This window comes from Misgurnus anguillicaudatus, chromosome 22 (assembly GCF_027580225.2).
Source record: "Misgurnus anguillicaudatus chromosome 22, ASM2758022v2, whole genome shotgun sequence".
Taxonomy (NCBI): Eukaryota; Metazoa; Chordata; class Actinopteri; order Cypriniformes; family Cobitidae; genus Misgurnus; species Misgurnus anguillicaudatus.
This window is the reverse complement of record NC_073358.2, coordinates 28,915,836-29,037,731: the sequence shown is the minus strand read 5'-3', so window position 1 is coordinate 29,037,731 and position 121,896 is coordinate 28,915,836. Positions and strand designations below refer to the sequence as shown.

At 37.5% G+C, this 121,896-nt stretch overlaps 2 protein-coding genes and 1 long non-coding RNA gene across 5 annotated transcripts; 2 read left to right on the top strand and 1 right to left on the bottom strand.

Moving 5' to 3' along the window:
* Positions 1–2,192: 2,192 nt before the first annotated feature.
* Positions 2,193–57,782, bottom strand: rxfp2l (relaxin family peptide receptor 2, like). Of its 3 annotated transcripts, none has more exons than XM_055199677.2 (18): positions 56,759–56,868; positions 42,907–43,035; positions 41,326–41,397; positions 28,593–28,698; positions 28,435–28,506; positions 27,935–28,006; positions 26,248–26,319; positions 25,759–25,830; positions 25,544–25,618; positions 25,259–25,330; positions 24,086–24,157; positions 21,131–21,202; positions 20,830–20,901; positions 17,697–17,768; positions 11,154–11,383; positions 7,646–8,056; positions 5,326–5,538; positions 2,195–2,831 (listed from the first exon to the last, which is right to left on the bottom strand). In XM_055199677.2, the coding sequence occupies exons 1-18, from the start codon at positions 56,811–56,813 to the stop codon at positions 2,692–2,694; spliced, it is 2,079 nt and encodes a 692-aa protein (XP_055055652.2). In that variant the 5' UTR covers positions 56,814–56,868; the 3' UTR covers positions 2,195–2,691. The 3 variants fall into 3 exon arrangements, with proteins under 3 accessions (XP_055055654.2, XP_055055652.2, XP_055055653.2); XM_055199678.2 differs by lacking the exon at positions 56,759–56,868 and adding an exon at positions 57,482–57,782 and having other exon boundaries at positions 2,196–2,831; XM_055199679.2 differs by lacking the exon at positions 25,759–25,830 and having other exon boundaries at positions 2,193–2,831.
* Positions 57,783–57,892: 110 nt separating this feature from the next.
* On the top strand, positions 57,893–63,879 carry steep1 (STING1 ER exit protein 1). Its single transcript, XM_055199680.2, has 7 exons — positions 57,893–58,084; positions 61,916–62,033; positions 62,116–62,157; positions 62,525–62,669; positions 62,777–62,866; positions 62,945–63,037; positions 63,733–63,879. The coding sequence occupies exons 1-7, from the start codon at positions 57,961–57,963 to the stop codon at positions 63,793–63,795; spliced, it is 675 nt and encodes a 224-aa protein (XP_055055655.1). The 5' UTR covers positions 57,893–57,960; the 3' UTR covers positions 63,796–63,879.
* Positions 63,880–83,261: 19,382 nt separating this feature from the next.
* On the top strand, positions 83,262–91,741 carry LOC129440368 (uncharacterized). The gene is made up of 3 exons (XR_008643101.2): positions 83,262–83,387; positions 90,764–90,862; positions 90,928–91,741. It is a non-coding gene; the product is annotated as an uncharacterized lncRNA (long non-coding RNA).
* The last annotated feature ends 30,155 nt before the right edge of the window (positions 91,742–121,896 follow it).

The following is a 121,896-nucleotide window of genomic DNA, read 5'->3' as shown; positions in this document are numbered from 1 at the left end:
AAGTGCTGAAAATTTGGTTCCAATGTGATTAGCTGGCCTTAAATATGCAAATAAATAAGGTGCCCAAGTCCACCCATTAACAAAAGGGTGCTTGCAAGGTACTGGGTTGATGAAGAGGGACACGTTTTAGAGAACCAATCACTGGTTTTGCAAGGTAAGTTGTGTGAAATATTAGGAATGATATTTTAAAAAGTTTAGTTTCTGGCAAGCTAGATATCTCTGAGCATATTGCACTTTATTATTGAGTTGAGCATTTTGTGCAGAAAAATGTATTCTGTAATTGAGTGTCCATGAAGCAAAAATCAGGATCTAGTCACGTACTGTACTCCATGGCTTGGGTCCTTCCACCAAACTGCCATACAGATTCATGAAAATGCCATTTGTGAGCTCCATAACTTATAGAATATGTAGCATTATAAACAGCTACACAAAGCATAATGTAATTGAACTGAATTTTATTCTTATTTTTAAATGCATGAATTTTTTTAAAACATTAATGTAAACAGTAAAATGTTTTTGTGAGAGATGTGATCAATGAACTGCTTTATTCAGTTTTTATTATAAAGTCTGTTAGCTGCTTCTACAGTAAATACAATAATTCTATAGACGGTTTCATCGGACGCACGTGATACACGTCTGGATCCGAACTTTACTTGCGGTTTTGTTTATTTATGGTCTGACTAGTTGCTAAACTGATCTCTTGAACAAATGCCTTGTCGAAAATAACAAATGTTTTGGTTTCCTAATCTATGTGTTGTTTTTTTGCTTGTTATATAAATAAACTATGTTTTAAGTACTTTATTGTTATTTATTCTTAGCGGAGTTTACAGGAAGTTACGTGCGGACCGCGACAGCCGCTTGTTTATGTTGTTACTGCTGAAACCTATAGAGGTGTGCAGAGCAAAACAACTGCTGCATTGGTTAAACACATCAAACAACTACAGTGCAATATAATTAAATAATTATTTTATTTATTTACATTTTTAGATGTACATTTATTGTGAATATTGTAGACAGACGACAAATGAAACAGGGTGTCATAAATAATGAGCTGACACAATTCATGTCATGTCAGCTTATGAACTGCAATTTGTAACATTTTTTTATTGATGCGAATGTGAACATCATATAGTGATCTGTTTTCTTTGTATTTTTTCAGGGATGAATTATGCATACCAGCATTGTTTTAATATGATCTTAGAGAAGGACTTTGAAAGAGCACAAAATCATCTGCACTAAATATGTAAAAATATGTAAACATCCTTAAAACAAGTTCAATGTGCACAACTGTTTATAATAGAATATGTTTTTTTCATGTACATCACTAATGTTGTTGAATGTTTATACTTGTAAAAAGAAAACTTGTAAACTTGCCAATTGAATAAAAATGAAGAGTTTAGATGCAAGTGCATCTGACATGATTTTTTTTAAATAAGCATTTTTTTATCAAGCTCTTATGTTTAGTTTCAGTAATTTCACTTTGATGTCAATGAAAAAGTTACTAGTGAGTAATTGAAATGCCTTATTTTCACAAATAGCAATTTAGTCGTTTGATTGTTGTTTAACAAAAAATTTTTTATGGTATTGGAAAAAAATGGTATAGAAAAACTTCTTTGGACATGACATATAACAGTTGCTAAAGATGCAACTAGAAACAGAAGGTGGTGTTTAGCAGCTTTTGCATCTGAGCTCTTCAAATGTAATTCTTCTAAAATGATCTTGTTTCGGATGCTTATATATTTGTACTCAAAACAAGACATCAATCTCTCCTGTACCCACTGTCACCCTCATACAGTTTAAAATTTTTTCATTTTAATTAGTACTGGGCAAAGATTAATCTAGATTAATCGCATACAAAATAAAAGTGATTTTTTTGCATAATATACAAGTGTGTGTTAAGCATAATTATTATGTATAAATACACACACATGCATGTATTTATTTAAGAAACATTTACATGTGTATATACATATATATAAATAAATAAATAAATATATATATATATATATATATATATATAAATTAATAAAAAAATTATATATATATATATATATATATATATATATATATATATATATATATATATATATATATATATATATATATATATATATATATATATATATATATATATATATATATAAATACAAATATATATATATATATATATATAATGAAATGTTTATATGTATGATTGTGTTTTTAAATATACATAATAACACACAACACACACATATATTACGCAAAAAATAACTTTTATTTTGTATGCGATTAATTTAGATTAATCTTTGTCCATCTCTAATTTCAATCCTTATACATCAGGTCCACCTCTATTGTACATGTCCTCATAATCAAACAAATCACAATTAAATAAGTAGAAAGGGCTCCAATCCTTTATCCACTGTGTCCATCCCAAACAGCCGCAGAGCTTTACCATCACACAGACACAGGTTTTGGTAGTTTCTGTTTTCATATCAGGCTTGCTGTGCAATTTGATTGCTTAAATGCATACTACTGGTCTGCTGGTTAACATAACCATGCATGTATCTAAAATACACTCATTTCACCCTGATTTGTGCTTTGGATGAGAGAATCTTATGCATGTGTGGTCATCTATTGACTTTATTCCGCATAGAAGACTCTCATGTGCATGTCTTGTCCATATGCATAGTGTATGCGTGATAGTCTGTGTCAGTTAGTCTGTTGGCAACGGTATTTCAGACACTGCTTGAGTCTTTGCTGAAATGCGCTGGTTGTGATAGTGTACAGGATGGGGTTGAGGGCACTGTTTATAGGTAGGATAAAAATCACCACCCACAGGATGATGGTACCTGGAGAGAGAGAGAGAGAGACAGAGAGAGAGAGAAAAAAGTGCAGATTAAACCACATTTTTGTACGAGAAGAATTGGAAGCACGTATCTGTCTGATAAATGTGCTTCTGCGCTTGCGGCGATTGAATGTCTAATCCTCCCTATGGTCTGAACTTCAGCTTCTTGGTCTTCCAATCAAAATGTGCCTTCAGACTCGGTTGTCAACAATTTTTGACAAGACGTAATTATATCTGGATTCAGATTCAAAATGGATTCATTTGAACCAAACCAATACATTATGGCGCACAGGATTCCATTAAAGGTAAAGAAAAAAGGCTGTCAAAGTCCAATTATTGACCAGACAAAAAATATGTCATTTGCTGTTGAGCCCCATTTGAGTAAAGTCTCTTTACTTAGTGGCCATATTTATAAACACCTCCAGTTAGATATTTTAGTGATACAATTTTAATTAATACCTACATGAATGGGGAAATGCCGACACCTTTAAGATCACCATAAAACAACATATGTGACCCTGTCTGTGAAATCCATGTTCCTGTAGCTCTGTGGTGCGGCACTGCTTTAGCATGGCAAAAGGTTGTAGGTTTGATCCCAAGAAAGACATGAAATGATGTATGCTTTGTAATGCACTGTAAGTCGCATTAGATAAAAGCGTCTGCCAAATGCATAAATGTAAACTCTCAATCTAATTATGAGATTAGGAGCATCAAAGTTTGATTTCAGTCACTGATTTCGGTTTTTGGCGTGGCCTTACATGGCCGTCAAAGTTATATTTTCACATAATGTTGGGACAATTTTATCTGGGACGATTTTAGAAAATAGTAAATCACAAAAAAATGACTTTAGCTGGGTTTTCACTGGGTTTTGGTAGTTAGTTACAAATTACGTCCATCAAGATAATCAGCGCTGATCTCAGCTTTTATGGACTTTGAAGCCTAAACATGATAACTAGAAATAAAAATGTAACCTTAGGCTATACACTCACCTAAAGGATTATTAGGAACACCTGTTCAATTTCTCATTAATGCAATTATCTAATCAACCAATCACATGGCAGTTGCTTCAATGCATTTAGGGGTGTGGTCCTGGTCAAGACAATCTCCTGAACTCCAAACTGAATGTCAGAATGGTAAAGAAAGATGATTTAAGCAATTTTGAGCGTGGCATGGTTGTTGGTGCCAGACGGGCCGGTCTGAGTATTTCACAAAGTTACTGGGATTTTCACGCACAACCATTTCTGTGTGCGAAAATGCCTTGTTGATGCTAGAGGTCAGATGAAAATGGGCCGACTGATTCAAGTTGATAGAAGAGCAACTTTGACAAATAACCACTCGTAACAACCGAGGTATGCAACAAAGCATTTGTGAAGCCACAACACACACAACCTTGAGGCGGATGGGCTACAACAGCAGAAGACCCCACCGGGTACCACTCATCTCCACTACAAATAGGAAAAAAAGGCTACAATTTGCACAAGCTCAACAAAATTGGACATTTGAAGACTGGAAAAATCTTGCCTGGTCTGATGAGTCTCAATTTCTGTTGAAACATTCAGATGGTAGAGTCAGAATTTGGCGTAAACAGAATGAGAACATGGATCCATCATGCCTTGTTACCACTGTGGTGTAATGGTGTGGGGGATGTTTTCTTATCACAGTTTAGGCCCCTTAGTGCCAATTGAGCATCATTTAAATGCCACAGCCTACCTGAGCATTGTTTCTGACCATGTCCATCCCTTTATGACCACCATGTACTCATCCTCTGATGGCTACTTCCAGCACGATAATGCACCATGTCACAAAGCTTGAATCATTTCAAATTGGTTTCTTGAACATGACAATGAGTTCACTGTACTAAAATGGCCCCCACAGTCACCAGCTCTCAACCCAATAGAGCATCTTTGGGATGTGGTGGAACGGGAGCTTCGTGCCCTGGATGTGCATCCCACAAATCTCCATCAACTGCAAGATGCTATCCTATCAATATGGGCCAACATTTCTAAAGAATGCTTTCAGCACCTTGTTGAATCAATGCCACATAGAATTAAGGCAGTTCTGAAGGCAAAAGGGTACAGTACCAGTATGGTGTTCCTAATAATCCTTTAGGTGAGTGTAAGTGAATTACACCACCATCAGTCAACCTCAATGTCACTCACTACCACCAAGCTTTCTATGTTTTGTGATAAGTAACTACTTGGTAAAATGTGTGTTTGTAATATTGAAGGTCCTGCTTTACTCAATGAACACAGATACTTGGGTTGATATCTGAATGGATATTAGAGCTCTACAACAGCACATTTTTCTTTGAGAATTTTGAGGCTTCATTGACTGTAATGCAAGCCTAGATAAATCATCTTTGGTGATTTATAATGAATGGGTCTTATTTTACATCTGAATTATATCAATGAACTCTTTAACTAATGTTCAAAGCCATAGAAAGTTCAAGCACATGCTGATAATAACACACTACTGTAGGTTGTAATACGCAATCATACCTGCGATCTGTACTCTCAACAGTGAGAGAATCTTTAAGAGGAAGATCGGGATCCAGCACATAGCATCGGTGAAGACAATGAAGAAAAATCTTTTTGCGATGGAGACTTCACGATCATATACTGTTTGACGGGCTGTCTTTGCAGTCTTCTGCACTGAATAAAACATGCTGGAGTAGGAGAATACAATCACCACGAAAGCCAGCAGATTCAGACCTGACAAACAAACAGAAAATAACATAAGATTATGGTCATGTTTGCTATTAAAGGGACACTCCACTTTTCTTGAAAATATGCTCATTTTCCAGCTCCCGTAGAGTTAAACATTTGATTTTTACCGTTTTGGAATCCATTCAGCCGATCTCCGGGTCTGGCAGTAACACTTTTTAGCATAGCTTAGCATAATCCATTGAATCTGATTAGACCATTAGCATTGCGCTAAAAAAATAACCAAAGAGTTTGGATATTTTTATCCTATTTACAACTTGACTCTTCTGTAGTTACATCGTGTACTAAGACCGACGAAAAATTAAAAGTTGTGATTTTCTAGGCAGATATGGTTAGGAACTATACTCTCATTCTGGCGTAATAATCAAGGACTTTGCCACCGTAACATGGCTGCAGCAGGCGTAGTGATATTACGCAGCATCTGAAAATAGTCCCCTTGGTAACTTTTAATAGCAGAGGACTATTTTTGGGCAGTGCATAATATCATTGCATGTAATTCTTAGTACACGATGTACAGTAACTACAGAAGAGTCAAGTTTTAAATAGAAAAAATATCAATCTCTTTGGTTTTTTTTAGCACGATGCTAATGGTCTAATCAGGTTCAATGGATTGTGCTAAGCTATGCTAAAACTGGTACCACCAGACCCGGAGATCAGCTGAATAAATTCTAAAACGGTAAAAATCAAATGTTTAACTCTATGGGATCTGGATAATGAGCATATTTTCAAAAAAAGTGGAGTGTCCCTTTAATTTACTCCCCATAAAGCTATGTTTATACTCGCTGCGTCTTCACTGGTGCGCGCGGCAAAAATGACGTCAACGCAGAGTAGGCGATCGTGCGCATTGGGTGCGCGAGACCCCATTTTGCGTGGAGGTGTGCACGGCATTTTTTGTAACTGTGCGTGCGGCTCCGCATCCGAAAATGAACGAATGAACCACTGGACGAGGAATAAAATACAAACCTTAAGATGTCTGTACTGTTTGTTTAGTAAAAACGTTAATGAAATGATAATGTTTAATAAAGACATATTTAAAAGATTGTTGTTTTATTCATGTTCTCATATTTATATATCAAGCTCTGATGTTACAAGAACCAGAGTTGTTCCAGCGGCTGACATCTTCTATTCTCTTCTTTGTGTTTGTTTTTTAATTTGATTGCTCGCGTCGCCCCCTGGCGGTTAAAAAAATTGTTTAACAGCGAGTGTGTCAACTATAAATGCCTCGTCTGTTTGGTGAGATGCCACGCGATGTGTCGCGGACAAAAAGCGCAAGTATAAACAAAGCTTAAAGCAACACTTAAGAACTCTGGCTCTTTGCTCCCCCTACAGGTTAGAAGCGTAATTGTTCATTACCACTGTCGTAAATACTGCACCATAGCTGGCTCTGATTGGATTGTAGGTCTGCCGTAAAGCAAGTTTTTGTAGTTTTCACTCGAACTACAGGACCGCTACCCGACGGTTGGAAACTTTTTTAGTGCGGTTTTGGCCAATAGAGGGCTGCAAAGCGAATGTGAAAGTGCCATTCACCCTGTTTTTTGTGGATGAACCACTGAAACTTTTTTGGAAACGTTATTTTAAGGTAAAAAAACTCTTTGGTGTTGCTTTAAGGATGAACCAAACAAATAAGCTGATTTAATCTCAATAAGTAATACATTTTCTTGTTGTATTGAACTGGTTCGGTGGCACAGACAGGCGTTTACCCAGAATTTATTTTTGGTAAAATACACTAATGATCAAAAATCTGAACACGCTGGAGATTTAATCCTACAATCCTTTAAAACAATGATGTTTTTGTATTGGAGAACATATTTGTATATTTCTATACATATTTGTATATCTGTATATTATTCCTGTTTGTGACAGTTTTGTTATCAGTAATAACTTTAGTAAGTGTGCAGCAGCAGAGACTGACTGGTTGACGCAACCCTGGCAACATATTTCTTGAGTTTACATTCTTAAAAAAGCCTTTTGTTAGACTGTAACACTGTCAAATCTCTGGGGAAATTCAGGAAAACTGTTCAATCCTCCAGAGACTGGCACAGATAAACCACACACGCACACCTACTGCAAAATTTACACACTTCAGTGCCCTCACCGAGAAATATGGCTGTTGAGTAGCATCTGGCACCAGGTTTCTCTGTCTGGTCGGAGTGAAGAGGGAAACAAACTCCATTTCGGCCATAAAAATTCCCAAACGTCTGTTTATCCCAGAAGGGAATAACAGCAATGATGAATCCCAGCAGCCAGATGAAGATCAGGGAGCAAAGAGTCTGTTTTCGTCCGGCGCGGTAATGTTGGAATGGGAAGACGATGCACAGGTACTTCTCTAAAGTCATGTAAGTCAGCATCATGACAGACACCTCCGTGGACAGCATGGCAAGAGAGCCAATCAGCTGGCAGGACAGACTTTCCATCCATATCTGAGCATGACGGTTGTACTCGCCGCAGTACTTGATGTCAAAGGCACCGATGAAAAGAAGGTACACGCCCATTAGACAGTCTGCACCTGTCCGAGATCAACAATCAGAGGTTAACACATCATCCATCCATCCCAAGTATGAGGATTCATCTATAATCCATCAACATGTCATGTTTTATTTTTTGTGTACTATATTTATCTTTGGTGATGTGTCTTTTTCTCTGTTTATGAGGTGTCTCTCTGTGCCCTAGAAACCTGGTGGGCAGTTGGTTCGGTTAATTATTAACAACCACCAAATCAAGGTTTTCTACAGAAGTCTCTCTGTAGTCATCCACATAAACAAAACTCCATCTCTGCCCCTGCTGAAAAAGATTGGGTAATAAAGAAACACCTTTCCATCTCTCTTCTGAGCGGGTGGTACATTTTGATAATTTAAGGGAGCAAAGTGTCCTTTTAACTTTATGTAGCACGTATCCAGCATCTGCTTATCCGTCAGTCTTTTTTCTGCTATCTGTCTCGGTGTCTGAGACACAGATTAGCCTTTACATTCTGATCCCCAGCTGAATAGCTCTAGATATAATTCTGTGATTTGGCCATTCTGTAAAAAATTATCTGTTGCACGATGACAACATGTGCCCGGGAATATGTGTTGTGTTGCTGCCGTTTGCGTCATGTGTCAGAGAGGTCGCATAAAAGTAAGGCAGCTCTCTTTGTGTGTGTGTGTGTATATAAAGATGCTGTTTGTTGTAATTATTTATCTCCCCAGCAGGTTGGAAAGTGTGTGTGTTTTGATGTTTATTAAAAGCTTGTGATACCCCATAGATGTATAATTTATTGAGTTTCAGGGCTGTATGTTGATGTGTATAATTAGTCGCATAATGGCACGTATGTGTGTGTTTGTGTGCAATTAGAGGGAACTACGACCCTTTAATCCTGTTTGTCTGATGTCTCTAAACGTCAAAAAAGTAGCACTTTACTCACACTCCATTTAGAAAGCAAATAAATTATTCAGTTATTATTTATGAACATAGATTCACTTCAGTGGATAATTATATATTTGTCAATATAAAAACATTCTTGTAGTATTGAACTGTTATGAATGACTCATCGTTGAGAAATTTCTGTAACATTTTACAATGAGGTTGTATTTATTAAAGGAATAGTCTACTCATTTTCAACATCAAAATATGCCACTACCTCAACCAAGAACCGTCGATACATCCCTCCACCATCTGCGTGCGCGCACGCAAGCGCCGGAGCGCGCCGCGACGCCTCGACAGCACTTAGCCCAGCCCCATTCATTCAATGGTACCATCTAGAGACAAAGTTAGAAGTGACCAAACACATCAACGTTTTTCCTATTTAAGACAAGTAGTATACGAGCAAGTTTGGTGGTACAAAATAAAACGTAGCGCTTTTCTAAGCGGATTTAAAAGAGGAACTATATTTTATGGCGTAATAGCACTTTTGGGAGTACTTCGACTCGCCTGAAAAGTCCGCTCCCCTTCTCACTCTCAAAATGGGAGAGGGAGGGTGTTACTGCACCGAATCGAAGTTCTCCCAAAAGTGCTATTACGCCATAAAATGTAGCTCCTCTTTTAAATCCGCTTAGAAAAGCGTTACGTTTTATTTTGTACCACCAAACTTGCTCGTATAACTACTCGTCTTAAATAGGAAAAACGTTGATGTGTTTGGTCACTTCTAACTTTATCTCTGATTGGTACCATTGAATGAATGGGGCTAAGCTAAATGCTATCGAAGCGTCGCAGCGCGCTCCAGCGCTTATGTGCACGCACACAGATGATAGAGGGATGTATCAACAATTCTTAGTTAAGGTAATAACATATTTTATTATTGAAAATGAGTAGACTATTCCTTTAACATTAAGCCTTTTTCTCACAGACATTACGGAAAATACACGGAAATGCATCTGGGATTTGATTTTTGGTTCATTCACACTGCCAATGATCTTCCGGAATCTGTGCGTGCGTTTACACAGATGCTGTAAAGATCCCGTAAAGACACGTGAAGTGTCCTGCACTTGATAGTTTTTTTCTCTGCAGCATCTTAAGTTTGCTTATTATCCGTTATTTCTGTCTTCAGAAACCACTAACATGCGTTTTTGATTATGATAAGACTATAAAGGAGCATGTGTTTCGCCGTTCTAGTATGCTGGTGAATGATCTCAACTTCAGCATGGATAGTGACGAGCTGCCTATTCTCTGTTTCAGTCCAGTTTGCTAACATTGTGAATGTTAATCTGCATGTAAATCCCTGATTTTAACTCTTTCCCAGAAATTGAGAGTTATCTCGTCAATTAAGAGAAAACATTTGCATAAAATGCATGTTCCTGATTAATTTTTATGTTAATCTGCAGTACCAAGATTGTCCACTAGATGGTGCACCCAATTTATGAAAAAAACTGAAGCCAAAACTTTATTTACTAATTTTAAACCCTGTGTATGTTTTGATAATCGTTCTGAATCTGATCTCTAAAAAAACCTTCACAAAAATGCTATTATTTCAGCTTTTTGCTAAAAAAAATTTTTTTAAAGAAAAAAAGCCATATTTAAGAGTTTATAAGCAGAGAAAAAAATATAGATAGGATATAAAAAAATTCCCCGATTTGTTAGTTTGTTTGTTCATTGTTTGTTTGAAAGCAGAGGGTCTGTTCTTTCATTTGATATATTTGTATGTTTGAAAATTTTCCTGGAAGGCATTTTGTGAAACTTAATGAATACCACAAAAAATGCTGGGGGGCAACTTTTCAAAAAGTGGCTGGCGGGGAATGAGTTAAAAAGCTGAACCATAACTTCATTGTTGCAATGACACACGCGTCCTCAATACGGCACACCCCTTACGACATTTTTTTGAGTCTCATTCACACAGAGGGCTTTCCGGGTATGTTATGGGAATGTTACTAGTTCTTTCCAGGAGTGTTTGAATGAGGTTTTAGTTAGTGCATTAGCATAAAATAACATAAACTAACAATAAACAATACTTCTAAAGCATTTATTCATCTTAGTTCAGGTTAATTTCAGCATTTACTAATACATGTCACATTATGGAAATGACTTGGTTGTGAATGCACTGTATTGTGGATGCATAGTATTGTCGCTTCAGTTTTCTGATGTAGTCCTATACACTTTTGGAATGAATAATGTTTGATGGGTAACAGACTTACAGCAAAGAGATTTGATGGCCATTGTGTGATGCTGATTCTCTGAGGCGATACAGGACCGCAGACAGATGACGAAGATGTTCCCGAAACAAATGATGAAAGCAACGACCCAGACGAAGACGCGCAGAATGATGTTCGCCAGCAGATTCTCAAAGGAGGAGATCCCGTCTGTGTTTGGTTTGCAGCTTCTCACGTTGGGAGAATATCCACAGAATTCAAAGCGCTTAAAATAACTGAAATCATCCCACACATAAATAACAGAGAACAGAAGAGCAAAGTTATTTTGACATTTACATTCAAACAGGCATGATTTGGATAAGTGTTTTAAATGTTAACTGGGCATTCAGAAGATATTAGTTGAATTGGCACAGTGGCAAAAAAGCAACACCATGTCTTTTTAAAAAGCCTCAACAACAAGACTATCTTTGTCAGCTACATCAGAAAGATCATGCTGGTTGACCAGCTAAGTTTTGGGGAGGAGCATGGTGGTCCACCAGATTCAGAACAAAACCTGAGTTAACCAGCATGAACCCACCTGACAAATTATTTTGTACAATAAATACCTTAAAAGTGTAGTGTTTGTCCAACTTTATGCCATACACCTCATATTTTGATGGTTTCAATTAATCTCAATGAGCATTAACAGCAAATTTGTTAAATATTGCACCATTGACCAGGTTTTAGTTGTTTAATGGCACAATCGTAATACAAAATAGCAATGCACCAACAATGCACATGAACACATCGGTTTTCAGACCAGCACGCCCATGGGCAAACAGATGGGCGTAAGTGGATTTGTTATTGAAACAACACAGTAATTGAAACTAGCGCCACATTGTGACGGGTGTATAGGGCCCTAAGTGATGACTTTTTAAAGGTGCCATAGAAATGTTAAACTGTAATTATCCTGGCATAGATGAATAAAAAGAGCTTTGTATAGACCTTTTGCGAGTCGACGGCACAGTTACGTCACGCGCGTAATGTGGTGGCAGAAAAACAGTGGAAATGAATGGGACACGAGTGAAACGAACCATATAACTCACTAGAAAATGTCTTGTTGTGCTGTTGAGTGTCAGAATAGGAATGCCAAAATAGATGACCTTCATTTTTATAGTATACCATCGTCGAAGATAAACGTAGGTGTTTATGGTTGCAATAAGCCCTCAACCGGACAGACTGGAGTGATGAAATCATCTGTAAATCTTTTAATAACTTGAATAGAAAATAATTTGAGAAGATATCCGGTGTTCTGTCGAAGTCTGATCCCTCTATGTGTTTCATAGCGTTTTTATCACATTACGTTTATAATTTATTTAAAAAGATTAAAGATTTGAATGAGTTCATAATATCAATAATATTACCATTTATTAAAGTTTTCATATTTTTCTTTGTTTTCTATTACTTCTTTTTACCTTCTATCTTAGCCTATGTCTTCTTTTAAAGAAGTTTGTTCTAAATAATGATGTTTACTAATAAATATATAAACATAGCACAAAACGATGTAAAGTGTTAATTATATATAAACAGGCCTATACAAATTTATTTGTATGTAAACATAATAGTTTTAGAACAAACGCATAGACTAAAAATATAAGGAAGAAATTGAAAACAGGAAAATTATGAAATATTTAATAAATGATATTATACAGAATACATGATAGTATTGCTCTTATAAGTACTTCAGCGATTCATACTGTAAAAATAATTGATTTACCAATAAAGAACAATACATATACATTACATACATGCACACATATCAGGAGCCAAGATATTTAAACTTTTAATTTATTTAAAAAATAAACATAACTTGGTGAAAACGTTATAAACATTACACTTAAGAGAAATATAGGGGAAACAGACTTCTACAGAACACCGGATCCTTTAAAATCACAGTTTAACGCTAAAACACTTCACATCCCTATTGCGGAGTTGTCACTTTCTGCCACCAGTTGGGCTCCGCCCACAAAAAACATCATCTCTGTTTGCAAACACGTAAAAAGGTCGATATGGTAATGACATATCGTGAGCCTCAAACTCGTTTGTTTCCTCATTTTTATGTAAACCTCATGCACGCAAAAGACTGATGGAAAACAGGCCAATCTCAACATAACCCCGACTGTGACGTCACAGTACGCCCGCAACATTAAATTACACATTAAATTAATTACTTAAATAAATCATTTAAAGCTGTTAAAATGCTAAAAACAAAGTTGTGACTGCCGAGTTAGCGCTACATGCTAATTAATTAATGCTAGTTGCTAGTGTTTAGGCCAGGGGTGGGCAATTCTGGTCCTGAAGGGCCACAGTCCTGCAGAGTTTAGCTCCAATCCTAATCAAGCAAACCTGAAAAATCTAATCAAAGTTTTCAATATCACGTGCAAATGAATTAATGTGTGCTTGGTTAAGGGTGGAGCTAAACTCTGCAGGACTGTGGCCCTCCAGGACCAGAATTGCCCACCCCTGGTTTAGGCTAAAGTTGTACTATTGACTTTACAGTTACGTTTTGAAGGTCCATACTGAAAAACGTTTCGTCTGATACAGGCTCAAACATATACAGGTGTAAGGTCTGTTTACTGATGTGAGTTGCATGAGCCTCAGAGAAATCAGAGCAGAGCTCAATATTATTATTCATGACCCTTCCACATAGAGCAAAAATAGACTATTTCATTCAAAAGGACAAATCCTAGGGTTGTAAATGGAAATGTGAAAATGTTTCTGGATAATTGTTGCACTTAAAGGTCCCGTTCTTCCTGTGTTTTTGAAGCACTGATTGTGTTTACAGTGCACAATATAACATGTGTTCAAGTTTTGTGTGTAAAAAAACACACAATTTATTTATCTGTATAGCGCTGTTTTCAATGTCCTAAAAACATAATGATGTCTACCTTGTTCTATGAAGTCCCTTCTTCAGAAATACGTAACGAGTTCTGATTGTGTAGTTTGTTTAGTGTGTTGTATGTATTCCTGTTGGCGGAGTTTTGTCAAAAACTTATATTGAGGTCATTCAACGGGAAGTAGAGGACTGTGGTTCAAACCGGCCGTTCGCTGTAGGCTTTGAAAGGCAAATTTTATTAAAGAAAAAATAGCTTGGCATTGAAATTTGAGCTTTATCATTTTGCAGGTATTATGCTCTAACAGCAACATTACACACAGTGCTTAATTTTTTACGTATTACAGACACAATCTACTAGAGCAGACTGTCGCAAATCGAAAAAGTTTCTTGAACACAACTGATATCTGTAAAGTAACAATCACGGTAAATTCATCTCCACATCAAAGCGCACAAGGGTTCAGTGTGAGGCTGGACTTTTTGAAGACTTTAGTACAGCTTCGCTCTTCTTCTTTTTTGTTAGATTGTGTTTGGAGAGATTTTCATTCTCCAAAAATGGAATTCCATTTAAACTGTCTCTGAAGGCCTTAACTTTACTGCCTTTTTATGTCAATTTCATTTCTCCATCAGGGAACACATCTTTTCTGAGAAATATTAAATATGATTGGTGTACAGATCAAATTATTCAAGAGCAGAGAAAGGGACACCTTATAATCTAGCTGCCAGTGGAAAAGCTAAAAAAGCAGTGTCATATTTACTTGCAGATGTGACTTCTCCAAGTCATCATTCACCCTCGACTGGCACAATAATGACCATTCAATTTTCTTTCTGTATTGGAGGGCATCATGCTGTCTGACTTACTGACTTAATAAAGGTTGTTGTTTTGTTTGTTTGTGACTCATGACTCGCTTCGGTACGTTAAGAATTTAAAAGCAACTCTGAATGTGAGACAAATACAGATCACATAATCAAAAGTATGATTGGGGTGGGTCTATCAAAAGAAGGTCCAGATTCTATTGGGGTAGGGTCGTGTTTGTTTAGGTGATTTCAAATATCAACATTGGCTTTCAGATATCATGCACAATGCCATTAAAGGTGCAGTGTGTAAATTTTAGCGGCATCCAGTGGTGAGGTTGCGACTTGCATCCAACGACTCAGTCCACTGCTCACCCCTCGCTTTTGAAATGCATAGAGAAGCTATGGTACCCGCCACTGGAAAAAGATGGAATAGATGGAGACAACTTAAGGGCTTCTGTAGAAACATGGCGGCACAAAATGGCGACTTACACATAAGGGGACCCTCTGTGTATCTAGATAAAAACATCTCATTCTAAGGTAATAAAAACATAACAGTTCATTATAAAAAGGTCTTTATACACCCCTGATAATATAGTTTTGTATATTATTTTGCATTTCTGTCAAGAGATTCTTCTAAAAATGACACACTCAACGAGACATGAGTTTTACTAACAGTTCTATCTGACATCTTTTAGTTTTTTAAATATTCTTATTCTGTGTGTTACATGTTATGTAAAAACGTAAGTTTGGAGACAAGGCATGCGCAGAAGGAATCATCCGTGGAGCCAGAGGCGGAGCCGCGGAATCAAACTTCTGCCCAAACGCTCGAGCGACCAATTCAACCACACCAATCATAACGACACGCCCAGTTTCTATAGCATCAAATAACTAGCTAAAATGAAACTTATCACAAAAATGAACACTTGAACATATATCAGCGTGATAACAACTACTTGAATGAAGACTTGTTTATGACTTGTACTGAAGCCAGTCACCAGGGGGCGATCAAAGAGCCAGCAGCTTCACTTTTCAAGACTTATGAGGCACACCCGGCATATACAACACATATCTATCGCGGACAATTACATCATCATGCCAAAAGTGTATTATTTGTATGCGTTTTAAAGTTTTGACCATTTAAATTTTTTTATTCTCCTCACAGCTGCTCAAATTTGCGTACACTCGCAGAGCACACACACAGCAGCCTGTCATCGGTGCACGTGAACAGAGCGATCTCTCTCACGTCTTAAAGCTGCAGTAACCTCATTCATCTCTCAATAAAATCACAAAATTTTACATGAATGCATGTACATTTATTTTATACTGTAATGATTGTGAAGTGTTTTATTTTTATTACTTTTAAGAGATATAAACCTGTTTAAAGAGATATTAAATATCTCTTTGCAGAAGAAATATTTGTTGTGCTTATTTATTTGATTCTCTATTAAAACAATAATATATGTAATATAACAAAGGCAACATCTGTGGTATTACTTTATCTAGAAAACAGTTACAGTCTTCAAAGAGCTTGCATATGAGCTTAAAAAAAAAACGGAATCACGAAGATAACAAATCGGGAATCGGTATCGCCTGCAATAATCCTGATCGGAGCATCCCTAGAAAACATAAAAGTTATCTCTGCAAAGTGGACTCTAACATGGGTTTCTATAAGTTTCTTTTTGTGAGCTATTCAGCACTTCCAATGCACAAGAGGACTGCATTGATATTACGCACTGCCCGAAAATAGTCCCCTTGGTTACTTTCAATGACAGGGAACTATTTTTGGGCAGTGCAGAATAAAAATAAAAGTCCTTGATTATTACACCACAATAAGAGTATAGTTCCTAGCCAAATCTGCCTAGAAAATCACAACTTTTAATTTTCTGTCAGTCTTAGTACACAATGTAACTACAGAAGAGTCAAGTTTTAAATGGGAAAAATATTAAAACTCTTTGGTTATATTTTTGCGGGATGCTAATGATCAGATTCAATGGATTGTGCTAAGCTATGCTAAAAGTGCTAGCGCTATACCCAGAGATCGGCTGAATGGATTCCAAAACGGTAAAAATCAAACGTTTAACTCTAGAGGAGCTGGAAAATGAAAATATTTTCAAAAAAAGTGAAGTGTCCCTTTAAGTCTTAATTTCACAGCTATGTTTAGGCAACCGGCCACAAGATAAGCTTTCTTTGTCATGCTGCCGGACTACTAAGTGAGTATGGAAAGCAGGGCAGAAAACACAAAATAAGAAGACAAAACCATGCTACAGAACACAATTTTATAAGAAACCTCATAATTGACTGTTTTATTAATTTATTTGATCAAACACTTTTCAGTGTTCATTAAACTTTTTGAAACAACTTTGCTGACCTTGCATGTCTGTTCTCTTGCGGTTTTAAAAGTCTAAAAGGCCTTCATTGGGGTTTCATAGACAGGGCTTAGCTAAAGCCAGGACTAGACCTTAGTTAAATTGAGATGTTTAAGCATCTTTATAAACATGCCTTAGAAAAAGACGTCACTGCTGTGTTTCTGAGACAAATCAATGCCACTTGGATATTTTAAGATCTGTCAGTGCAAGTTATTTTTAGTTGAGACACCTCAAACATGTGTTTTAGTAGCCTTATCTGTGAAACCGGGGTCAAATATGTCTGTTTAACCTAAATCATCTTTTACAATACAGCTATCAAACTCTTTATTTTTAAGCCCATCTTCAGTCAGCTGTGAAAAATGTCATTAAAACTGGTACCAGTTGACCTTTGAATTATTAATTATGAAATGCACTATATAAATAAACTACCCTTGCTTGTTTTTAAGCAGTACAAACAATCAATCAAACTACATTTCAGGTCAAAACCGTAATACGCTGTATTATGATATGGGATTAGCTGTATTGAGATCAAAGGAAATGTATTTTGCTTACATGTGGGTGAGGTTATTTAGGGGCCGAAACATCCTGATGCTGATGTTGGGAATCTCCACTTCTTCCATACTCCTGCACACAAAACAGATAAATGGAGATCATTTGCCAGCTAGATTTTTTCTTTAACTTTTTATCCAGAAAACTACAACATTTTAAAAGCCAAAAAATTTAGACGTATAAAGCCAGATAAATTATTACAAATTATTCTAATAAAATGTCAATGTAACACAGACCTGTGTATAGAGACAAATACTGTATACTATACTGAACTATTTTTATTACAAAGAATTTCTGTAATTTATTGTGCCCGTTATTTTATGGTATTTTTATGCCACCCCAGCTGCCGGAATTTTACTGTTTTTTTACAGAATTTTTAACAGAATACAGAAAGATTAATGTATCCTGCAATTATCTGCTGACTATAATGTTTACTCCGACTGGGTCAATAAAGTGATGACTTGACCTCTGCCCAGTTCTCGATCTCTTCGCGAATATAATGGTTAGGTACACAGATAAGCATGTTTGGGCAGTATTTACTGGGAATTAAATTACTGATTGGCCTTACATGAACAAACTGTCAAATTAAAGGAAGATTTCCAAAGCTATTTTCAGATTTGCCAAAACAGCCAAATTTGGAATATTTTTCATTTTACCATGAACCCTAACATATTCTATCCACATGAATTTAATTTGAAAATATAATTATATTTATTAGCTCTATACTCAATGTCAACAATTGTTTCATGTTATTCAATTTCTTTTTCTCTAAAGAAACTGAAGAGACAAATTTGACAGCTCCGTGCAACCTCCATGCAATAAAAGTGTCATCTGAATGATTGGTTAATAGGAATCCATTTTCGGAAACAATATAGGATGTCGGTCCAGGTGTGTCTCACTTGTGTAAATTATTCTGTGGAGGTCTTCAAAGCTCAAGCCATTGCGAATGTGTAATGCTGTGGTCGAATCACTGTTATCAATTTCAAAATATTTGGCTTTGTGCTGGCTAGCCTCGTTCACTCAAAAATTATATGAAGTTCGAATTCAAGTATGACTAGGCTTGGCACAACTCGCTTTTTATTTTCCACTGCAGTTAAGTATCACTTTAAAGTGTCTGGGATTAAAGACTTACCATTATAAACTCACCTAAAGTATTATTGGGAACACCTGTTAAATTTCTCTTAATGCAATTATCTAATCAACCAATCACATGACAGTTGCTTCAATGCATTTAGGGGTGTGGTCCTGGTCAAGACAATCTCCTGAACTCCAAACTGAATGTCAGAATGGGAAAGAAAGGTGATTTAAGCAATTTTGAGCAGGGCGTGCTTGTTGGCGCCAGACGGGCCAGTCTGAGTATTTCACAATCTGCTCAGTTACTGGGATTTTCATGCACAACCATTTCTAGGGTTTACAAAGAATGGTGTGAAAAGGGAAAAACATCCAGTATGCGGCAGACCTGTGGGTGAAAATGCCTTGTTGATGCTAGAGGTCAGAGGAGAATCTGCTGACTGATTCAAGCTGATAGAAGAGCAACTTTGATTGAAATAACCACTTGTTAAAACCGAGGTATGCAGCAAAGCATTTGTGAAGCCACAACACACACAACCTTGAGGCGGATGGGCTACAACAGCAGAAGACCCCACCGGGTACCACTCATCTCCACTACAAAAAGGAAAAAGAGGCTACAATTTGCACAAGCTCACCAAAGTTGGACAGAGATGAAGACTGGAAAAATGTTGCCTGGTCTGATGAGTCTCGATGTATGTTGAGACATTCAGATGGTAGAGTCAGAATTTGGTGTAAACAGAATGAGAACATGGATCCATCATGCCATGTTACCACTGCGCAGGCTGCTGGTGGTGGTGTAATGGTGTGGGGGATGTTTTCTTGGCATACTTTAGGCCCCTTAGTGCCAATTGGGCATCGTTTACATGCCACATCCTACCTAAGCATTGTTTCCATCCCTTTATGACCACCATGTACCCATCCTCTGATGGCTAATTCAAGCAGGGTAATGCACAAAGTGTCACAAAGCTTGAATCATTTCAAATTGGTTTCTTGAACATGACAATGAGTTCACTGTACTAAAATGGCCCCCACAGTCACCAGATCTCAACCCAATATAGCATCTTTGGGATGTGGTGGAACGGGAGTTTTGTTCCCTGGATGTGCATCCCACAAATCTCCATCAACTGCAAGATGCTTTCCTATCAATATGGGCCAACATTTCTAAAGAATGCTTTCAGTACCTTGTTGAATCAATGCCACGTAGAATTAAGGCAGTCCTGAAGGTGAAAGGGGGTCAAACACAGTATTATGGTGTTCCTAATAATCCTTCAGGTGAGTGTATATTTGCGCCGCCTCTACTGTCGTGACATAATCATAAACGCAACACAAACAAATGTACAAAACTGAAGCAACAGAGCATATCAATTTAATCTTAAATTTTTTTGATTCTCAGCATGTGGATAATTTTCACTGTCATTAGGGAGTTTGGGAACTTGTACAACAAACAGCAATAGACAATACCACTTTGTTTGCTCAATGGCGGACAAGGGTAAGCTAATCTTGCATATAGCAGTGATCTGCAGTGTTTACCTGTCACATTTTAAGTGTTTAAGTGCTTAACTGTCAACCTATTCCAGCCAATCAACACACTTGCATTTGTATTATTTTAATAACAGGTCAAAATATGTACCCCAGCTGTCTCAGAGGCAGTACCATTTAAAAAGGTCTTAATGTACCATTAGGTACAGATAATATGTATACAGTTCGTACAAATACGTACCTTTAAGATACTAATATTTATCTTTGGGGTACTAATAAGGTCTCCTTGGTACCAGTATGTACCTCTGAGGTACTAATATAATGTGCAAAGCTGTATTTTTAAAAGGGTACCGCCCCAGTGACAGCTGGGGTACATATTTAACAATTTTTTCTGACAGAAAGATCCTATTCAAACTGACTTTACAATAACTTTGTGAATAACAGACTGAGATGGATCATAGCTGACGAGTGGATTCTTGCTTACTGCATTCATTCATCGCTTTATGATTAAATACAAGTGCTCATCTGAGATATGTAATTTATCTTTTGTGCAAATAAAAAAAAAATGTGACACCTGTTTACTCACAGAGACTGTAAATTCACCAAACTGTCAAACTGATCGCTGTATATGTGCGCCAGAGGATTGTTGGAGATATTTCTGAAAAATAAACAAACACACCATAAAATGGCTATTAGTTAAGAATGTGCCTCTGTGATTCATAAGGCCTGTCAATGTATCTGAAGACGCTATTAACTAATCTATAAATCATCTGCACAAAGGTAAGAGAATAATACTGACAGACTATTAGAAAAATGGTGTCAGACTATGAGCCTTAAACAAAAACTGAAGTTGAAAAAAATAATATGGCGAAGAATATCAGTCTCACAGCTGTTTAAGGTTCTGGAGGTTCTGGAACAGAGATGGAGGTAGATCTGTAATCTGGTTCACAGACACATCTCTGTAAAAGAAATCACATCAAATTCAGCAGCTTATTTATTACATTAATCATAAAATAAACATTTAATAGATTTTTGCTTATTATGCTGAGAATATTTACTTAGCAGGTGACTCTCTTTGCTTTTTTCTTTTTACTTTCAAGGTGTCAATCTGCAGTTGACATTTGTTTAAAATGCCTTAACTGTCGTCCGTCCCGTATATGGGACACCGTATGAAGTTTACTTCAATATTTTTTATTGAAAAAAAAATACATGTCCATATGGTAAGAGGTTTCCAATAAATCATTGCGAAGCAGACAGTTGTCTCTTTGTTTCTGCAGTTAAAAAAAGAAAAAGTTGGCAATTCTGGTCTAGACTTTCGTTATTTTAATAATTTCTTTATTTTTATTTTATTTATTGATTACTCAGGGCTATCTGATTTAACTATTTTGTGGCTTGTGTTTTGTCTCCCTGCACTTCATACATTGTGCACACATTTGTTCTGCATCTTGTTACTTCTGACCTTATTTTACTTTTTTATTTGTTATAAAGGTAAATTTTGATCTAGTTTAAGTCTGTAAATTTTGATCTAGTTTAAGTCTGTACATTTTTGGATTGCTTTTTTGGATGTTGCGTTGTTGCGTGCTGGCCATGTTGCTGGTGCATGCAATTTAGCCGACTGTGCTATTTGCTCTGCGTGTTATATTTAAGATTGATTATACAGTATTTAGAGTTCATCAAACTAAACATCAAAAAAATGATTTTTTCAACAGGTATACATTTTGAAATATATTTGAAACAGGGTGGTTACTTGTCAAAAGTTGAGCTACAAAACAGGTAAGCCGTTTCTTTAAATTTCGGCGATGACACGAAAAATATCTGCACCGAAACTACAGTATTTGACACGATTTTCTCTTATTTAATATTATGGTCGGAGTTCCCTTTCAAATAATAGAAAAGAGATTCCTGATACAAATGATATAGGAATCATCAGGTGTGTGAATAAAGATGATCAAAGTCAAAGTAAGCAAGCAAGTATTTCTCTGCAAAATATTTTTCTTGTTAAAAATGAACGTTGAAGGGATTGTACATAAAGATTAGTTTGTATAATTTACAGTAACAAATCACAAATTATGTAATTTGTCATTTTTTATCATAAATAGGCTACTTTGACGCACTAAATCTCAAAATTAAATAAGATCGCTGAACTTAGCTGGGACTTCCCAGGCAGGATCACATTTGTTATTTTCAGTGCTGGGGAAAGTTAAAAGTAATGCATTACAATATTAAGTTACTCCCCAAAAAAATAACTATAAAATAATCATTAAAATAATCATGTTTTTTATGATCGCAAAAATGTCAAGCTCTGTTCCTGCTCAGGCGCACAGAGTGTGTAATTGTACATTGATATGTTCAGTTTAATTCAGTATATTATTTAAATTTTTTATTTGATTTAATTAAACTGAAAAGTAACTTGCATTACTTTTTAAAAAAAGTAACTTAAATATTAATGTGTACATTTATAAATGAATGCGTTACTTTACTCGTTACTTTATAAAAGTAATATTATTATGTAATGCACATTACTTGTAATGCGTTACCTCCAACACTGGTTATTTTTTAGGTTTAGTTATCAAAAATGCTTTTTGTAAATTCTTTGTGTTATGTTCTGAACATCGTGGCTTTAATATGTTATGATGAATCATTTAACGGATATTTATCCTGCCTTTCATTTTAAAAACTTAACTTAAAAAAAGATAAAAATGCCTCGTCTGCTTCTGCATCTGTTCTAGTGAAGCTAAATAAGAAAAAATACTGGCTTTCTTTAACTTTAAAAATGGAGAATAATAATTTTTGCGCTCAGCGTGGATAAGAGAATGCTTCTTAATTATATTTCTAAGGGGCAATATTCTTATATTATATTATATATTCCTATGTCATTGTAGCCTATTTATCAGCTTAATGTCTGGGCTTTGGCATTCCTTACCAACATAAATTGGACGCATTTACTGTAGGTTACTTTTTCTTTAATCATTTCATAATTATTGTCAGTGGCATCACTAGGTCCTTTTTAAATTTCTGCCCACATAAAAAAAATCAGATTTATTTCACAATTGGTACACAAATTCGTGGTCGCTTTTAAGTCCTATTTAAATCTCATATGAAAACGTCAGCGGTCTTCAGCTCCACTTCATTATTCAGCCAATTTTTCAAATCCTGCAGCCATGGATCAAAGTGAACATCAAAGTACAAGGTGTTTAGTGTACATTAACTGATGACATATGCATCTTCTTTAATAAAATAAAAACTGTTTACACAATGTGATGTCAGAGCATTATAGTAATCAAACTATTTTTTATATATATTTTTGGAGGCCAAACCACACTAATAGGCCAAACCTAGAATCGATCGGCGCCGACAGCCCTGTGGTTATTGCGCCAACATATAGTGCCAGTGCGCTCATGGCGACCCGAGTTCAATCTTCACCCAACACTTTCCTGTCAACTCTCCACGACAACACTATCCAAATAAAGGCATAAAAAGCCCTAAAAATATGTATAGAGAAAACAACTAGAATCGCCTCTAATTATTGCAAAGTTTTTTTGCAAGTCATGACAACAAAAGTAATTACATTGTTTTAACTTGTGAAAGAGTCAAAAAAAGTCTTACAGGTTTGTGATACAAAAGACATAATAGTCATTTTTAGGTGATTTCTTCCTTTAAAGCTCACAGCCAATTTTTTCCTCTGTTCTCATCTCTGCAATTCTCTATTCGTTCTGTCTCTTTCTCTTTCGTATGCACATATTTTATAAGCACCTACTGTAGCAGTCAATACAATGATGAAAAATGCAAGGCCTGAACTGTGTAAATGAACGCCTTGCCTATTTATTTGTGTGTATACTCACAAGTCTATCAGCATATGCATGTCTGCAAATGTTCCCTCCTCAATGGTACTAATGTAGTTCCTCCTCAGTGCCCTAAAAAAGAAGGCACACACACAATATCATCATCTCAAACATCTGACCCAAATCATCAAAGCCTTCATAGCCATAGAATAGTCATATACATCTATATGTAAATCAGCCACTCTCTCTCCGATTCTTGAAAGAGCCATTAGATTACACTGAATAACCATTCATCGGCTGCATGCTACAAGAAAACTACCTCAAACCCTTTCTATAATGCTTGAGTACAGAAAGATACGAGTTAAAAATAAGGCAAAAAATACAATATTTACATATAGGTCAAGAAATTTGGTTTACAACCATAAAAACAGGAATCGAAAGACCTTTTAAATCCACACAATATAGTTTGCAGAGGTGAGCAGTTGTATTTACATATTCATGTTCATGTTGTTTTAAACCGGTTTACTGACATAAAGTAAAAGCGACATCATTTTCTGCAGCACCACGAAAGTCAGTCATACTTTTATTTTTAAACAACATGATGAGATTAAAATGATTCAAGGTATACTGGCCTTTTAAGTAACCGTTCATTAAAATGTATATTCCATATCTGTGTAATTACGCAAGCATCTACATTTACAAGGACACAGACTTTAAACTGTATGCGTCGTGAGAGCAAGAGAGTGAGAGAGAAGTTGTCGACAGCATGTACTTCAAATGTCACTGCAGATCAAAGATCTTACATCACAGCAGCAGAAGATATCCATGATGCATATTAACATCTAATACATTATGTAATTATTTTAATTTATTCCTTCCCTTTTGCCCTTAATCTGCTTAGGTCCTAAATTATTCAGTTTAACCTAAGTCTGCATTTATTTAAGTGTTTCCAGCAGAGCCCAGAGACTGAGAAACTTTGCATGAGCCCCACCTCTCTCCTCTCCACACTTGACAGCAATAAAATCTATTTAACAATTTATTATATGAATATACTAGTCTGGACTATGAATATACTTAACACTCACGTAGTGTGTTGCAGAGTCAGTAAGTGTTTACCTCTGTGTGTGTGTGTGTGTGTGTGTGTGTGTGTGTGTGTGTGTGTGTGCATGCGTGTGTGTGTGTGTGTGTGTGTGTGTGTGTGTGCGTGTGTGTGTGTGTGTTTGTGATACTTACAAAACAGTAAGAGAAGAACAGTTTTTAAAACTTGAAGCCCATAGAGATGAAATTTTATTCCCCTCCATTTCCCTGCAAAAATATAATATTGAACAACATTTTTTTGTAAAATCTTTTAATTGAAAGTGCTATCTTTAAAATAAATTCCACTTAGTTTAATGTTTTGTCAACTAATGCAATGACATAAATATACTTAAGGTGTGGCTTAAAAGTAACTGTGGTTATCAGTCATTTGAAATTTGTACAGCATAGCAATGTACACTACAGTAATAGTTTAAAACTTACAGCCAGTTGAGGCGAGGCATCTCGGGACAGATAGAAGTTCTTGGAAACTGCTCAACAGAGTTATTCAATAAGGACCTACAAAACACATATACACACACAAATCATTGTGCGTATCATTAAGAAGACAATTTAAAAGCCAAACACTCTTTAATATCTAACTTTTACATAAGCCTATAGAGATTAATAGTCAAGGTGAAACAGAACTTTATTCTTACAGAAAAAATAAAGACTTCAGTCCTTCAAAAGACTTCTGTCGCAAAGACGATATCCTATTTTCATCCAAAATCCTACCCATGCACCAGGAGAGACAAACACACATCAAATAAAGAATTACAAATCCCTCCATATTCAAACGGTTGACCTTGAAAGCCATCTGAACATCATCTGAAATAACAGGAGCTCCAGGTCATTTCTGGTAATAAGAACAAGTCAGAGTCTTCTCAATCTGAGCACTTAAAGGCCCAGGTTTCATTTCAATTATTCTGTATTTCACTCATACAGAAAAAAAACACAGTCCATCAATTATGTCTGTTTGGAAAAAAAATAAAAAAATGCAAGTAAACAGCCAGACAAAGAGAAGAGCTAGATGAAAGAGTAAAGAATGAGACCAAGAGAGAGGGAGAGAAATTACTCATAATTAAACATTTGAATTACATCTAATATTCAATCTAGTGTGTAGATATGAAGTGTGATTTTCTACTTACAGCCACTCCAAACTGCCAAGGTCACTAAATATTCCTGCTTTCAGAGAAGCAATTCTATTCTGACTCAAAAAACTGCAAAATAACACACAGAGAGATACAACAAATACAGGGTCAGAGAACAAAAGAAGGCCACATGAATTATACTTTTATTTAAATAAGTTGTATGATTACACAGCCCATCTGCTCTGCCCATCAGCAACCATCTGACCAACACTGCTGTTCTTCTACCTAGTCAACCCCCATCTCTCAATATAATTTCAATTTAAGTGCTTTATTGTCATAACAAAAATTGTATTAACAAAGCATTTCAGCCGAGCTGCGTACGTGTAGTGCAAATAGTAAAAAGGTAAGATGTGCATTGTGTAAGTTCAATGTTTGAGGTCAACACTACACAATTTACAACAGGTTCCTGTATGCATACATGACAACAACATAAGGATGTACTACATTTTGTCAGAATCAACCAGCTATAGCCTATTGTTACATCCTATTTTCGCTTCATTCCGTGGATAAATGTGATGATGAAAGTATCAGACTGATGCTTGTTAAGAATCAGATGGAATGCTTTCGTTGGTCTAGAAACAAAATCTTGGTCTCTTTTTAAAGACGACACTTTATAATCTGGAGTTGTAAATATTAAATTACAGTTACAGCAAGTTTATAAAAAACAAATATATATCAAAATTATATATAGAAATTAAAATGTTTACTTCCAAAAATGCTACAGAAATAAAGCCACAAATCTGAACAAGTTCTGATCCAAATTTCAAGTTGAAATCACAAACAGTTGGTTTCTGTCACACTTTTGGTGGTTTTACCAACACAGGCCAATAGGTGTCAACGGTTTGCTGCATACTCGCAAATCACAAATGAATAAATTACTGTCACTGCATAATTATTAATAAAAAGGGTTTTGAAATATGAAAACTACATTCTTAAAGAAATTCAATGAATTTTTGGTTTGTCAAGACTTTTGAAGATTTATAACAGGATATTAGTGTTATTAATATATAATAATTCATATGTATCCCTATGGGGTGAGTGACATTTAACAAAATGACTGTTACTACTAAATTACTATCATCAAATGGCCTTGAAATATGACAACTAGATTCTTAGAGCTTTCCAATGATATATAGGTTGTCAAGATTTTTTAAGATTTATAAAAGGATATTACAATTATGAATATATAATAATTTCAGGGTTATGACATTTAACGAAATGACTGTCACTACTAAATTTCTATCATCAAATGGCCTTGAAATATGAAAACTACATTCTTAGACCTTTCTAAAAAATATATAGTTTGTTAAGATTATTTTAGGTTTATAGGATATCTAATATATGTAAAAACACCTTGGGCCCACCTTTTGGACAGTGACATTTTAAAAAATTACTCGTACTATATCCTTTTTTTTGCAAAATGGTGATGAAATATGAAAACCTTAATCTGGGAGCTTTCCATTAATATAGTTTGTCAAGATAAGTGCTGGTTAAGACTAAGAAATAATTTTTTTAAATATGTAATGGCAAACAGCCAACCTGTGGGACAGGGGCAGTTAAAAGTTAAAGCAGATCCCAGAAAAGGATTAATAGCTGGATTTCTGTATGTGATAAGTGATTGATATGAATGTTTACACACACACTGTTAATGAAACTTTAACTCATTCATTATAATTTTACTCACAGTTTACGCAAAGAGTAAAGTCCAGAAAATGCCCTCTTGGAGATAATTTCAATGCTGTTACTTTCTAAATGTCTGCAGATAGAAAGAGAACCGAAGTCAATGGTCACTATCTGCTGTGTGTTTACCATCATTTCTCAAAATATCTTCTTTTGTGTTCATCAGAAAAAATACATTTATACAGGTTTAGAACAACACAAGGATGAGTAAATAATGACAGAATTTTCATTTTAAAGTGAACTATCCCTTTAAGATCTTTAAGTCCAATGTCATTGTGATGTTTAGAGACACCAATGATGAACATCCACATGTACATATTAGTATTAAGTATCAGCACCAGTAATCAGTATACTACAGTTTACTACAGTTCAAGCTTTACTATTGAAGCACAGAAAACACGAATGCATGTCAAAAGAACGACATTTAACAGGCTTAAGAAAGATATGCAGGTGGGAGAGGTTTGGAAAGGACAAGGATAAATGACAGAATGAAGTGTTACTCACAGTCTTTCCAGGTGCCTGTAGCGGACAAACAGTTCACGAGAGAGCGATTTGATCCGGTTACTGTTCAGCTCTCTGAGAAAACGGCTGTTATTACCACTTGGAAAACAAATACAGTGATTAACAGCTTCTGATATGGTTTTTAATTGTTTTATACTTACAGTGCTGTAACATTAGAGGACACAGGAGGAACATGGAGAAGATTTCTGCCATTGCAGTTCACCTTCCGACCCTCGCAATGACACACGTCTGGATAGATATCTAACACTGAAATCATGCAAACAAACAGGTCATTTAAATTTATGCGCAAATTTTGTTTTTTATGCATGCACTATTTGCAAAGTATTTTTATGTATGTGCGCGTTTAGGCCATGGGTCTCCAACCGGGAGTCCGTGGCTGAACTGAGAGGATCTGGGATGTTTAATCACAAGAATTTTTTTTGTTAAAAATGTAAAACATTACAACCAATATTCCCTTAAAGTTGAGCATAGGCGTGGCCGCGTATGCTTATTAAAGGTCCCTTGTGCACTGCAAAAACTAAATATCTAAAGACAACTCAGGAAGCAGCAGTATAGGGACAGACAAAACTTTACTTCTGCATCAAGCCAGGTATTAGCATCACTAGACGCTTTTTAGGAGGGCTTCAGCCCCCAAAATGTCTGCCCAGCCCCCCTAAAAATTGTGATTTATTCCACAATCTGTTCACGAATTTGTGATCGTTTTAGTCCTCTTTAAATCTCGTATGAAAACGATGGAACTGTTGTTTTTTTAAAGTTAATTCAGATTTCATAGCCTGGCACGGAGCAGAGTGAATGGCAAAGGGGTGTACATAAACGGATAGATATGATCTGTATTTATGTAGTTCATTATTGTAGCAATACAAGACCCTTTCCTATCCACTGTAAAAAAATTCACCCCTTATCTCCAATCCTAACACCTATTGAAGTCATACCTATTGAATCATATCATGTTTGGTGATATTATGTTTATGAAAATAAAGTTTTTAATTGAAAACATATTGTGGATGTGACATTACATAAAAATGCAGTCATGGACAAGAATATATTAAAGGCAGTCAGTACACAAAAAAAATAAAATAAATGTACACAGATGTTAAAGGCCTACAAATCTTTTTAAAACCGTGAAAAACTGCAGCAAGATTAGTATAACGTCCTATCATATTCTTCTTGGAGAGAGAGAGAGAGAGAGAGAGAGAGAGAGAGAGAGAGAGAGAGAGAGAGAGAGATAGATAGAAGGGGACCCTGCATAAACTCTCGCCCCAGAGTCAGATAAAATGACGTTGTTTAACATGGCTCTGTTTGCCACGTTTATTTTTAACAGACACACAATGAGACAACTGTGTAGAAACTCCCTACACAGTTATCAACAGTTCTGATCTTGGAAAGGGAATAGAGCATAGGGATGATCACTTCTGATTGGAGTTTGCCCCATATTTGACCAGGAAAAATGAGTCAGAATACGTATGGGCTATTTATGACAGGCAAACAATTAAAGAAATGTCAGTGTTTACAAAACTAAGGTTATTAAGCTATCGTCTTTTAGTCCCAATGCTACAAAGAGCAATTAAACACCTAGAATTATTTAAACAATTTTACATCAATGTTATAAAATTAACATAATTAAAAGGCATATAATAAATTTTAATGCACTGTTTTATTGTAGACTAAATAAGGTACATATAAACACAAAAGTTGCATATTATGTCCATCTGAAGTAGAGCATGTCTAAGAACGTGCAAGAGAATAAAGTGGCGGTCTTTAATTTATTAATTTTAAGGTACCAGTGTGCCTGCTTAACGCCCACTGGCACTGCAACTGATTATCTTACTGTATGTCTTCTGTAATGCATACATTTCCTCCATTAAAGGGGACATTCCAGACTTTTTCCATGTTTAAGTGTGGGTGCTTCTACCAACCCAGAAAACATGAAAAATAGCAACCCTGTAACTTTGTTTTGTTAAGGCTCTCTCTGTAAATGTGAATATATAGGTCATTTGGATTTCGCTCCCCCCATGACGTAGTTAGGGGATCTTATTATAATGATATCGCCTTTTCATCTGCGCTATCCAACCATGAACGGCCTCACGAGTGCGATAGACAGAGAGAAAGAATGACTGACATCACGACGCGTTTGTATTCCCTCAAACACAAACAGTAGCCTACAATCTTATAACTTGTAGTTTTAATAATCTTTCTAAAGGTTGAATTAACATTCTAAAGGACTGAAATTACTTTAGTGCAAGAAAGAGAGAGAGAGAGAGAGAGAGAGAGAGAGAGAGAGAGAGAGAGAGAGAGTGTGAGTGAGTGAGAGAGAGCGAGTGAGCGAACAAATGAGAGAGAGCAACGCGACGGTTCGCATTCAAGTATGTTGTTTAATATGTTTCTCTGAAGTTTATATGAATGAACACGAGGATTAATGCACTGCACGAGACAGAGTGAGGGAACAACGCGTATTCACTATTATCCAACAGTTCTTTCTGGTTCTCGAATCTGATTGGCTAAGAGCTGCGATATTGTCCTGATAACGGCACTGTAACCGCTTCACCTTTCGTATCATTCCGCCACCTAGTGAATGGAGGTCCTAAACAGGCTCATCTCTGAATGGAAAAACACAGACGCGCTGTTTTTAAACACTCTCCGTGTGTCTTATTAGTTCACTAGCTCAGTGTTTCCCAACCCTGGTCCTCGGGCACCCCCTTCCAGAAAGTTTTAGATGTCTCCTTATTTAACACACCTGATTTAACTCATCAGCTTGTTAGGGACATATGTTTACCACTTTAGAAGGAGGCTGATGAGTCGAATCAGGTGTTTTAAATAAGGAGACATCTAAAACTTTCTGGGAGGGGGTGCCCGAGGACCAGGATTGGGAAACACTGCACTAGCTCATAAATCAGTCTGTGGATCCCCAATCGGAACTTAGTATTCCGTCAAAGATCAGCGCTCTTGGATGTTACGTTAAACTTAATGGGATTAATGTCTTGTCACATCGTGTGGACACTTGGAAAGAGGAATGTAAACACTCGGTTTTTCTTCTGGAGCTATATCTCTTATCAGAACGCAAAAAACACTGTGGAACTGCAGGTAAGCACCGCAGCTTTTAAATGTGGACATTGATCATTTATTTAATCGCGACGTGACTATTAAAACATGTTATGAGATATCGCCACTGGTATATTTATAAGCAGCATGCAAAAACATCTCTCTGACACTTATAAAAAACAGTTTTATATAGTACTGACAAGAACAAAGTTTAATAATAATCGAGTGCTCGTATCGCGTTAAGAGTAAATGGGAAACCAATAGTAACATTATATAAGTAAACTTTTAGCTCGCGCCAAAACAATAACAACACAAAAGACACTAAATATGAATAAGAAAACAAGTAATAGTTTTATCATGACACCAAATACTGCTAATTTGATCTCATTTTGACCATCAAAAACAAACAAGGCGAATATCAGAGCCAGGGAATCCCTGTCAGAGATGTAGCCCAGAGAGGGCGGTGGTCAGCGGGGCGAGTGAACACTGATGTCCGCTCATGCTTTGATTCTCATACGTACCAAATCTCACTAAGCAAACGTACAAACAGGCGCTATCTTTACTAATCGACTGTAGGTTTAAATATAATAAATATATATTCTTGACTGAACTAATCTTAAAACTACACTTTGTGACCAAGAAACGTTAATATAAAGAAACGCCTATCCGTCCATTGAGTTATTATGAGATTCAAAGCAGCCAAAAGTGTTACCTGTCATTCTGGCCGCCCTCAAATCCGTGGCGGAAGAAGTAGTACTCAAACAAAGAGGCTTTTAAAATAACTCTGTTGTTGTTTTCTAGTTTTCGTTTTTCAAACTGTTGTATAAAAGCAATATCGCTCTCGGAGTCATGTGATATAGGTCTATATCATCACGGCTGTTATTGCCTCCGGCACTCGGCCTACGGCCTCGTGCCTCTGGCCTAATCACAGCCGTGATGATATAGAGCTATATCACACTCCTACTCGAGCGATATTGCTTAATTATACACAATTTTACCATGCCACAATGAATTACCTATATGGTATTTTGAGCTAAAACTTCACATATGTACTCTGGGGACATCAAAGATTTCTTTAATATTTTAAAAACCTCTTGTGGAATGTCCCCTTTAACATCAAAACATGCTTTTGTAGCCAACACTTTTGTGTTTCCCAGTGGTGTATAAAATTTGTTCTCCAGTTCTATTCGTGCCCTGTTCAATCCAGTTTTAAAAAGCAACTATGACCATTTGAACATCTTTTGTTCGCTGGTTAAATGAATTCCCATTTTTACTTCAACAACTGATGTGTATTGATTTTAAGCTGGAGAAATTGACAAAAGACTGAAGAAATTCATAGAGAGATAATGAGACCACAACAAAGAAAGAGAAAGAGAGAGATTGACATAATATCTAACAGTAATGCCTTCCATTTTACGCATCGATTTACTCTGTCATTTCACACTTTCCATGAACGTGTAAACACTTAAGTTGCTCAATTTTCTCTACCTTATTGGTTGTTTTGAACACTGTTGCATGTGTTGTGTGTTACGTCAGCTGGTAGAGCAAAGAGACGTTAAGATGGCGCCAACACCCACTAATTATGAGGCCAAACGAAAAGGTAATTATTTAACATCTTGGAAGCAGACATTTACTGTGTACTTTTTCCTTTAGGGCTTGATGCAGACAGCATGTGCTTATGCGTAGATTCAGTGAGAAAATTTTTTACATTTAATAAACAAACTCTTCTGCGTCTGCTTTCTTATTTTATTAGTCATTAAAATGTAGAAGTTCCTCTGGAAAACCATTAGAATTACCAGGTATGACAATCAGCGTCTGCAATACTATATGTTGCTATAAAAAAGTTTTGGATCAAATCTAAGCAGGTTTTTTAGTTTTCTTCACTAGTTTTGTTAGTTCACTAACAATGGCTTGTTATTTCTTTTTAGTGTCAGGCGAAGCTCACTGGCAAAATGTCTGCCCCAATGACTGCCAGACATATTTTCATGCGAGATGTGGTCAGAACGTCAGCAGGGCCATTTACCTGACAGAGAGTTGAGTTTTGTGGGCTATTATCGCTTTCTAACCGAAAATGTAAATCAACTCTAAAAAGCTTGAACTCAAAAACCTCTGGATATTGGAAAGTGGGACTCTTGCATTAGAAAAGACCCTTGGTTATCAACCCCTAACCCGGCTAGGACTGAGGACCCGTGTGCATGGAAGCATTTTCCCCTGGCATGCAATGTATATATTATCCTTTTTTCCAATGAAAGTGTTGTGCTATAAAAGGGATAGTTTACCCAAAATGAAAATTCTGTCATCATTTACTCACCCTCATGGGGTTTGGACTTAATGGATTATAGGGCTCACTATCCTTTCAAATATCCTTTGTCCACACTCAGTGCTGGTGTTGAGCATTTTAATCCTTAAAGAGTAAAAAAAAATTCAACTTGGGAAAAAAATGCTCATCTTGTCAATTTTAACAAACAACAAACACATCCAGCGTGGAAAATAAGTATTTGACACATCAGCATTTTTATCAGTAAGGGGATTTCTAAGTGGGCTATTGACACAAAATTTCCACCAAATATAGCCATCAAGCCAAATATTGAATTAATTCAAAGAAATCAGAACATTTAAGTATACAAGTTGAGTCATAATAAATAAAGTGAAATGACAGAGGGAATAAGTATTGAACACACTTTATTTAATACTTTGTAGAAAAGCCTTTGCTGGTGATTACAGCTTCTAGACGCCTCTTGTACAGTATAGAGAGACCAGTCGTCTGCATTGCTCAGGAGTGATTCTGGCCCATTCTTTCACACAAATGGTCTTTAAATCTTGAAGGTTCCTTGTGCATATTTTATGAACTTTGATTTTTAGTTCTCTCCATAGATTTTCTATGGGATTTAGGTCAGGTAATTGACTGGACCATTCAAGCAACTTGATTTTCTTTCTTTGAAACCACTTCATTGTTTCCTTGGCCTTGTGCTTTCATTTTCAGCTTTCTGGTAGATGGCAGCAGATTTTTATCCAGACTGTCCCGGTACATTTCTCCATTCATCCTGCCTTCAATAATATGAAGTCTGCCAGTACCCCTTGCTGAAAAGCAGCCCCAAACCATGATGCTTCCATCCACAAACTTAACTGTTGGTATGGTGTTCTTGGGGTGGTGGGCAGTGGCATTTCTTCTCCAAACATGGTGTGTAGAATGACTGCCAAAAAGTTCAATTTTGCTTTCATCTGACCATACTATAGTCTCCCAATAATCCACAGGCTTCTTCAAATGCTTTTGCGAACTTTAACCAAGCCTCAACATCCTTTTTGTTCAGCAATGGAGTCTTGCGTGGTGAGCGTGCATGGATGCTTTGGTGGTTCATTGCATTGCTTATGGTTTTCTTTGAAACAACAGTACCTGCTGATTCAAGGCCTTCCTGAAGTTCTGCCCGAGTGTTTCTTGGCTCTTGAAGAATTCTCCTGATTATTTTTTGAACTCCTCGGACAGGGATCTTACATGGAGCACCTGGTCTTGGCCGGTTTAGGGTGAAGTGATGCTCTTTCCATTTCCGGATAATGGCCCCCACAGTGCTCACAGAAACATTCGGCATTGTGAAAATGCGCCTATAACCATTCCCATCAAAATGCTTTTCAATGATAAGATTATGAAGATCTTGAGAGAGTTCTTTGCTTTCAACCATCCTGAAGTCTTTCCTGTGTGCCTCCTGGGTAATGAGAAGCCTTTCTAGGCCATCAATTAGGACTAAAGCAGCTGATATCAATTAGTACTGATAGGGGGCAGGGTTTCTCTCTCAGATTTCAGGTGATCTCCTGGCTTTCTATGGCATTTTGCGCCTTGTTCTCTTCATGTGTTCAATACTTATTCCCTGTGTCATTTCACTTCATTTATTATGACTCAACTTGTATACTAAAATGTTCTGATTTCTTTGTAAGAATTCAATATTTGGCTTGATGGCTACATCTGGTGGAAATTTTGTGTCAATAGCCCACTTAGAAATCTCTTTACTGATAAAAATGCTAATGGTGTCAAATACTTATTTTCCACGCTGTATTTTGACATGACGAGCAACTCACATGACACTCCTAACACATATTTTGAATTCGCTCCACTCAGAAGAAAAGTCACCGGCCGCCACTGACAGCGACAGTCTCTGCTCACACTTTCACTGAGTTGTTAGCAATATCGCATCCCTGGGCACTCCCTATTGAACACACAGGACAACCCACCACAAAAAGAAGTAGAAGCCTATCACTTTCCATTAAGTCCTAAGCTCTGGGGAAATATGCTTAACAAGGAGGAAACCCTATTAAGTGCTGCAGTTAGAAAGACTCTGCTTCTGCCAGGTGGCTCAGTGATTATATAATCAATTGAAAACGTTTAGCATTCACACTAAATGAAAAAGTCGTGTTTCTCATCTTACTTCATTAAAAATAAAACATTTTGCACAGTTTACCCTAGTAGTAAATGAAATGAGTTGAATTTATTAAGATTCTCGCTTGTTTCTCCTGGGTGACTCCAAGGTGATGCTCGAGGACAGAAAACAAGCTTCTATAATAAGTGTACTTCCCCTTACCCCTCTTTGAGCTCTAAACAATCTCCTAGTTTTTCATGCTGAAAACAACCCATATATTAATCTAAGTACTCAACCCCATTTCTACCTTTCATTCACAGAGTTCTTTCTCTGAGGTCAGTCTATTAACATTGCAACAACCAGCAAAATGTAACTGGATGGTAGGCAAACTGAAAATGTTTCGCAACTTTATAATGGCAAACTAGGCCCAGATACAGTTCAGTGCATGCTTGCAAGCGTCGGTGACACCCCCTAAAGATGTAAGAACTCTTTCGTTAAATAGCTTTTCCAAACCAAATTGAAAATAAGATTGAGTTTTAAGAAGAAAAGTTGTGCTGCCATAAAACAGAATACTGCTGATACGAATACAAGGCCAAACACTGAATTTTTGGGATCATCAGATCAAACTGATTTGTTTTGCTCTGCTTGGTGTTTAAAGTAGATACAGTACAGCATGTATATTAACAAAGCAACTACTATTCAACACATTTTCTTATAATCTAAACTAGCCTTTGCTACATTTTAACCTCTGATAAGTATTGGGTATTACATTAAAATTAAGACAAACTGAATAATTCTACTTAGATTTGTTTGTAAAGTCGAATTTTCCCGCCATATTTTTTTTTTCAAAATGCATTACGAGAACTTGTTGCCCAAGATCATGTTATCACAAATGGAACTTGCTTCTTTGAAGTGACCATGGCGTGTACACTTCCCTTACGGACTAAATATGGAAACAAATTATTGATTTGATATATTTTATTAGCTAATTGTTAGAAATGCAAACCTTCTGTGAGGACAAAAGGTATTTTACCAGTTGTAAACCAAAGATGCACAGTTCAAACAAGACGGACATGCAATTGGTGGTTTAATCATTGGTGAATATAATCTTATTTGCATTATTAATTATGTATATTTAATTTATTTTTAAATATTAAAATGCATTGATGAAGATGACACACAGTACCAGTGTCGGGCAAGTCATAAGTTTGGGTTTGTTTTCCTTGTCGCTCCTGCTGGTAGAGAAGAAACCCAAAGGAGGATGCAAAAGAAAGACTTTTTTTTTTTGAAGTCGCTAAGAAGAGGAGAAAATTGTCAGAAGAACCAGAGTCGTTATTGGAGAAACATTTCAATGCTGGAGAGCAATGAAGGAACTGAGAGGTGTCAAGACAGATGCACAGTTCGCAAAAATTCTTCTCGACAGGTAACAGTGATTATTCTTTCTTTGTGGAATAATTATTGTTGTACTGTTATTCAGGTATATCGACGTTGTTCTTGTACTGTAGTTGTAAGGCAGTTACCAGTCTGCTACTTGTAGTTGAAATGGGAGTATCGTCGACTGATCTAACGTTACGTCTTATGTGTTTATTATCATATCATTTCACATAATGAATCCACTGACGCGACACAGCATATGCCGGTGGTAAACAAACACTCGTTCAAATACTCGTGCACGAGTTTTGGAAGGCGTTCCCTAGAAATGAACTGTGAGGGAGGGGGGCTGTGTCTACACATGCGCTCATTTCAAAAACTCAGTAACGGTCTTTGGATTCTCAGTCGGCGAAAACATTAAAATGATAGGCTGTAGGCCACAGTGGGCGTCACTCTTTTGTTAGTTTGGTTATGTACTGCATTATTTTAGTAAAGTTTCTTATATGGATTGCCTATTTTACACGTAATATCTAATATATCACATACTTTAGATTCAGCCTTTGAATATTTTTGTTAGAAATTATCTTAATATGTAAGCTTAGTTTATTTGTGTATATCATTTAGACCATTTAGACAAATATTTTGTATGTTTACATTGAAAATACAGTATATAATATGTTAAAATTGTGTACTGTCTCTTTAAGAATTTGGAGACTTGCGGCGGGTATTGCGCAGGACTACAGTTGAATACAGTGGAGTTGCACAGTTCTCTTTACCGCATCCGTGATATTTAAGATTTAAGATCATATATTGTTTGTATATTTTTTATGGTTGATTTAAATGATAAAGAAGATTAAAGGAAGATATTTAATCAGAAAACAGAGTATGTGGATTGTTTTGTCGGACGGACACAGAGAGAGTGGATTGTTTTGTCGGATACCGAGTGAATGGATTGTTTTGTCAGACATGGAGCGAGTGAAACCAAAACTGAAACTAAATGCGCACTCACACATACTATGGAGTTTTAACACGGGTGTACAGCACAGTGTGCATATTTACTGGAAACAACAATCGCCGATCGTTCTCTTCCATGAAGTCCGATGTAAACATCTAAAAATATATTAACATTTCTCAGATTTATTACTTTTGTGTACTACAAATGCAAGTTGATGTCATACTGGGATTGCTTGACAAACATGTTGTCCCGTTTAAATTCATGTTCATTCTATACACACTGTCGTCCATGATGAAGTTTAATGATTCATTGCGCCGCCCACCACGGTCCCGCGACGTTAGATCAGAAATGTCTTGTCTGCAAGTGTTATTTTTTTACAAAATAGAGTAACGTGCATAACAAACTCATTTAAATATCAGTAATTGTGTTACTTGATTTAAAAAAATACGTTGTTACATGCTCGTTACTGCTAAAAGTAGTGGAATTACAGAAACGCGTACATGAGCATAAAGTGCCGTGTATAATAAGTAAGGAAAAATTGGGCCATGAATTATAAGAAAATAATGCATTCAACTCGCGTCTGTGTTACTTCGCATCATGCCGCATTACCACCTTGAGCATTATTTTCAAATTATTTCACTTATACCTTACCACAAACATTGCTCTGGTGCCTATTTTGAAGACATTTAACAAGGTGTGCGTTTACTGAAAAATAATCAACACATGGAACATTTCTCAGCCAATCAGAATACAGTATTCAACAGACCCGTGGTATAAACTAGGTTAATACTCCTGCCTTTGGCCTAATTACAGCCATGATGATATAGAGCTAACTCCGAGAGCAATATTTATAGTATAATTTATACAACAGTTCGATGGCACAGGTTTTAAGAAAGAAAACTAGAAAACAATCTTTTTAAAAGCCTCTTTGTTGAGGAACTACTTTCTTCCGCCACGGATTTGAAGGCCGTTTGTTTTGAATGTCCTAACTCAATAACCATTTCTCAATATTACCGTTTCTTGGTCACAAAGTGTAGTTTTAAGATTAGTTCAGGTAAGAATATATACAGTATATGTATAATATTCAAGTCTGCAGTCGATTAGTAAAGATAGCGCCTATTTGAAGATTTGCTTAAAAAGATTCGAACGTGAGATCCAGACGCGCCAGCGGGTGTCAGTGTTCGCTTACCCCGCTGACCGCAGCCTGATCTCGGTCACTTATAGGTTTGATGGTCAAAAATTAGATTTTATTTGTTTTGGGTTGATCAAACAAGCAGTATTTGGTCTCATTAAGTGCACTAAGTATTTAATATCGTAACCAGTTTTTTTCAGAGAGATCTTTCTGCGTGCTGCTTATAAATATCACTGGTGATATCTTCCAACGTGTTTTAATAGTCACATCACCGAAAAATAAGTATTAAGTATGTACTCACTGTACATTGGGATACTTAATGACTTATTTTTCGCAAGAGTCCTTTACCTGCAGTTCCAAACTGCATTTTTGCATCCTTTTAAGAATACTTTGGGAAGAGTACGAGCATAAACAGATGTTCATTCATTGCTTTATTCGCCAAGTGTATTTTAATCGTCCACATGATGTTACATTATTGCGCTGCTCCCTCGAAAGTGTACATCCAGGACAGGAGCTCTGATCTTCGAAGGGATTAGGGCTATGGATAATCACTTCCGATTGGGATTCACAGACTGATTCACGAGCTAGGGAACTTATTAAGACACACAGAAAGTGTTTCAAAACAGCATTTGTGTCTGTTTGTGACCGTATGGCTGAAGAAAAAAGTCTCCTTCACTAACTCATACATTCATTCAGATGCAGCCAAGATCTCTGCAAAGACAGCATATGGGGATGCTTTTGCTATTTGTTTTTTTCCAGACCAAAGAAAAAATATGCTGATTCTTAAGACTGTGTTATACACCCTGATTGACATGTTGTCTTCTTTAAACCCCGTTGATTGAATCAGTAATGTCAACAAGTTTCAATTTATATGTAAAATAAGGTCTGGAAATAACATTTTTCAAAAGATTTTCCATTTTGTTTAACTTACTAAATTACACATTTGTTTAAGGTGAATTTTAAAAAATATTGTAAGTTGCTATCTATTTTATTCAGAAAATAATCAACTAATATTGTGTGGGATAAAAAAAAATAATTTCCTCCCACTTTTATATCCAGGCAAAGTTAACTTGTTTGGTGACTCTTTTTAATTCAGGGCAAATTGCTTATTTTTTTATCAATAAAGCAGTATACCATAACAGATTGATTCGTTGCAGAATTTTAAGTTGTTTGTTGTTTGCAGTTTTTGAAAACAAATTGATCTTCAGAAGTGAGACAATGAACCATGTCTAATACATTAACCAAACTAAACACGCTGCCCAACCGCATCCCTCTTTCTGGCACGCTAAGATGAAAGAGGGAAAGAAACAGTTTCTTCCAGTTTTTGAAGTTGCACTATAAGAAGGATCAAATCTATACATTATAACATATAAATCCATTACATCCATACTCACAACATCAATGGAATCAAAGAAATTTGGTAAAATCTTAGAAGCACACTGTCCATCATTTTAACATTCAATAACAACGCCTGCCGATAAAACTTGATGTATTGAGAGTTGGAACACATGATCAGACATGCAGGATGATGCTTATATGGGCAAATCAGATTTGACACCCAGGTGGTATGTGTGTTATTTACCAAAACATAGCTTTGGAAAACAAACAGTATAGCATCCATCCATCCCTCCATCCTCTAAACCCGCTTGTCCTCCGCAAGGTCACGGGGGGCCAAACAATAGCATAGCAAGTGAAAACACTTTTATTACCTGGGTTGGCTGCTTATCTTATTTCTGCGATGATAGCAGATAACAGTCAAACTGAGAGGGGACGGCAAAGTAAATCGCGAGAGGTTTGGAAAAAGTTACCCGCTATGTCGCAATTCATTGTCAATGAACGGTGCCGGTGGAATGGATAAGAGAATACAGTGAAGCCCAGATGAGCGAGAGGAGTTTATCTGGCGTCTGGGCAGCCCCAGAGACAGCTGCTGCCCTAGGCGACTGCTTAAATCACCTTGACAAGATTCACATCTGATAGAAACACAGACTCAAAGGAAAAGAAAGGATAAGATAAATGAGAAAACTTACTGCACTCTTTTGACTCCTGGACTCTTTTTTTCATGAAGGCATCGAACAGGTGTGGCCAACCACTGTTATCCACTGCAACACACAAGTTTTTTTTATTAGTTAAATGCATCTCAACGACATGTACCTGGCTAATATTTTTTGCCCTAACACTAAACATAACTAGGCTGATCATAAGCTAGAATTAACCATCTAAAATATTCAGATTATGCACTCACCTTTCACCTAAAGGATTATTAGGAACACCATAATAATAGTGTGTTTGACCCCCTTTCGCCTTCAGAACTGCCTTAATTCTACGTGGCATTGATTCAACATGGTACTAAATCATTCTTTAGAAAGGTTGGCCCCTATTGATAGGATAGCATCTTGCAGTTGATGGAGATTTGTGGGATGCTCATCCAGGGCACCAAGCTCCTGTTCCACCGCATCTCACATTTTAGTACAGTGAACTCATTTTCGTGTTCAAGAAACCAATTTAAAATGATTCCAGCTTTGTGATATGGTGCAATATCCTGCTGGAAGTAGCCATTAGAGGATGGGTACATGGTGGTCATAAAGGGATGGACATGGTCAGAAACAATGCTCAGGTAGGCCGTGGCATTTAAAAGATGCCCAATTGGCACTAAGGGGCGTAAAGTGTGCCAAGAAAACATCCCCCACACTATTACACCACCAGCCTGCACAGTGGTAACAAGGCATGATGGATCCATATTTTCTTATTCGGTTTACGCTAAATTCTGACTCTACCATCTGAATGTCTCAACAGAAATCCGGACTCATCAGACCAGGCAACATTTTTCCAGTCTTCAATTGTCTAATTTTGGTGAGCTCGTGCAAATTGTATCCTCTTTTTCCTATTTGTAGTGGAGATGAATGGTACCCATTGGGGTCTTCCGCTGTTGTAGCCCATCCGCCTCAAGGTTGTACATGTTGTGGCTTCACAAATGCTTTGCTGCATACCTCGGTTGTAACAAGTGGTTATTTCAGTCAAAGTTGCTCTTCTATCAGCTTGAATCAGTCGGTCCATTCTCCTCTGACCTCTAGCATCAACAAGGCATTTTTGCCCACAGGACTGCCACATACTGGATGTTTTTCCCTTTTCACACCATTCTTTGTAAACCCTAGAAATGGTCGTGCGTGAAAATCCCAGTAATTGAGCAGATTGTAAAATACTCAGACCGGCCCGTCTGGCACCAACAACCATGTCATGCTTAAAATTGCTTAAATCACCTTTCTTTCCCATTCTGACATTCAGTTTGGACTGGAGTTCAGGAGATTGTCTTGATCAGGACCACACCCCTAAATGCATTCAAGCAACTGTCATGTGATTGGTTGATTAGATAATTGCATTAATGAGAAATTGAACAGGTGTTCCTAATAATCCTTTAGGTGAAAGTATACTGTATACACTCTTTCTAAAAATGTAAAAATCTTTACCTGTAAACACTCACCGATACTAACTAAAAATGCTATATGTAAAATATGTATGAGTCTATGTGCACATGGGACATATACAGTAATGTGATTTTTATATTATAAATATGTGTTTGCTCATGTTTGTGTAGGTGCACAAGTTCTGACCACAGTTCTCTTCATCCGCTCCATTAGGACAGTCCTGCTGCCCGTTGCAGTGCTGTGGTTGTGGCAAACACACTGATAGATTCCCACATGGAAACTGACCCAATGGACACATATCAGAACCTGACGATTCTACATACGCACACAAACATGCACAGACATAAACAAAATGTGCTCAGACTTAATAATTGAGAAAAAACTGCATTCATATGCACAACAGCACAAATACAATCCTGAATACCTGATGAATATATGCAATTTTTTTAAGTTTTGATTCAACCACTTAATCAGCAAAACATCCATGCCACTTAATCATTCATCACATTTCATAGAGCATTAGGGATTTTGAATTTTTCTGGTGTACACAAATATGAACTTTGTTTCTATTTGTCCTCTTCTTTGCTGATGTTGTGGGTATGGGATGGAAATCACATAAATACAAAATACAATACAAATGTTTAAAGGGAAACAGATTTCAAAATTTGGATTAAAACACATAGATAACCAAAAATGTATTTTTGATAATATGGTGTATGTTTCCTCCTGCCAATACTAGAATCTGAGTTATATGCAAACTTTTGCACAGTCCTTGTTGTCCTTTCATTGTGATGGGTGAAATTTTGGGGTCAGTGTTCATGATGCTGGTAGGTCACGTGACTGATGGAAGACCTTGGTTAATTCATAGTAACCCTGCCACCACTCGCGTGACCTCCCAGCCTCCTGACATCATAGCGTTGTGTAATATCTCAAACAGATGACATCACATCTGCAATCAAGGCATGACATAACATCTTGGAACCGAAATGTTCTTAGTGTTAGACATCATAACCTTTCATGATATCAAATGATATTCAGCTTTTAAAATGTACACATCTTTATATTCACACTGCAGATGCCTTGCCAAAGGGCAGAAATTTACATTTACAAATTTTAGCAAACAATAAGGTGATTGGTCATACAAGAAATGCTTATACCAAGTTACTAGTTTTCACTATTCCGAAACTTAAAATGTTTTTTTTATTTTTAACATATATTTGTCATATATTCTTGGAAAATATGGGTTTTTAGTTGTTTTCTGAATGTTGCAAGAGACTTTGGAACTGATAACAAAAGTATCTATTAACACTATAGCACATCTACACTTTCAGAATTAAAGATACACAAGTTGTCACTGTGACAGTACCCTTTTAAAAAGATACACCAAAGACTGCATATTAGTACTTCAAGGTACATATTGTTTAGTTCAAAGATACATATCTGTACCTAAATGGTACATATTAGGACCTTTGTAAAGGGTACTGCCCCAGTGACAGCTTTGTACCCTTATTTCCGACAGTGTACCAGAAATAAACAAAGAGACACAGAGACACTAAATACGACTTAGACCAGACAAACACTGAAGAGAACAGGAGAGTATAAATGTGTTAGAGATAATAAGGATGATGGCTGTCAGGTGAGTATGATTGCAACATGAAACAGGCGAAGGAATGTGGAGGAGGATGATAGTAAAAGGAGTCCAGAGGGGGTCAAAGTTGAATACATGGAGAACAGAACAGAAAGACAAACAGGGAGCATGACAGTTCTATTGTTGTTTACAATAATAGGGGTTATATGACATTAAAACTTTTTAAGTAAACATTTGTGCTAAAATATTTTAATTATGTGGTAAACATGAAAGCAATAAGGAACTCGGATCTCAGCATTGCAAACTCAGGCCTAACAATGCCTGTCAGCCTTGATTAGGGGAGGGTGGGGTAAGTTCCCTACTGAAAAATCCAGCTAAGACCAGCATAAGCTGGTGAGCTGGTTTTAGCTGGTTTTAGCTGGTTTTGCTGGTGTAGGTAGCTGGTTTTGCTGGTGTAGCAAGCTGGTCTAGCTGTGTTTTGGTCACATTTTAAGCTGGTCTAGCTGGACATAGCTGGTCATGCTGGAATACCAGCTGGCCCACCAGCATGACCAGCTTTGTCAGGCTGGGAGGACCAGCGTAAACCACCTTAAACCTTATAAACAGTTTGACAACCCTACTGAAAAATCCAGCTAAAACCAGCATAACGTCGCTGCCCGATGAAACTCACGTATGTCCAAAACGATTATTTTTTAGGAAGTGAAAAAAACATTGTATTTCAAAAGCAGTTGAACGTAGCGTTGTCATACTTGGTACGGCATCTTTACATGTAACCATAATCTTGCCAGTGTAATGATATAATCCACATTTGACCAAAATTGAGTTTAAATGGACATACGTGCATATTTTACAGTAACGGTGGTCAATACGCGTTCTTCCGATCATTAATTAGAATGGCCAAGTCGCGTTTCATATTGACAGATCACTAGCTCAGTTTATTAAATAGCCTACCTCTTGGTTTATTTAATACGCTTAGTTTATTTAATATTAATTATAAATGTATTAACTGTATCTTGCAAACTATGAAGAGACAATGAATCAATACACTGACATGGTAATGCTAGACAGATACTTTGTTTGCACAGTCCTATCGTAATAATGTCACTCCTAGACGTATGTCTGGCGTCAGGGGGGAAACGTTTACCTCGATGAAGGAAAGTCAGTAGGTACATTTACATGCAACCAAATAATCCGTTTGTAATCATATTGATGGCTCGATTGTATTGAAAAGCCTTCATGTAAACACCTTAATCAATACGATTGAGGATGATCGGATGCAAATTTGGATCGTATTGAAGGGGGTGGTGTACTCCGATCTGTGATCCGATCTGCAGGGGAAAAGTACGCATGTAAATGCGTGAATCGTCTCACCAGGCTGTGTTTATTCAGCTATCCAGTCCTGAGCTTCGATGAAACTTCACGAGACCGGCGAAATGCTTCCACAGGGCGGGAGATACGCGGCGTGATTGACAGCTTTAACACCAAATGGATATATGTGAAAATCAGATGACATGATTTCACAACTTTTCATTGGCCATTTAGATATGTGAAGCATACTGTATACGGAAATGAACCTGGACATTCAATCCGTTGAAAAATCTCAAAATCGGCAAAATGGACATACGTGGATTTCATCGGACAGCGACGATAAGCTGGTTGCTGGTTTTAGCTGGATTTTTCAGTAGGGTTGTCAAACTGTTTATAACTCCAACATTAAGACTACGTTTACACGTGGGCAGCTATTTTCCTAAACTGACATATCAACCTATCCGGTTTCAAAAATAACTTCATGCATACACGTCAGTTTTCAAAAAAGTGCTGATTGACACGTACCCGTGTATATATGGTATAGCGAGAAGCACAAGCCCACGTAAGCCAATCAGAATCCTGAAAACAGCAACAAATCACTTCCTGTTCCTCTTTTGAACAGGGTTGCACTTTTGACGTGGGGTAAGCTCTGGCGCATACTGTGACGTTGGCTGCCCAAACATCCGTTTGTCTCAGTTTACATGCAACCCTGCAACCGAAGACTTTCAAAATCTCCACTCTGGCCGGAGTATTTAGAAAGAATTGGTTGCAGAGGCGAGTTCTCCGTTTGCGTGTAAATGTTGGAAGGGAAATGTCTCAGTTTTTCAAAATAACCATGTACGTATAAACAGGGCCTAAATGCTAAATCTCCTAAATCTCAGGGGTGGGCATTCCTGGTCCTGGAGGGCCACTGTCCTGCAAAGTTTAGCTCCAACCCTAATCAAACACACCTGAATGTCATTTCCAAATCACACTGAAGCCATTAATTGGGATTTTCGGGTGTGTTTGATTAGGGTTGGAGCAAAACTTTGCAGGATAGCAGCCCTCCAGGACCAGGAATGATGAATGCTCATCTTAAAAATCAAATAGCCACTTTGTGTGACGAATTCTTCTATAGTCAACTTCGTGTTCACATGTGGTCAAGATCTTTTTAATCTGAAGTATCTTATTTTTTTGGATAAAAAGGAAAAAATGCATTTTCAATTTTATGCAATTTTGTTCATTATGAATGTTAAAAATGATTATTTTGCACAAAATAGAGGAGACAATAATGTGTCTTTTGATACTTTAGCTGATGTGCTAAGTTGAGCTAACCTTGAGATTTAGCGAATATTAGCACACATGACAATTTGGGGCAAGTTTTCTCAATGATTTTGGGGCAAGTTGTCACATGTGGCAACTTGTCCCAGTACAAATAAACACATAGAACATGCTCAAAAAAATTGTGATATTGTAATTTGTTTGTTATTGCACTAAGGTTTTTGAAGAAAGTAAGGAATTAAAGGAAGGAAGGAAGATGGTTAGAAATGATCAACGAAAGACAGATCATGGAAGTACACCACCTGACATAATGTTAAAGGCATTTATTTTTGTTTTCCAAATTCCCTAGCATGAATGTTAATATTTCCAGTTCTGGTTTGAATTTTAAAATTAAAATCAATATGTAGTTGTATTCTTCTTTTTAGATAATCTAGTGTGACAACTTACCCATCAATGGGGCGTGAACATTCTCTATTCAATATCTCCATAATGATACACTGAAAAAATGATTAATTGAATTTAATCAATTTTTTTAAGGTAAGTGGTTGCAATCAATTTATTTAAGCTACATTTAAACAAAAAATATTAGTAAAGTAAAATATAATATAAAACTTTTGTTTAAATGTAGCTTAAATAAATTAATTGCAACCAATTACATTAAAAAAATTGATTAAATTCAATGAATCATTTTTTTCAGTGTATAAGATGAAAATGTAATGAATACAATATATGTGCCCACAACCTCTCATATACTTTATTGCTTAAATGTAATAGTGTATTGAGCTTATTTTTGCCAAAAAAGAACATCAATAGCATTTTCATTACAAGCACCTGACACCAGGAATTACAGTACGCACTGTGTGCTTGTTCACTTATTTATTCCTATGTTACTGTCATATTTTGTAACATCATGGATTATAAAAATGGCCTTTTCGATTTATTTTTTCCCTTATTCACAGAAGCTATTTGTCATTCTCAGCATTCCTCATTCTGCTTTTCATTTGCTTCATGATCAACAGTCTTTTTCACTCTTCTCACTGAATAAATTTAAACCAGACAGCAGGTTGGGCTACATGACACCCATGTGAGCCAGCATTACTACCACAGACACCTCCACATGCCCTTCATCAAACTGCCCTGTGTAGGTCAGCTGAAGTTCTTTGTCTCACTATCAATCTTTCTATTCACATACACCAGCACATGAAGGCTTGAATAGTCCTTGTGTATGTCTTCCTGATACACTTAAGAGTCAGAGAGGTCTGTCATCATTATCAGCAGGTAAGTCAGTCACGTATGTGGCAAGTCTGACTCCCCCGAACAGCACGCAACCCAATTACCTCACCTCTCCAAAAGCTCATCTCTGACACGGGGATGCTCAAGTATCCCTCTTCGAATCTCTCAGACACACACAAACACAGCCACATACGCACACGCTTCTGTTGACACATGAATGGATGATCTTTGTTATCATGGTCTTTATTGTCACTTTAAAGCTAAGTAAGACAGATAGATACATATAGAGCAACAGATGAAGATAAATACTTCTTGCTGAGTTGCTCTGAAACAGAAAGATGTTGCACTTATCACATAAGGTACACTGCCAACACTTACAGTAAGGGCGATCAATGTAGCAGTTAAACTGTTTAGTTATTAATGAGAGATTGTCTAAATGCTTTGTTTTGCACATGAACACATTCAAACTAAAACACACGCGCAGACACACAGTGCAGTTATAGTATACAGATATCTACAGATATAGATAATTGTATACAATAATGATTACACATAATTGTAAAGACTGCTCCACCTTAACACTAAATTGAAATGCATCACAACATTGCTTCACCTGGTTTTTGGCATTTATGAAAGAAAGCAGGTGCGCCTCCACACAGGTTTTACACGTATGAATCCTCATGAAAATAATGTATTATACTAGCATATAATTAAAACTTTACAATTAAAGAAGAGATAATATAGTAATATGTGCTCAGGAGATTGTGATTGACTGTTAATTGTGGAGTGCGGCGTGCTGGAGAGAGAGATTCATGTGCGTTAGTAAAATAAAGTGAGACATGTAAACCAAGTTGTCTAGTCTGTATCATGAAAAAATATTATATAATTTTATTAAAAATTATGAGACCTTTTTAGTTTTTGCAATTAAATAACAAATTATGCAGGATCACAAAATAAGGCAACATTTTGTTGATTTTGCGTTGTGTTCCGAGATCGCTTACAGTCACAGTGTGAGTTAGACTTGATGGAGTGGAGTAATAAAATAAAGCAACAGTGAAGAAAATGCAGTGCCCACGACTAGCGTGAAGGTCACAGGCATTGTTGTAATATTCTAATCTGTACTGTACTTCAATTAATCACTTGTTTTTTTTAAAGTATTTGTCATGTTCTGAATAAATGTTCTGCCTTTAAATTTGACAGGAATCAAGATGGGTAATTTGCCGTGATAATTATGGATAACGATTGATTGATACAGATTTTTTGGCCATATCGCCCAGCCCTTAGTCCTACACTTAGACATTTGTGTAATTTTCATGTGATATTCTTATGATCTCATTTAATGGAATAGCTCAACTCAATTTCACAACTTCAGATAGTCAGAGACTTGACAGATGATCTGTCGGAAGTTACATCAGATACTGACTATGTCACGATCCGTCTCTTTCTTTCTCATGAAGAGATCTCCTATAGGTGTGCACAGCTTTTGGGTTGGGTTACCTTGGATTTGTCATTGGTTACTGCCCTGCCTGTCTGACCACTTTAAGGAGGCTTTAACTGGCCCTTGCCCAGAATGTAGTCTAATGACATTAGGAATTAGGCAACATAAATATCAGCACTTGTTTTTGGGAATTCTATGGCTTATTTGCTGTTGGCACTTTATTAGACCATGTCATCAACAACACGGGATAATACTGCATCAGAACGGCTTGAGGCTTCTCTACAGGCTTCCGGATCAATAACTTTCTACAATGGGAAAGCTCTTGGGCTTATTACACAAGCTAGACGGCAGGTGCGTTCGGCTCAGTCCAGGCTCCCTGAGGTATGTCTTAACAACCTTTGGCAATTTCCATTAGTGCCTGGTCAAATCTTTGGCCCAGCTGCTCAGGAGGCCCTTGAGCGCAGGGTACCGGCAGCTGAATCTCATTCCCAGCATATTGGCTGTAGCGTGAGTTGCCCTTCACTGGCTGCAAAGAGGCTACCTGCTCTTCATACAACTTTGCAACAGTTTTACACCTGGATTCTGAACTTGGATTGTCTTCAAGAAAGAAGGTGACCTGTTCTGACAGTTTTTGGCCTCTCTGTTACATCATCAGAGAGGCATTACAGGCAACAAGTGGCTTCCCAATATTGTCGAAAAGGGATGATGTCTTCATTTCTGCCACAGCCCCCCGGTGAGTACCTAGGTTTGTTCGACAGTCCAGGATCTTCATAAGATCCTGACTCTTACAAAATAGATCCCAAACTTGCTGGGCAAGAGTGCAATAGAACCAATAGACCCCCATGTCCAACCCAGGAGATTTTAAGTTTTGAGGCACATCCTGGATCTCACCCACTTAAACAAGAGCTTCAAGCGTCTTCCTTTCTGGATGTTACAAATTGCAGATGTTCGGCATGCAATCAAAACTGGAATGTGGTTCACTTTGGTAGACCTGGAATGTGCATATTTTCATATCCCCATCACCCTGCATCACAGAAAGTTCCTTTGGTTGACTTTTCAAGGCAGAACTTATCAGTTAAGAGTTCTTCTATTTGGCCTGTCTATTTCTCCCCAGATATTCACACGTGTCATTCAGGTGGTGCTGGAGCCACTTAAATAAGAAGGCATGCTGATTCTTCCATTCCTGGAAGAATTTTTTTCCATTCATGATTTTTGTGCACCAGAACATCCCAGCAGGCTGTCGACATCACACAGTGTCTGTTGTTTCATGTAGTCACCTTGGTTCTGAAGATGACCTTTCAGAAAAACTGCCTAATCACAAGCCAATCAGTGTACTTTCTGGGAATGTAGTTGGATTCCAGGAGAATGAAAGCTACCCTCACGCAGAGCAGAAGGCAGGTATTACGGAAAGCCGTAGCAAAGTTCCAGGTTCATTACAACCTGCCCTTCATCAGCTTCCTACGACTGGCAGGCCCTCTTACAGCAGCATCATTAGTCATCCAACTTGGCCTTTTAAATCTTTGTCCGTTTCAACATTAGTTGATAGACAGTTTTCGCATCCATGCTGGTTTGAGTTGCAACCAGTTATGCTGCCTCCCTGAGAAATTTGAGAAAGGACAAGTTTCTTTAAAAATGAGTTCCAATTGGGCCACCGCCAGCACACAGGGAGGTAGTAACCATGGATGCCTCACTCGGCGGGTCGGGAGGACTGTGGCAACACTGTCTCTGGTTACTTAGATTAAGAATGACTAAGAAACTGACCAGGTTTTCCACTGTGTACAGTACATAGTAGCAGCAATTGCTCAGTGGTTAATGTAGGTTGTCTACAAACTGGAAGGTTAGTGGTTTAATCCCCGGCTCACCTGACCAAGTGTCGAGGTGTCCTTGAGCAAGACACCTAACCCCAGCTGGTCCCAATGGGTGAAATGAATGAGTGAGTGAATGGGTGAATGTGAGGCAACTTGTAAAGCGCTTTAGATGACCATGGCTATGCTGAAAGAGCTATATAAATAAAGTGGTGAATTGCATAGTACCCCATGGTTTAGTTTGGGTCGAGTCAGCTCACCTCACTTTGGCTTTTCGAGTTTAGTATCACTTCGCAGTGGAAGGGATTAAAGGCGTGTCATTATATTTGCACTGCCTACTGCTGTGACATCATAGGAGTGAGAGCATCGTTGTACATTCCCATACATTTATTTATTTCTCAGTCCGCCACAAAATTAAAGGAATGGTCTACTCATTTTCAATATTAAAATATGTTATTACCTTAACTAAGAATTGTTGATACATCCCTCTATCATCTGTGTGCGTGCACGCAAGCGCTGGAGCACGCTGCGACGCTTCGATAGCATTTAGCTTAGCCCCATTCATTCAGTGGTACCATTTAGAGATAAAGTTAGAGGTGACCGGACACATCAACGTTTTTCCTATTTGGGACGAGTGGTTGTGCGAGCGGGTTTGGTGGTACAAAATAAAACGTAGCGCATTTCTAAGCGGATTTAAAAGAGGAACTATATTTTATGGCGTAATAGCACTTTTGGGAGTACCTCGACTCTGCGCAGTAACACCCTCCCTCTCCCATTATGAGAGTGAGAAGGGGAGCGGACTTTTCAGGCGAGTCGAAGTACTCCCAAAAGTGCCACCACGCCACAAAATATAGTCCCTCCTCCAAATCCGCCCAGAAAAGCGCTACGCTCCACCTTGTACCACCAAACCTGCTCGCACAACCACTCGTCCCAAACAGGAAAAACGTTGATGTGTTTGGTCACTTCTAACTTTATCTCTAAATGGTACCATTGAATGAATGGGGCTAAGCTAAATGCTATCGAAGCGTCGCAGCGCGCTCCAGCGCTTACGTGCACGCACACAGATGATAGAGGGATGTATCAACAATTCTTAGTTAAGGTAATAACATATTTTAATATTGAAAATGAGTAGACTATTCCTTTAAAATTGGCCACCACAAATAGATGTTTGCACATCGCGTTTATCACTACCTCTGTCCAACCTGACAATTTCTGTTCAAACACATGTGGCGTCAGTCGACGGCGCTCCGCTGAGCCTCATTGAAGTTGCATTTAAGCATATATAATGTTGACGTGCTCGTTGCGAATGTTCCGCCACAAACTGCAAGTCTGGAAAAAACTGGTATGGTTTCCCTGATTCTCAACCTGTGGTTGTTTTTCATCACTAAAAGGGAGTTTGGGAACTTATAGCAGAGCACAGATGACAACCTGTTTGCTCGAGACAGCACAAGCTAGCACTAAGGTAAAGCTAATCTTTTACATTATATCGATGACGCTGGTAGTGACAATTCTCTCAGACCAATCAGTGATCTACAGTGTTTTTGCGTCACGTTTGGTATCAGCTCGGATCGCATGGAACCCCAACCGAGGTGATATGAAAAAAGTATCGGGTACTACGTACTGCACCCAATGGAAAAGCTCCCAAAAGTAAGCTGACCCGATCCAAACTAAACCAAACCATGGGGTACTATGCAATGGAAAAGCACCATTAGTACCACCTTGGTTAAAGGATAATTCCGGTATTTAACACTTTGAGTCTCATTTCTGGTTTGTTTTGGATGAACTACAGTGATGGACACTGAAATTTTGACAATGGGTCGTGTCTTGACTTTTTGACTCGTTTAGAAGCATCTCTTGACTGCTTCAGAATGGAAGTCAATGACCATGCACAAACATGTCATTAAAACAACACTTAACGTTCATTTTCAAAACTGTGCTACTCACCGAGTGGTTCGTGGTGTTCGTTGATTATTAAAAACAAGTTATGTAGCGAAATACAGTTTTTCCATATTTGATGGCTCAGTGACCAGCTTTGGGTTTGAAGTTGAGCTCGATTGTGACTGTCTATACGCTAGAACCCAAGCGTACTTGTATGGCAAAGTGGTTGTCGCCATCAAGTGGTCAGGAGTGTGCTAACGCTTCAGACTCAAATATAGAGCGGAAGTATATACGCAGTTGTGAGGTATCTGATAAAATAGTTCCACTATAGCAAATAACACGAATTGAAATCATACATTGCGCCAATATATTTGTTTTTAATCATCAACGAACACCACGAACCACTCGGTGAGTAGTACAGTTTTGAAAATGAACATTAAGTGTTGTTTTAATGACATGTTTGTGCATGGCCATTGACTTCCATTCTGAAGCAGTCAAGAGACGCTTCTAAACGAGTCAAAAAGTCAAGACACGACCCATTGTCAAAATTTCTGTGTCCATCACTGTAGTTCATCCAAAACAAACCAGAAATGAGACTCAAAGTGTTACATACCGGAATTATCCTTTAAGGTTCCAAGTAAGTCATACTGCTACTAAAACGTGGCATTTAACACTGCAGGTTATTGATTGGTCAGAAAGAAGATTAGCTTACCCCCTTCCACCATGTATTGATCATCTCTGGTATTTCTCCACCATTCATAAAACCACGGTTACACCAGTAACCAGCATTCAACTGTTAACCACATCTGGGTTAAAGCTACAGGTTTTCTCTGGACAATTACATACTTTATAACTTTTTCATATGTTTTATTTAATGACTTATTGTGAGATCATTTTCACACTGAATTACTTTCTGTTCTGTTTTAACTTATGGGCGATAAGCTTAAATCTCTTTTACTCCAATAAAGGAGACATTTATTAAGAATTCATCTTACCTTTAAGACTAATTAGTTCTGTTAAGAGGTCATTAGAGTCAGATGTTCCTATAAATAAAATAATGACCATGAGTTTAAAGATCATTCCTAATTAAACAAATTAGGTGCTCTTTAAGAGACAGGTTTATGAAAATTTGTTATGGCCAATTAAATCTTATCGTCTTTTAGGAAATGGGAATCCAGTATTGATTCACAACAGATCACAAAAACCCAAAGGAAATAGCCTAACTAAATATCTGCAGACATTTCAGTTTTAATGACCATCAGTGTACATTTGAACAGCCTCATTTCCATGTTAGCCTGGTTTTCATAGGCAGGGTCACAACTGACATTTGGCCAAATCATTATGTTTAGCACAATCAACTCACTCTCATGTTGTTACAAACATAAAGTTGTATAAATGTCTTTGTTCTGATGAGCACGAAGGAAGATATTTTGAGGAATGTTTGTAATCAAACAGTTGGTGAGCCCAATTTACTTCCATTTTTCCTACTATGGAAGTGAATGGGGCTCACAAACAGTTTGGTTCCAAGCATTCCTCAAAATATCTTCCTTCATGTTGATCAGAACAAAAAATGTATACAGGTTTGTAACAACATGAGAATAAATGATGACAGTATTTGAGTGCGTTTACATGCACAGTCTTACGCCGATTATGCTTAATAAGCTGATATCGTGTGGGGTCATGTAAATGCGTAAAACGGTTTTCTTTATTCGGGGAAAGCCCATAAACGGCGTAAGCAAAAAACGATCGGTAGTTTTTTGCTCATTACCCCGATTTTGCGTGGCATGGAAACACCTTAACCGGCTTTCTCACGGTTTTGTCCGTGTGCGCATGTCTCCGCGTGTGAAAGATTTAAGTTGGCTTTTGCGAAACTGCAAAAATAAAAACTGATGTTATATTTACAGGTTGTGGAGATACAAAAAGAGATAAAACAATATAGCTTAAGACAGATATGCCGTCGGCTTTTTGATTGACTATTGTGTAATATTGTGTATTGTATTGCGATGATGTCAGTACCTGCGAGAAACCTGACAAATCTCCAAGTCCCATGTAAATGCAGTTGTCTGCATAGCCGGTTTATTGATTTGCATGTAAACGCATGAAAACAGTTTTTTATAATAAGCAGATTTCTGATAGTTATCCGTTTATTCTGTGCATGTAAATGTACTCAGTATTTTCATTTTTGGGTTAACTATCCCTTTAACTATTTAATAGGTTGTATATTCTGCATTCATATTTGTCCATGAGCCAAACAATCATTGGTTACTGATGGTCCAGGTCACAACAACAATAAAAAAGTAGAAAGAAGAAACGAGACTAGAGAAAGATAGACTTGAGTCGTGTTTTAAATAATAGTTTAACACGACTATTTTGACCTTACCTGTCAAGTATACATTGAACAATTTGTCCTTTTCTCTTACATTATGCACTTTACATTTTGCATAGTTTTGCTTGCACTTACATTGTGTACCTTTGCTATTGTAATTAATGCATTGTTTTATTTGCAAGCAGCTGTCCTGTAAATGCATTGGCAATGCACAACTACAAGTGTTTGTCATGCTAATAAAACACCTTAAAAATCAATCAATGTTTGCTGTAAGTGTATCTCTGGAGAGGTGAACATGTTGCTTTTCAAAACCTTGGGGAATTTTGCACTGTGTGTGTGCGTCTGTGTCCATCAATCTTCTGACTTCTTAATAATTCAAAACACACAACCACTCTTCCCCTCACACAAACACGCATTTTGCACCAAGTCTCAGGGGATACTTTTAGATCGACCAACCAATGTAAAGGAGGTTTTGCATATTAAGCATCACAGGTATCAACTGCACTCTATGAGCCTTGCAGTTCTAAACCATAACCAATTACAGCAAGTTTATAAACTATGTAAAACCCATAAAGACAAACACAGCACATAAACACACCTTTATACTAACCTGAAACGGTGCAAGCAATTACTGCTTTCTCTAACGCAGCTCAAACTAAAGTGCCAGATGAACAGTTTTCAATCAACATTTCCCCTGCGTTCTCGCAAGATATCACCTCTATTACTGCAGCACAATGCAGACAAGCATTCATGCAAAATTATAGTTATTAAAGAGTGTGCAGATAAGCACATACAGCTGTACTAATCCCATTTACTCATTCACATTAAAGACATGATCCACCAAACCTGACTGATAAAGCTTTTGTCAAAAGTACATCTTTTAAAAACAGTAACTCCCATGTGCCTTTTGGCTAACAGAGTGCCTTAATACCATTCATTCTTCCATTTATCTGCGCAGGTATTCATTAAGACCTTAGTTAAGCTATCACGACACTCACACACACGCGCGCATCAAAGACAGAAAGACATAATGACTTAGCCAGCAAAGTAAAGGAATGCCTGATAGTGTGAAACAGCAAAAGAACAAGTATCTCCTGAGATCACAGACAGCCATGCGGTTACCTGTGTTAAGAACGAGAAAGCCAGGTGATATACAGTGCACAAAGTAAGAGATAAAGAGGAGGGGGTGAAAAGTGTCTTACCTGAAAGAAAAGCTATAAAGCAGAAGAGAGAAGAGAGAAGAAGAGGAGAAAGCATGATGCGTGGTGTTCTGAGGCAAGCAGGTATCTTTAAGTCTGTGAGTCCCTAATCTGAGCAATGGAGAGAGAGAGAGAGAGAGAGAGAGAGAGAGAGAGAGAGAGAGAGAGAGAGAGAGAGAGAGAGAGAGACTGTATCAATCATACAGATAATTTAGATATGACAGCATACTCACTGCTTAAACCAACACGGCAGGACTGCTAACACACATGTGCTTGCGTAAGGAAACCCATGTGCTCTGTCTATTATTTAAGGCATCCTGTTGCTATATTCAGTTGTAGCACTTTTCAGTCAGGGAGTCTTCTGATATTTCACACAATAGTGCGTGTTTGTGCATGCAAGTGTATTTAAGTATTTGTGTATGTATTTATATGTATTTAAGAAAGTCAAGAGACAATGTTTTTGTTGGATAACGTTATACCATATACCTTGGTAGATATCCATCCATGTTATACAATAATTTAAAAAATTGATGAAACATCATTATACATAAGAATACTTTGATCATATTGACTAGTAATTTAGTAGTTTCATGACGGAATGGGGAATAAAATGTTTAACTACAAGGCCATTTATGGATTGCAACTTGCAAGCAAATTTCCTGACAGAAAAATTATTGACAAGAATCGTTATCAGAAGATACACCAAATAAATCAGTACTTTCTCACCTTTTAATGAAAGGATTCGTGTCCCTCACTTTTCCTGGAAACGATGTTCTTTCAGTTCAAGTTCGTTTTAAAATCCATTCCACATCGCCATCTAGAGGTGATCAGACAAAACTTTTGTGAGATGCCCAAACTTCACGGTTCTGGCTAGAGTGGACATAGCTCCAACCAAATCTCGCGAGATGTTGAGTTTATGGTTAGATTTAGGTTATGATTAGCATGAAAAATTGTGGTTCTTGCTAAATAGGATACAAAATACGGCCTAAATCTTGGGAATGTTGGGTTTACAGTTAGGTTTGGGATAGGATTAGGATGATAACAGCGCTCATACGGCGAGACTTCAAGAGATTTTGGCCGTAGCTGTATCCCTTCTAGCCACAACCAACGTCACGCCGAATGATACGTCATCACCGGCCGACACCAGCACAGTAAACAAGCGTCAAACCAGGCATTTTTCAGTCTTTTAAAAACGGAGATCAAATATGCCCAAAGTGGTGTCTCGGAGCGTGGTGTGTTCGGACACTCGTGACAGAGAAGAGTATGATGACGGAGAGAAGCCACTGCACGTGTATTATTGTCTTTGCGGCCAGATGGTGCTGGTTTTAGGTAAGCATCTCCACCACACACTAACAGGCGTGATCCATCATCCGGGTCCAGAAACGTGTATGTTTCCGTTCTGTGTTTTAAGTGTATAGTCCAAACTACCAGTCTAAATTTTATAGTAACACATTATCGTGTTTCCAGACACTGGTCTCTCAATCTCTCCAACGACGCGACAAAGTGTAAGCATCACGTTGGGTTTATTAGAAGCGTTTGGGATAAATCGCTGTGTTGCGTTTGCTGGCTGTAAATTAAGTAGTTCAAAAATTGGTATGGTGACTTGTCCTCTAACCCATATGAAAATAAGACAATAGCACACCAAAGTTTTACTATAGTAAACTGTAGATACCTTACTATAGTAAATACTAAAGTGTACTACAGTACACTGTGGCATACTAATAAATATACTATACAATATTATAGATTTTTCACGTGGGAAGGTAACGTTAGTGTTTTGCAAACAGGGGGCCGGTGTAGCAGCCGATCCTGTTCCCCTCCAGTTAATAAAGCGTTTCTGCTGACAGCGCATGCGCAGGCATCGCAGATTAGCTAGCTGTTTTATGTTTATTTTCATTTTTAGTATGGTATAACATATGCACAGAGTTTGTACAAACTAATACAACTCACAACAATTAAAACAATAAAATAAATATTAAGAACAAACAGCTGGGTGTACAGAAAGCGAGAAAGGGAACAGACATTCTGAGGGGAACAGGATCAGCTGCTACGCCAGGACCCATTAGGGCCCTCTAAACAAGTTTTCAAAAAGGCCTCAAGATAGGCGAAATGTATTTTAAAATTAACATCATTTTGTAACAAAATAAATCTAGTTAGTTATGCCAAGTTCTAAAATATGTTACTGTGTATAAGTTGTAAGAGTAGGCCTTCAAATATTGTTGTGGACAAGGGGGGCATAAAAGGGTGGTTTAATGCTATTTCATGCATTCTGACTTATTAACACCGTTTAAGAGTTGTAACCCTAATGCTAAACATAGGCAAAGTGTCAAAAAAGCAGTTGAGCTTGTAACAGAGTATTTCTGAGCCAAACTTACACCTCCTTTTTTCTATAAGTTTCTGAAAGTTTTTTTTTTTTTTTTGAATGGGGGTATCCGTTACGACTGATTGACCCCATATTCCTTTTATGGGCCTTTACCCCCAGAAAAGCACGCCTGCCCTGCACGTCAAGTGAGAGCGAGAATAGCGCATTGGCATTGCTTCGTCGAGTAGAAGTCAGTCACCGATAGGCTAACACTGCACACAGCACGCGACAACTTTATTTTAGCAAGATAGTTTGACAAAAGAAGTTTGTTTTTGGATGTAAGGAGAAGAAACCTTATTTAGCTTTCCCTGTCTTAAGACAACAGTGGATGCAGTTCGTTTTTCCCGGACAGCAACGTAATTGCGATAGAGTTTGTTTGTTCCCTGGCTGTATTTCGGAGAGGACTGCTTTACAATCAAGGCTCAGTTTGACGCCGGATTTGCCACTTGTTTACAACTGATGGAGCGGACAGAGCTTTAAAAGACCACGTTTAGGAGTCACAACCACGGGCGTAAGTAAATCAAAATCTCACGTGTCTTGTTTGCAATTGCGCATACGTGCATGTAATGTAAACAACACAAACAACAGCAAACATTTTTAGGCATTTAAGACATTTACACCTTTTAAAATGGGCAAATGCAGTAAAAAAACACATCAAGAATTACTTTGCTTTTTTTATTAAAATAGCGGATAAACTACCAGATAGAGACTTCCTATTGTAATCGTTGTTCCTGTTCGTCCATTACTGACTCGGTATCCGATTCTGGATCATATGTATAATGTAAGGCTGGTTATTTATAATTATCTATGTCAGCTCTAAATCCAAAAGTAGTATCAATGCTGTGCACTCGTAACTCTTTAGCTCCGCCCACCCCACGCCTTCAATTGTTTGTCCTTTTCCGCCAAAAATTGGAAAGGCTATTTTTTCTTTTATAAATCTGACAAGACTCTTTGGACATATGAAGGATGAAATACTACTCTATAAGTAAGCAAGATTAACATTAGACTGGTAAAAACGTTGTGTGTTATGTCACCTTTAAAGTAAAAAAAAGATGCACTGCTCTAAGGTTTCACGTTGTTATCATCACACGTCTCTAAAACAAAGTGGCAGAGCGACACATCTAAATCAAACGTGTGAACAGAAAAACGATATTAGGAGCTGGAATGTTCTATCACACTAAAGGCCTCTGACCAGGTCAGCAGTGACCATTTAGGTAAAGGTGTCATTTTCGTAATCTGGTGCTTGAAAATGTTTTGTTCTTCAGTTGGTCGTGATATAGAATGACACATTGTTAGGTTAAAAATGCCACAGTGTCCTTCCACATATCAAACCTGATGTATGAAGCACATCCACAAATGTCTGTTCGTTTAACATAAGCAAAAAAAAGAGATTCAATGATTAAAGGTGCAGGATGTAAATTTTAGCAGCATCTAGTGGTGAGGTTGCGAATTGCAACCAACGGCTCACCCCTGGCTTTTGAAATTCATAGAGAAGCTACAGTAGCCGCCACAGAAAAAAAACATGTCATAGACGGAGACAACTTAGTAAAAAAAGTTTGTCCATTGAGGGCTTCTGTAGAAACATGGTGGCACAAAATGGCGACATCCATGTAAGGGGACCCTCGGTGTATGTAGATAAAAACCTCTTATTCTAAGGTAATAAAAACATAATGGTTAATTATAAAAAGGTCTTTATACACCCCTGATAATATAGTTTTGCATATTATTTTTCATTTTTGTCAAGAGAGCCTTTTAAAAATTACACACTGCACCTTTAACATTCAACTCCTGGTGTGGTGTAATGCTCAAAGTTTTGGATTGGAAACTAATATTATATTGCACCCCGAACAAGAGGTCCATCAGTACCATGCTTTTAATCGGGTGGTTGTCAGTTACTATATATGTGCACAAATGATATTTACTGATTTAGACCTTCAAAGCTTGCTGATTCTCATTTAGTATATACACAAAATGCACAATATTTAATCACGTGCTGCTGAATGCGAAATTCGATTTGTTCATTTAATAAACTCGTTGCATGATGTCCTGGGTGAAAGTCCCATTAAGATTAAATATGTTTTAGATTCACGTCATTAGTAAATGCCTTTGCTGCCATGATAGACCGTCTCCTTGCTTCAGCACAGTTGTTAAATTCTCACTTATTTATTCATCTCAGCAAGAGTGTGATTATGAAGAATAACACATTCACTTGCAATATAATCAGAACAGCGGTTGTCCTGCTTTTTATTCCCATGCCGTTATTCATGTGGTTTCCCTCGGTGGAATTTAAATGAGTGTGATTAGACTTGCTTTGTATGCTATTTCCGTTTCTCATAATTGCAAGTGTCAAATTGGTGAAGCTGAAAAAGAAGTTTAAATGAACATTTCACCAAAAATAAAAACAATATTTAAAAATAATTTCTGGCTTTTCTTGGCTTTGTTATGACATTGAATGGTCTTTAACTTGTTGAAGCTTAAGAAAGCACATTAAATATTATTTATATCAAATTAATATACACCTATATGAGTTTTTCACTTTGAGGTGAGCTATTCCTTTACATTTATGCTAAATGTACAGGCCAACTTATAAGACATGTGAACTACATAATATATTTACCTTAAGTAAAGCTACTTCATAAAGTGTTGTTTAAAGTTATTACAGATTAATAATGGAGACACCTGAATGCCTTGGCTGTATTTAACAGAAAGCACACTGAGATTAGAAATATAATTAGTTAGCATTCAAATGTCTGTATGCGTGAAAATCAGGGATCATTAAGCTCTGTGATTCCTTTTAGACTGTCAGGTGGAAAAATTACCCATGAGACCTCTGGATAAAGCAAGAGTGATTGATGCAGCAAAACACGCCCACAAGTTCTGCAAGGTGGATGAAGATGAGACGGTGTACTTGAAAAGGTGTGTGTCTAAAGATAGCTTTGATTTTTGCATTGCGGGATTGTTTTAAACTGTACTAACTTCTTTACGTGTCTGCGTGCAGGGCGGATGGCATCGAAAGGCAGTTTCGTAAAAAATGTGGAAAGTAAGTGAGCACACAATGAAAAATACAAACAGTATACCCAGCATATGAAACACAATGCCTATTTGACCTAATATCATGGATGAGCATGCACTTATGCACAATATAAGAAGAATAGCCAGTTCTTTATCCTGCAGGACTAGGCTTCCTCTGGTCGCCATGACGACCAGGCCATGCTGTGGCTCAGGAGGTTGACGTCAAAGCTTAGCATATTATTGCAATGGGGGGTGTTGTGCATGTAGAGTGCGTTAATTATGTGTGATCTCAGCATCTTTTGTAAGTTTGATTCCTGTCCGAGTCAGCTAATATGAATGTTTTTTTCAGATTTGTAGTCTTATTATAAAGTATTTTATGTGTGTGTTTTTTGTAGGTGTGGTTTGCTGTTGTTTTATCAGCATCAGGTGAAAAGCACTCCAGTGACATTCATCGTGGACGGAGCTCTGGTGAAGTTCGGCCAAGGATTTGGCAACACAAGCGTATACAGTCAGAAACAAGAGGCTCCCAAGAAAGTCAGGGTAAGACAATTTCACTTGTTTTTTTTTTGTCTAGTCCCAAACATTTGTTTTTAAATAAAAGGTATTCGATTTCATATCAATAAGTATATATGACTTGTGTTTTGTAGGTTATGATGACAAAGCGTACCAAAGACATGGGCAAGTTCAGCTCCGTTACCGTCTCAACAATCGATGAAGAAGAGGAAGAGATTGAAGCTGTATGTTTTTGCTCGACAGTGCTAAGTCATTTCTTTTTGTGAAGAGCTGTCATTCATTGTGATTGTTTTGTCCTACAGCGAGAGGTGGCGGACTCTTATGCCCAGAATGCCAAAGTGATTGAGAAACAACTTGAAAGGAAGGGAATGAGCAAGAGACGACTACAGGAACTGGTATGAACACACACACAGTGAAGTGAATGCAAAGGTCATGTGTATTCATGCTTTGCTGATTGAAACTTTAATCAATTTAATTTATAGATTATCTACAAAGTATAATGACTAAATACACTAAAAATTAAAGATGACAGAGATCACACAAATCACACGTTGGCATATGTGGTTTACGGTTCCATAGACACAATGCCCTTTATAATGTACAAACTGTATATCGTCGTTGTCGCGCGGAATCCTCCAAAACCATTCTTTTTCAGGAAATTAAAAATAATGGCTCATGACTCCTCTGAATGCCCCCCGCTCCTTGTTCCTAGTGGTGCAATTAAATAATTGAGATGTCTTTCTTACACAATAGCTGACTTCGATAAGTTTCTGGGTCACGGCTAGAGGTCAGAGGAGCGAGAAAACAAGGCCACATCAATTTGAGTATTGATAATCTCATACAGGACTTGGATGTACTGCAAACATTCACACATCAAGATGAATTATGAATGACACAAGGTTTACAAAAGAAAACGTGCACTCTGAAATAATCTTAAAATATTATAATGGTAATATTACCTTTTTCAAAACTATGAAGAAAAGTCATATATTGAGGTTGTGATGTAATTGACTCAATGAGAATGTTTAAATGTTTTAATAGTCTGAGTGGGTGTAATTGTTTTAATTATGGTCTGAATCTCTCTCCACAGGCGGAACTTGAAGCTAAGAAAGCCAAGATGAAGGGAACTCTCATTGACAACCAGTTCAAATAAAGATGTGTGTATGTGATGCAAATAAATGTGATGTCTGCATGTGGCTGCGTCAGAGTGTGTGTGTGTGTGTGTGTGTGTGTGTGTGTGTGTATTTGTGCAATAGATTCTGTGTTAGGGGGCCAGTTTTTTTTTTTTACAAATTTTGTTAAAATGTTTGAATCCTATTTTGATTAAATGAAAACAACTGAATAAATGGCGTTGTTTCTGCTTTCAGAGTAATGTCATAATGCAGATGTGCAGGGTCTTTGGTTTCCTAAGACATTGAGACATAATTTGAATTCTCGCTATCTTTGCTACGTGCTATATAACTAAATCATTCGGAGCATTAATAGATGGCACCAAAAGAACACAGACCCAAAACCTTGACAGCTGTCCATTTAAAGGAATATATAAAATAATATTTGCCATCAAAGAAAAGCATGCTTTCTGTAACCAAGATTATATATAACCTGCTAACCAATCAAACTCCAACCTTGTAACAGTCCATAGTTCTCACTGTACTATAATTTTAAACCTTGTGTGTGCATGTCATTCAAGCACACAAGTGAGCCAGTCTTCCATACATTATCAGTTTTGTGTGAAAGATCGATCATGCAACATACTAAAGTTCTGCCCAAGGTGTGGAGGAAGCGGGATGCTGAGAAAACCTCTGGAGAGCGAGGTTGCACACACCTGCACAAAGACTAATGTATGTGTCTGCAGTGTTTCTCAGTCATATTTAGATGTCTGTGATTAATGTTTAGATTCTGGATCATTGAACAGTACGTGAGCATTATTTCACACCTGCCCAGTCCGCAGTGTGGCATTCTATCTGCACAGGTGCATCACCTCTCATGCTGGTCAGGCATCACAGACCGTCTTTAATGGACCAATGGATGGCTCAGCTGCTGCCATTTGACTAGATGAGGATGTGCAATGTGTTTCATCAAAAAAGTGCACTTTTTTGTTTTTGTCAGATCACACATGTAATCTCTTTCTTACACTTTATGTATTCACTGCTGCAGCAATGGTGCAATAAACAACAGCTGGAAGGTTAATTTAACTTTTTAAAAAGCATCCTAGTCTAATCAGATATGCAGGCAGATGAATTTAAGCTGTTTTGGCAGAAGAAAATGTGTTGTATTGGTGTCATCCTCTGTGGTATTTTAAGACAGGCAAAGCTTTCATCACAGGATAATAAAGTTGTTATTAATTTAGGGTAATTGTGTGAAAATTGCTTACAATTTTTAGGTTTTCCTAAGAGTTCTTTCTAAATTGTTGGTAGCAGCAGGTTGTGATTTGATTACTTCCGCAGGATTTGACATCTGAGCGTTGTAGTGGTGAAAATGTTATCAAGCACTTTATATTTACAAGTAGATAGAGAGGAGACGACATGTTAAAATATTTAATACATCTTGAATTCTTAAACATTTTGAACTTGATTAGACTGATCTCACGGAAAGTTGTGTTATAGTCACGCAAAATGTTATTAATTTATTTGTGTCCATGGCACGAATTTTTGGTGTCACTCGCACAAATTTCTATAAATATATTTTTGTGTCCGTTGCACAACTGTCTTTTTTGTGTGTCATTTTATATTTTTTTTCCTCATTGTTTTTTCCTATTTTCTTACCATTGTCACTTGGGGTGTAAATAAAAGTGCATCCTAACCCAAACCCCAAGCCACAATAATTTAAAAATGGGGGGAGAGAGAAAACAATACATAAAATAACACATAGAAATTCGTGCCAGTGACACGCAAAAAGACAATCGAGCTTAAGGCACGGAATTAAGCTGGATTTTGTGCCATGGACACAAATAAATTACATTTTTTGTGATTATAACACAACTTTCCCTGAGATCATGTTGTTTATATGGTAATAGCCAACATAGTGCTATTTACAAATGGCCTGAGGCCAGGATTAAGAGGATTTGAAGGGAAGGTGTTTGATAAAAGCAGGGGTTTTCAAACTGGTGTCTGGGGCCCCCCAGGGCCCCCATAGAAGGTTCCAAGGGGTCACCAAAATTTTTAAAGAGAAAAAAGAAAATGTAAAAATTTTAAGTTTGTAATTAATTTGCTGTCCTTATATCAGAATTTCTATTTATCTAACTGTTTAACTGTTTATTTATATAAAAAAAGATGGATGTATGTTTTAGGAGAGGGGTCCCTTGCTATAGGTTCATTATGTGTGGGGTCCCTGCCATCCTAAAAGTTTAAAAAAAAACTGGATGAATACGTGCCGAGAGCATTCGGTCAATATTATTTTCTTATTTTTGACTGAGGTGGCGTTTAGCAGCTTTTGCATCTGAGCTTCTCAAATGTAATGAATACACTCAACTAAAGGATTATTAGGAACACCTGTTCAATTTCTCATTAATGCAATTATCTAATCAACCAATCACATGGCAGTTGCTTCAATGCATTTAGGGTCAAGACAATCTGGTCAAGACAATCTCCTGAACTTCAAACTGAATGTCAGAATGGGGAAGAAAGGTTATTTAAGCAATTTTGAGCGTGGCATGGCTGTTGGTGCCGGACGGGCCAGTCTGAGTATTTCACAATCTGCTCAGTTACTGGGATTTTCACGCACAACCATTTCTAGGGTTTACAATGCCTTGTTGATGCTAGAGGTCAGAGGAGAATTGGCCGACTGATTCAAGCTGATAGAAGAGCAACTTTGACTGAAATAACCACTTGTTACAACTGAGGTATGCAGCAAAGCATTTGTGAAGCCACAACACGCACAACCTTGAGGCGGATGGGCTTCAACAGCAGAAAACCCCACCGGGTACGACTCATCTCCACTACAAATAGGAAAAAGAGGCTGCAATTTGCACGAGCTCACCAAAATTGGACGGTTGAAGACTGTAAAAATGTTGCCTGGTCTGATGAGTATCGATTTCTGTTGAGACATTCAGATGGTAGAGTCAGAATTTGGCATAAACAGAATGAGAACATGGATCCATCATGCCTTGTTACCATTGTGCAGGCTGGTGGTGGTGGTGTAATGGTGTGGGGGATGTTTTCTTGGCACACTTTAGGCCCCCTAGTGCCAACTGGGCATCTTTTAAATGCCATGGCCTACATGACCATCCCTTTACGACCACCATGTATTTTCAGCACCTTGTTGAATCAATGCCACATAGAATTAAGTCAGTTCTGAAGGCGAAAGTGGGTCAAACACAGTATTTATATGGTGTTCCTAATAATCCTTTAGATGAGTGTATGTATATAAATTGGATGAATGGCAGCTCGCAAAACAACCCTAGATCAGATTCAAAATTGACTAGACATTTGTGAAAGTAAGGTATTTTAATTACTGACTAATAATTTTCCATTGCCATTAAAATGAAATTTCTAAACCTAAAAGCTAAAACCTAAGAGCTGGATAAAAATGCTCTTTTACAAGAAAACACACTTTTGCAACTGAACTCCTCGTTTATTTGGTAGACACTTTCATCCCAAGTGACTTAATTATTTTTTATATCACTACCAAGTGAGCTACATGAACACTTTACTATAATATAGTAAAATGTCATGGTTATAATGACAAAGTAGGACATGCAGTGTAAATGTGACATTACTCTCCCTTTAGGAAATTACTATGTTTATAAAAAAAAAAGGTGTGCCTGTTTGTGGGTCAAGGTTAATGTGAGATAATGCATTCAAAAGTGTTTGTGTTTGACAGAACAGATTTTATTTTCAACAGGTTTTGAGTGCTTGATCTCTCATTCCTGCCCCTCATTTGTTTAATGAGTTTTACACATGATGGAAACTTGTAGACAAACACTCAGATAAGCTCCACATTACACTCCAGATCACGGATCGAGTCAGTCTATCTCTCCTTATGTGCCCGGGAGAACTGCCACGATGGAAGCAGCAGGAGAATTTTATAATCCTGAACATTTAAGATTAATACAGTACACACTCACTTGTGCTGTCCCACAGCTCCTTCAGTCAAAGCGTGTCTTATTTGTCTTAGTTTTTAATTAAAACTGCGCTAGTTAAAAAGGTTCTCAGAGTTTGTGTGTATTCAAAGCAGATGTGGATTTTTCACGATGTGTGATATGAGTCATCAATGCGTGTGAGGGCATTAGAGTTATGGGAATAAAAAGGTGGGGAATGGGGGCAGATCAGATGAACTTCCTGAATCTCAAAGGTTTATAGGAGGTCCTTGGGTTCACACTGGCAGAGATGGGGGTCGGAGGTGTTGTTGCATGTTGGTGTTGACAGAGTGAGAAAAGATTCTTAGGGTTTGATGGATTGGGGAAAATGTGTATTTATGTGGATATCACAGTCACACATGTTAAAGTCTTGGGGAACAGATAAATCTTTAATGACATAATGGACTTGACGTCTCCATCCACTTCCTTTAGGAAACGAGAGTTACATACGAGACGTTTCCATTTAATTGTCCCTTCGACATCAAATTAGAAATCCTTACCAAAGCGCCACAGATCCTGGGACAGAGCAAAGCTCAGGCTGGGTATGTCTTCTACACGGGCACCGCTTGCAGGTTCACCACCTGATCCCCGAAGGGAGTGGTGGGAAGCTTGGGCATGTAGCCAGGCCAAGGTCTCAGAATTACAGAGGATTCAGCCAGCTCAAACCCCAGGAATGTATTCATCTGCCAAGAAAGCGTGCAGGTCCCCTACACTGTTTATGGAACAAATGCAACATTGGAAGAATAATTAAAGGTGGGGTGCATGATCTTTGAAAGCAAATGTTGACATTTGAAATCACCTAAACAAACAAGCCCCTACCCTAATAGAATCTGGGCCTTCACTTGATAGACCTGCCCCACACATACGCAACCCAGGCAACGATGTCGGTTAGTAGACCAGTAGACCCTTACTGCTGACAAATGTGTTTTGGTACTCGGCCCGACTCACTTTTCCAGTGTTTTTTAAATATCATGCACCCCGCCTTTAACTGAAGATTCTCAACCTGAACCATTATTTCATGTGCTGGTCCCCTGTAGGGAAAGCCCCTACTGTTGGCCGCCCACACCAGCATGCAAAATACTAGGTTGCAGCAGCGGGACATAGTCCAGGCAAACTAACTCATTTTGGAGCAAAAAATAGAAGTAATTGTAAAAGAATTTTTTTCAGCCTAGATCATTTCTATGAGGTGTCCAGAACAACATACTAAAAGTCCTAAGAAATCCTAGTTGAGGAAATATGTTAATTTCTCATCAATCCGAAATGTGTGCCAATAAGGCCAGACTACAATACACCCCAATGGGGCTATTTTTTTCCTTTACTCCTATCAAAATGAAACTTTACACAATGAAAGTACCCATGAAAAGTAATTTTTTTTGTATTACAAGTTGCTTTGAAAATTACATTTAATATGCAAATGAGCTATACACTAATCGAATATGCCCAAAATACACCCAAAAGGAACTTTTTGGTATTACAAGTTTCTTTTGAAATGAATTTGAATATCGACATGAGCTTTACACTTATTTAATATGTCCTAATTTGCATAGACAGAAACATAATTCATTGTTGGTCTATTGGGGTGTATTGTAGTCTGGCCTTATTGGCACACATTTCGGATTGATGAAAAATTAACACATTTCCTCAACTAGGATTTCTTAGGACTTTTAGTATGTTGTTCTGGACACCTCATAGAAATGATCTAGGCTGAAAAAAATTCTTTTACAATTAGTCTGTCGTAAAACGCTATTTTGCCTGGACTAACAGGAACTTTATCAGGTACTGGAGTCTGGTCATTGGTCCACGCATTGGTCAGCTTCCTGCAGAGGGGGCATGACTCTTGCACAAAAGCGCCTAAGCATGCTGAATGCCCAAGCATTTGGGACAACGATTGTGACCATCACCAGGTGCCAAATATCGGCCGAAACACACGGATGAAATTCCGTTTTTAAAAAAAAAACGTTTTCTGACGTCATAAATAGAACTTTCCACAGTGTCGTCATTGTGTGTGGTCTGTGTCACGTGGGTATATTTTAGATCAATGTTGTCTGAGAATGTGTTTATTTTATGTGTGAATACTGGCACAGGCAATATATGGGAATATAAACAAGAACAATGAACAATGCTTTTTTTTTAGAACAGGTACAGTTTATTTTTTTAATAACACTTCACAATTTAATTATTTGTTTTTGATTTTTTAATTAAGTCAATAATGAATTAATCAAATCTTGATTACAGCATTCAGCTAAATATAAATGTTGTGTAAATTTATGTTTAAAGGTGCAGTGTGTAAATTTTAGTGGCATCTAGTGGTGATGTTGCAAATTGCAACCAACAACTCAGTTTACAACTCACCCTTCGCTTTTGAAATTTATAGAGAAGCTACGGTAGCCGCCACAGGACAAACATTTCACCGTTGAAGATAACTTAGTAAAAAAGTTTGTCCGTTAAGAGCTTCTGTAAAAACATGGAGGCACAAAATGGCGACTTCCATGTAAGGGGACCCTCTGTGTATGTAGATAAAAACATAATGGTTCATTATGAAATGTCTTTATACACCCCTGATAATATAGTTTTGTATATTATTTTGCATTTCTGTCAAGAGATCCTTCTAAAAATTACACACTGCACCTTAAATGCTTTTAATCAGTTTTTACACAGTCTTTGTAAGTGCTGCTGTTACTAAACAAGAGATACAGATTTAGTTTTTAATGACACTATAAATGATGTACTATTTATGGAAAATTTAATATGTTAGTTACCCAAAATCTATTTTTGTAATGTACTGTTTTCTACATAAAATCATCTTACATAATGTAAAATACATTCTGTGAAAACATCCCCTTGTTATCTTTAACAATGAGTAAGGCCATGTCAAAAATTGAAATCAATATGAAATCAATGATTGAAATCAAACATGTATGCCCCTTATCTCAGAGCTAGATGAGAATTTAGCCTGGATTTATATATTTCACCAAAAATACTTATGTAATATAAATCACTTCGACAGCTATCAGCTTTCCTCCTTTCAGTTGATCATCATTTTTCTATAATACGGATACAGACTTTTCTACACTATAAAACTGGTGCTAAATAGCACTAAAAGTGGTTTACTGGCTAGTAATCATAGGGGAAACACATCTACAGTGGAGATCAAAATTATAGAACAACTAACAATTACAGAGTCACTGTTTAGTCTTATTTGAAGTTGTCCTTACAGGAGTGAAAGTGCAGTTTTTAAGCATATGTCTTGAGTGAAAAAAATTTAAATGAGATATTAGAAAAAAACGCTGATCAAAATTAGAGAAAACTTTTAGATACCTCCCAGTTGTTAATCTGGTCACTGAAGTCACTGAAACCTTCAGACAGCAGGTTGTCCAGTTGAAGGTCAAAGGGATGACCCTTTCATCCATAAAAAGAAAAGTTGGTATTCATTTTTAAAAAGTATTTATTTTATGATGTGGTTATTGCTTTATGTTGATTGTTCTACCTGTTTTGTGACCATGGCAATTTTAAACTGAATGTTTTCAAGACAGCTGGTTCTGACTGGAGTAATCCCTGTCCTGGTGTGTGTTGGGGTGTTCAGTCACAGTGGAGACAGCAGGTAGAGGCTTACTTTACTGCTGACGACTAAAGATCAGATTCTCAGGGTAAATTCCTCTCTAGGGAGGATCTAGCACAGTCAGATCTGTATGATAGACACATGCAGTGAACTGAAAGAAGGGTTCCTCTCATGGGCTTCTTTAGAAATTAAAAAATATGTGATTATTGAAAAAATCTTGAGAGCTTTATACACTCTTCATTTCATTTCAAAAATCATAAAAGAAATGTTTTAAAAACCCTATAAAAGTAATCCACTGTATCTGATTTCTGCATGTATATAGATGGTTTCATCGGACGCACGTGATACACGTCTGGATCCGAACCTTACTTCCGGTTTCGTTTTTTTAATGGTCTGACTAGTTGCTAAACTGATCTCTTGAACAAATTCCTAGTCGAAAATAACAAATGTTTTGGTTTCCTAGGTAATCTGTGTGTTGTTTTTTTTGCTTGTTATATAAATAAACTATGTTTAAAGTACTTTGTTGTTATTATTATTCTTAGCGGAGTTTACCAGAAGTTACGTGCGGACCGCGACAGCCGCTTGTTTATGTTGTTACTGCTGAAGCGGTCTATACATAATACGATTTCATTTTGTGAAAACCTTTTCTGTATTTAAATTCTTCTAAAGCCATGTGATAAAACAGTCCACAATGTCATGCGTTATTTACTATAATCTTTTCTAAGTTTGAATCTCTGATGGGTTTGCACACACTTTGGGTTGTTTACATCATTGATACCAAAATGGCATTGCTCCTCGCTTATGAAGTTACTGTACATGATGCACTATTTTTTCTGATGGCAAAGGTACTAGACACAAGCTTGGCACAAGTTTATTACTTAAAGGGCACCTATTTTATTGCTAAAAAAAACAACATTATTTTGTGTATTTGGTATAATAAAATGTGTTCGTGTGGTTTATGGTTAAAAACACATTATTTTCCACATACCGTACATTTTTGTAGCTCCAAGTTTCCTTCTCTTCCTGAAACGCACTGATTCATGTACAAAACGTATTCATTTGGAAAAACGCTTTGTCACTGATTGGCCTGCTAATCTGTACGTTGTGATTGGCCTGAATACCTCTGATGTCAGATGGAAATGTGATGCACCTTACCATGTTTAAAAGATTCGGTCTTGCCTACATCACTAATCCTAGGAAGTAAACTGTTGTCTACAATCCGTGTGTTGTTGTTGTAGTCCAAGAAAAGAGATTTACGTTGGAGACGATAACTCGCATCATCATTTACTTTGGGGTTTGTACCTTTTGCATATCTTTAACATACTAATACACACCAAAGGAAATGTAAAATCATGAATCGGTTAATTGGTGCTCTTTAATAGCAAAGACCCAGTTGTGAGTTTACTTAGTGGCATTTTTGGGGACATAATTAGGCAGATCTTTTTAGTCATGCTTGTATTAAACAAACAATATTAAAATACTTATGACTTTCGTCCTATAGAGAACACAGACGCAATCTAAAAATAAAACAGTGGTTCAATTTAGATGCAGCATTATTTGATGTTTGAATCATCTGTTTCTCTGACGTTATGGTCTGTTGCGCCCTCTATTGTCCATGAATGATACTAAAAAGCACACAACAAAATTGTACAATATATTTTGATTATGTGAATATTTCTGAACTGAACATCCATGTCTATTATGTAAAGTTGCTGTCCAAATCACTTCTCTGAGTTTATAAAAGGGATCAATGGAAAGTCATTCTGCACTTCCTTTTAGATCAGTGAAAAGCACTGTATGGTCACTTGCTTCGCATTTATTCTGCATCAGTGAAGAGTCTTGCTTGCATTTAAAGGTTTGCATAAATTCAATGATGAGAAGTAAATGGGAACAAATTTTCTTTATCACTCCACTACAGCAAGTGGGGGCTAAATACAAAAATATATATCATTTTAATATAAACAATTTAAAATGTATTCAATTACACAACAGTATTCCAGATAGCCTACACATAATCATATCCTGTTCATCTAAATGATCTACCAAAACATCAACAGAGATTATAAGGTTATCTATGAAAAAACAATTATTAAAGTACCGGCCTTTAAATCTCACATTTATTTATAATTCCCTAAATAAAATGAGTGTTTTGTTTGAAAGGTTTGTTTACACTTTTACAGATTATCAGTTAAAGCAATTAATAATTCATGTTTTATTCCCAAATCGTTATTAGTTGTAATTTCATATACAAAATCTTTGATCAAGAATGTATTTTCCTCATTCTATAAAAATTGTGACTGACGGAAAATATATTATTAGACATATTAGAGATGAGAGAATCTGCACTTATTTGGGATATTTGGGATAACACTTATCGGTTTTCACAACAATTTGATCTTAATCATTCATTATATACACTCACGTAAAGGATTATTAGGAAGGCCTGTTCAATTTCTCATTAATGTAATTATCTAATTAACCAATCACATGGCAGTTGCTTCAATGCATTTAGGGGTTTGTTCCTGGTCAAGACAATCTCCTGAACTCCAAACTAATTGTCAGAATGGGAAAGAAAGGTGATTTAAGCAATTTTGAGCGTGGCATGATTGTTGGTGCCAGAAGGGCCGGTCTGAGTATTTCACAATCTGCTCAGTTACTGGGATTTTCACGCACAACCATTTCTAGGGTTTACAAAGAATGGTGTAAAAAGGGAAAAACATCCAGTATGCGGCAGTTTTGTGGCCGAAAATGGCCGTTGATGCTAGAAGTCAGAGGAGAATCTGCTGACTGATTCAAGCTGATAGAAGAGCAACTTTGACTGAAATAACCACTCGTTACAACAGAGGTATGCAGCAAAGCATTTGTGAAGCCACAACACACACAACCTTGAGGTGGCCACAACACACACAACCTTGAGGTGGATGGGCTACAACAGCAGAAGACCCCACCGGGTACCACTCATCTCCACTACATACAGGAAAAAGAGGCCACAATTTGCACGAGCTCACCAAAATTGGACAGTTGAAGAAAAATGGTGCCTGGTCTGATGAGTTTCGATTTCTGTTGAGACATTCAGATGGTAGAGTCAGAATTTGGCGTAAACAGAATGAGAACATGGATCTGTCATGCCTTGTTACCACTGTGCAGGCTGGTGGTGGTGTGATGGTGTGGGGGATGTTTTCTTGGCACACTTTAGGCCCCTTCGTGGGCATCATTTAAATCCCACGGCCTACCTGAGCATTGTTTCTGACCATGTCCATCCCTTTATGACCACCATGTACCCATCCTCTGGTGGCTACTTCCAGCTGGATAATGCACCATGTCACAAAGCTCGAATAATTTCAGATTGGTTTCTTGAACATGACATTGAGTTCACTGTACTAAAATGACCCCCACAGTCACCAGATCTCAACCCAGTAGAGCATCTTTGGGATGTTTTGGAACGGGAGCTTCGTGCCCTGGATGTGCATCTCACAAATCTCCATCAACTACAAGATGGTATCCTATCAATATGGGCCAACATTTCTAAAGAATGCTTTCAGCACCTTGTTGAATCAATGTCACGTAGAATTAAGGCAGTTCTGAAGGCGAAAAGGGGTTAAACACAGTATTAGTATGGTGTTCCTAATAATCCTTTGGGTGAGTCTATACAGTCAAATGCAAATGTTTGGGCACCCCTGACAATTTCCATGATTTTGATTTATAAATATTTGGCTGTTTGGATCAGCAATTTCATTTTGATATATCAAATAACTGAAGGACACAGTCATATTTGAGTAGTGAAATGAGGTTTATTGGATTAGCAAAAAATGTGCAATATGCATCAAAACAGGTGCATAAATTTGGACATCCCAACAGAAAAATCTCATCAATATTTAGTAGAGCCTCCTTTAGCAGAAATAACAGCCTCTACACACTTCCTATAGGCTGTAATGAGTGTCTGAATTCTGGATAAATGTATTTTGGACCATTCCTTTTTACAAAACATCTCCAGTTCAGTTAGGTTTGATGGTTGCCGAGCATGGACAGCCCGCTTCAAATCACCCCACAGATGTTCAATGATATTGCGCAACATTCAGGTCTGGGGACTGGGATGGTAATTCCAGAACATTGTACTTCTTCCTCTGCATAAATGCCCGAGTAGATTTTGAGCAGTGTTTTGGGTTGTTGTCTTGTTCAAATATCCAGCCCTGCCGTAACTTCATCTTTGTGACTGATTCATCAACATTATTCTCAAGAATCTGCAGATTGGAATTCATGCGACCCTCAACTTTAAGATTCCCAGTACCGACACTAGTGGCCACACACTTTTTTGGAACGCTGTGTTCTTTTCCCGCCATGCATAACGCCCCTTGTTATGACCAAATAACTCAATCTTTGTTTCATCAGTCCACAGCACCTTATTCCAAAATGAAGCTGGCTTGTTCAAATGCACTTGTGCAACTCCGTCAGAAAAGGCTTTTTTCGCATCAAAGTGGACTGAATTGTTGAACGATGCACAGCGACACCATCTGCAGCAAGTTAATGTTGTGGTCTTTGAGGGTGGTCTGTGGGCTGTTTTTGACTGTTTTCACCATCCTTCGCCTTTCCCTCTCCAATATTTACGTGGCCTGACACTTCTGGCCTTAACAAGAACTGTGCCTGTGGTTTTCCATTTACTCACTATGTTCCTTACAGTGGACATTGACAGCTTATATCCCTGCAATGACTTTTTGTAGCCTTCCCCTAAACCATAATGTTAAACCGTCTTTGTTTTCAGGTCACTTGAGAGTTGTTTTGAGGCCTCCAGGTTGCCACTCTTCAGAGGAGAGTCAAAGAAAACAACAGCAATTGGCCACCTTAAATACCTTTTCTAATGATTGGATGCACCTGACCTGTCTATGAAGTTCAAGGCTTAATGAGCTCACCAAACCAACTGTGTGTTCCAATGAATGAGTGCTAAGTAGTTACAGGTATTTAAATCAACAAAATAGGTATGTTCGACTTCATGCGGTTGGTGCGCAGACCCATCGGCGGCTGACTTGAAGCAGTGCATTCCGGTTAGTAATTTTGTCCGACTTCAGCAGGCGCTGCAGGCACGTGACTGAGGCCCTGTCCCAAATGGCGCACTTCATGTGGACTTTCGGTCTCGTGGCCTTAAATTGCGCGTGCTCGCTTAGTCCACGAGTCCATATGGTGTCCCATCTGTCATTTTTACGCTTTGAAGTGTGCTCATCAGCGCCTCCTTTGCCCCCTTGATGCGGTCTTCAGCGAAGCTCGCACTGCAGCAGGCTTCGCGCACTTTACCAACCCAGAAGTCCTTGCGAAAGAGCAATCAGACCAATCAGACGACGGAAGGGAGGAGCTCACACTGACGGGCAACTTCTCTACCTATTTCCGGTGTGACGCTCGAGTCTGTCCCAAAATACTCAGTTGAACCCACGTGGACTCGCATTAAGGGTCCCTAAAGTCTGGACCACGTGATGTCATCAAAGTGTGGACTCTGAGGAGGACCACAAGTCCGGAGTGTGCCATTTGGGACAGGACCTGTGTCATATGGTTTTTAAGTACCGCGAGAGCGTTTTGAAAGTAGCTGGGTAGCTCAGCCGGTGCAGCTTCTCCAGAGCGGCTGCATGGAGTTGTGATGACGTAACAGCTTTACGTGATTGGTCGCCACACTGATGACAACGATCATGTGCGTTTCAAGTTTAATCCAACCTTTAGTTCCACTAATAAACATTATAAATTCATGTTTTAAAACAGGAAAAAACACTTTAATATGAATAAATATGTTATATTGTGTCGTGTAATAAAATAAAAATGAAAATAACAAACTCTATTGGTATTTTAATAATATAGGCTTGTTTCCCGTTATTTTCGGGATATACAGGATAATCAGCAATTAAAATATTCGATATAAAATGTTTCTGGTTGCAACTTTTTATTAAAAGGTTTGTTTTTATCAAATTCATCATCTAATTCACTTCATTTGTGATTAAAAATAAGGAAACACGGCGCACCCGTCACTACGACAAGCAGCAGGTGTCCGGCTTGACGGCTCCGTCTTCAGTTCCTCCCTCGACTGCAAGCGGCAAACCTCGCCGATCGGTCTGCACAGCGCCGGATGATCTCGAACACACCTAATGACAAGGGTGCCCAAATTTATGCACCTGTCTAATTTAGTTTTGATGCATATTGCACATTTTCTGTTAATGCAATAAATCTATTCACTACTGAAATATTACTGTGTCCTTCAGTTATTTTAAAGATCAAAATGAAATTGCTGATCCAAACACCCAAATATTTATAAATCAAAATCAAGGAAATTGTCAGGGGTACCCAAATGCATTTGTTGTGTAGACCCTAAATGTAAAGCCTGTATGATGTGTGCCAAGGGACCACTTACTCACCTAACACAAAATCCCTCCACCACTACAGTTTATACTTCACTAGCTATTTACTGACATGGGTCTGGTTAAAAAATGTAGAAAGACCAATAATACTGTAGTGACCAAAGATCTGACACCACATAATAATTTAAAGTCAAACTTGAAAATATACACAAAACATTTCAGGTCACTTAATATATTAAGCTCATTTGTACCATGTCTTTAAAGGAAAACACTACAGTTTTTCAATATTTTACTATCTCCTTACCTCAACTTAGACGAATACATACCTATCTTTTTCAATGCGTGCACTTTTAATCTTTGTACAGCGCCTCGTGAATGTGTTGGCATTTAGCCTAGCCCTATTGATTCTTATGGCTCCAAACAGGGATGAATTTAGAAGCCACCAACACTTCCATGTTTTCCCTATTTAAAGACTGTTACATGAGTAGTTACACGAGTTAGTATGGTGGCACAAAATAAAACTTTGTTTGGAGCCATAGGAATGAATGGGGCTTGGCTAAATGCTAACACATTCGAGAAGTGCTGTACAAAGTTTAAAAGTGCACGCATTGTATAAAGATAGCTATGTATTAATTAATTCAAGTTGAAGTAAGAACACAGTAAAGTATTGAAAATTTGTGGTGTTTTCCTTTAAATCCAGGATAACGTCCCATATTCTAACTATGAGATTAGGAGCATCAAAACATTATACATTAGATTAGTTGAGTCAGATGTTTGGATGGCACTGTACATCGCATTCACAACAGACAGATATTCAGATGCTTGACATCTAGTAATACTGATGTAGAAGTGATCAGACTATATGCATATAAGACACGCAGGTTAATTAAAGTAAACCGCAGTCTGTCTCGCCCACCATTTGTGCTGATCACCCAGGACGGGTGTTCAGGGCCTTAGCAGTCCCTTTATGAAGCAGTTGTGTCTCCACAATATATGTTTGCCAGCTTTAACTATACTCGTGAGGACTCTTCCCGAAATTTCATACCCACAAAAACAGCAAGGACAGCAAAAACAAGCGTTGCCTACAGAGTGGACTACTGCAAGTCTTTTCAGTGATATCAACTTTGAACTACCATTGTGAATAAAAGGTGCTTAACAAATAAACTAGCCTGCAAAGCATGCATATAAATGATGGGCTGTTTTTATGCAGATTTGTTTGTTTGCTATTATCTGGCACACTTCAAATAGCCTTCCTTAATATCTCCAGCTGACAGTACAGACTCTTTATTCCAGCATAGAGGAAATTTATTCTTGAATCCTGCAGCACATTGTTGCTCGGGTCAAGCTGGAGTTTGATGAATAAAGAACCAAGGCCACACTTTTCAGCACTGATCTGTGAGACAGACAAGGACAACAATGATATGTAACAGTAAAAGTTGAAATTTTTTGTAGTTGTATTGAATTTTTTTATCCACTCTTAAAATGGGTTACACTTTATTACATGGGGTCACTGTTACAGTGTACATTTAAGTACAGAGTAATAAACTACATGTACTTACTATAGGGTTAGTTTCATGTAATTATGTATAATTTACTGTTATTACTATTCCATGTAAGGCACTGTAAAATAAAGTGTTACCTTAAAATGTTTCTTAAAACATTTCTTGCTGGACTAGGTTCATGGTTCTTTGAAGACACAAAAGGTTCTAGTTAATTTTTTAAGACTGGAAAGATTTTTTGGAAAACAGTTTTTTTCTATGGCATTGCTATTTACTACGCCTTCAATAGTTAATAGGCCAAAGCCGAATATGTCCAATTTGACATAGAGTAAGAAAATCTGACATTGGAAATTACTTTATAATATACTATGGGTAAAATGAGCTTTGTATCTGTGAATGCAACCAAGCCCCTAACCCTCAAAGGGATAGTTAAAATTTTATAAAATAGATGCAATTTTGTCACGGCACACAGCTGATTGTAACCATTGACTTCCATAGTAGGAAAAACATATACGATGGAATTCAATGGATACCGTCAACTATGTGCTTACCATCATTTATCACAAAACTTCCATATTTGTTTTCCTATGATAGTCAATGGTTACAAACAGCAATGTGCTTACCATTACTTATTAAATTATCTTTTTTTGTGTTCATCAGAAAAAAGTTATTCATACAGAAAAACATGAGAATGAGAAAATGATGATAGAATTTTCATTTTTGGGTGAACTATCCCTTTAACTTTTCATTAGTTAAAGGTGGAATATGTAGAATTTGCCACTAGACGGCGCCAAACGGCAATAATACCAAATGACGTAGATTAATGATGCTCTGAAGTAGCGTGGAATTATGGGATTTGCAGTCTTTAACTCAACCGCTGATTGTCATCAATCAGATGCGAACGAGAAATCACATTGACTTACAGTTGTGTTCAAAATTATTCAACCCCCAATGCTGTTAAGGGTTTTAGGGAATTTAGTGTACATTTGTAATTGTATTCAGAATGAAATCCTACAGTGACTTCTTAAAGAACCATATGCAACTAAAATGACATCAATTGGTTTTGTAATATAGTAGTAAATGTTTCTTTTGTGAATTCTTCATTGACACAATTATTCAACCCCTTAAAGAACTACCACTCTGAAGAACAGAGGTTCATTGAAGTGTTTTCAATCAGGTATTGAAAACACCTATGGATGTCAGGGAACAGCAATAAAGCCTAATAAGCACCAATTAGGCAGCTTTAAAATGACTGTGATACTCAACTCCTTCTAAATATTTACTGGTGTGGTTACAAACATGGTGAAGTCAAAAGAATGGTCCAGGAAGACAAGAGAAGAGGTGATTAATCTTCACAGGAAGGGCAATGGCTATAAGAAGATTGCAAAGATGTTAAACATACCAAGAGACACCATAGGAAGCATCATTCGCAAATTCAAGGCAAAGGGCACTGTTGAAACGCTTCCTGGTCGTGGCAGAAAAAAGATGCTAACTGCGACTGCTGTGCGCTATCTGAAGCGTAGAGTGGAAAAAGTCCCCGTGTGACTGCTGAGGAACTAAGAAAAGATTTGTCAGATGTGGGTACTGAAGTTTCTGCTCAGACAATACGGCGCACCCTGCGTACTGAATGTCACGATCGGTTTTAACCGGATTGTGGAAACAAAAGGATGAACCCAAACGCAGAGGAAATGTATGAAAATATAACTATGAATTTATTTACAATAAATAAAAGAAACACCCACGATGGGGTAAAACAAGGAATAACAAAACAATGTGATGAAACACAAATAGACACGGGAATAATTGAACAGGTCACAGAATACATGAACACTGAATTACGACAACGCACGCACACCACACAGAGAACACGAGGGCATTATATAGACAGCACATCAATGGGGAACAGGTGAACATAATTAATCACGTAAGACACGCGTACATAAGGGAGTAGGGTAAAAGTGACAAGACACTGGGAACACGTGTTGCACATACATGATGTGAAAACACACGTGTTCCCACATAAACACAATGCTGCCATAGTCTTGCCCTCTAACATACCGCCTGGATAAAAACCAGGGTCAGGCAAGACTATGACAGCCACAAAACACTGGGAACACGTGTTACACAGACGTGATGTGAAACACACGTGTTCCCACGTAGACACAATGCTGCCATGATCTTGCTCTCTAACACAGACCTGAACCTATACTAAGGTCTGGCAAGATCATGACAGCAACAAGACACCGGGAACATGTGGAAACCACGCACACAATGTGATTCCACATGTCCCCACACAGAACATAATACTATCACGGTCCTGCCAGATGCACTCAGACCTACATCTAGCACAGATGTCTGACAGGACCGTGACACTGAAGGCCTCCATGCCAGAACTCCCAGGCGCACCCCCTTGCTGTCTCCAAAGAATAAGAAGAGTCGACTGCAGTATGCCAAAAGTCATGTGGACAAACCACAGAAGTTTTGGGATAGTGTTCTGTGGAAAATTAGAACTGTTTGGGCCCATGGATCAACGCTATGTTTGGAGGAGGAAAAACAAGGCCTATGAAGAAAAGAACACCTTGCCTACTGTGAAGCATGGTAGGGGGTCAATCATGCTTTGGGGCTGTTTTGCTTCTGCAGGTACAGGGAAACTTCAGCGTGTGCAAGGTACCATGAATTCTCTTCAGTACCAGGAGATATTGGATGACAATGTGTTGCAGTCCGTCACAAACCTGAGGCTTGGGAGACGTTGGACCTTTCAACAGGACAAGGATCCCAAGCATACCTCCAAATCCACTAGAGCATGGTTGCAGAAAAAAGGCTGGAACATTTTGAAGTGGCCATCGCAGTCACCAGACTTAAATCCGATTGAGAACCTCTGGTGGGACTTAAAGAAAGCAGTTGCATTGCGCAAGCCTAAGAATGTGACTGAACTGCAGGCTTTTGCCCATGATGAATGGGCGAAGATACCCGTAGATCGCTGCAAGACACTTGTGTCAAGCTATGCTTCACGTTTAAAAGCTGTTTTAACTGTAAAAGGATGTTGTACTAAGTACTAAGATTGAATGTCACTGGGGGGTTGAATAATTCTGAAAATGATGTGAGCACAGAAAAGACATTTGGGGTTATTTCATTATAAATGTTATGTTATATTTGTCTGACCTTCACATGCCTCTTTGATGTAATTGTAAGCAGGATGACTGAATGATCAAAATCAATGTCAAACAGGCCAAAAAAATCAATTTCATTTGGGGTTGAATAATTTTGAACACAACTGTATAAGGTAATCATCAAGTCTTATAAATGTTGCGTTTGATGACATCGTTTTATTTCATGATGTAAGCTTATATTTAATGTTCAAATTATTAGTCATAGATGTTACAGAATTAGTCCAAATTCGATGGTGTGTTAACAGAGCACAGAATTGAGTGTTCAAACTTACAATCTACAATGATTTTTCACATGTATTGACAGTACAAATCTTATTGTGAGGTTATGATGTAAAATTATGATAGACTGTACAGTACCAAACTCTAGTAGTAAAACTAAAAAGACATTTTTAAGATGTAAAATAAATCTTTGGTGTCCCAAGAGTACGTATGTGAAGTTTTAGCTGAAAATATCATATAGATAATTTATTATTGCGTGTTAGAGTTCCAACTTTATAGGTGTGAGCAAAAATAAGCCATTTTTGGGTGTTTCCTTTTAAAAGCAAATGATCTGGTCTCTGTACTAAATGGCAGTGCTGTGGTTAAGGGGCGGTATTATCCCCTTCTGACATCATAAGGGGAGCCAAATTTCAATGACCTACTTTTAACATGCTTGCAGAGAATGGTTTAACAAAATTGAGTTACTGTGTTGATCTTTTTTACATTTTCTAGGTTGACAGAAGCACTGTGGATCCAATTACAGCACTTAAACATGAAAAAGTCTGATTTGTGTGATATGTCCACTTTAAACGCCTTGAAAATTGAAACTTTAGTGTTTTTAATAATGTAATATTTCTAAATAATTATAATAATTCAATACTCATCATAATTTAGAGCTTCCTGTGTTTTAAAGAGATCATATAGTCCTTTATTTTATTGAATCTCACAGGTGTTATATATATTGATGACCACTAGGTGACAGCGTTATCTCATGTGTGACTGGGCCGTTTCAACAGGTAGAACCATGCGACGTGGTGCTGAGCAAAAACGAGCACAAATTTCGACGAAGTCCCAAAGATGATCGTTCCCAGCAGGATATTTCTCCACAGTCTTCAAGGAACATGTGCAGGTCCAGTCTTTAATATCTTTTAAAAGTCCAAATTTGTCCGACAGAGGTCTAAGTAGATGATAAATTGATAAGGCATAAAATGAGACAGAATAAGGGACAGATCTGTTATCCTCAGAAGAGACAGAATGCCTGAAAGGGACACACTGCAATTTGTGGCGATCTTAATTATACATCCAGTCTCCACTATATTTGACTCTCTTTGGAAGGAATGCTGCTAAATGTAGCTAATACACACCCATCTCCGTCCGTATGTGTGTGTGTGCGCGCGCGTGTGTCTGCGTGTAATAGATGAAAGTCATAACATTGCTGTTTTCATTTCTCAGTTTCAAACTGGACTTGATTACACGAGCCAAATGAAAAAGAAAGAATATCCCCCTGATTGCTGTTCGCTTTTTCTCATAAACAGGGAAGATTTTGTATTCAAACTGATCTTGCTTAGATAAACACCACCATATTCAGATTACGGGTGATGACCTTTACGGTGTTTTGTTCCATCATATCGCTAAACATTATAGCTGAAAATGGCACCAGTGACATCCAAACACGCTGCAGATGCACCATAGTCTCTGTTTCGGTGTCTGTCCGTCTGAATTTCTTCTCTAAAAACATGTCTGCTTTGTCTGACATTTACAGTGATGTTGACCTTTTATCTCCCCACACTCATCTCACAAACTCCCCCCCCCCACGTTTTTTCAGGAAACATATCCCATCTCATCACCATCATCATCATCCTCGTTTTTACTCTTGTTCTCTCTCTTTCTCTCTTTCACATGCACACACCCACATGTTCTTAGACTAAACTTTTATTGTTGCCATCCAAAGACACCCAATACATCATGCAAAACATTTATTTTTCAAATGTATAAATCTTTCTGATTTGTAATGGATATTGCTTTAAGTCCTGCTTTACGTTTTGTATCAGTGAATTTGGGCAGTTTAAGCCTTCATTACCAGCAGATCCTTTCAAGTACTATCAGATTGGATTAGGGACATCACTGTGATGTCGTTTCGGGTTTTGCCACAGTTTCTTTATAGGGTTTCAGTTGGGCTGGGGTGCTTAGACAGAGTGATCTGAGTTGCTGGTTCATATTGTTTGTCTGACGCTACATTGTAGATTCTTTTCGCATGGCATTTTCACAGTCACCAACACTTGTCACGTTGCTCTTGTCAGCACATTGTGATGTTGTTGGCACAGCCATGCTTTATGGCAGGAAAGTAATAACCTGGTGATGAACAGGATTTGGTTTTCACCAGAAATGACATTTGACATTTAGACAGAAGTGTTGTTCTCATAAGATCTTTCATGTTCTCTGTCAGATATATCTGTCATGGAGACCTCATTAATAGAGTAGTGCAGACATGAAGCAGAGGCATCTGAACTACACTCTTACAAATAGCTTCCTAAAATGATCTTTGTTCGGGTGTATGGTTCCATAAAGAACGATTTTGTTGCACAACTTTGTGGTGGGGAAAGGTTTTAAGATAACATACTGAGGTAAGAACGAAATGGTTCTTTCGAGCACCTTTGAAAATGATTCAATTGACTATCCTTCAAAAACAATGACCTCATAGTTTGATTGTGTGAGCAGCAGCTTATTTTTGATGTACAGTTAAGGGGATCGCACACCGGCCACGCAGCTCAGCGCCGCGCCGTTCTAAAAAAAATCAAACACATTGTTTTCTATGAGTATATACGCATACCGGCGCCGCCCAGCTGTGACTCAGGAAGTTGCTCTAATCCCTGTCGCGCCACACAGCGCCACTCACATAGTTTAACATTAAATAACATCATATTTGTCCCAAATCATTAACGACTAACATTGGCTGCTAACTTATATTTTGCATTTTGAATAAGACGCTATCTGACGAAGCTCGCGCAATTTAATGTGCACTTCCAGCGCTGAGCTGCGCGGCCGGTGTGCGATCCCCTTTAGGTTATAGGGATAAGCGCCCTCCAGCGGCTATACTCTTATTGCAGCCTGTGGTTATGTTTCAAGGTTGTTTGCCCAATGCGTCAAATTAGACACATTTAATTTCTGAACATTTAGGGGCGGTTTCCCGGACAGGGATTAGACTAGTCCTAGACTAAAATAATTGTAAGAGCTGTCCTAACTGAAACCAACTTGCACTGACATATCTTAAAATACATCAGTGCTCTTTGTTTTGCCTCAAAATGCACACCAGTAATGTTTTTAGTAAGACATATTTGTTAAAACTAGTTATATTTCCTAATTAAACTAAGGCCTAGTCCTGGTTTAAGATAATCTCTGTCCGGGAAACCACCCCTTATGGTTTTAAAGATATTTTGGAACATCTAACCCTACCCTAAACCCAACAACTTCTCAACAATATAAAACACAACACGCAAGTTAACATCCAGAAGTCGACAGCAGCATGTGCGCCGCAACTTCTTAATTTTTTTAATTACTGCGCAAATAGACTTAGGGGTGGTGTCCCGGCCAGGGATTAGTTTAAGCCAGGACTAGGCCTTATTTAAATTAGGAAATATAACTAGATTTAACAAACATACCTTACTAAAACCATTACTTGTGTGCACTTTGAGGCAAAACAAAGGGCACTGATGTATTTTAAGATATGTCACTGCAAGATGTTTTCAGTTTGGACAGCGCTTACATTTATTTTAGTCTAGGACTAGTCTAATCCCTGTCCGGGAAACCGCCCCATAAAGTGTCTAGTTTTTTTTGTGCCCACTCCCAATTTATTTATTGCATAAATTGACGAATAAACAAATAAACCTTGCACACTCAAGTCATAAGATCACTTTATATGAAGGACTGTTATGTGGGTGGCAGTGGCTCAGCGGTTCATGTGGGTTGTCCACAAATTGGAAGGTTGGTCGTTCAATCCCGGCGGTTCCACCTGACCAACTGTCGAGATGTCCTTGAGCAAGACACCTAACCCCAGCTGCTCCCGATGAGCTGGCTGGTGCCTTGCATGGCTGACTTGTGAATGTGAGGCAACATGTAAAGCACTTTGGATGGGCATGGGTCTGTTGAAATCGCTATACAACTACAGTCCATTTATTATCTGTAAAGTGCCTTAATAGTGTACTGTGTAATATAAATACAATTAAGCATGGCGGTTTAAATAGAAAATCATATTCCAATACATGTCATCATTGCAAAATGATACCTCAATATATCAAAAGTTTCACCTGCTGCCGTTTTTTTTGCCAGATAGCCATAGGTGTAATAGTAATTTGAAAGTTCCACTGTCTTAAATATATAATATATACTGTACATTTTGTATCTTTCCTAATCGTGTCTTTTCAAGTGAATAAACCATATAGTATGTTGTAGTGATGCACCGATGTATCGGCCACCGATATTTATCGGCCGATTTTTTATAAATTTGAAACCATCGGCATATCGGCAATAGCACGAGACAGGCCGATAACGATTGTTTATTAATTAACTGCATAAAGAAATCCATTATATGTAAAAAATGAGTTAATGTTGTTAATAAAATAAATGCTGAATAGCAAAAACCACCTTTGAAGGTTGTCATGCTGTCTTATTATATTTGTTTTAATTTGTGTCTCTCTTATTATGTTGGTCAGTTGAATGTTAATTAGATCCAATCCATGTTCAGTAAAAATAATTTGATGCAGAAATAAACTAGCTAATAGACCAACTGTATAGTATTGTATACAAGTGTTTAATATCGGCATCGGTATCGGCCAGAAGTTGTCTGTTTAAATCGGAATCGGTATCGGCCCAAAAAAATCCTATCGGTGCATCCCTAGTGTGTACACTGGCAGATATTCAGTTAAAAATGACAAGAATTAAAAGAAATGTTACCCTGCCTGTGAAAACCCACCTAAAGTCATTTTTTTTGTGATTTACTGTTTTCTACATAAAACCATCTGTGAAAATATAACCTTGATATCTTTAATATTGACTAAGTAAGGCCATGTCAAAGATTAAAATCTGTGATTACGTTTACATGCACCCTCATAATGCCATTATAATAAGATTTTGGAAATATTGTGATTACATTTCATCTCATGTAAACACAATACTTTGATCAAAATAATGTGATTAAGCTCATAAACGGAGCAAGTATAATCGTATTAAAACGTGACGTATGCTGATTTTAATCGCAATACTCTGCCATGTAAGCACTTTAATCGCATCTATACCACGCGTGCATGTGTTTTTGTCACGCACCTTAAGCGTGAATTTGTAGTAAACTTGAAATTAGGACGTTTTCCCTAAACTTGTCAACACAACTCATTATTTGTGTTGTGCATTGGGCTATGTGAATAACAAGCACAATTATTAGTGAATAATTAGAAAAAATGTAAACAGGAGTGACATCACATTATGGGTTTACATGTAAATCAATGACTGACATCAAACTTTGACTTCCTAATCTCATCATTAGATTATGATACTTTAGCCTGGATTTCACAGATAGGGTCACAAACCATTGCCTTTCACATTTCTTCATAATTGTTATTTGGTATTATGTGACAGTTCTGTCCGGTTAGGTCATATTTCCCATTGTCTCCCACTTTATTAAGGATTATATTTCATTGCTCAGTCCTTCTGTTCACCTTGATATCTCTCTCAGTTTCAATTTCAATGTGCTTTATTTGCATGACAAAAACTGTACATTTGTAATCTCTCTTTCTCTCTCTCTCATAAATTAAGTCAACACAGCTGATTTGCTTTCCTTTGTGTAGGACCACTCAGATTCAGTTAAAGGAGGACCACATCATTATTTCATTAGCCGTTACATTAAGGGGAAATAAAATTCCCAGCTTCTTTACTGCTCACATTGTTGAAATGGTCACCATACAATTTTACAAAACACCTCACTTTATAAACTAGTCAGTTATGAATGCTTTCCTTGTATCAAGCAGTCCTTTAAAAGGTTTTCGCTGTCTGGGTTGTGATTTTTGCCCAGTAATTAAGGAGCTGGGTTGGAAACACAAAGGTCACAAGTTTGATCCCAAGTATGGATAACACCATTGTGCTTTTGAGTAGCACACTTAACCCAGCGTCGCTACCCTAGCCTGTTCTTACAATTGATGTATTGTAAGTCACTTAAGATAGAAAGCAACTACTAAATGAAAAGTAATCAACTCCTCTTTTCAATCTCCCCATTAGGTTTTGTCCAGAAATTAATTTAGCCACAATTTCCTCCAATTGAATTACTTTTCTGCTTAGTATAATACCTGCTATTGTATATATTTTATTCTCTTTCCCTTTGATAATTTTTTGCCATTTGAGAGAATGAAATGTGAGTCACTGCTGACACGGCGAATCAATCCTCTTGAAATACAATAAAGGAGAGATACTAAAAATGGATGAAGAAAGCTTGAAAGCCTGATCCATGAAAATAATATAGCATAGCCATTGCAGTATCAGAAAACACACAATAAACATTAGTTATAAGTATTTTTAATGATGTGATGCTAATAATCAATGTTTGTCTTTATTAGGGCTGCAGGATATTGAAGAAATGCGATATGCAATAACTTGCTAAATAATGCAATATGCAATACAATAATGGTTTCATTTTGTAAAATCAATTTTGAGCTTAAAATAGGTTTTAAAACTAAATATGATATAACAAAATAAACGTTTTATATTCTGTCTGATAGTTGATCATCTTGCACACGTCGGAGCTAAAATTTTGATTATACACAACCTCTGGAGGTATTTAAAGTATTCAGTTATTGCAAACTTTTGCGATATGCACATTATATGGCACATACACTCACCTAAAGGATTATTAGGAACACCATACTAATACTGTGTTTGACACCCTTTCACCTTCAGAACTGCCTTAATTCTACGTGGCATTGATTTTACAAGGTGCTGAAAGCATTCTTTAAAAATGTTGGGCCATATTGAGAGGATAGCATCTTGCAGTTGATGGAGATTTGTGGGACGCACATCCAGGGCACGAAGCTCCCGTTCCACCACATCCCAAAGATGCTCTATTGGGTTGAGATCTGGTGACTGTGGGGGCCATTTTAGTACAGTGAACTCATTGTCATGTTCAAGAAACCAATTTGAAATGATTCAAGCTTTGTGACAAGGTGCATTATCCTGCTGGAAGTAGCCATCAGGATGGGTAGATGGTGGTCATAAAAGGATGGACATGGTCAGAAACAATGCTCAGGCAGGCCGTGGCATTTAAACGATGCTCAATTGGCACTAAGGGGCCTAAAGTGTGCCAATAAAACATCCCCCACACCATTACACCACCGCCACCAGCCTGCACAGTGGTAACAAGGCATGATGGATCCATGTTCTCATTCTGTTCACGACAAATTCTGACAATACCATCTGAATGTCTCAACAGAAATCGAGACTCATCAGACCAGGCAACGTTTTTCCGGTCTTCCGGTGGTGAGCTTGTGCAAATTGTAGCCTCTTTTTCCTATCTGAGTGGAGATGAGTGGTACCCGGTGGGGACTTCTGCTGTTGTAGCCCATCCGCCTCAAGGTTGTGCGTGTTGTGGCTTCACAAATGCTTTGCTGCATACCTCAGTTGTAACGAGTGGTTATTTCAGTCAAAGTTGCTCTTCTATCAGCTTGAATCAGTCGGCCCATTTTCCTCTGACCTCTAGCATCAACAAGGCATTTTTGCCCACAGGACTGCCACATACTGGATGTTTTTCCCTTTTCAGACCATTCTTTGTAAACCCTAGAAATGGTTGTGCGTGAAAATCCCAGTAACTGAGCAGATTGTGAAATACTAAGACCGGCCCGTCTGGCACCAACAACCATGCCACGCTCAAAATTGCTTAAATCACCTTTCTTTCCCATTCTGGCATTCAGTTTGGAGTTCAGGAGATTGTCTTGACCAGGACCACACCCCTAAATGCATTAAAAAACTGCCATGTGATTGATTGATTAGATAATTGCATCAATGAGAAATCGAACAGGTGTTCCTAATAATCCTTTAGGTGAGTCATTATACATTAGTAATATTCACACAATTGTTTCAATTAACCTCTTCAAAATAGTAATTCAGGATACATTTTTATTATGGATCTATTTAAAAAAATAAACAGCAAAGAAGTCAAATATTCTTTTAAAAATGTCTATTAAAAAGGGTGTTTAATAAGCTATTGGAGGAGACAGAAATGACTTATTCTCATGATGAATGTGGTAAAACAACTTATAATATGTTTAAAAATCTTTTTGAAAATAATTCAGATTGCACTTGAGTAATTGTTTTTATATGCAGAACATGTTTCGTTGTAATGTATGTTTCAAATGTATGAAACCCACATGAAACGAATGATTACGTCAATTCTAAGAACTTGGAAATCCTTTGTCCTTTCAACAGATAAATTGTAAAATGTGTCTCTTTTTCTCTCTGTCTCTTTCTCAGACATTACCACGGGGCCATTCGCATCCTCTTTCGCTTTCCATGTGCAATTTAGGGTGGATGGATGCTGTCGGTAAACACGGTGAGGCGGTGACCCAGCAGGTAATACCATGGTTTGCAAATTGGCTGTTTTATGATAAGTACTTCAATGGCTGCATAATTTATAGAGTAAAATTTGTGGTGTGGTTAAAATCTGCACGGCACAATGCAGCGGACACATCACTCCGGAGGTCAGGCTCATTCAGGGCTTGCTAAAGAGCCATAAAGATGCTCTCAGTTGCAGCTGTCCATGCAAACACCTATAACATCTTGTTGAAATGCAGTGAAAGTTGCATGAAGTCTCACCCTTCATCTGCGATATAATGAATTCCAAGAATTCTGCAGCTGAAGAGATGTTTCCTCCAGGCAACCAAACCTTTTGACCTGAGCCGTCTGCAGGCCATCTGTAGAGATAGAAAACGGCTGTTGAGGAGACTGGAGGATTTCACTTATGAGAGATTGATGCTCCTGCAGTCGCTCAAAATTCGGTGTCAGTCTTGTCAGGAATGTGCACATTTTGAGTGTTAACCTGTCAGATTTCTGCTGTCTTCATCGTGGGTTCATCTCGAAGTGGAAGGCTTTATACACTTCAGCAATTATCTGATGCTTACCTTTAAACTTCATTTGGAAAAAAGTCAAAAATAAGAATTATGCCTTTCTGCACAGTATTGGCTGCCTAAAAGGTTATTTAAAAGTTCACATACTTTTAGCACATGCGGTTGTAATTTTTTGCTGTCATATCCTTCAGCAATGAAGTGATGTTGTTCGCTGGAAATGTTAAGAGCCTCATTACAGTGTCCATGATGTCTTTTACTTTCTTACTCAGTTTGGCACACAACACAGTGATCTATCAATAATGCACGGAAATGCCATTAGTACAGGAAATGGCAGTTAATGGCTGTCGGCCGGCGTAACAGATGCTTGTGTTGTCCATTCACAGAGTTCTATCAATAACAGATATGTCATTTCCAAGTTTAAATGGTTTTATTGCTTTACTATACTAACCTAAATATTTAGTTTAACTAAAAATGAAAGCGTGCCATTATTTACTCATCACGTCTTTTGAAACCTGCATGACTTTCTTCGTAAAAAGATTTGGCTTCCTCTTAAATTTGTATTCAAATTCAGTTTTAATTAATTAATTTATTTATTACAGCGCTTTGGGTCGGGTCAGCTTACTATTGGGAGCTTTTCCATTGGGTGCAGTACGTAGTACCCGATAATTTTTTTAGTACCACCTCGGTTGGGCTTCCAAGCGATCCAGCTGACACCAAACGTGACGCGAAAACACCGTAGATCACCAATTGGTCTGAGAGAATTGTCACTACAAGCGTCATCACTATAATGTAAAGATTAGCTTTACCTTAGTGCTAGCTTGCACTGTCTCGAGTAAACCTGTTGTCATCTGTGCTTTGCTGTAAGTTCCCAAACTCCCTTTAAGCGATGAAAAACATCCACAGGTTGAGAACCAGGAACACCATAACAGTTTTTTTTCCAGACTTGCAGTTTGTAGCTAACCAAGCCAAAGTGAGGTGAGCTGACCCGACCTGTCCCAAACCAAACCTTGGGATACTATGCAGTGGAAATCGTCATAATGGTACATTCACACAGGACGTAAACTTTAACACTTCACCTTTACTTTTAATGGGTGATGTCATGCGTTCTCGAACTGAATTGTGGATCCGTCGCGTCACTGCCGTTGCTCACAGCAGAAGCCCTAGACTTCAGCAAAGAATAAATGATAACAGAATCCCAAATTATTTCTTAATACATGCAAATATGTATGAACTATACAACACTGAGCTAACGTTGCTGTGTACAATTAATGTATACAATGTTAGTTACAGATCCTTGAATTTTTGCCTGGCTGCCAAACCTCTTCTCACACAACAGTGATGCATGCTTGCAGTTTCCCTTATCTTTAGGAAACCAAAACATTTTTATTTCGACAAGGTATTTGATCCAGAGGTCAGTTTATTCGCTAGCCAGACCAATAAACACACACAAACCGGAAGTTAACTTAAGGGGTTCGCACACCGGACACGCAGCTCAGTGCCGCGCCGCGTCGAGTCGCGTCTAGGACAACTCGGAGGTATCGTACAACGGAAGTGCACATTAAAGAGCGCAAGCTTAGTCAGATAGCGTCTACTTCAAAATGCAAAATATTAGGGCTGTTTTCGACTAAGGATTTTCATAGTCGAATCTGATTCGTTCGATTTTGCCATAGTCAAACCTTTTTTTTAGATAGCAGCTAGGGCTGTCGCGGTTAAGGAATTTAAATACAGAACAAAGCAATGTCTAAAAGAAATGAACATTACAAAACAACTTATATTATATCCAAGTGTTACTTGGTCAAAAATATGTAGAAATATAGCCTATGCAAGTAAAAAACTAAAAGCCGTTAATTAAGCGGATTCTCTGCAACATAGTGGACGTGCTGAAACAGTCGAGTCGCAGGTGATTTTCATTGCTTATAATGTTTCACGCAGATACTGTTGATGAAAAACTTTCATATCTCAATGTCCAGGTAAGAGACAAGTGTTCAGTCAGTTAAAGGTAGGGTAACTGATTTGATCCTGAAACATTTTTAGTTTTGCTGGTTAAAAGTCTCCTCACATCCTGATAGCAATCACTGTGTTAAGTTGTTTAAATGTATTTGTAGAAATTTATGTCATCTGTGAAAGGCGTAGGACCAAAAAATGTTCAACAAATCATAGATTTCGGTCCGAACGGACGTTTCCTTTTTTGTCCCTCATACTTAAGCGTAATTTGAATGCCCACCGCGCAGCGAGTCCACACAGACACCATACGTCATCGGCGCGTTCACGTGCGCTCACCTCCTGCCTGTAAACAGCGAGAACAGCAAACTTTTTTGCCAGCTGAATTGACAACCTACACAGGAGGCACAAAACTAAAGGCTTCTTTTATAACAACAACAGCAAAAACTGCCTGGATCAGCACAGAGCAAACACCCAAATTAACATCTGTATATAATAACTTTACTGCTTTACCATGAGATGCAAACAGCTGCAGGAAGCAAAGGGTCTGAAAGAGTCGTTGCACTGTTTATTTTGGTAAGGTAGGTACGCGATATGTTTGTATTGAGATGGATTCAGATATTCTACTTTGATGAAACGTTGTGTTGCTTATGAAGTTTGTGTTCGTTTACAGATTAGCTAACGATATAGTTACTACGTCTACACAACCGAACGTGTGCTTAAACTAATTCTGATGTAACCAGTTGTTTATGTTGGTTATTTTGGAAGTGCTATTCGCTTTGTACTGCAAAGTTTTCTCATTGGTGAATGAGACATGAGATGTGACCGTCTGATTTGTGCGTGTTCATGTGTTTTGAAAGAGGCGTGACTTTGGATGGCAATTTGACTTGAGGGTGGGATCGGGATTTCATTGCTAGGCGGCTACCGTTAGCATTTTTCAAGATGTGTTACCCTACCTTTAATAATAAAGCCACCTGCATTTTTGCTGCAGCTTCCTCATCCATGGAGGGGACGCTGTATACAAAAAAAGGGTTTTATTTTATGTGGTTTTACTATGAGGTTCATAGTCGAATCAGACCTCTCCGAATAGAATCATTGAGTCCTCGACTATAAGAAGTCAGCCCTACAAAATATAAGTTAGCAGCCAATGTAAATCGTTAATGATTTGGGACAAATATGATGTTATTTAATGTTAAAATATGTGAATGGGGCTTTGTGGCGCGACAGGAATTTGAGCAACTTCCTGAGTCAGAGCTGGGCGCCACCTGTCGGTGTGCATATACTTTTTCATCGTCACAGCCCTAGTTGTTTTACATTATGATACGAGTGAATATTAGCATGTTTTTCTCTGTTATTTCCCTGCGGCATTTGAGATCGGTTGGGTCCAGAAGTGGTGCATGACGTCAGACTTAAGAAGTGGATTGTTGCATATGGAGTTACAGGGTGTGTTTGAGACTCGGAGAATGAGAGAAAAAAGATTGTTTCCCATGTAATTACTTACGTATGCCCTGGCTACTATATAAATGAGTTTAGAGGTTCATTATGAAGCATTACATTATTTTTAGTAGTTGCCCCTTCAGTTTTCACTGATTAATTTTTTTGTGATTTTCTTTGGTATTAATTATCCGAAAATATTTTTATCTAATGTTTGCAGGAGCAATGTTCTTTTCTGATTCTTGGCTATAAGTTGTATGAACTGAGTTTTAAAAAGTTAACACATTGGAATATGCTTACCAATCATTATTATCCATTGGACGTATGATAGTGATGAAAGCTGAAAAGACTATCAGTGTGTTTTGGAAGCACAAAATTTAAAACCGCAAAAGGATATTCATTATTAAACACAAAGTTGTAATGAACTCTGTCTGGTTTCCCTGTCCATGTCTCTTATTTTGTGGTCTTGTCATTGTCAACATGTTTGTAGTCTTTTCTGTAGTTCTTTTGTTTATTGGTCCGTGTGCTGATTCTTCCCCAGTTGTGTCTTGTTTACCCTGATTACTCTGTGTATTTAGACTACGTTTACACATTGGCGGCTATTTTCATAAACAGACATTTCAACCTCTTCGGTTTAAAAAAATAACTTTGTGCATACATGTCAGTTTTCAGAAAAGTGTTCATTGACACATACCCGTGTATGTATGCTGTCAAGAGCATACCAAACCTCTAGGTGGCAGTGTAAACAGAAGCTCAAGCCCTCGTAAGCCAACAAGAATCGCGAAAACAGCAACAAATCACTTCCTGTTCCTCTTTTGAACAAGGTCGCACTTTTGACGTAGGTGCGAGCTTTGGCACGTACTGTGACGTTGGATGCCTAAACATTCGTTTGTCTCAGTTTACATGCAACCGTGCAACCGAAGATTTTCCAAATCTCTCAAGTTTTTAGAAAGAATCAATTTCAGAGGCAAGTTCTCCGTTTGCGTGTAAACGAAGGGCACAAACGAAGGGAAATGTCTCAGTTTTTCAAAATAACCATGTACGTGTAAACAGGGCCTTAAACCCAGTGTTTCCACTGTCTGATGTCGATCGTTGAATGTTGTTACTGTCTTTCTCTCGTGTTCCATGTTGGATTATCCTGCCTGTGTTCCTGCCATGCTCCTGTTTTTGTTTGTTTAAATAAACTTTATGCTGCACTTGGATCCGCACCTTGTTTTGCCTGGCTTTATCCGTAAAAGTAGTTTTCCAGGTCAATTTCTTCTTAAGTAGCTCTCGCTCACAATAAAGTCAGAGACCCCCGGTCTACACAGTCAATAAACAGTAGCCTGTTTTGATTAGTTTTAGGTATAGCCAACATATGTTGGTATACTTATGCTTGACCTAAATGTTGGGAAGGAGCCAAAAGTTAGACTTTTTGGGCAAACTTTGCACTACAACATCTGTTTTAATGTTCGGTGTAGAGCCTCGACTAATCTGTGGTATTGCCATCTTCAGGCGAACTCCCAAAAACTCTTTCTCTGGCATTCAGGTACTTGAGTAAGGGAATAAGTATTATATAGTCAAGAGAACTAACTCTGTTCTGTGTTCCTCTTGTTTTCTGTCATCGGATGACTAGCCATGCACACCAGACATGGAGCCTGGTTTCTGTGCTCTGGCCCACCTATCCTGACCTCCACATTTTAGACAACAATGCCATCTATTACAATTGAATCTGGGACAGGGGGCAGGGTGGTTCCACCAGCTTGGCTCACACTTTGCCCATCCCGACTAATCATAGCCTCATTCTGATGTTCAATTTAAGCTTGCTTCACTGTGGACCGATGTATTTCTTTTTTTATTGCTTATTTAGGTACATGATTGTTTTTGACAAGCCCTACTTAACTTTATTACATGCTCATACTAAGTTGTCTTCCATTGCGTGCCAAATTTGTGCAACTGTAAATAGATAGTAGTAGAGAAAGGGGTGGTTTCCCGTACAGGGATTAGACTAGTCCTAGACTAAAATAAATGTAAGAGCTGAAAACAACTTGCACTGACATATCTTAAAGCTCACAGATTACACACCGTTTCTGCATTTCTGATGTTAATCTGGAGTACCTATAGAGTAGTATTACATCCTTTATATCTCTGAAGAGTCTAAAATTTAATCAAATTTATAAAAGAAAGATTAGCTTTACCGATTCTTTCCGATAACGAATGAAAAAATGAAGGAGTTACTACCGCGGGAGGAGCGAGTATGAGTCATGCAACACTATACAACACTGTTTAACTTATGATTCACTACATGTTCGTGTTATTTATATAATATGCACGCGCATATTTACAACATAAGACAGCAGTCTTACTTACCGCATGCAACTCATGACCCGGTTGGGACTTTTCAATGAAATCCAGCATTGAACAAACACACACTCAAAACTCAGCTGCTACCCCGGAAAATAAACTATATCCATTGTTTCCATAAGGCTGGCTTTCTTCTCCTTACATCCAAAAACACACTTCTTTGTTCATGCCATTGTTGAGTATTGAAATTAAACAAAGCTGTGTCACGTGATATGATGTTTGTAAGTTCAAGCGTCTCCCGCTGATTGACGGGTGGGCGGGGTTTTCCGGGGGAAGTGCCCATATAAAGAAGTGATACGTATAGAAGCCCCTAAAACGTCAGCTGGACCCGTAATCGAAAAAAACTTTCCGAAACTTGTACGTATCCTGGCGAAGTGCATTCGGCACAGAAATACTTTGTAACACGCCCAACTGCTTTTTTGACACTTTGCCTACGTTTAGCATGAGAAAACAACTCTATAACTGTGTTAATAAGTCAGAATGCATGAAATACCATTGAACCACCTTTTTAAAATACACCAGTGCCCTTTGTTTTGCCTTAAAATGCACACAAGTAATGTTTTTAGTAAAGCATGTTTCATAAGTAAACTAAGGCCTAGTCTTGTCTTAAGCTAATCCCTGTCCAGGAAACCATCCAAAAGCGCGTATGTTTTCCTCATTCCCAATGGCAAATTGGCCCATTCTAAGAATTCATTTAATTCCATAAAAATTAACAGTGTATTCTAAGGAAATCAGAGACATTATATTTTTGTTTTTAATTCCATATATAATTCAACACCCATTTATTACTCGCAGATGCACACGTCATATCTGACTAAATCTGTTTGTCAACCGAGCTGTCGTGCAACGGCTAACAGTCATCTTTCCAGGATGAGACATGGGCTGCAAAAGCTGTTGAAAGCAGTTTCACTCAATGCTGCTATATTATACCAGTAAATCTGTATTCCAGTCATTTACATTTATTCAGAGCAAAAACCGCAGCCACAAAAATTGACTCTCCCAAACTTCCCTCAACTCTTTAGGAAGACACATTTAACGTCTTTTACATCAGCCAAACATCATTTTTTAAAACCCAATCGCTAGCCTAACCATTTGCTCTCTTTACGCTTCGTTGCACTCCAGAATTCGTCTCCTGACGTCTTCACGAGATCATGATTTTTGCCTCTGTAGTGTCATGACGTGCAGTAGAGCGTTCAGCAAAGCTCATTTCGTTCGGTTGTCTCTCACAAACAAATTTGCTCCAGTCCGTCTCCGCGAGCGCTCCCCAGATGGGAATGAACTAAGCGGGATGTTCAGCTGATTTTATGTTCAGAAAATATTTTTACTGCTCTACTGTTACTCAGAAAGCCATCAAAAATCAATTAACATCACCATGTGTCACCAGAGGGTTCACCAGTGCTCTTTCTAAACGTTTGCTTTTACTTGCGTTTGGTTTTGTGTATGATGGTACATGTTTACTTGTCATGATTTGATCAATTCAGACAGTAGACGGCGGGCACAATGAACGTCTCGGTGCCCGCGGAGAACCATGGCGCCACAGGATGCCACCGTCTGTCTGTTACCGCTGTTTACGAGTGTGTGTGAAAGGGCACCTTGTTTTGGTGAATAATTAAAATCCTTGTTAATCAGCTCATCATTGGCTGCACAGTGAGTGAACAGGCATCCAACCATGATATGATTATTTGCGCGCACACACACACGGACACACACACACACACACACACACACTTTTGGTATCCATTCCATGCACACATGTACACAGGCTAACCAGCATGTTTAATCGAATGATCATCAGTTTTCCCTTTCTCAGTTATATCCCCCGGATACAACAATCAGACTACTGTCCAAATCGACAAACACACATTGTTGGAGAATGATCCGGTGAGGGATGCATTGAGAGGTCATTGGAGTATTTGTATCCTCGGGGTGGATGCATAAAAATTTGGCAGGAACAAAAATTGAAACCTTATTGAAAGTCTAACGTCAAGATTTCTCTTTACAACAGTACAATGCTAAAAACAAGTACAGGGTGTATATTTGCATGTATACAAACATCTGCGGATAAGAAACTCTCTTTATTCTCATCTTGCTGTTTTATTACATGCTCGTGTTTGTGATGGAAAACAGACGTTGATTTATTCATTCTAAAGATGTTTATTATTATGTATCGAAGACATGTTTCGTGTTGCCAAAAAATGACACATTTTTCATATGAAACATTAATATCATGCTTAAATAAATGACTTCAGTGGAATATTTTCCCCTAAATCCTCCATATATTTCCTAAATGACGAGCAACAGCGGGATTGATGGATGGACGTGTATTTAATGTGTGTAAGGTGCAGTCAGTCTGTTTAATTATCACACAGCTGTAGTTAGGATCAAGGGCCCCAAGCATATGTTGGTCGCTGTACGTGTTGATTTATGTTAGTGGGCTGTTAGTATTGTATTTCAGAAACTAGAACCACATTCGAGAGGTGAAGTGAGAAAGTGTTTCGACAGCGAATTGAAACTTCTGGAGCGTTTATATAAAAAGAAACTCGTGAAGATTTGATTTATTTCAATCACGTGCTCTGAATGCCTCGGTTCGATATGAGTGCTGGACCTTATACTGTTCAGGGATTTGAGATATGTCCCAGCCTGCTATATGATTCACTGAGCTTCGGCTGTTCGTGACATACTTTTGGGAATTTGGGATTTGAGTTGAACATAGGAGAAAATCGATGCACGTATGTGCAAATCAATGCAGGAAGGGGTGTCAGATATGCAGTAACTGAGCTGAACATGTTTAAGTGATATTACTGAACATTAATGGTTGAAGGAGGAAGTGAGGAAGGGGGGTTGGCTGTTTTACAGCGTCTGCTAATGGTAGTTTTACGGTTAGTGGTACTGTCAGTGTTGAATCGGTGTTTGTTACTATTAATTATGGTGTGATGTTAGTGTTGACAGAAGTTATGTTAACGTCAGGTTGGCATATTTGTCAGTGTTTTTTCACCGTTATTCTTATGCTACGTACACACCAAACGTGGGGCATCACGTTACTCGCTCTAGATTACTCGCAGGATTTAAAGCAACACTAAAGAGTTTTTGCTCTTTGCTCCCATTACAGGTTAGAAGCGGAATTGTCCATTACCACTGTCGTAAATAATTTAGCCTACTGCAGCATAGCTGGCTCTGATTGGATTGTAGTTCTGCCATAAAGCAAGTTTTTGTAGTTTTCACTCGAACTACAGGACCGCGACCAGACGGTTGGAAACTTCTTTAGTGCGGTTTTGGCCGATAAAGGGCTGCAAAGCGAATGTGAAATTGCCGTTCACCCAGTTTCGGGTGGATGAATGACTGAAACGTTATTTTAAGGTAAATAAAACTCTTTGTTGTTGCTTTAACTTTGTGTCATGCAAATTTTTCGCTCGAGTTGAATATTTTCAACTTGGACGAATACGCGTGTGAGGCGAATAGCGTGTGTTTTTGCAGCAAACGCGCCGCCCATATCGCATCGCCCCACACGAGGACGTGTCTGATCTTGTCTTTGCATTGACTTTGTATGTAATCTACTTGCGCAAATCGTTGAATTCGTGTCTGGTGTGAACCCACAGTTATGCTACATACACACTAATTGCGTAGCATCGAGTTGATCACTCTAGATTACATTTTTTTCGCTTGAGTTAAATATTTTCAACTTGCGCGAATGCGCATTTGAGACAAATAGCGTGTGTTTTTGCCGCCCATATCACGTCATTCGCATTGCCCAACACGAGGACGCGTCTGATCGCGTCTTTGCATTGACTTTTGTATGTAATGTACTCAAGCAAATTGTTGAACTCGCGTCTAGTGTGGGTCCACAGTTATGCTACATACACACCAATTGCGTAGCATCTCGTTGATCACTCTAGATTACAAATTTTTCACTTAAGTTGAATATTTTCAACTTGCGCGAATGCGCGTTTGATGCGAATAATGCGTGTTTTCGCGGCAATCGTGCTGCCCATATCGCATCATTCGCATCGCCTCACACGAGGACGTGTCTGATCGTGTCTTTGCATTGACTTTGTATGTAATCTACTTGCGCAAATCGTTGAACTCGCGTCTGGTGTGAACCCACGTACACACCAATTGCGTAGCATCGCCTTGATCACTGTAGATAACAAATTTTTCGCTTGAGTTGAATATTTTCAACTTGCGCGAATGCGCATTTAAGGCGATAAGCGTGTGTTTCTGCGGCAATCGTGCCGCCAAATTCGCGTCATTTGCATGTAGGACTTTGTATGTAATCTACTTGCGCAAATTGTTGAACTCGCGCCTGGTGTGAATAGTGTGTGTTTCTGCGGCAATCGTGCCGCCAAATTCGCGTCATTTGCATCGGCTCATGCGAAGACGCGTCTGATCGCGTCATTAAATTGACTTTGTATGTAATCTACTCGTGCAAATCGTTGAACTCGCGTTTGATGTGTATGCCCCATTAAAGTTACTGTTTTTGCTATCAGTGTTTGCCTTTGTAATTGTATTTAGCAATTGTGTGTGTGTGTGTTAGCGTTTGTTAAGAACCATATCTGAAAAAACGTTTAATTAGATTTACAAAATTCTGGCATTAATAAAGGGGAATCTGACATTCACGGAGAGCACAGCCCTCTTTTGCACTCTCTGCTCTCGGTATTATGCGCAATAATAATAGGCATTAAAATGAATTTCTGATGCCTGTCTTCCAAATGCCACGCTGGGGAGGTGCGATTATTCAACAGAAACGATTAGATAATTAGACCACCCTACTGCTTTGTAAATGCACGCACAAACACATACATTCATCTTCTGCATCGTCATTGTATATGATACAATAACTTTGCCACTCAATGGTTATTAGTCTTAAAGGGATAACATGAAAATTCAGTCATTATTTAGCATAGGCTTTCTTTTTTTAGTGAGTGGAACATGAAAGTAGATGTAAGGCAGTGTGCTAATGACTGACAGTCACCATTCACTTACATTTTGATGGAAGTAAGAAGAGCTTTAGCATTCTTTAGACTTTCTTCTCTTGTTTCATGTCAGAAAGATAAGCTTGCACTAGTGGTCGACCGATATGAGTTTTTAATAGCTGATATTTGGTTGATTTAAGGCCAAATAGCACAAATGTAATTACGTTAAATGAAAGACATGCTGTACGAAAAATTGGGGAAACTGAATGAACATTTGTTGTGCATTACTGTACATTCCGCTAACAAGCATCTACCTTATCATCAAAACTAAAACACATGAAAATGTACATTCCACACACGTGATATTACATTAATCGTGGACAATGAAATATGGCGGATATTTAATTAAAATATATAGAAAACCGTATTTATAATTATACCATTCGGTGTTCGTATCTCATCCACATTACACAACCCATATTTTATTTCATGGAAAACACATGCTTTTGAGTCCGGAAGAGAACAGGGTCTTGTTTAAAGGGGACATTTTACAAGACTTTTTAAAAATGTAAAATAAATCTTTGATGTCCCCAGAGTACATATGTGAAGTTACCCCATAGATAATTTATTATAGCACGTTAAAATGTCCACTTTGTTGGTGTGAGCAAAAATGTGCCGTTTTTGGGTGTGTCCTTTTAAATGCAAATGAGCTGATCTCTACACTACATGGTAGTGCCGTGGTTGGATAGTGCAGATTAAGGGGCGGTATTATTCCCTTCTGACATCACAAGGGCAGCCAAATTTCAATGACCTATTTTTTAGGTGCTTGCAGAGAATGTATTTTCTAGGTTGATAGAAGCACGGTGGACCCAATCATGGCACTTTTTGGGGAAAGTTACTTTTAAAAGTAAAGCATTACAATATTAAGTTACTCCCAAAAAAGTAACTAATTGCGTCACTGCGTTACTTTTCATTAAAATGATTGCTTATGTTACTTTTAAGTTACTTTTGCGTTACTTTTTCTTACTTGGCTAAGGCTTGATCTCTTTCAGGCCTTGCATGTGTTTTTTATGAAGTTCTGCATTCAAAAATAGCATATTTTCATCGCAAAAATGTAAGCTCTGGCCTACCATCTCTGTTTTTGACCTAAACTGTTCCCACTAAGGCGCGCATAGATTGCGTAATTCTACATGACTACGTTTAGTTTAATTCAGTACATTATTTTTTAATCAAATTAATTAAACTTAAAAGTAACTTGCATTACTTTTAAAACAAGTAATTTAAATATTAATGTGTACATTTATAATGTAATGCGTTACTTTACTCGTTACTTCATAAAAGTAATATTATTACGTAATGAACGCTACTTGTTGACTACTTTCAACTATATTATATAAGTTATACCAACTTATCTCTACTCAAGATAAATAATAGTAAGTTAAAATTACTTGTAAATCTGAGTTGATAAAAAAGTAAGGTAGCCAAGAATTTGTTTACAATAATGTGTTCTTTGCAATATATACCCAGTATTGGGTTAATGCGTTGGAGATGTATTGGTCTACCTCCAAATTGGTCAGACAGCGGGTATGATAACAGAAATTGAATTTCTGGGTGCATTACTGCCATATAAAAGCCAAAAGGGAGCAAATTTGTTTTTGTTGTTGATCAATTTGGGACAATCAAGATCTCCTTTATCATGTGGATAAGTATCTTGAGTCAGTTACGTTGTTTTTTGAGAAAATTACTATCAAGACTAAAATAACTTAAAGTCACTAAATAGTGTAAATAAATAAAAACATTTTTCTCACTTCCACACCCAGTTGCGAGTTTAGGTCTTTTGTCTTTGTAGGGCAGATTAGTCCTTGAAGATACTGAACACACTCAAATAGACAGATATACATTGCCTTTCTATACAGGATCTGACTCTGGCAGTCCTATGGATAGGATCTGAGAGATCTAAAGGATATTTCAAGGATTACTCCGCCATCTGTTGTAGAGGTGACGTGCCCTGCAGTGGGGGAGTGAACCATAAGGGGGCAGTGCAAGAATGCTTCAATGTAATAATGGCCCTTATGCTTGAAATCTGACATCTTTGTACATTATGGCAAGTGAAAACACAAAGCATTTATAGTGTAAAAAAGCCCATTTGTGAGTGAAAGAAAAAGAAAAATCATATTACTGAATGTGTCGTTTAGCATACACAGAGCCTAAAATTTGTAAAAGTGGTATTTTATCAGCATAAAACAAAAAGAATTGCCGTCAATGTGTTTTGTGATGTTTAAAGTTGTCGTTGCAGCATATTTTGCTGCGAGTTGTCTCTCGGTAGATTTTCGGCCGGTTTCAAGGTGAGGCCAGTTTGACCTCCTGCGGTTCTGCCGCACAATTTGAAAGTGGAAGTTAATCTGCATTTTCAGTATTATGTCAGGAAAGTCTGGAGTTAAACTTCATTCTCCCTCTCGGCACCCCAGCGCCCTCCCCTCTTTTCTCTCTCTAGGTTGCGCCGTCAGCCCTTTTGTTCCAGTCTCTTTGTAATGCGTTGGCGTGGAAACGATGCTTTCTGACACCTGGCCCACATGAGCCAGGCCCTGTGAAACAGACCTCATCACCGCCAATCAGATCAGCTCTCCCACACATCACAACCAATCAGATCACTCGCCTCGCAGACACAGCCGACGCCACAGCGACCGCCGACCTAGTTGTGCTCTTAAAGGGACAATATGCTCTCATCTACAAAGCCTGCACCCCCAAACTCGGAGGCTGTTTAGCAAGTCCTTCATCTGTAAATGATGTACATTTTTTGTTGATCGTTAAAATGGATTTTGCACAAAAGAATCCATAGATTTAATTTAAAACTCATTTCGTTTCAAAAATATTTAGCCTTCCAAACTCAAAACAGATTACCTCAAAATGCTATTTCCATAACGGTTTTGTTACCATTGTTAAGAAATCGTACCTCTTAGGCCTACACTTTTGGACAATATACAGTGAAAGTGTTTTAATGAAGTTATTAAAGAAACAGTTTTATTAATATCCAACTATTTTGCATATGAATACAAACCGTTAACTTTACAATGCACAGTGATTATCAAAAAAAAAAAAAAAACATTTTGAAGAGACAGTTGCATGGTCTTTGATAATGAATTGTATAGGTTAACCACATGGTCTTTGATGTATATACTGTAAAAAATACAGTCTACAGTTTATTCAAAATGGCTGTACAAGTCATTCCAACTTCTTTTTTAAAATCTTGACAAGTGATGACTGATGGGTTGCTGTATAAGTTATTTAAATAAGGTAAAGTAATGTAAAAAATATGTATGTTGTCATGATTAATTGATCCCATAATTTTTTACCCTGTAAGTTTATGGAATATATTTGTGTATAGTAGAAGTGTGTGTGCGTGTGTGAAAAGACCTGTTGTACACCTCGTTGTGATTTCCCCAGTGATCAATTTTCAGCGTTAAAATGCATGCAAAATACTCAAGTGTTAAAGAATACACAGGAGAGCTTATCCTGCCACAATGATTACAGCTTTTTTCACACCTTGCCTCCCTCCCTCTGTACAATTTTCAGTCCATCTGAAAAATATAATATGAGTATATACGTGCATTTCAGTAAAAGATCAAACCTCAAAAGGTGCACATATGCATGTGCTTGCAACATATGTTTGACATATTAGGATGTAGTCAGACTTTTTTGTGTCCTGGAGCTTTTTACTTCTTAATTTCTTCAAGACGGCTTCTCGCCGTCTGTCCATCAGACCCACATGGCGCTTTAACGTTCTTTAGAAATGCATAAAAACAGTAAACGCAAGATCATAGTCCCTAGAGGAATGCAGCACACATATTACCTGTGCTGAATATTAAGTTTTCTTATAGGAGTTGAAGTAGGACTGCTTACACTGTAAATGTTTCATTTCAGGTTATAAGAGTTTGACAAATGAAATTGCTAGAGAATATTGATGACCTGTTGATGTGTTTATTATAAAGGTAGAGGCGTTCGATAGTATAGTCGCTGTATGAATCCTAAAATCGAATCGCTTTGTGAATTGAACACTATTGCTCTAGCACACCGCAGTGTGTGTGTGTTGTGAGAGAACGAGAGAGCAGTTGTAGTGTAATGTACCAAGCAAAGTGTAATGCAAGCTCATCAGGACAGATAACTGTTAGCGCTAACATTTCCATCCGGCAATCCATAAAACTGTTAATAATGGTCCCAGTGCTAGTGTATCGACTGGCGAATTGAGCGTTTGGTTCGTCTGTGTGGTTGTGTGAGTATTTTGCTGCGAGGGAGTAACTAAAGATGTCCCTTAGATCTCTTACGTAATTCAATACATTCAGTTCAGATAGAGTTTCAACTGATCCATATCTCTCTGTCTTCTCACAGTGAGTGGTCTGTATGCTCACATCTGAACATCATTTCTCTCTCTTTCACTCCCTCTTTCTCTCTCTCTTTTTTTATCTATATATCTCTTTCTCTTCTCTGTTTTTGGAACATATGTTTTCCACTCATTCTTTGACCCAGATGATGTTGGGTCTGGCGGGACTAAGTATTCTTCAAGGACTCGCTGTAGCAGTGCGATCGGAAAACATATGTTGAATAGGTTTAATGTATTACTAATGCTAGATAATGCTTGGATAAAAGGAATAACCAATGGAGTAATTTGTATTTGCAAGTATGAGCAAAGCACATTTTTTCTATTAATTTATCTAAAATGTATTTAAAGGGACACTCCACTTTTTTGAAAATAGGCTAATTTTCCAGCTCCCCTAGGGTTAAACATTTTGGCCTCTATCTTACACTCGGCGCAATGTGCGACGCAAGTGTCTTTTGCTAGTTTCCACCCTGCGCAATTATCATTTTCACGTTTAGTGCAACGTTGTTTAAATAGCAAATGCATTTGCGCCCCCTTTTGCGCCCATGGGCATACTGGTCTGAAAACGAGGTGTGTTCAGGCGCATTGTTGGCGCGTTGCTATTTTGAGGCAACTAAATAGACTACGCCATTGACCAACAAAAATATTTTTTTGTGTTATTTAAAGAGCGCATTAGTAATATGCGCCTATAAACGGGACGACAACGCGGGTTTGCTTATCACATACATGAATGCGCATCAGCACAAAAATACTTTTAAATATGAAAGATTAAAGGATTGAATGTAAAAAAAAATTTTATTGAGTCTCTTGGACATAAATGAGCACTAATTATGAGACATTAGAAGGCGTAAAGAGCTGCTTCACCTGTAGCCTGGTAAGTAAATAAGTGCTTTGCAAACAAATGCATCTGTTTTTAAATGTTTTTTTTAATGCTACCTCACAGATTTATTGTATATGATGACTCTGTACCTGTGGATACGGTGAGATGAGAAACATTTTTAAGTAATGCTTAAAAAAACCTCTTTGCTTAAAAAAAAACGCTGTCCAAGTGCTGAAACGTGCGGAGAGCCGTTTGTAAATTCTTTATCTCCCGTTTGTTACAAATAAAGTATTTTTAGAGTACAAACCTTTTCTTACATACTTGTAAATAATTTTTTGATGATATTGGATACCCATACATTTTTACTTCCATGACTAAAAGAAAACGGGTTTTAAAGGTTTTAATAAAAAAATTACAATTTCAATACAAGTGAAAAACAACACAATTATTTAACATTAATCTTAAACTGGGGATCTTCTTCCTCCGCTTAGTTTTTTTCGTTTACAAGGTTTACAATTAGCAAAAGTGGATTCGGACACGCCCATTTAAACGTTGCGCTGTGCGCTTTAGACAATGCGCTTAGATTGTTAAAATAGGGTCCTTGATTTTAACAGTTTTGGAGTCCATTCAGCCAATCTCCAGGTCTGGCGCTACCACTTTTAGCATAGCTTAGCATAATCCATTGAATCTGATTAGACCATTAGCATTGCGCAAAAAATAAATAACCAGAGTTTTAATATTTTTCCTATTTAAAACTGGACTCTTCTGTAGTTACATTGTGGACTAAGACCCGACGGAAAATAAAAGTTGCAATTTTCTAGGCAGATATGGCTAGGAACTAACTATAGGCGCAATGATATTAAAGGGGCCATGGCACAAGACATTTTTAAGATGTCAAATAAATCCCCAGAGCACATATGAGAAATTTTAGCTCAAAATACCATATAAATAATTCATTATAGCATGTTAAAATTGCCACTTTGTAGGTGTGTGCAAAAATGTGCAGTTTTGGGTGTGTCCTTTAAAATGCAAATGACCTGATGAAATTCAAACAATGAATAATGGTGGTTTGTTGCATTTAAAACTCAATTGTGCTTTTCTCTGCACTAAATGGCAGTGCTGTGGTTGGATTAAGGGGTGGTATTATTATAATAAGAGCTCCTTATGACATCATAAGGAGAGACAAATTTCAACGACCTATTTTTTCATGTGCTTGTAGAGAATGTTTTACCAAAAACTAAGTTACTGGGTTGATCTTTTTCACATTTTCTAGGTTGATAGAAGCACTGGGGACCCAATCATAGCACTTAAACATGGAAAAAGTCACATTTTCATGCCATGGCTCCTTTAAGCAGCGCCTGAAAATAGTCTGCTTGGTAACTTTAAATAGCAGGGGACTATTTTCGGGCACTGCGTGATATCATTGCGCCTCCTGCGGCCATGTTACGGCAGCGATGCTAATGGTCTAATCAGATTCAATAGATTATGCTAAGCTATCCTTAAAGTGGTACCGCCAGACCCGGAGATCGGCTGAATGGATTCCAAAACGGTAAAAATCAAATGTTTAACCCTAGGGGAGCTGGAAAATATTTTTAAAAAAGTGGGGTGTCCCTTTAACTTTTATTTAACTTGAAACATAATCCCGGACAGGGTTTATCCTAGTCCCAGACTAATATGCATGTTTGAGCTTCCTTAATTTAAAAACATCTTGTACTGACATATCTTAACATATATCAGGCCATTGTTTTGTCTCAAGATGCACACCAGGTTTGTTTGTAAACTTATAAATAAGGCCTACAGTCATGGATTAATATGAACCCTGTCCGAGAAACTGCCCCTTTATGTCTGGCACAGTTGTACTTTCTTAATAAAGATCCGAAGATTGGGCAGCATATGTTAAATGTATTACCAGTACAGCATAGCTGGCAAATTATCTCTGCAATACATCAAAACCATAATAATATATAAACTTACATTCATATCTTAGTAAAAACATGAAACTGTATCTTTTAATGAAAGGCAACCTCAAGTTTGTTTTCATGCATCGCTTTATAATTCACTTCGTTCCAATAACTGCAAGAGCCACATTTTCTCAGAGGCTTAAATGTACAGCGAAAGTGAAGAATCAATAAAGCTCAAGTGCAAAACTGTACCAACCAAAACTATTAGACTCTGCGCTTCCCACCAGACTGACTGATCACCATACAAGATTAGATTAATCAAATTTCCTCCAGTGTGTATTCAGTCCTCCGCGGAGCACCCAAATATTTCCCTTCTCAAAGTCACTCTAAGTCGGGGCTCAGATCATGGCCTAATGATTTAGGATTTGGTGTATTAACACAAAAGGAGGAGATTTAATCACTGGTAACCCATGAACCCATGAGTTACTGAGATTTAAAACTTGTGCCCTTGAGCGAGGCAGATTGAGGAAGGCGGGCTCTCCCTGCATTTTGTGTACGGTAGATGTTTTAAAATCATCTTGTAGGTTGCTGACAGGTTAGGGATATTAGCTCCGTGTTTGCACTGAATTGCTATTCTTATTGATATTAAAGACTATTATTTGTGCACTACCTGTGCTACAGTGCCAGTATAATTAAATGTGAAACGTGTTGGATTATAAATTCGTTTTTTTTTACATTATAAATAGTACATAACAGATCTGTTATTTATTTGTATTTAAATAATTATAAAGCTAATAAAAATAAATGTAAAATATTTTCAAATTTTGTAAGTAACTGATTTAGTAACTGATCTGATAAATTTATTGGAGTATTTATTAATGATTTATTAAAGTTAAATGTACAGTGCTGCTAACCATATGGCAACATATTGTGTTTATAAAAAATATAAATGAAAGGAGTTTTAAAAAGCTGTCTGCTTTGGAGATTCAGACATCACGGGCTTGCTTGAGAACCTAGACAGTGTTTTCCAACCTCTGACCCAAAATTCAGTGCATTTGGATTAAATTAGATACGGTTAAATGGGGGTCTCTTGATGATCTCCAGATAATTCAATGTTTTCCATCTCGAGGTAATCCCTCTGTACAAGCATAGAAGATTCCTTAACCTGTCTAACTAGTTAATGACAGACTTATTCTAGCCCTACGTCAAAAGACGGTTAACAATTAATGATTCATTTAGGTTTCAGTAAGCAAATAGCAAACAAAACCTAACTTAAACCTCAAATCAGATAATAATTTAAAAGCTAACAAGAATAGCCATAGAGCAAACTCAATCCAAGATATGTCACCGCTAAATCAACACTATAAGATATGAGTTTATCACTATTTTCTTTTATCTTTTTTATCTTTTTTTTTGCTGCTTTGTAAACATGCAAAATTGTTTGAACATTTGCATAAGGTTATTTTATGACATTGTACTTTACAATGAATATTAATTAGGTTTATTTATAGAAATTGGTTTGTTAATAACACAACATTGTTATTTATTAAAGACAAATTTTAATCCTTTCTTCTGGGCAAATTAATCTCTCAAGGGTTTATTTTATGTGTCACACATTTGCGTTTTTTTTTGTGTGGCTAAAAGTTTAGTAGAAAAGTTTTTCGATGTTCCTGCAACTTTGAGTTTGAAGGAGTATGCAGTATGTTAGGATGTGCGTGTGTTTGGGTGCTGGCCTTCGGTGCAGATAACATGGGAGATAAATGAGTGTGGTAATTTCTCCTTGTGCCTGCTTTTAGATGCCCTACAAACAGACGCACACAACACACAACCTAGTTCTGAATTAAATAAAACACGAAACACGCACATAATAAAAGCAAATTCACATACTGAAATCAGTTGTGGAATACGCCTGACATGAACGTTTTTTTTTACTTGCGAGTTTGTGAATAATGTGTGTGTGTCTTGGTCTTTTTATTTCGATTTTGTTTATTTTTTTCTTCTCAGCCGAACAGGATATTACTTTTCCTTTACTTTTGTCTGACTTTCTCGTAATCGCTCTTTCTGTTTGTCTTTCTTCTCTCGTATGGCACAGAACTGGCTCACACTCTCTCACTGGTAGTTTGTTTAGAATAAACAGTATAATATTGTATGCACAGTGAGGCAGTGATTACTGCGTGTGTGTGTGTGTGTGTGTGTGTTTGTCTTTACGTGTATTTGTGTCTATGTGGGGGTGATTAGAGTTTGGGTTTGTGTTTCCTCAGAGGAAATTAAGCAGGCATGGCCTCCAAGAAACTTCCAAAACTCCTAAAGCATGGAAATCATATCCAGACCACAGAGTTGTGTATGTTTGGAGTAGCATGAGAGAGATATTAAGTGCGTAAACATGAAGTGTTAGGTCCTGAGCTGTGAATGTGTATTTGGTGTTTTCAATTCAAACATGTACTGATAATATAATATGGAGTATATTTGAATACGGGTTTTTCTGAATTTGTGACTGTGGCGTTTAAGAATAAATGTGTGTGTGTGCGTGTTTGTGCGTATTGAATGATTCAGGATTATTCAAATGTAGTCAATTCTTATAGTGTGTGATATGTTATAGTCCTTTAAAATGCACTATGTTGATTTAAATACTGTATTTAACTTTATGACACTACAGGTAAGATTTTGAAAGTTTTTAGGACATCACAAGGTGTTATTACCAGAAGTGCAGTGATGCTGTAGTGCTTTACTGTGAACAGCAGGGGGCGCTGTGGTGATAGCAAGCCACACTGACAGAGTGTAAAGTGAGGGTTCTCTGACAGTGCTGTTATTACTGCAAACTCAATTACTTTTCATGTGTAACAGTTTACATCATGACTCGCCAACATTTAGTTCGCACACTAAGTAGTCTGTAATTTCTAAACTGTATCCCGTTTTGTTTTTGTTTGTCTTACACCCCCCCCACCCCCCACAGGGAGGACCGTTTCAAAGTAATGGTACAGTATGATGATTCTGACTATTCTTTCCTCTAAACCTAACACTCTCACAAACCTGTTGACATTAGATTTAGGGGAAAAAAATATTTAGCCGTATTATGGTAATTTCAAAAACCGATGAGTTCTTCATGGTTTACTTTGGAGGGAATTTAAAGAGAATTAAAAGAAAAGTTTGGCCTGAGAACTACTGCTAAACCTGTACAAACACACATACACACACACACACACACACACACACACACACACACACACATACACACACACACACACACACACACACACACACACACACACACACACACACACACACACACACACACACAGTCAGGCATATGTGGCTTACGGGGACAATTCCATAGATGCAATGGTTTTTATAATGTATATTTTATTCCCCTACCCCAATCCTTAACCCCAACCATCACAAAAACTTGTTGACCTGTTTTTTTAAGCCATTTGGTTTACAGGGACACAGGAAGGGTCACTGTAAACCATATTATATTATAAACTTTTCATTATACACTATTCATGCGCCCATATACCACATACAGTATACCAAAACCCTCTCCCCCCAAACAACACACACACTGTATCATTAAAGCCCACTGTTTTCATACTACATACTAATATTAAGATACTATATGTACTCAGGGGTGGGCAGTATTTTTGATACATGTATTTCAAATACGTATTTTGTATTTGATAGGGTTAATGAAAATGCCTTGTATTTTTTTAAATAATGTAAAATACTTTATAAGAAGTCTACATGATTACATCATAGAAATGCGGCCTCTGATTGGTGCCTGATCATGATATTTTGGTTGGCATACCGTTGCATGAATGACCGCCTGACACACAATATATTATTATATTTATAACAATCAAATAATTAATTAGTTAGAAACTAGTTGCTATGAATACAGGTGTCATCAGTTCTTATGAATGACTTGTTTGTCTGTGTTGCTACTGTAATGCAAAGTAGGCCCTTCGTTAACGGTTGCATATGCCAGATTTTTGCGCGTGTCAATGTAATGGTGAAGCAATAGATCAAATAGGCCAACTGATGTAAGATTTGCAGAAAAATGTCATGCTCCCTTGTAAAAGTATTTTTTAGTATTTTCATAAAACAAAAATACAGTGTTGTGGCTGCTGTATTTTGTATTTTATTTTGATACACTAAAAACTAAGGTATTTTATTTTAAAATACATTTTGATGTATCTTTGCCCAACCCTGTATGTACTGTATATTTACTCCAGGTGGTTCAAAGGGGTCTCCAGAAAATTTCAGAGAAAAAGGCAAACACATGTTTAGGTGTTTTTATTAATTACGTTTATCTCTCATTTACTGCACATTTAGAAAAAAATACTGTATTTGCTTTGTATCTTTTTAGTGTGTTTTTCTTAATACAGTCCTCTTTGTTACTGGGGTTTATAGGGCGGTATTCTTTGTAAAGCTGATATTATTATTATTATTATTTTTTTTTTAATTTATTAAGTTGCTGCAGTACCAATTCATTTGAATTGAACACGTAGGGTAGCCTGAAGAAGGCTGTTTGTGCCGCTACCCGTGGGTTGCCTTCTTTTCCCCATGTATTTTTAATTTTCTAGTATGAAGTAGCCAGTTTAATAAAGGCTTTTTAAAAATTTCACTGAAAAAGAGTGCCTTTGATTTATCCTTTTGATACACTCATTTGGATTTCCCAACCCCAAAGAGCACCTTTAAATATTTGTTTTTGAACTCCCTGAGCACCCTGGACATTATTTTTCTGAACATGTAGCATAACTGTAGCCAATTATATTTGTTATAAAAAATATAAATATAAAATAATAATAATAATAACAATACTACTACCACTAATAATAATAATAATAAATGTTTTAATTATTTTTTATTTTAACTAATTATTAATAATAATAATAATAATAATAAATTATATTAATATGTAAATGTATAAGCTATAGGTAGGGGATCATACTTGGGGTTACTTGACATCATAAAGTAAAAAAAAAATAACTCGTCTATAACGCTTTGCTAAAGCAACGCATGATATGGCAAAAACAAAGTGCAGGTTTTTTTAATAATGCAAATAACAAAAGTGTGTTATTAAAACACATTCATAATCTCACAAGAACTTTTAATGGCATGCCCTACTATAATTATACTTTTCTGAATTGTTGCCAGTTATAAATAGCCCCTTGAATTATGAATATTTAAGAAATGAGAAACCTCTTTCACCTGTATGTCTTTACTTAAAGCTAATACCCATTACATGAGAGCCATTGAGATATTGTGAAAACCATCTCTAAAAGTTTCAACAGAATAATGACCCTTTTCTATATTTAATTTGATTGGAATTGGCTTCAGAAAATGCAAAGAACCCAAAGATGAAAACCAGCATGGAGGGCAAAAAATACATTCCTCTATAATGATGCCATTAATAATAGGAGTCAGTGGTGTACCTGCCTGTTCTTGATTAAATAAGCAGAAGTTAAGAATTCATTATTCTTACTCATTACCCATTAGCAATTTATTACCATTTCATAAGATAAACTACTGTATTAAATCAATAAGGGCGAGCTGGACTTTGTTACATTTCACTTTCATCCAAATAGTCATTACATTTTCTTACATTTTTAAACAATACATTTTAGCATTATTTGCGTTTCCTTTTTGAAGGGGACATTACACACTTTATTAAGATGTAAAATATATATTTTGGTGTCCCCAGAGTGCAATTGTGAAGTTTTAGCTCAAATACCCCACAGATCATTTATTATAGCATGTTGAAATGCAAAGCTGATGAAATGCAAACACTGATCGCCATGATGGTGGTTTGTTGAAATTAAACCTCAGTTGTGCTGTCAATTATTCTCTCTCTCTCTCTCTCTCTCTCTCTCTCTGCCGGTTGGATACTACAGATTAAGGGGCAGTATTATTATAATAAGATCCTCTTACTGGGGACCCAATTATAGATCTTAAACATGGAAAAAGTCTGATTTTCATGATGTGTCCCCTTTAATCGAACCTTTGACTTTGGTGTTGCCTGCACCATGCTTGAGTTCTTGGATCATCGTACAGGTTGAAGCTCTTTCAAATAAAAGTTTTATTCAAGATGTTTTAAGTTAAAGTTAGTCCGGGTGAAATGGCAGAAACAGGGCTGTTGCTGTAGGTGAGAGAAGGAGAAGAGAATAGAAACAGCAGGAGCGAGCGAGACGTGCATTGGCTTTTTGCTATGGTGTTGGCAGGTTATCAGACAGTTCTGAGGTGCCTGTGACACACCAGGACATTTCCTCTCCTTCTTGCTTATTAATATTAAAAAAGTTGAGCTGACATTACCCATAATCCCCCACACTAACACCAAGTATGTGTGTGTCTGACCAAAATATCCATATGTCCCCACGAAGATAGTTAAACCTGACATCTCCTACATTGCGGAGGCCAGGGAAACGTCTCCATGAGGAGAAATGCTTAATAAAGGGATTAGGTATAAAACATAATGGTCATTTATTTTTGTTGTCTAATAATGACTGTGGTTTAAGGCAGTTTTGTGTGGACGGATTTTGTAACTGTATAAAACAATTTGTAGGCTGTATACATAAATTCCAAGTTCAATTTAATGTCTGTGTATGTGTACTATTTACTTTACTCTCCAACCCTAACATACCTGAACAAGGTATAGCAAACGCCCCAGCAGGGGTGTAAAGTAACGATTTTCAAATACTCTCGTTACTTTTTCCCAGGAATTATACTTTATTTACTACTTTAAAAAAAGTGTACTCTTACTTTTACTTGAGTATATTTTAAGCACTGTACCTGTTCTTTTACTGCAATACTTTTCCTCAGCTTGTTGTTTCTAAACGCATTACATGTTCTGTCATCTCAATCGTTTAGGGGAGAATAATATTCAAATCAGGAATGGCAAAATGTGTGTGCAACTTTCTGAAGCCCTGCACCAGATACGGCTCGCTTTTGCTGTACTTTAATGTCATACTCTAATCAGTCTGTGCAGTTCAGCAGGAAGTCATACACGCGCATACTTGCGACCTATGTTTTTGACACCTGGCTGGTGCCACCAACTGTGTTTAAGTCATGGAGAATGATGAGGGGAAAAGTTTTTCTAAGTGAACAAATCCAGGACACATTTGATTTTTACCGTTTTGGAATCCATTCAGCTGATCTTCGGGTCTGGCGCTACCCCTTTTAGCATAGCTTAGCACAATTAATTGAATCTGATTAGACCATTAGCATCAGGCTAAAAAATAACCAAAGAGTTAGGATATTTTCCTATTTAAAACTTGCCTCTTCTGTAGTTACATTCAGTGTTGTTTTCGTCAACGATGACGATAACGAAATTATTTCATTGACGCACCTTTTTTATGACGCTAATGGGACGATGACTAGCTAAAAATGGCTCTAAGGTGACAAAAACATGACGAGACACTTTCGAGGTTTCTTTGACGAGACGAGACGAAACGAAAATGATTTATAAGTCTAGTTGGGGCTAAAAGGGCTGCCAAAAACAACACTGGTTACATTGTATACTAAGACCGACCGAATATTAAAAGTTGCGATTTTAGGCCGATATGGCTAGGAACTATACTCTCATTCTGGCGTAATAATCAAGGACTTTGCTGCTGTAACATGGCTGCAGGAGGCGTAGTGATATTACGCAGTGCTCGAGAATAGTCTCCTGCCTTTGAAAGTTACTAAGGGGACGAGTTTCGGCTGCTGTGTAATATCATTGCGAAAAGAGTTCTTCCCAAAGAGCAACTTTTTTACTCACACTTTGAGTAGATTTCAGTTCATTTTACTCTACTCACACTACATGTTTTGGTAAGTAACAGTATTTGAGTATGATTTTTCAGTATTCATTTCACCTCTGCGCCCCAGTTTAGGAGTATGTTTTGGGTTAAGGTACAGAAAATGTAATATAACCAGCAGATGTCAATTATGTGTGTATGTGTGGTCGAGTTTTCCCTACATACTGTAGACCCACTAAAACCTGAAATTACCTACATTGCAGAAACCAGCCAACGGCCCCCAGGAGGCTTAATAAACTAACTATATAATGTCTTAATGAAGATCTAAAATGTGTGAGAGTTAAATTTAGAGGTTTAAGGGATAAAAAGTAAATATAAATTCCACAACTAAAGTTAACGGAAAGCTCCACCGATGATCAAAAAACAAACCGTGCGTGGGTACACATTTCACGAGTTTTGTGCAGGTTTGGTGAGTTTAATTCAACAGAAAGCTATGATGATGAAGATTGTGTATCGATCATGTCACCTCTAAACACAGGAAGAGTGTGTGTGCGTGCGTGTGTGTGTGCATGTGTGTGTGTGCATACTATTACTTGTTTATCTGTCCTGTGATGGAAAAAAGAAAGATGCCTAAGAAGAAAGCATGATCACACATTTGTTTGTCCAATTATTGCTGCCGCACAGAGCATCAAGCCACTGTAACTCAATAGAAAAGCGAGAGGACGGTGATTGCGACTCATTCAATAAATGGCATAGTGATTGAAGGAAATTGCCTATTTCCTTCACACTTAAATTATCTTTGCACACTATGACCTTGATCTGTTCTTCTATCACTTTGAAACATGGATGACATCTCTGTGATTACATTAAAATATTACTGAGTGTTATTGTATTGCATATACAGTAAGCTTTAAATTCACCGTACATATTCAGTTTAACTTTATATGTCCCCACAGTATCCCAAATTGATGAGGGCTTAGGTCAAAAACAACATTTAATAGTATGGTGACACGAAAGCTAAAATAATAATTTCACAAAAATACCCCTCCTTTCTTCTTCATAAGTTTTTCTGTTTCTCATTATATTATATTTAAACATCTGCATTGTTTATGCTATATTGTTCTATATGCCAACGCTATCTCATGACCATTCATTTACAAGGTGGCTTATTTGTATTAATTCATATGACCACATTTGCTGATTTGCTTTTGCCCCTATGACGTTGGCAGGGTTCCCACAGGTCCTTGAAATCCTTGAAAGTTTGTGAATCTGGGTGAAAAAAGTTTTTGAAAATATACATACAAAGATACAGGTCATTGAAAGTGCTTGAATGTATTTTATGCAAGAAATTTTCTGGAAAAAAAATCCATATTATTCCCTGTGTAGTGTAGGATAATATCATAAAAATTCTAGATTTTTTAAGCGCACGTGCTAAACTGTTCGCTTTAAATGCTTATATCTTCTGTATGCGAATGTTGATTCATACCAAAATGCTTTGTTGCATGGTTGTGTTTGACACATGAAAATGTCTCGGGTTACGTATGTAACTGTTGTTCCCTGAGAAGGGAACGAGACGCTGCGTCTTCCTTTCCATACTTCCTGCATACCTGTAACGTCGTCTTTGGCAATATTTTAGATAGCGATATACTTCCTGGCTCCCGCGTCACCCTGTCTTTGCCGTTAAGCCTCACCATTGGTTGAATTTGATATACACATTCAGACGCACTTACCCACCCCTGGAGGCGTCCCCAAAGTGTCACCGCAGTGAACTGTAACAATGTATCTTAAAAGGTAACACGATGTAACCTTGCTCTCACTTGAAATGTGTCCCCACATTTAGTCCTTGAATTTGAGGCCATTAGACCTGGAAAGTCCCTGAAAGGTCCTTGAGTTTGAAGTTGACTAAGGTGTGGGAACCCTGCGTTGGGGTTAGGGGTATTTTTTTGTATATTTTTGTATTGAGTGTTTTTGTACAATTCACTTCATACAAATTTATACGAATTACCCAACTCGTAAAATTCGTATAAATTCTCATGAGATCAGGCTTAATGTGCTGATTGGCTAGCTAATGGAGGTACTAGATTGACGTTGATAAGTTAATTTGACACTGATATATTGTGTTTCATTATTTGTACGTTTTAAACTTCTTGCTTTAGTAAAAAATAGTACAAGATCCTGTAGAAGAAAAAGGGTGTTTGTTTAAGATCTGCTCTGATAATCTTGATGTCAAATTGCTATATTAAGTACTTGCCACTGGCAGTAGTTGACACTCCGTTCCTTATGTTTTTTACTGTGTCCTTCAGGGGCCATTGTGTGTGCGTGTGTGTGTGTGTGTAGGCCTATGTCAAAATATCTGTATGAAAGTAGTTATTTAATATGCAGTATTGATCTGTTCCCTTTGCCGTATGTGAATACATTTGTGATCAAATGCACATTCATTATATATATATCCCAAAAGAAAGAGAAGCAAAAAGGAATTTGTGTCCACTATTTTTCTATTCGGTCATAGAGCTAGCAAAACAATTACATCCTTTTTTGGCTATTTTATGTCTTTGTTTTTCTGCTTATAAGACATAAATGCCCAAATTAAGGTCCTAAATCAGGATCCAAAGCAGTAAAATATTGATATAGTTTTAATGTTAAATCATAAATCATGCTGTCATATATAGACCACCTGTATGACAGCAGAATGCCTCTTATTGCTAAATCAATAGTTTTCTATTAGAAATGAAACCCAGACAGACAAAAACATTGTCTTCAATTGGGACAGAACAATAGATCAGCACTGGCTTAGACATCAGTTGAGAGTCATTAATGTAAACTCAGACTTTGAGGAAGGACAATACAGTATATACATTTTTCCTTTTTCATAATGAATTTTTGAAATTTATTTATTATTTCTAATCCAAGCGTTTATGAAACACATGGATTAGAAAAGCACTGTGTCCCTGATTGGTCAGCTAATCTGTACGTTGTATTTGGCCTGAATACCTCTGATGTCAGACAGAAATGTGACGCTCCTTACCATGTTTGAAGGATTCGCTCACAATGCAATGCTAACAGGAGTTAACTTACAGGTTTAGTCTGAAGCGGGAGGAATTATGATAATGTCGGTCTTCATCACCAATCCTAGGAAGTAAACTGTTGCTTACAATCCGTGTGTTTTCCATACAGTCCAAGAAAAGAGATTTACGTTGGAGATGATAACTCGCGTCATTGTTTACCTTGGGGTTTGTACCTTTTGCATATTGTTAACATGTACACATACACACTTACACACGAAAGGAAATTTAAAAACGTAAATCTGACAATAACTACTCTTTAAGAACCTTGAAATGATCTGCAAATTTTTTTTATGCTGCCAAAATGTTTTTTTATGACATCATTTAGCACATAAGGGTGTAATATCAAGGGTCACGGAGGAGAATAAATCACAACAATCCGTGCCGTGTGCGTTTGTCGGGTCATGTGTTTAATCTGTCTTAGACGTGCTGTAATAGCTAGAAATGTGTAATATCAACCGCTGGAACAAGATGGAATTGTTAAAGTCGGGTTTATTCACTGAGGTTTTAAATGTAAAACCGCATACAAAGGCATCAAGTCCTAGCAGTGCAAAAATCTCTTAATTTTTATTGAGGCGTAATGAAAAAATGAGTCATGTGTAACTTTGTGAGCTGAATGTGAACAGCACTGTGGTCTCGAGGGCAGCCATGTCCAAGGGCTCTGGGTTTGGCTGGTTATTTTGGCAGTTCACCTCTGCTGGTAGATGACATAACGACACCATTATGCAGGAAAGAGCTTACTGTACTCCTTCGACTGCCATTCAAACGTAGCTTTGTACTCAACTTTTTGCTGCATATAAATTGCAAATACTTCATTTTATTATATTTAACAGTGTTTTTTGGAAGGCTCTTTTAAAAGCGTGAAATATTTCTCCCTGTCTGGTATACTACTCATAGATCCTAGTAAGTGGTTGTAGGACTGTGCTTGTTTTTGTTGTGCTGTTGCCCAATCAGCATTGACAGCTTGAACTTTCTCTATTATAGATCTGCTAGGTGGTTTCTGTCAAGATGAGTCAAACAATTGCAGGTCTGTGGTCCTATGATACATAACATCTTGCGTTATAGAGGTGGTAACAAGCCTTCGAATTCAAGGTTGAATTCTCTTTTCCATTAAATTAGGTCTACTGTGTTATTCCAGAAGCAGGAAGATAATAATAGTTCACCTTAAAGGGACACTCCACTTTTTTGAAAATATGCTCATCTCCCCTAGAGTTAAATATTTGATTTTTACTGTTTGGGAATCCATTCCCCCATCCATTTTGACATTCATTTTAACATGTACGGAAAAAACTAAACATTTAAACAGTGGATAGAAGAACGAACAACGACACGACACAGAGAGCTTACTGAGACTGAACTAGACAAAATAGAGCATGACAGCTACTAAGCCAACACCAAAAAAAAAAAAAAACAGAATGGGCATTAAAACTTCTCAAAGACTGGCTAACTTAAAAGAGAAAAAATGGAGACAGACAAGTATGAAGCAGAGGATCTTAATAAGGTATTACGATCATTTTATGCATCTGTGCAAAGTTTCGCGGAAGGATAAAAATGTTAATTTAAAACTAATATGCCAATAAAATGTTTCAAATTCATATTCATGTCCAGTTTTTTTTTCTTATGTGCCAAGTAGCCGTGTAATAAGCGGGATAATGTAGAGGCAGCCGGTAGTTATTGGGAAATAAGCCCCTTCAGTGTGATACAAGACCCTCCGCTTCGCGTCGGGTCCTGATCACACTGTCGGGGCTTATTTCCCAATAACTACCGGCTGCCTCTACATTATCACTTACATAAAAAATATTGTAACTCTTTGGTTATTTTTGAGCGTGATGCTAAATGGTCTAATCAGATTCAATGGATTATGCTAAGCTATGCTAAAAGTGGTACCGCCAGAACCAGAGATCGCCTGAATGGATTCCAAAACGGTAAAAATAAAATATTTCAACTTAAATATATTAACTCTAGGGGAGCTTGAAAATGAAAATATTTTCAAAAAAGTGAAGTGTCCCTTTAAAGGGATA

Coding starts and splice junctions, on each gene's coding strand:
- rxfp2l (XM_055199677.2), bottom strand. CDS start 56,813: ATGCTTTCTCCTCTTCTTCTCTCTTCTCTCTTCTGCTTTATAGCTTTT. Junction 24,158..25,258: donor TGTTCTTCTCTTACTGTTTT/GTAAGTATCACA, acceptor CTTCTTTTTTAG/GGCACTGAGGAGGAACTACA. Junction 2,832..5,325: donor GTTGAGAGTACAGATCGCAG/GTATGATTGCGT, acceptor CTCTCTCTCCAG/GTACCATCATCCTGTGGGTG.
- steep1 (XM_055199680.2), top strand. CDS start 57,961: ATGCCCAAAGTGGTGTCTCGGAGCGTGGTGTGTTCGGACACTCGTGAC. Junction 62,158..62,524: donor TTTCGTAAAAAATGTGGAAA/GTAAGTGAGCAC, acceptor TGTTTTTTGTAG/GTGTGGTTTGCTGTTGTTTT. Junction 62,867..62,944: donor AAGAGGAAGAGATTGAAGCT/GTATGTTTTTGC, acceptor TTTGTCCTACAG/CGAGAGGTGGCGGACTCTTA.